The sequence below is a fragment of the Hyla sarda genome, unplaced genomic scaffold (assembly GCF_029499605.1).
Source record: "Hyla sarda isolate aHylSar1 unplaced genomic scaffold, aHylSar1.hap1 scaffold_753, whole genome shotgun sequence".
NCBI lineage: Eukaryota > Metazoa > Chordata > Amphibia > Anura > Hylidae > Hyla > Hyla sarda.
In genome coordinates, this window is record NW_026610777.1 from 1 (window position 1) to 101721 (window position 101721).

Here is a 101721-nt window from a genome sequence, read left to right on the forward strand (position 1 = left end):
TGATAGGACTGATATCTATTACTATATACAGTAGAGATATATCACTGATAGGACGGATATCCATTACTATATACAGTAGAGATATATCACTGATAGGACGGATATCTATTACTATATACAGTAGAGATATATCACTGATAGGACTGATGATATCTATTACTATATACAGTAGAGATATAACACTGATAGGACTGATATCTATTACTATATACAGTATAGATATATCACTGATAGGACTGATGATATCTATTACTATATACAGTAGAGATATATCACTGATAGGACTGATGATACCTATTACTATATACAGTAGAGATATATCACTGATAGGACTGATATCTATTACTATATACAGTAGAGATATATCACTGATAGGACTGATATCTATTACTATATACAGTAGAGATATATCACTGATAGGACTGATATCTATTACTATATACAGTAGAGATATATCACTGATAGGACTGATACCTATTACTATATACAGTAGAGATATATCACTGATAGGACTGATATCTATTACTATATACAGTAGAGATATATCACTGATAGGACTGATATCTATTACTATATACAGTAGAGATATATCACTGATAGGACTGATGATATCTATTACTATATACAGTAGAGATATATCACTGATAGGACTGATGATATCCTATTATTATATACATTAGTATAGTATATACACAGTAATCATACCCAGTAGAGAGGTATCACTGAGAGGATACAGAAGGAGAGGTATCCCTGTCGGAATGCTGATTCAACGTTATGGGGAATCTAGTGGGGGGGAAAAAACGTTCCCTAAATACCAAACAGCAAAGCATCGCATGAAGAACATGTATGGTGGCAAAACTGTCAGGTACCTGAAGCAGTGGAGCCTAATGACCTAGGACTTTCCCTGGGCCCTTCCTGCTGAGGGAACATTTGAAAGTTGGATATGGCATAAATTTATAGATAGGTTCACTGCCGAACTCCAAAAACAGGGATCATTGGGGGTTGCAGAATTTTGCTTAGACTGTCAACTGAATTGAGTCAGCAGGGTATCCAACAGGTCGTCAATGTGAAACAAAGACCCCATATTGGATGGTTGCAGAAGATAGAAATGTTTGGTTTTATAAGTGTCAGTAACATATATGTCTTTGTAGAGAAAGTGATGAGTGCACAGATATTGCATTGTGCCTAGGTTGTGCCCTATCTGCATTTCTACCTGTGTAGGGATGTACAGTAGAGGAGTGTAAACTGTGATGGTTTTGTTCCTTTTTTTTGTTAGTGAAGGTTCTTTATCTTTGGATTTGACTATGTAAGGAGCACATAGTGTGAATTTAGGCCTAGAATAATTTACATAGGAATAGGTCTTTCCATCAGTTTATAATCGGAAAGACAGGGGAGGAGCATTTCTTTGTGTTGGAGACAATTGATTTTACCTGTAAGAATTTCAATGCATTTATTTAACTATTCGTATTTCGCATTATCTTTCAGGAATCACAACGCATGTGGACATGGATAGTTCTAGCTGGTAATACAACACCGAACACCAACTATAGCCATAAGATTATACTGTTTTCAGATGATGTCCCTGTAAACGTTTTAAGAGCAGACATTTTAACAGAGATCCAGGCATCTCTGGTGACACCCCAACGGGTATTGTGGCGGCCGGTGCACTCATGGATGAGAGGATAGGTACCATTGTTGTCATACCGTGCATCCAGGAACCAGACAGCCTGATCCCACTGGAGATTATAGTGGAAGTAAACCTGTAGATGAGTATGACGTAGGTTTGCTTCCTGTGTCTCTGGTGATAATCGGGACAAAACCTGGTTCTACACTCACTTGGCTACCATAATATCCCCTTGGTGTAGTGTAAATGGATAGTATAAAGGTGCAGATAGACTGTTATATTAAAGGTGTAGATCAACCTAGGTCCAGTCCCTTTGCAACACATCCATTTTCCCAGAAGGTCATTGATAGGCTAGTACACCCCATTGGTCCCTAATCTGTACACATTGCAGCCTCTATACCACCTGATTCATCCTGTCTTTGTGTGACTGACCTCTCTAATGTATTTTTCTTTGTGTTACTGGACTCACAATGTCAATACTTTATTTTTGCTTTCTCATTACAGGGTCAGCAGTAAAGTAGGACACGTTTACCGCAGGGCTTGGTGACCGGCCCATCTGAGTTTAGTGACTGAAGCTGGTATTAGACCATTGGACGACTGACAATAGTGAAGACAACCCCGGAATGGACAATATGGGAGTGCAGGGGTATATGACAGGGGACATAGCTGGAGCGAGAGGGGTTAACTAGGGGTCCGTCAGAGGACAACAGGTTGGTCAAGGGGAGGAGTTTGGGGGGAGATGTTAAATAGGGGGTAAGGGGAGTTCAGTTACCACAGAGGGAGAAGACTTGATGCAGGATGTTCGTTGTTTGTTGCAGGATAGGGTGGCGGGTGGTGGGGGGGGGTCCCCTGCGGCGGTGTGGGGGTCAGGTCCTGTGCATGTAGTGCCACCGACTGGTGCGGGGATGGGAGGTGGTGCGACTGGCAGTGATGTAGTGATGTCAGCGGCGCTTGCAGGGGGGGGGAGGTGGGGTCGATGACTGTGGCGGCAGTGGGGTCCCTGTGGCTCCTGCTGCGGCGTCCAAATCGGGGGAAGAGGTGCGGTTGGCGGATTCGGCTCGGGGGGAGGTTTATGTGTGTTATGAGGGACCTTTAGGCGTGCATTTGAAGAGCGAGGTTAAGGAAAAAATCTGGAGGGACGAGTATGTTGAGATTTTCTCATTGTTGCCACTAGAGAAATTTAATTTAGACAGAGTAAAGCCTGATGAGTCTAAAAAAGAGGAGGAGGAGCGTTGGCGGTATAGGTTGATACCCCGCACATTCGCCAATTGGATGCAGGCCTTCGCCATATTGGCTAGTGTCATAGGTGAGAAGGCGCCAGACAATGGTTCGGCTCTCTTCTGCTATCTGGACTCGGTGGGGGAGGCCTACAGGGTTTATGGGGGTACCGCGTGGCTGCGGTATGACGAGCAATTTCAGCAAAGGAAGGCAGTCCGGCCTTCCTTACGCTGGGATCATAAAGACATTGGGCTCTGGAGAAGGCGGAGAAGGCGTTCGACAGAGTTCACTGGGGATACTTAGATGGAGTGTTGGAGAGTTTTGGTCTAGGGGGAAGTTTTAAAAAAAAGCTATTTTAGCATTATATAGTACCTCATCAATAAGAGTCTACACTTGTGGGGGTCTCTCAGAGAGAATTAGTGTTTTGAATGGTACTAGACAAGGTTGCCCTCTGTCCCTACATATTTTTGCCCTATGTATAGACGCATTAGCTGAACTAATATGTTCCTCAGGACGTGTATCGGGAGTAAAGATAGGCCACAGAGAGTACCGGATTGGATTATATGCGGACGATTTAGTCCTCACGTTAACCTCTCCGGTACAATCTTTGGAAGCGCTGGAGGATATCTTTGAAATCTTTAGCAAGATGAGCTATTATAAAGTGAATACCACTAAATCTATAATTATGCCGTACAATATCTCGGATGAAACATGAGGGTTACTTGAACAGAAATATTGTTATATGTGGGTAAAAGACCAAATCCGATATTTGGGTATTAAAGTGTCCTTTCCCATATCAAATCTAGTACCATGCAATATCTCCTCATTAACCAATACCTTGAAACAGGACATTCAGAGGATCTCTAAATTAAATACTTCTTGGACAGCCCGTATTGTATTAGCAAAAATGATATTACTGCCAAAAACTCTGTACCTTGTTGTAACTTACCAGTACAATTTAGTACTACTGATATTTGTCTATTACAAAACCTTTTGTTAAAATGTATTTGGGGCGGGAAGAAAGCAAGAGTTGCTAAGAAAGTATTATGCTCCCTAATTTACAATATTATTATTTAGCCTCTATTATAGAGCAGCTTCATTATTTATGGAGAGGGGACAGTTTAAAGCAGTGGGTGGAAATAGAGAGCACAGTCAATCCCGGATACACTATGAGGGACATTCTGTGGATGTCATGGTTGGCATGGAAGAATTTTTCTTTTTCGACCTCTCTCCCAACTGTAGAGGCTGCATTGAAGGTCTGGTTATCTACCGAGGTTGCTCGGATTATGTTTCCCTTACCCCTGGGGGGGGGGGGTTTATCGCTGAGGGTCGTGCAGTCTCAAATCAAAGACTCAAACTTTTCGATGTGGATAAAAGCAGGGATTAACACTTATTCAGACATTTTGGACTCTCGGGGATTGCTCCCCTTTGTGGATATAGCTAAAAAATGTAGTCTGCCTAACACCGAATTCTATAAATACTTGCAACTCAGACATTTTGTATCGTCTATTCCCCGCAGCTCTACTGATGGCTCCCCTCCACGTAGAATTTTTTTTCCAAATTACCCATGAAGAAGGGAGTAGCTAAAATTTATAGAACCCTAAACTCAGAACGGTCTGTTTTGATATCCCGCCATAGGTGGGAGCGGGAATTAGGAAAACACTTTACCAATGAGCAATGGGAAGATGTTTATATAAGCGTCTTGAAAGTATCCCACTGTAGTTCACACTTCGAGGTTCACCGGAAACTGTTGTACCGATGGTATCTTACCCCCTATAAGATGGCACATCAGTTTCCGGGTTACTCGAATTTGTGCTGGAGATGTGGAAAAGAAGTGGGAACCCTGCTCCACTTGTGGTGGGAATGTGAGTTAATTATCCCAATCTGGAAGGAGGTTAACAAGTTGCTCTCCCAGATTCTGGGTCACTCCCCACCATGGGGCCCTGAGACCGTGCTGCTGTTTTTGAAAATGGACAACCTCTCAATCTCAGATAGAGCTATTATGATTAATGTTTTTACAGTGGTTGATTTAAGCATTGCAACTAAATGGAAATCCCAGGAGACTCCGAAAATGTCTGATTTAATAAACACAGTTAGTTTGAATTGTACGTTGGAGCATTCTATAGCAACCACAACATTCTCATTACCAACCTTTACTTCTAACTGGGCTAAGTGGCTCAAATTTGAGCCTCTTAATCATTAATGTATCCGTAATACCCCTTATAGTAAACTTTAGGCTTTATTCCCTTAGTTTAGTTATGCATTAAATAATTAATAATACCACCAAAATATAGTGGGAATTCTCTTTTTTTTTTTTTTTCTCTCTCTTTTCTTTTTCCCTCTCTAAACATTCTTCTGTTTCTTTTTTCTTTTATGTCTTTCTTAATTTTTGTTTATCAATGCATGAATATGTACTGTTTGTCTAATACAATTTAAAAAAATAAAATAAATAAAGACATTAGGCTCTGGATGCGGTTGATGGCGGCGCCGAGGGGGAGTGGGCAGTCCTTTCGGGACGACGCCGGCCGGAGCGGGAAAGGGTTGCTGCTGGCAATTCAACGAGGGGCAATGCCGGTTCGGGGACGGGTGCCGTTTTAAGCACGAGTGCTCCGGGTGCGGTGGTGCCCACAGTTTGGTCCGGTGTTTTAAAATGGGCAAGGGCCATGGATCAGAGGTTGACCACAATGGGGGCAACACCAGTGAAAGTGGCAAGGATGGTACTGTTTTTAGACCGCTACCCAAATAGGCAGGTGGCGGCGCTGCTTCGGGAGGGTTTTGAGTTGGGTTTTAAGATCCCTTGTGCTAATGTGGGCCATGTGGATGAGGTGCACAATTTGGAGTCGGCATTGCGTCACCCGGAGGTCGTTCGGGAGAAGTTGCGCAAAGAGGTGGAATTGGGTAGGATGGCGGGCCCATTTGGGGTCCTTCCATTGCGGGACATAAGGCTGTCCCCTTTGGAGTTGGTGCCGAGGAAGGAGCCGAATACATTTCGGCTCATCCATCACCTCTCCCATCCAGCTGGGGGGTCGGTAAACGATGGGATTGACCCTGCTCTTTGCGCAGTGTCGTACACATCCTTCGATGCGGCTTTGGCATGGGTGCGACGTTATCGGCGGGGGGGCCCTGTTGGCCAAGACAGATATAGAGGCAGCTTTTCAGCTATTACTGGTGCACCAGGATAGTTTAGTTTTTTTGGGGTGTAGTTGGGAGAAGGCATATCTGTCAATCCGCCCTGCGGAGGTCGGACCGTTGCTGGTGCACAGGCAGGGGGAGTTTTTGTCTAAGTTTCAGTTTATCCGGGTTTTTATGATTGCTTTGGGGGTTTTGGGGAGGGCTCCTGGGGAGTTTAGTTCCCATTCCTTCAGGATTGGGGCAGCCACGGAGGCTGCCAGGTGGGTGTTGGCTCCTGAGGTGATTCGCCGCATAGGGCAATGGGAATCTGATAGTTTTAGACTTTATGTGCGTCCGCATTTGTTGTGAGGGTCGGGGGAGTAAGGGGTGGCCGAGGCTTTAACTGTGATTTTGGTTTTGTTTTGTTTTACAGGTGCGGCTCCGTGTCTCATATGGATCCTGGGACACTCCTATGTGAAAAGGGGTGCTGCGCGGGCCCTAGAGAGACTAAACGGGAGGCAGTTGGGATTCTCGCGGGAGGTTGCTCAGGTGTGGTGGTTGGGTAAAGGGGGGTTGTTGTGGGCGGGGGTGTTGCCTTTTCTGCATTTGTACATTGCCCTGGATCGGGCTCCAGATGTGTTGGTGTTACATGTTGGGCTCAATGATCTTGGGTGCTGGACTTGTAAAGCTGGACCTTCTCCGGATTTGGTCTTCTTTCCCTGGGATTTTGATAATTTGGTCCGACATGGTGGTCCGGCTCAAATGGCGGGATGCTAGGTCGGTGGCAGGTATCAACAGGGCTAGGGCAAAGGTGAATCGAGTGGTGGGTCGGTTTGTGGCCAGGAATGGAGGTTTAGTGGTTAGACATAGGGATTTTGAAGTGGCCTCATCTGAGTTTTTGGGGCCGGATGGTATTCACTTGAATCCGGTGGGCATGGATCTGTGGACATGGGAGATTAGGGAGGCAGTGGAGCAAGCGGTGCAGTTGTGGGTGGACGGACACTTGTAAGGGGGGTCACAAGAGGCCTTTTGTGGCAGGAGCTAGAGGGGGACTTGGAGACACTTGGAGAGAGTTGGCGATGAATGGGATGGTGAGGCTGGGGGCGGTACCCAGCCTCAAGTGGTGAACCCCTGCAGGAACGGCCCAAAGGGGGCGGGGGTCTCTAAAAGTGGTGCCCTGGGGTTAGGTGAAGGGACGACCCAGGGCAAAGTAGGAGACCCGAAGGATAAATTGGGATGCCTCCAAGTCCCCCTTCGGCTAAGTGGTAGAGTGGGACTAAAAGGTTCTTTGCACTATTTGTATTTGTTTTGTTATTTGTAAAGATGGGTCAGACAATGCTGTCTGATTATTTATAAAGTTGTTTTATAAAAGTTTATTTAATATATGGTTATTATGTTATTTAATAAAATTGGCCGTAGGCCTTTCTACCATAAAGTGGTGTCAGAGTGGTGTTACTTTAATGGGAATGGGGATCTGGGTCACAGTGCAGGTATATGATACCCTAGTCATGTCTTCCTCCCACAGTGTGTCAATAATCTGTTGATCTGTTTTCCAGACTGATCGACTTGTTATTGTCATACTGTGTCTCTGATAAATCTCCTAGCATCAACAGGAAATATGGCTAGCAAGGATAGATTACAGTTGTGTATGGATAAGGTTATCTTCCTGTGCACTGCATATCGCAGAACATTAAAAATTTCATGGCTCAGAGGGTACAAACTTTAAAAAGATTTTTCTAGACTGCAAAACTCCCATAAAGCTAGAGCTTTCTGAGGTAAATACATTTTAAGGCAAAACAAGATGCTTCGTATTATGCTTTTTAACTACTTTACTGAACCTCAGCAGCAAATAGGTATGGTAAGTATTAAGATATTTTTTTATTGATGAAAAGAGTATATAAACATATAAACTAGGGTGCAACCTAGTCTGCTGTCTATGTCAACAACCAATCAGGTAGCACAACAGGTGATATCAGCATTTGCCACATAGGTAAGTAACTTCCTTCTTTGCTGCTCAGCAGTCTGATGTTACGCCGAGCGCTCCGGGTCCCCGCTCCTCCCCGGAGCGCTCGCTACACTCTCCTCACTGCAGCGCTCCGGTCAGATCCACTGACCCGGGGCGCTGCGATACCGCCTCCAGCCGGGATGCGATTCGCGATGCGGGTAGCGCCCGCTCGCGATGCGCACCCCGGCTCCCGTACCTGACTCGCTCTCCGTCGGTCCTGTCCCGGCGCGCGCGGCCCCGCTCCCTAGGGCGCGCGCGCGCCGGGTCTTTGCGATTTAAAGGGCCACTGCGCCGATGATTGGCGCAGTGGTTCCAATTAGTGTGATCACCTGTGCACTTCCCTATATCACCTCACTTCCCCTGCACTTCCTTGCCGGATCTTGTTGCCATCGTGCCAGTGAAAGCGTTTCCTTGTGTGTTCCTAGCCTGTGTTCCAGACCTCCTGCCGTTGCCCCTGACTACGATCCTTGCTGCCTGCCCCGACCTTCTGCTACGTCCGACCTTGCTTCTGTCTACTCCCTTGTACCGCGCCTATCTTCAGCAGCCAGAGAGGTTGAGCCGTTGCTAGTGGATACGACCTGGTCACTACCGCCGCAGCAAGACCATCCCGCTTTGCGGCGGGCTCTGGTGAAAACCAGTAGTGACTTAGAACCGATCCACTAGCACGGTCCACGCCAATCCCTCTCTGGCACAGAGGATCCACTACCTGCCAGCCGGCATCGTGACAGTAGATCCGGCCATGGATCCCGCTGAAGTTCCTCTGCCAGTTGTCGCTGACCTCACCACGGTGGTCGCCCAGCAGTCACAACAGATAGCGCAACAAGGCCAACAGCTGTCTCAACTGACCGTTATGCTACAGCAGTTACTACCACAGCTTCAGCAATCATCTCCTCCGCCAGCTCCTGCACCTCCTCCGCAGCGAGTGGCCGCTTCTGGTCTACGACTATCCTTGCCGGATAAATTTGATGGGGACTCTAAGTTTTGCCGTGGCTTTCTTTCCCAATGTTCCCTGCACTTGGAGATGATGTCGGACCAGTTTCCCACTGAAAGGTCTAAGGTGGCTTTCGTAGTCAGCCTTCTGTCTGGAAAAGCCCTGTCTTGGGCCACACCGCTCTGGGACCGCAATGACCCCGTCACTGCCTCTGTACACTCCTTCTTCTCGGAAATTCGAAGTGTCTTTGAGGAACCTGCCCGAGCCTCTTCTGCTGAGACTGCCCTGTTGAACCTGGTCCAGGGTAATTCTTCCGTTGGCGAGTATGCCGTACAATTCCGTACTCTTGCTTCAGAATTATCCTGGAATAATGAGGCCCTCTGCGCGACCTTTAAAAAAGGCCTATCCAGCAACATTAAAGATGTTCTGGCCGCACGAGAAATCCCTGCTAATCTACATGAACTCATTCACCTAGCCACTCGCATTGACATGCGTTTTTCCGAAAGGCGTCAGGAGCTCCGCCAGGATATGGACTCTGTTCGCACGAGGCGTTTCTTCTCCCCGGCTCCTCTCTCCTCTGGTCCCCTGCAATCTGTTCCTGTGCCTCCCGCCGTGGAGGCTATGCAGGTCGACCGGTCTCGCCTGACACCTCAAGAGAGGACACGACGCCGCATGGAGAATCTCTGCCTGTACTGTGCTAGTACCGAACACTTCCTGAAGGATTGTCCTATCCGTCCTCCCCGCCTGGAAAGACGTACGCTGACTCCGCACAAAGGTGAGACAGTCCTTGATGTCTACTCTGCTTCTCCACGTCTTACTGTGCCTGTGCGGATATCTGCCTCTGCCTTCTCCTTCTCTACTATGGCCTTCTTGGACTCCGGATCTGCAGGAAATTTTATTTTGGCCTCTCTCGTCAACAGGTTCAACATCCCGGTGACCAGTCTCGCCAGACCCCTCTACATCAATTGTGTAAACAATGAAAGATTGGACTGTACCATACGTTTCCGCACGGAGCCCCTTCTAATGTGCATCGGATCTCATCACGAAAAGATTGAACTTTTGGTCCTCTCCAATTGCACTTCTGAAATTCTCCTTGGACTTCCCTGGCTTCAACTTCATTCCCCAACCCTGGATTGGTCCACTGGGGAGATCAAGAGTTGGGGGCCCTCTTGTTCCAAGGACTGCCTAAAACCGGTTCCCAGTAACCCTTGCCGTGACTCTGTGGTTCCTCCTGTAACCGGTCTCCCTAAGGCCTATATGGACTTTGCGGATGTTTTTTGCAAAAAACAAGCTGAGACTCTACCTCCTCACAGGCCTTATGATTGTCCTATCGACCTCCTCCCGGGCACTACTCCACCCCGGGGCAGAATTTATCCTCTGTCCGCCCCAGAGACTCTTGCCATGTCTGAATACGTCCAGGAAAATTTAAAAAAGGGCTTTATCCGTAAATCCTCCTCTCCTGCCGGAGCCGGATTTTTCTTTGTGTCCAAAAAAGATGGCTCTCTACGTCCTTGCATTGACTACCGCGGTCTTAATAAAATCACGGTTAAGAACCGCTACCCCCTACCCCTCATCTCTGAACTCTTTGATCGCCTCCAAGGTGCCCACATCTTTACCAAACTGGACTTAAGAGGTGCTTATAATCTCATCCGCATCAGAGAGGGGGATGAATGGAAAACGGCATTTAACACCAGAGATGGACACTTTGAGTATCTGGTCATGCCCTTTGGCCTGTGCAACGCCCCTGCCGTCTTCCAAGACTTTGTTAATGAAATTTTTCGTGATCTCTTATACTCCTGTGTTGTTGTATATCTGGACGATATCCTGATTTTTTCTGCCAATCTAGAAGAACACCGCCAGCATGTCCGTATGGTTCTTCAGAGACTTCGTGACAATCAACTCTATGCCAAAATAGAGAAATGTCTGTTTGAATGCCAATCTCTTCCTTTCCTAGGATACTTGGTCTCTGGCCAGGGACTACAAATGGATCCAGACAAACTCTCTGCCGTCTTAGATTGGCCACGCCCCTCCGGACTCCGTGCTATCCAACGTTTTTTGGGGTTCGCCAATTATTACAGGCAATTTATTCCACATTTTTCTACCGTTGTGGCTCCTATCGTGGCTTTAACCAAAAAAAATGCCGATCCCAAGTCTTGGCCTCCTCAAGCGGAAGACGCCTTTAAACGGCTCAAGTCTGCCTTTTCTTCGGCTCCCGTGCTCTCCAGGCCTGACCCATCTAAACCCTTCCTATTGGAGGTTGATGCCTCCTCAGTGGGAGCTGGAGCTGTCCTTCTACAAAAAAACTCTTCCGGGCATGCTGTTACTTGTGGTTTTTTTTCTAGGACCTTCTCTCCGGCGGAGAGGAACTACTCCATCGGGGATCGAGAGCTTCTAGCCATTAAATTAGCACTTGAGGAATGGAGGCATCTGCTGGAGGGATCAAGATTTCCAGTTATTATTTACACCGATCACAAGAACCTCTCCTACCTCCAGTCTGCCCAACGGCTGAATCCTCGCCAGGCCAGGTGGTCTCTGTTCTTTGCCCGATTTAATTTTGAAATTCACTTTCGGCCTGCCGATAAGAACATTAGGGCCGATGCTCTCTCTCGTTCCTCGGATGCCTCGGAAGTAGAGCTCTCTCCGCAACACATCATTCCTCCTGACTGCCTGATTTCCACTTCTCCAGCCTCCATCAGGCAAACTCCTCCAGGAAAGACCTTTGTTTCTCCACGCCAACGCCTTGGAATCCTCAAATGGGGTCACTCCTCCCATCTCGCAGGTCATGCGGGCATCAAGAAATCTGTGCAACTCATCTCTCGCTTCTATTGGTGGCCGACTCTAGAGACGGATGTTGTGGACTTTGTGCGAGCCTGCACTATCTGTGCCCGGGATAAGACTCCTCGCCAGAAGCCCGCTGGTTTTCTTCATCCTCTGCCTGTCCCCGAACAGCCTTGGTCTCTGATTGGTATGGATTTTATTACTGACTTACCCCCTTCCCGTGGCAACACTGTTATTTGGGTGGTCGTTGATCGATTCTCCAAAATGGCACATTTCATCCCTCTTCCTGGTCTTCCTTCAGCGCCTCAGTTGGCTAAACAATTTTTTGTACACATTTTTCGTCTTCACGGGTTGCCTACGCAGATCGTCTCGGATAGAGGCGTCCAATTCGTGTCTAAATTCTGGAGGGCTCTCTGTAAACAACTCAAGATTAAATTAAATTTTTCTTCTGCATATCATCCTCAATCCAATGGACAAGTAGAAAGAATTAACCAGGTCTTGGGTGATTATTTACGACATTTTGTTTCCTCCCGCCAGGATGACTGGGCAGATCTTCTACCATGGGTCGAATTCTCGTATAACTTCAGAGTCTCTGAATCTTCCTCCAAATCCCCATTTTTCGTGGTGTACGGCCGTCACCCTCTTCCCCCCCTCCCTACCCCCTTGCCCTCTGGTCTGCCCGCTGTGGATGAAATTTCTCGTGATCTTTCCATCATATGGAGAGAGACCCAAAATTCTCTCTTACAGGCTTCATCACGCATGAAGAGGTTCGCGGATAAGAAAAGAAGAGCTCCTCCCATTTTTTCCCCTGGAGACAAGGTATGGCTCTCCGCTAAATATGTCCGCTTCCGTGTCCCTAGCTACAAGTTGGGACCACGCTATCTTGGTCCTTTCAAAATTTTGTGCCAGATTAATCCTGTCTCTTACAAACTTCTTCTTCCTCCTTCTCTTCGTATTCCTAATGCCTTTCACGTTTCTCTTCTTAAACCACTTATCATCAACCGTTTCTCTCCCAAATCTGTTCCTCCCACTCCTGTTTCCGGCTCCTCGGACGTCTTCTCCGTCAAAGAGATTCTGGCATCCAAAAAGGTCAGAGGGAAAACCTTTTTTTTAGTGGATTGGGAGGGTTGTGGTCCAGAAGAGAGATCCTGGGAACCTGAGGACAATATCCTAGACAAAAGTCTGCTCCTCAGGTTCTCAGGCTCTAAGAAGAGGGGGAGACCCAAGGGGGGGGGTACTGTTACGCCGAGCGCTCCGGGTCCCCGCTCCTCCCCGGAGCGCTCGCTACACTCTCCTCACTGCAGCGCTCCGGTCAGATCCACTGACCCGGGGCGCTGCGATACCGCCTCCAGCCGGGATGCGATTCGCGATGCGGGTAGCGCCCGCTCGCGATGCGCACCCCGGCTCCCGTACCTGACTCGCTCTCCGTCGGTCCTGTCCCGGCGCGCGCGGCCCCGCTCCCTAGGGCGCGCGCGCGCCGGGTCTTTGCGATTTAAAGGGCCACTGCGCCGATGATTGGCGCAGTGGTTCCAATTAGTGTGATCACCTGTGCACTTCCCTATATCACCTCACTTCCCCTGCACTTCCTTGCCGGATCTTGTTGCCATCGTGCCAGTGAAAGCGTTTCCTTGTGTGTTCCTAGCCTGTGTTCCAGACCTCCTGCCGTTGCCCCTGACTACGATCCTTGCTGCCTGCCCCGACCTTCTGCTACGTCCGACCTTGCTTCTGTCTACTCCCTTGTACCGCGCCTATCTTCAGCAGCCAGAGAGGTTGAGCCGTTGCTAGTGGATACGACCTGGTCACTACCGCCGCAGCAAGACCATCCCGCTTTGCGGCGGGCTCTGGTGAAAACCAGTAGTGACTTAGAACCGATCCACTAGCACGGTCCACGCCAATCCCTCTCTGGCACAGAGGATCCACTACCTGCCAGCCGGCATCGTGACATCTGACAAGGATAAGTTATTTTTTTTCTCTCATGTTATCTTATTATATATAGTTTAGAAATGATATATTAAATTAATCTTTATTTTATTTCCCTTCATTATTTTATTATTTTCTTAACGTTCTATCCTTATATATATTTTAAGTTTTTTTTACGTATTTCATATACATATCTATATTTGCTTATTTCTTCCTATCTTATAATTTACCCTTTCATTGTTCATTTCCTCATCCTATTATACCCTTTTTTCTAGTTTTTTCAGTACATTTTCCTTATTCTAAATCCTTATATATTCCCCTTGTTGCTATTTATATATACGCCGTTTATCCGTTATTCGTTACCCTTTTTCAGCTTCAACCTCGTTATTCTCCGGTTCCCAACCTTTTTTCATTACCCCTTTATTCATAACCTTATTTACAATCTCATTTGCGCATCATCTTACCTGTTTTCACTGTGTCATCGGCGCCATTGTTTTGTCTCGAGCGCGCTCTTTCTCTCCCTGCTGTTTCTCCGCTCGAGAGCACGTCCGGGATCTCGCGATACTTGTTAACAGCGAGGTCCTCTCCTGTCAAATGTTTGCGGGCTCGGTTATTCTCCTCAGAGATTTCAGAGCCTGCGGACGCGTCAGTGAAAGATTACATCGTACCCAATCCCCATTAACTACTATATTATATCCTTTTTTGGTATATACAGCTGAAATCTCCTTTATTTGTATTCTACTGCCATCCTGTGGCCATCCTGATTTTATGTATTAAAAAATTTATTTATTTTACATACCTTCATATATCTTTATATTAATTTAATATTTGCTTAATATTTAATTCATAATTATTTCATTTATAATTCATATATTTACACAAAATATTATTAAATTAATGATTAAAATAATAATTTTTACCTCAGATATTTACAATACTTACAAATTCCTTTTATATTATCAATTTTTCTCCTTAATTAATTTCTCTACAGATTTATTCTTTTTTTTCTCTCCCCACATTTTTATTCTTTAATAAAATATGTCTGAGGAGAATAGATCAAATGTGACGCCAATTCTTCCCTTTCTACGGGAAGAAAAAGATCTATACTTATGAAAATAGATCCACAATTAACAAATTTAGCTACTGTTGAAACTCCTATCCCCACCAAAGAAATGCTCTTCGGTGAGGATTTCATTAGGGAGCTGAAAAAGTATGTAGGCCTTTTTTCATCCTTGAATAAGGCACAAGTGTCAATGAACAAGGTATTCTCACAGATAATTTTTGGGAAGGCCAGAAGAGGACGGAGCCGTTCTTCCGTCCGTTTCTCTCAAACCAGATATTATAGAGATTCCTTTCCCCAACCAGCCACACAATATGGAGGACCCTCCACTGTTCCCCCTCCTTTCTTCCCATACAGGGGATACTCTCGCTCCAGACCCCCAACAGGTAAGTCTACCTCTGTCTTCTTTCCAACACATCCCATTAGGGGAAAGACTCCTTCATTTTTCCCACAATTGGACTATGATTACATCAGACTCTTGGATACTAAACACTGTAAATGGTTACCAAATAGAGTTTGTCACCCAACCGATCCAATATTACCTACCTCATTCAATTCAATTTGCCCTCTCAGATGCAATTCTGATAGATCAGGAAGTCAAAGAACTTGCTTCCATACAGGCAATCATTCCTGTTCCCTACAAATCCCCAGGCTTTCTAAGGAATTTATTTCTCATCAAAAAGAAAGACAGAGGTCACAGACCCGTGATCAACTTAAAAATATTGAACAATCTTGTGAACTATCGCCACTTCAAAATGGAGGGCATACATCTTCTGAGAGATTTACTACTAAAACAAGATTGGTTAGTAAAAATAGACCCGAAAGACTCATATTTGAAAATACCAATCCATCCCTCTTCGCAACCTTTCCTTCAATTTCTTTGGAAAGACCAAAAATGGCAACTCACTTGCCTTTCTTTCGGTCTTTCATCAGCTCCTTGGTGTTTTACGAAACTACTTAAACCAGTAGTCGCTTCTCTCAGGAGTCGAGGGTTTCGCCTTATCATTTACCTCAACGATATCCTTCTCATGGCTCAATCAAAAGAGTTACTTTTGATTCACATGGATTAGACATTGTCCCTTTTGCAACATCTAGGATTCCTCATAAACATGAAGAAATCCATTCTAATTCCATCTCAAGAACTAGAATTCTTGGGCTTCATGATCAATACTCAATTAAACACTTTGAGTCTTCCCGGGAGAAGGTCGAAAACCATTCGGAAAGAAATTCATCAAGTTCTCCGCAAAGATCTAATATCTCTGAGGACTATAGCTCGAATTGTGGGTCTCCTTTCAGCCTCCATTCCAGCCATTTTTCCAGCTCCTCTTCATTACAGAGCTCTTCAACGCTTGAAGATTCAACACCTGAGAGAAGGTCTAGGGTATTCCAACGAAATTCCCCTTTCTTTGGAAGCCAAAGAAGAACTTCTTTGTTGGCTCACTCACATAGAATCTTGGAACGGGAAAGCGATCTTCAATCCGAACCCAGACATCATTATGGAATCGGATGCAAACCTTTCCAGATGGGGTGCTCGTTGCAGTCCCCTCTCCACAGGAGGGAAATGGTCCCCATCAGAATCTCTCATTCACATAAACTGTCTAGAACTACTTACAGGATTTTTTGCCTTAAAGAGTTTTGCAAAAATTCATTTGGAAGGTACGACTTCAAAAATTCTTGCAGATTTTGTCAAGGATTTTTGGCATTTTTGTCTGGACAGGAATATCATCCTGAAAGCGGAATACCTTCTGGGAATCTCCAATTCAGTGGCAGATTGGTATTCTTGATACCTAACAGATTCCAGCGATTGGAAACTTCATCATCAAACTTTTCAATCAATCAATTCTTTATGGGGCCCCCTACATTTAGATCTCTTCGCCTCCCATCTTAATACCCAACTACCTCTATTCTTCAGTTGGCGTCCAGATCCAGAAGCTCTAGGAGTAAATGCCTTCCTTCAATTTTGGCCTCAGAAGACTCTATACACCTTTCCTCCTTTCAATCTCATTCCTCGAGTCCTCTTTCAAACCTCGATTCAAAAATCCACACTGGTTCTCATCACCCCACTTTGGCCAACTCAACCTTGGTTCCCTCAAATTTTGCATCTCCTCATAGACTTCCCTCATCTCCTTCCTTCTTTTCAGAATCTCCTTCTGGATCCTCAAGGGAATTGCCATCCTCTATTTCTTTCCAACCAACTACCTCTGGTTGCCTGGTTAAGTTCAGGTCGTCAAGACCTGACCTCCAATTTTCAAAATCTACTCAAGACATCCTCTCAGATGCTTGGGCACCAGGTACCAAATCAGCTTACAGATCAGCCAGGTAGGAGAACAGAGAGTGGGTTGGGCACTGCCTATATTCCTATGTGGCCAGTGTTCATGGAAGTGAGTGACGGTATATGTACGGGGGTGCAGTGTGGAAATGGAGCGTTCATATGCAAATACATAGGAAGAAAAAAGACGCCAGTGCACTCACCCATTCAGATGGACTTCTATTTATTCAAGGTACATTCTTGTACAGCAAGACAGTCCCAAACATAACCCCCGTGTGTGGATGGTGCAGAGCAGGGTGTTCCGCAGGCAGGGACGTTCACCGGAGCACGACGGAGCCGTTTCACGCCAGTGGGCGTTTCTTCAGGCGCCCGGTGACCTTTTATCTCTTCTAGACCTCCTCCTATAGATTCCATTCCTATTGGTAAACATCCTTTAGTCTGTCAATTATTAAAAGGCATTCGCTTTCGTAGACCTCCTCTACCTAAATACACTCCTACTTTGAATGTGAATACTGTCTTGGATATGCTTTCTTCTTGGGAAGATAATGATTCATTACCACTAAAACTCCTTTCTTTCAAACATACCACCCTAATTTCTGTCAAACGAATTTCTGATGTTAAATCTCTTGACATTTCTCGCAGACAATACTCACCTGAAGGAGTTATATTCTCTATACATCGATGTATTAAAATAAATCTTCAATCCGTCTTTTACCCTTCCTTTCCTCATCACGAGAAACTCTGTGTTGTTCATTGTCTTCGCTCTTACGAATCTAAAACCGAATCTCTCAGATCTCCTTCCTCCTTTCAACTATTAATTTCATTCTATAAACCTCATGCACCCGTTTCTTCTCCCACTCTTGCCCGATGGGTTAAACAAACTATGCACTTAGCAGAAATTGATACTTCAAAATTTACAGCCCATTCTACTAGAAGTGCTGTCTCCACTAAACTTTTTCAAACTGGTGCTTCCCTCTCATTTACTAAAAGCTGCCAATTGGTCTTCTGATTCTACTTTTAAAACCTTTTATTTTACACCAGAATCTCATGTATCTATGTTATTATTATAATTATCTTTCATTCTTTCTAGAAACATAGAATGTGTCGGCAGATAAGAACCATTTGTCCCATCTAGTCTGCCCAATAATCTGAATACTATGATTAGTCCCGGGCCCTATCTTATATAAAGGATAGCCTTATACCTATCCCTATCTTATATGGAGGATAGCCTTATACCTATCTCTATCTTATATGAAGGATAGCCTTATACCTATCTCTATCTTATATGAAGGATAGCCTTATACCTATCTCTATCTTATATGAAGGATAGCCTTATACCTATCCCTATCTTATATGAAGGATAGCCTTATGCCTATCCCATGCATGTTTAAACTCCTTCACTGTATTTGCAGCGACCACTTCTGCAGGAAGGTTATTCCATGTATCCACTACTCTCTCACTAAAGTAATACTTCCTGATATTACTGCAGAAACCTTTGCCCCTCTAATTTATAACTCTGTCCTCTTGTGGTAGTTTTTCTTCTTTTAAATATGCTCTCCTCCTTTATCATGTTGATTCCCTTTATGTATTTAAAAGTCTCTATCATATCCCATCTGTCTCTTCTTTCTTCTATACATGTTAAAGTCCTTTAACCTTTCCTGGTAAGTTTTATCCTGCAATCCATGTACTAGTTTAGTATCTTCTTTGAACTCTCTCTAGAATATCTATATCCTTCTGGAGATATGGCCTCCAGTACTGCGCACAATACTCCAAGTGAGGTCTCACCAGTGTTCTGTACAGCGGCATGAGCACTTCTCTCTACTGCTTATACCTCTCCCTATACATCCAAGCATTCTGCTAGCGTTTCCTGCTGCTCTATTACATTGTCTTCCTACCTTTAAGTCTTCTGAAATAATTACTCCTAAATCCCTCTCCTCAGATACTGAGGTCAGGACTGTGTCAAATAATCTATATTCTGCCTGAGGGTTTTTATGCCCCAGGTGCATTATCTTGCACTTATCCACATTAAATTTCAGTTGCCAGAGTTCTGACCATTCTTCTAGTTTGCCTAAATCCTTTTCCATTTGGCGGATCCCTCCAGGAACATCAACCCTGTTACATATCTTTGTGTCATCAGCAAAAAGACATACCTTACCATTATCTTACCTTACCTTACCATTACCATCTGTAATATCGCCAATGAAGATATTAAACAATATTGGTCCCAGTACAGATCCCTGAGGTCCCCACTGGTGACAAGACCTTCTGTAATATCACTAATGAAGATATTACACAATATTGGTCCCAGTACAGATCCCTGAGGTCCCCACTGATGACAAGACCTTCTGTAATATCACTAATGAAGATATTAAACAATATTGGTCCATTACAGATCCCTGAGGTCCCCACTGATGACAAGACCTTCTGTAATATCACTAATGAAGATATTACACAATATTGGTCCCAGTACAGATCCCTGAGGTCCCCACTGGTGACAAGACCTTCTGTAATATCACTAATGAAGATATTACACAATATTGGTCCCAGTACAGATCCCTGAGGTCCCCACTGGTGACAAGACCTTCTGTAATATCACTAATGAAGATATTAAACAATATTGGTCCATTACAGATCCCTGAGGTCCCCACTGATGACACGACCTTGCTCTGAATATTCTCCATTGACTACAACCCTCTGTTTTCTGTTATTCAGCCACTGCATAATCCACTCAACAATATTGGAGTCCAAGCTCAATGATTGTAGTTTATTGATAAGTCTTCTATGTGGGACAGTGTCACAAGCCTTACTAAAATCTAGATATGCGATGTCTACTGCCCCTCCGCTATCTATTATTTTAGTCACCCAGTCAAAAAAAATCAATAAGATTTGTTTGACATGATCTCCCTGAAGTAAACACATGTTGTTTTTCATCTTGCAATCCATGGGATTTTAGATGTTCCCCAATCCTATCCTTTAGTAGGGTTTCCATTAATTTCCCCACTATTGATGTCAGACTTACTGGCCTATAGTCACCTGATTCCTCCCTACTATCTTTCTTGTGAATGGGCACGACATTTGCTAATTTCCAATCTTCCGGGACGGCTCCTGTTACCATTGATTGGTTAAATAAATCTGCTAACGGTTTTCCTTGCTCACCACTAAACTCTTTTAATAATTTTGGGTGTATCCCATCAGGCCCCTGTGATTTATTTGTCTTCACTTTAGAAAGCAAACGTAGAACCTCTCCCTCTGTAAAGACACATGCATCAAACGATTCCTTAGTTTTCCTCTCTAATGGAGGTCCTTTTCCTTCTTTTTCTTCTGTAAAAACTGAACAGAAGACATCATTAAGGCAGTCGGCTCGCCCCTTATTCTTTTCTACATACCTTCCTTCCTTTGTTTTTAATTTAGTTATTCCTTGTTTTGATTTCCTTTTTTCATTTATATATCTGAAGAATGTCTTATCCCCTTTTTTTACAGACTGAGCTAGTTTTTCTTCTGCCTGTGCTTTAGAAGTTCTTATAACTTGCTTGGCCTCTTTCTGCTTAGTCTTGTAGATTTCCCTATCTTCATTGCTCTGGGTTGTTTTATAAATACTGAATGCTAGTTTTTAGTTTTTTTATGATTTTGGCCACTTCTGAAGAGTACCACCGTGGTCTCTTCCTTTTCTGCTTTTACTGAGAAGTCTAGTGCAATTTTCTGTTGCCTTCAACAAAGCGTCTTTTAAGTAGTCCCATTTCTCCTGAACTCCATGTAATTTGTTCCAGTCTGATAGGGACTCATTTATGACTAATCTCATTTCTGAAAAGTCTCTTTTTCGAAAATCTAAACCTTTTGTTTTTGTGTGGTGTGACTCCTTCACTGTTCTTATATTAAACCACACTGATTGGTGATCACTAGATCACAAGCTTTCGCCAACAATAACATCATATACCAAATCCCCATTTGTGAATACCAAATCCAAAATGGCCTCCTTCCGCGTTGGCTCCTCAACCACTTGTTGTAGAGATAATCCCAGTAGGGAATTTAGAATATCTGGACTCCTGTACTCCTGGCAGAACTTGCTATTTTGGTTTTCCAGTTTATATCCAGTTTATATAACTATATTTCTAGTTATATTATTAAATGTATAATATATTTTATGCCTAGCTTTGAACTAGCATAATACGAAGCGTCTTGTTTTGCCTTAAAATTGAGAATTTTCCCATCCTTGGTGACGGAAAATGTAGATTTTAATAAAAACAAGAAGCGAGTATTATCCCTCCCAAAACCCATCCCTTTAATTATTTCTTCTATTTTCAGCTCAACAGTGACCAGCTCTTCTCCGACCTTCATACCAGTCCCTCTTCATTGAGACAATGTTTCTCTCTCCGATTCTACATTATCTTCAAGTTCTACTCTACATTTGACCCGGTTTATCCTATTCAACTGATATTACTTTGCAAAGAAGAAGGAAGTTACCTATGTGGCTTTTGCTGATATCAACTGTTGTGCTACCTGATTGGTTGTTGACATAGACAGCATACTAGGTTGCACTCTAGTTTATATGTTTATATACTCTTTTCATATATAAAAAATGTTTTAAAACTTACCATACCTATTTGCTGCTGAGGTTCAGTAAAGAAGTTAAAAAGCATAATACTCGCGTCTTGTTTTTAAATCTAAATTTTCTGTCACCAAGGATAGGAAAATTCTCAATTATTGTAGAGATCGGGTACCAAACATTGCCACAACCCTGGATCATCTTTATTAGAAAGCCTCCACAACACCTTTTACTTTGACAGATGAGGACTGGCTGACACTACAAACACTGGTTCCAGAACTCTCTCAAGCCCACGCCCTAGGCCTTCCCAACTACGAGCTGCCCTTATTCCTATTCTGCTACAAGAGCGAAGGACATGCCACAGGGGTCTTGACTCAACGCCATGGGGCTAGATACAGACCGATTATGTATCCTTCTAAGGCTCTGGACCCTGTAAACAGGGGATCCCCAGGATGTAACCATGCAACAGGCATCTGTCCACTTTTACTATGAAAGGTCATAGACACTGTTCACGCCCCACTCAGTACAAGAGATCTTGAACCATGTGAAAAACTAAACATCTTTCAGCAGCTTTAAACCTAGCATCTCTTCTTGCTTTTGAGGAGGAAGAAAAGGGGAGAAAAGATAAGATAGTGACATAAGACCTCAGGCGGATGATTGGCATGACTGTCTGCCAATAAATCTCGTAGAGGAAGCTTTCATCACTTCTTTGCTGACCAGGTTTTTGCAGAAGTGTGCACTGTATTTAACATTAACCGGCGTTTACACACACATCCTATACCTCCCCAAGAATAGCGGCAAGGTTGAAAAGTTAAATGGGACATTCAAAAAAAAAAAAATAGTTAAGATCATGGCAAACATGAGTCAGTTTTGGCCAGAATGTCTTCCAAATACTCTTAATCCAGTAAGAAATGCTCCTTAACCCCTTAACGACCATGGACATGTATACATGTCCAGCAGGATGAACGTTCCCGCACCAGGACATGTATACTCGTCCATGGCTCTCATGGGTGCTGCCCAGTGCACCCACGAGATCACGGCAGGGACTCGGCTGTAACACACAGCCAGGACCATTAAACTTCGGTCCCGGCAGTTTTACCCTTACAGCCGCGGTCGGAAGTGACCGCTGGCTGTAAGTGTTATGACAGAGGGAGCTCCTTCTGTCACCCCTGCAGCACCCCTCAGAGCGATCGCGGGTGCTGTGTGTAATCCCCGGCGGGCGGGGACCTGTCGCACTGCCGAGACCGAAGACAACTTCGGTCCCGGCAGTTTAACCCTTACAGTTAAACAGTTAAACAGTCGGAAGCGACCGCGAGCTGCAAGGAGTTTTGACAGAGGGAGGGGGCTCCCTCTATTTCTCTCCTGTAGCACCCCGCAATGATCGCGGGGTGCTGCTGCTTACCTGGGCAGCCGGGGGTCTTTACAAGACGCGAGTATTTATGCTTTTTAACCACTTTACTGAACCTCAGCAGCAAATAGGTATGGTAAGTATTAAGGCACGTCCTCATATGGTGCCTGCTAGTGTAAAACTAGCAGGCAGCATATATCTGCAATGCTTTGGAATACTAAGTATTCCAAAGCATAAAAAAAAAGTGAAAAAATAAATAAAATGAATAAAAGTGTATAAAAACAAGAAGTATAAAACAGTGTAACAAATAAATAAAAAAAAAGTGTGAAAAAAGTGTAAAAAGTGTAAAAAAATAAATAAAAACACATTTATTAAATAAATATAGTAGAAAATAAAAATGTATAATGTGTAGGATCACACGGCGCATATTACATGCTGCGGATGCCCGCCAACAGTCACAATAAGGAGCTCCCTGCTGCGGCTGGGTAGCTTTGTGTGTTCACTAATAGCGGCGGATTTCCCGCTGGCAGTCATGAGCGGACACACTGAGCTACCCAGCCACAGCAGGGATCTCGCCCTTGTGACTGCCGGGGGCATCCGCAGTGTGAAATATGCTGCGGATGCGCTCTATGTGACCATACACTGCGTCCCATTCATACTGCGTTTCCGCAGTGTTAGAGGTATCCGTCAGCATCATGTCAAAAAGAGTGATGCTGACGTATACTGTAGCAGCTCCAGTCATTTCTGACTGCTACCGTATACATTGGATCCCTTATCTGACATGACAACGGACACCGATACTGCAGAAACGCAGCATGAATGGGGACTATTCATATAATGATGCCCTGAAAGCCAAAGGGGGCTCCTCTCCTTTGGGGTCCTACTACGCGGCCAAGGAACCAAATATGGCCTAAGCGGGGGTGTTTCCATACACGGGCCGAGCAGCTCAATAAAATATATGGTGCATTTCTTGCAATATCAGAAGTGATGTACAAAAAATATGCCCCCCAAATGATGCATTTGTGAAAAAAAGGCAAATTTCGAATTTTTAACACTGACTTTGTAATAATTCCTGCCAAAAAACGATGGTGTTAAAATACTCACTGTACCCCCTAGAGAATACCTTGAGGGGTCTAGTTTTTAAAATGGGGTAATTTGGGGGGGGGGGGGGGTTCCTATGTTCTACTACCTTCAAATGTCTGCAAACCTTGCATAGCACACAAAAAAAGATGTACTTTTCAAATTTTCTAAATTTCAAGTTCAATTGTTCGGCTTCTAATGAATTTAAAATGTTAATTAAAAATGCTGTCAAAATAAAGTAGACATCTGAAAGTATAAGTTTCATAAACTATTTGATCAGTAAGTATAAATATATGCCACCTATTAGTGTTAAAATAGCAAAAAATCGTAATTTTTTTTTAAATTTCATGATTTTTTGCATTGTAAAAAAAAAACTACAAATGATATCGGCAACTTTTACTATGTACATGAAGGACGACAAAAAACAATGTCAGAATTATCGTGATTGGCAAAACGTTACCAGAGTTATTCTCTAATAAAGACAGACATCCCCGATATGAAAAAACAGGCCTGGTCTTTCAGGGGCGTACAGGTTTATTTGGGTTGGTCCTTAAGGGGTTAATGTCCCCACAGTTAATCCCTGTATAAAATGTTGTTTGTTTGTTAATAAGCATAAGATATAGTTACATAGTTCATAAGGTTGAAAATAAAGACCAGAGTCCATCAGGTTCAGCCTTTATCCCTATTGTTCCCCTACTGAGTTGATACAGAGGAAGGAATTTTTTTTTTTTTAAAGCTGATGCCAATTACTATATATATATATATATATATATATATATATATATATATATATATATATATAATCCTTCCTGATTCCAAATATAGTATCAGATTAAATCCCTGTGTCACGATGCCGGCTGGCAGGTAGTGGATCCTCTGTGCCAGAGAGGGATGGCGAGGACCGCGCTAGTGGACCGGTTCTAAGCCACTACAGGTTTTCACCAGAGCCCGCCGCAAAGCGGGATGGTCTTGCTGCGGCGGTAGTGACCAGGTCGTATCCACTAGCAACGGCTCACCTCTCTGACTGCTGAAGATAGGCGAGGTACAAGGGAGTAGGCAGAAGCAAAGTCGGACGTAGCAGAAGGTCGGGGGCAGGCGGCAAGGTTCGTAGTCAGGGGAGATAGCAGAAGTTCTGGTACACAGGCTTTTAAACACACAAAACGCTTTCACTAGGCACAAGGGCAACAAGATCCGGCAAGGAAGTGCAAGGGAGGAGACTAGATAAAGCCAGGGAACAGGTGGGAACCAATTAAGCTAATTGGGCCAGGCACCAATCATTGGTGCACTGGCCCTTTAAGTCTCAGGGAGCTGGCGCGCGCGCGCCCTAGAGAGCGGAGCCGCGCGCGCCAGCACATGACCGCAGGAGACGGGAACGGGTAAGTGACCTGGGATGCGATTCGCGAGCGGGCGCGTCCCGCTGTGCGAATCGCATCCCCAACGGCCATGGCAGAGCAGCGCTCCCGGTCAGCGGGACTGACCGGGAAGCTGCAGGGAGAAAGACGCCGTGAGCGCTCCGGGGAGGAGCGGGGACCCGGAGCGCTAGGCGTAACAGTACCCCCCCCCTTAGGTCTCCCCTTTTTTTTGTCCGGTGACTGCCTCCCCTGGGATGAGGACACCGGGAAGGAATGGATGGTTTCCTCAATGGCAGGCAGTACAGCAGGAGTAGGAATGGGGAGGGAGGGCAGAGGGCGAGACCTGGCACGGGGCAGTGTGACACCAGGACGAGGGCCATGAGGGGACACAGAGGTTTGCCTGATGGGTCTGGGAGGGGGGGAGAGGCATTTCCTGAGGCAGGCAGAGTCCTTAATGACCTTAGGGGGAGCGGATACAGGAGGAACCACAGGGTCACGGCAGGGATTACTGGGAACCGGTTGAAGGCAGTCCTTGGAACAAGAGGGACCCCAACTCTTGATCTCCCCAGTGGACCAATCCAGGGTTGGGGAATGGTGTTGAAGCCAGGGTAGTCCAAGGAGAATTTCGGAAGTGCAATTAGGAAGGACAAAAAATTTAATTTCCTCGTGATGAAGTCCGATGCACATTAGGAGGGGCTCCGTGCGGTAACGCACGGTGCAATCCAACCTGGCTCCGTTGACCGCGGAAATGTGGAGTGGCTTGACAAGACGGGTCACCGGAATGCGGAATTTATTCACTAAGGACTCCCGAATAAAATTCCCAGAAGCTCCAGAGTCCAGGCAGGCCACGGCTGAGAGGGGAGAGCTGGCTGAAGTAGAAATCCGAACAGGCACCGTGAGACGTGGAGAAGCCGACTTAGCATCAAGAGACGCCACACCCACGAGAGCTGAGTGCGAGCGTGCGTTTCCCAGGCGTGGAGGACGGATTGGGCAATCCACCAAAAAATGTTCAGTACTGGCACAGTACAGACAAAGATTCTCCTCCTTACGGCGATTCCTCTCTTCCAGGGTCAGGCGAGACCGATCCACTTGCATGGCCTCCTCGGCGGGAGGCCTAGGCGCAGATTGCAGTGGAGACTGTGGGAGAGGTGTCCAGAGATCTAAGTCTTTTTCCTGGCGGAGCTCTTGATGCCTCTCAGAAAAACGCATGTCAATGCGAGTGGCTAGATGAATGAGTTCATGCAGGCTAGCAGGAGTCTCTCGTGCGGCCAGAACATCTTTAATGTTGCTGGATAGGCCTTTTTTAAAGGTCGCGCAGAGAGCCTCATTATTCCAGGATAGTTCAGAAGCAAGAGTACGGAATTGTATGGCGTACTCGCCAACGGAGGAATTACCCTGGACCAGGTTCAGCAGGGCAGTCTCAGCAGAAGAGGCTCGGGCAGGTTCCTCAAAGACACTTCGAATTTCCGAGAAGAAGGAGTGTACAGAGGCAGTGACGGGGTCATTGCGGTCCCAGAGCGGTGTGGCCCATGACAGGGCTTTTCCAGACAGAAGGCTGACTACGAAAGCCACCTTAGACCTTTCAGTAGGAAACTGGTCCGACATCATCTCCAAGTGCAGAGAACATTGCGAAAGGAAGCCACGGCAAAACTTAGAGTCCCCATTAAATTTGTCCGGCAAAGACAGGCGGAGGCTAGGAGTGGCCACTCGCTGCGGAAGGGGTGCAGGAGCTGGCGGAGGAGATGGTTGTTGCTGCTGTAGCTGAGACTGAACTTGCTGTAGCTGTGACTGTTGCTGCTGTTGCTGTGACTGGAGCTGCTGTAGCATGGTGGTCAAGTACGACAGCTGGTGCTCTTGTCGGGCGACCAATGTAGGGAGGTCGGCGGCAGCTGGCAGAGGAACTTCAGCGGGATCCATGGCCGGATCTACTGTCACGATGCCGGCTGGCAGGTAGTGGATCCTCTGTGCCAGAGAGGGATGGCGAGGACCGCGCTAGTGGACCGGTTCTAAGCCACTACAGGTTTTCACCAGAGCCCGCCGCAAAGCGGGATGGTCTTGCTGCGGCGGTAGTGACCAGGTCGTATCCACTAGCAACGGCTCACCTCTCTGACTGCTGAAGATAGGCGAGGTACAAGGGAGTAGGCAGAAGCAAAGTCGGACGTAGCAGAAGGTCGGGGGCAGGCGGCAAGGTTCGTAGTCAGGGGAGATAGCAGAAGTTCTGGTCCACAGGCTTTTAAACACACAAAACGCTTTCACTAGGCACAAGGGCAACAAGATCCGGCAAGGAAGTGCAAGGGAGGAGACTAGATATAGCCAGGGAACAGGTGGGAACCAATTAAGCTAATTGGGCCAGGCACCAATCATTGGTGCACTGGCCCTTTAAGTCTCAGGGAGCTGGCGCGCGCGCGCCCTAGAGAGCGGAGCCGCGCGCGCCAGCACATGACCGCAGGAGACGGGAACGGGTAAGTGACCTGGGATGCGATTCGCGAGCGGGCGCGTCCCGCTGTGCGAATCGCATCCCCAACGGCCATGGCAGAGCAGCGCTCCCGGTCAGCGGGACTGACCGGGAAGCTGCAGGGAGAAAGACGCCGTGAGCGCTCCGGGGAGGAGCGGGGACCCGGAGCGCTAGGCGTAACACCCTGGATGAAAGTTCTGTTCCCATACATCTAGTATCCATAAAGTATATTATCTCCGGTAATGTATTCAGACCCCTCCTCCTTAACTCTATTATTGTGATCACATGATACTTCCTCTGGTAGAGTTCTATAGTCTCACTGCTCTTACAGTAAAGAAACCTGTCTGTGCTGGTGTAGAAATCTTCTTTCTTCTAAATGTAGAGAATGCCCCCTTGTTATAGATACAGTCCTGCATACAAATAGGTCATGAGGGAGATCTCTGTACTGTCCCCTAATATATTTATACATAGTTATTAAGTTGACCCTAAGACAGGACTGTACTGCTGACTGAGTATATACAGTCCCTACAACACAAGTTTCCCATGAAACACCATTATGTTCATGTATCTATCACTGACCTAGATTCAATAACTAGTTTACATTCCATCCAACCAGGTTATTGGGTGATTATAAAGTTCCAACAGAAAAGAATAGAAGCTACACTGGTCCTTTCCAAGTGCTGATACAACACCAACGTCTCTAAAGCTTCAGGACAAGGACACCTGGATCCACGCCGGCCAGTGCCAGAAGCTGCTGAAATACACGGAAAAATGAGTCTAAGTATCAGTGTGGGCCACTGTCTGGCCTTTTTACCCTAGGTTTGTGTATGAGTGGCCGTCCTAATCTGTTATTCAGAATACATGTGCAGTTGGCTAAAGCCGCCAATCATATCAACTGTTGGGTGGGCTCCATCCCGCCCCCATAGTCAGAGCACATTGGCCATGGCCGCCATCTATGCTGTATATAGTTTTGGGTTGTCCATGGGAAGTGGTGGGGATCTAACAATTGAACCCAACAGCACATTTCTGGATGACAGAATGGGAAGGGGGGTCTATATAACTTCAGCCATGACCATAACTCATGCATAACCCTCAGCAAGGGTTTTCCAGAAGTCTGGGTGATCCGCAGGTGTTTTTATTTCAGCTTTGGAGTCAATGACTAGGAAATCACAATGTGTAAGAATGGTGTTGTCAGCTTAGCAAAGCATTAGGTGACTTTGGAGATTGGAACTAGTGTTGAGCGGCATAGGCCATATTCGAATTCGCGAATATTCGTGAACATATGGACGAATATTCGTCCTATATTCGTGAATATTCGCGTTTTATTTTCGCATATGCAAATATTCGCGCGTGCGAAAAATTAGCATTTGCGGAAATTTGCATATACAAATATTCGCATATGTGAAAATTAGCATACACAAATATTCGCATATGCGGAAATTTGCACACCAGTCTCACACAGTAGTATTAGAGCCTTTTTTACACTATACAAGCTGGAAGCAGAGAGGGATGATCACTGTTATGTGTACTGTGAAAAAAAAATTTATAAAAAAAAAAATTAACGAATATTCGTAATTACGAATATATAGTGCTATATTCGCGAATATGCGATATTCACGAATAAAATTCGTATTGCGAATATTCGCGAGCAACACTAATTGGAACATTGGTGATTGGTTGAAGCGGGTTAAAGTATATATATATTTATACTATTCTTTTCTATCCTAATTTTATATGTACTGGCCGATGTTCCTGCGGCCTGATGGAGAGAATCGCCAGGACCAAGCAATGAACCACACCGTGAGATCAAGATCAGTCTACTATGAAGATCAAGCCATCGTATTGCAAGTTTGAAGCTGAAAGTTCCAAGCAGGAAGATAAACATCATTTTAATTTGGACTATTTTATTACATTTCTGGACTCCTTCTCGTTTCAATCTTTTTATTGAACATTTTTCAAACAGAACAGTTGGCAACTTTTCAAAAGAAGTCTCCAAGGAGACTCAGTACATAAACCAAAATCAACAGCTAAGCAAGTACACATACATCAACCAACAACAAACAAAAAAATTCCAGGCTAGCAGCCATTCCGATGTACAAATATATAGAATAGCAATAACCATCCCTGTGAAAATCTATAGTATGACCTTAAGAGTCAGCACATCTCCTATGAACTGTACTACATGGATTCGGTCCAGTATTTCCATATATTAGTAACCTTAGAGAGTGAAATGCCTTCCTGCATAGCAATTGTGCGTTCATATTTACAGGCAGTGTTTACCATGTTCATAATTTCTTCTACAGGTGGCGTCAGGTGCGATTTCCAGTGTCGCGTTATCACTAATTTTGAGATAATGAGTATTTTACATAGTAGTGGTCTGCATTCCGTTGGAAAATCGGAAACACCTACCAATAATAGAGCTAGTTTAGGTGTCAAGGTTGTTACCAATGGGCATAGGGTGCGAAGTAATTGTTCAACTTCTAGCCAGCAGGCCCTCAAAACTGGACAGAACCACAAAATGTGTGAAATTGTTCCCCTTTGGCTGCAATTCCTCCAACATCCAGGTGAGACAGTAGGATACATAGTATGCAACCGAGTGGGCGGATAATACCAGCAAAATCTAGTTTTAACAGCTGCCTCTACCTGCGTCACCGACCTTTGGGTGCTATGTGTCCACTTGGCTGCCTGCAACCATTCCTCGGGCATGATCACAGTTGCCAACTCTCTAGACCACCTTACGTATGGGTTTTTGTCATAAGGAAGGGGGTCCACATCTAACAGTTGATAAATAGGTTTCAGTCCCTTTTGATTCGTGTTAAAAAGTCTAAGCAGTTCCGCAGAAAAGTGCCACTCCCCAGAGTCCCTTGACTGCAAGAAGTGTCTGGTCTGCAGATATTTATGGAAATCAGATGATGATAGGGCAAATTTTGTGCTAAGCATGGAAAATGGCTGCAAACGTCTCCCATCGTAAAGTTGTGAAACTTTGAGAATTCCCCTCTCCTCCCATGTTTGAAGGGATAAGTTAGGAATACCCCTGGCCACTATTTCTATAGGTGAGTGTGTGGGGAAATGTGGTTGGTGGTTTACACTAGAAGAATGTGCCAGAGACCAACTGCTAAGGCCCGCCCTGGTGAGTGGTGATATCTCCGTGTCGGGGTCCAGGTGCCACATAGAGAGAAATAATATAGTCTGCGGTCGTGATACTCCACCCAGAGCACATTCCAGGTGAACCCATGGTTTGTCCAAGCTTTCCAACCAAAAGGCTTTTAATTGGGCTATCAACGTGGCATGGTAGTATCTGCTAAGGTCCGGGAAGTCTAATCCCCCTTTATCTTTCCCTCTCATCAGTAATGTAGAAGCCACTCTAGGTCTCTTTCTACCCCAGATCTATTTTAATAGTATTGACTGCACCTGTTTGAAGAAGGATCTCGGTACATTCATAGGGAGCATTCTATAAAGGTATAAGAGTTTCGGCAGTACTAACATTTTGAAGGCTGCGATCCTGCCAAGCCATGATACCTCGAAACGGCCCAACCTTTCCAAATGCTGCTGTAAATTGTGAGCAAAGGGAACATAGTTGTATTTGTATAGCAAGGAGTAAGAGCACGTCACTTTAATCCCCAAGTATGGGATGGTTTCTTTCTGCCAGTCCAATCTGTAAGTGGCAGACATATGTGAGTAACTCTGGAGGAACATGAATAGGGAGAACCTGAGATTTTTGTATGTTCAATTTGTAGTAAGATAATTTACCAAAGCCCTCTATGATATCGAGCACCCTCGGCAAGGAGCTCTCAGGGTTGGATAATGTAATTATTACATCGTCCGCATATAAAGATATGAGATGGGTGCGGTCTCCTACCGTTATAACTCCTACCTTCGGGTCTAACCGCAAGGCTTGCGCTAATGGCTCCATGCATAAAACAAAAATTAACGGGGAAAGGGGGCAGCCATGTCGAGTGCTATTAGATATATCAAACTCATCTGATAGGGCCCCATTGGTGAATACCATAGTGTTCGGCGCGGTGTAAAGGGCTTTGATCGCTGTCAGGATGTTCCCATGAATACCCACCCTGGCTAGTACCGAGAAGACGAACGCCCAGTTAATACGGTCGAACGCCTACTCGGCATCCAATGATAGAAACAAAGATGGAAGACCCCGTCGTTCAACTACATGTAACAGGTTTAAAACTCTCCTGGTATTGTCGAACGCTTGGCGTTGTTGGACAAAACCCACCTGATCAATGTTAACCTCTTAAGGACCCATGACGTATGCATACGTCATCACACCCTGGGTCTTAAGGACCCATGACGTATGCATACGTCATGTCTTTTCCTGGTCTCCGCCGCTCACCCGGCAGAGATCGGAAGCGGATCCCTGCTGAAATCCTTCAGCAGGGATCCAGGGCAAACGCCGAGGGGGGCCATGTAGGCCCCCCATGTCGGCGATCGCCGCATATCGCAAGGGAAATCGCCCTTGCGATCTGCGGCAATACTAGGCTGATCGGGTCTCTGGGACCCGACCGCCCGGTAATTTCGCATGATCCCGGTTGTCACAGCCAGCCAGGACCATGCTAAAGCATAGGAGCGAGGTGGCAAGCCTGCCACCTTCTCAGATCCCCTGCGATCTGTCGGTTAGTTAACCGACCAATCACGGGGGGGGGGCGGTTACTTCCTCCCATCCTGCCCGGCCCCTGGAAGTCCGGAGAGGACGGGAGGAAGACCGGAGGACGTGTCGGGGGACGGGGGAGTGCTGGGGACCGGCCCCGGTACTTACCTCGTCCCTGAAGACCCGGATCCAGACGATGAAGACGGCGGTGGCGGCGACAGGTGAGTAGATCTTCAGCCGCGGTCGGGCCCTTTACAGCAATGCACGTCGCCGTAAAGCGACATGCATTGCTGTATTGGGACCCTGTATACTACAACTCCCAGCATGCCCAGACAGCCCTTGGCATCTGGGCATGCTGGGAGTTGCAGTTTTGCAACATCTGGAGGTCCACAGTTTTGGGACCACTGTGCCCTTCCAGATGTTGCAAAACTACACATTCTCAGCATGCCCTTACTGTCCAGGCATGCTGGGAGTTGTAGTTCTGTAACATCTGACCCTTCAGATGTTGCAGAACTACAACTCCCAGCATGCCTGGACAGTTTTGGCATACTGGGAGTTGTAGTTTTGCAACATCTGGAAGGGCACAGATTGGGAACCACTGTATTAGTGGTCTGCAAACTGTAGTCCTCCAGATGTTGCAAACTACAACTCCAAGCATGCTGGGAGTTGTAGTTCGGCAACATCTGGCTCTAAAGATGTTGCCGAACTACTACTCCCAGCATGCCTGAGAATGTTTGGGAGTTGTGGTTGTGCAACAACAGGAGGCACACAGGTTGGGAAACATTGTCTGTTTCCTAACTCAGTGTTTCCCAACCCGTGTGCCTCCAGCTGTTGCAAAACTATAACTACCAGCATGCACTGATAGACTGTGCATGCTGGGAGTTGTAGTTTTGCAACAGCTGGAGGTCCCCCCCTTGTTAATGTACAGGGTACATTCACATGGGCAGGGGGCTTACAGTGAGTATCTGGCTGCAAGTTTGCGATGCAGCAAATTTTGCGCGGCAGCTCAAACTCGCAGCGGGAAAATCGCTGTAACCCCCCCTGCCCGTGTGACTGTACCCTAAAAACACTACACTACACTAACACAAAATAAAAAGTAAAAAACACTACATATACACATACCCCTACACAGCCCCCCCTCCCCTCCCCAATAAAAATGAAAAACGTCTGGTCTGGTACGCCACTGTTTTCAAAATGGAGCCTCCAGCTGTTGCAAAACAACTCCTCCCAGTATTGCCGGACAGCCGTTGACTGTCCAAGCATGCTGGGAGTTTTGCAACAGCTGGAGGCACTCTGTTTGGGAATCACTGGCGTAGAATACCCCTATGTCCACCCCTATGTAAATCCCTAATTCAGGCCTCAAATGCACATGGCGCTCTCACTTCGGAGCCCTGTCGTATTTCAAGGCAACAGTTTAGGACCACATATGGGGGGGGGGGGGGGGGGGCTTTTTCTCCTTTGACCCCTTATGAAAAGGTGAAGTTGGGGTCTACACCAGCATGTTAGTGTAAAAAAATAAATTTTTTACACTAACATGCTGGTGTTGCCCTATACTTTTCATTTTGGCAAGAGGTAAAAGGGAAAAAAGCCCCCCAAAATTTGTAATGTAATTTCTCACGACTACGGAGATAACCCATATGTGGGCGCAAAGTGCTCTGGGGGCGCACAACAAGGCTCAGAAGGGAGAGTGCGCCATGTACATTTGAGGTGATTTGCACAGGGGTGGCTGATTGTTACAGCGGTTTTGACAGACGCAAAAAAAAAAAAAAAAAACACATGTGACCCCATTTCGGAAACTACACCCCTCACTGAATGTAATGAGGGGTGCAGTGAGAATTTACACCCCACTGGTGTCTGACAGATCTTTGGAACAGTGGGCTGTGCAAATTAAAAATGTTGTACAGCCCACTGTTCCAAAGATCTGTCAGACACCAGTGGGGGGTAAATGCTCACTGTACCCCTTGTTACGTTCCTCAAGGGGTCTAGTTTCCAAAATGGTATGCCATGTGGGGGTTATTTTGCTGTTCTGGCACCATTGGGGCTTCCTAAATGCGACATGCCCCCCGAGCAAAATTTGCTCTCAAAAAGCCAAATATGACTCCTTCTCTTCTGAGCATTGTAGTTCGCCCGTAGTGCACTTCAGGTCAACTTATGGGGTACCTCCATACTCAGAAGAGATGGGGTTACAAATTTTGGGGGGTATTTTCTGCTATTAACCCTTGCAAAAATGTGAAATTTGGGGGGGAAACACACATTTTAGTGAAAATTTCTCTTTTTTTTTTTACGTATGCAAAAGTCGTGAAACCCCTGTGGGGTATTAAGGCTCACTTTATTCCTTGTTACGTTCCTCAAGGGGTCTAGTTTCCAAAATGGTATGGCATGTGGGTATTTTTTGCTGTCCTGGCACCATATGGGCTTCCTAAATGTGACATGCCCCCGAGCAAAATTTGCTCTCAAAAAGCCAAATATGACTCCTTCTCTTCTGAGCATTGTAGTTCGCCCATAGTGCACTTCAGGTCAACATATGGGGTACCTCCATACTCAGAAGAGATGGGGTTACAAATTTTGGAGGGTATTTTCTGCTATTAACCCTTGCAAAAATGTGAAATTTTGGGGGAAACACACATTTTATTGAAATTTTTTTTTAATTTTTTTACATATGCAAAAGTCGTGAAACACCTGTGGGGTATTAAGGCTCACTTTATTCCTTGTTACGTTCCTCAAGGGGTATAGTTTCCAAAATGGTTATGCCATGTGGGTTTTTCTTCCTGTTCTGGCACCATAGGGGCTTCCTAAATGCAACATGCCCCCCAAAAACCATTTCAGAAAAACATACGCTCCAAAATCCCCTTGTCGCTCCTTCACTTCTGAGCCCTCTACTGCGCCCGCCGAACACTTTACATAGACATATGAGGTATGTGCTTACTCGAGAGAAATTGGGCTACAAATATAAGTATACATTTTCTCCTTTTACCCCTTGTAAAAATTCAAAAATTGGGTCTACAAGAACATGCGAGTGTAAAAAATGAAGATTGTGAATTTTCTCCTTCACTTTGCTGCTATTCCTGTGAAACACCTAAAGGGTTAAAATGCTGACTGAATGTCATTTTGAATACTTTGGGGGGTGCAGTTTTTATAATGGGGTCATTTGTGGGGTATTTCTAAGATGAAGACCCTTCAAATCCACTTCAAACCTGAACTGGTCCCGTAAAAATTGTGATTTTGGAAATTTTGTGAAAAATTGGAAAATTGCTGCTGAACTTTGAAGCCCTCTGGTGTCTTCCAAAAGTAAAAACACATCAATTTTATGATGCAAATATAAAGTAGACATATTGTATATGTGAATAAAATAAAATAATATTTGGAATATACATTTTCATTACAAGCAGAGAGCTTCAAAGTTAGAAAAATGCTACATTTTCAAATTTTTCATCAAAATTTGGGCTTTTTCACCAAGAAATGATGCAAGTTACAAAAAAATGTTACCACTAAGTTAAAGTAGAATATGTCACGAAAAAACAATCTCGGAATCAGAATCATAACTAAAAGCATGCCAGAGTTATTAATGTTTAAAGTGACAGTAGTCAGATGTGCAAAAAATGGCCGGGTTATAAGGTGTAAAATGGCTGGGTCCTTAAGAGGTTAACCAACTGGGGTAAGATCTTGGCCAACCGAGCAGCTAGCAATTTGGCATAAATTTTGAGGTCAAAATTAAGTAGCAATATGGGCCTGAAGTTGCCAGGGACATCCATGGGCTCGCCCAGTTTGGGAAGAGTAATAATCAGGGCTGCTTGATTTTCTATGGGGAGATCTCCCTTTGTAAACTTGTCTGCTAAAAAACTATGTAGATGGGGCAAGAGGGTAGTCAAAAATCTCTTAAGTGAGCTAGTTGAGATTCAGTAGTACCAGGGAGAAGCAGAGTACGTAAAAAACCCTCAATGTCTCTTATGGTCGGTTGGTGTGTGTGTGAGTGGGTCTGAAGTTAGGTTATATAAGGATGCATAATAGCTCATGAAGCGGTTCGCTATCTCCTGCGGGTGATAAAGTTTAGAATCAGGGCTATCCCCTAAAAGATAGGGCATTCGGGCCTTGGTGTGTTTGGTTTTCAATCTAGCCGCTAGAAGTTTCCCTGATCTATTATCCAATGCGTAGTATTTTGACTTGGTCTTCACTGATGTCCTTGCAGAAGATGACAATAAAGCCTCCCTAATGTCGTTCCGGACCCTTAACAGGTCAGCAGCTAATTGTGGGGAGGGATTTGCGATATTACTCCTTTCCAACAAATGTTGTTTATGTAATAGGTCATTAAGGTGGGCAGTCTTTTTAAGTACATGGACCAACACGTATGAACGCTTTATGGGCGTTCCATATTGTTGTAGTGGCTACATCAGGTGTGACATTAAGCGAAAAATAAGAGGCCAGGTCTCTCTCCAGTTCCTCGCCATATTTAGGGTGATGCATGAGAAACGTGTTGCTTCTCCATATGTATGTCGGGGGGCAAGAATTGGTATCATGAAGTTCCAATAAAATTGGAGCATGATCTGACCATGTGAAATCCAAAATAGATGTAGATTTTAATTTATTCAAAAGATCTCTGCTGACAATAAAAAGGTCTATCCGGGAATATGTATTGTGCGTAGGAGAATAATAAGTAAAATCACGTTTGGAGGCGTGAGACTCACGCCATGCATCGTAAAATTCCTCCCTATGGAATGCTGCCAAGATAGACACTGGCTGATGTCTGCTAGTAGAGGAGGAGTCAAGCTGAGGGTCCAGGACCACATTGAAGTCCCCACACCACAGCAGGTGACCCTGTTTACATTTGTTAACCAATCTACACAACTTATTAAAAAATCTCAATTGTCCCTGATTAGGTGCATAAACTGACACTATAGTGTAAGTGATATTATTACAGGAACAAACCAATATAATAAATCTGCCAATCGTATCAGAGTGTACCGAAATGCATTTGAAAGCAACATCATTACTGACTGCTAATAATACACTCCTAGACTTGCTGGTGTGGTGTGAGTGGTAGACAACCTGGAAGGACGAACTTCGGATTCGAAATGCATCCTTCTGCAATAAATGCCTTTCCTGAGCGCATAAAATGTCACATTTTGCCTTTCTCGCCTCACCCCATAGAAATGCCCTTTTCTGAGGTGCATTCAACACATTACAATTAACAGATAAAACCTTTAAGCATATGAAAGAGTCCAGAATATGAGGAATGACGACTGTCTCTTAGCAGTATGGAGAAGACAGTTCTGTAGGATAGCCGTAGATATGACTCGTATCAGCCTCTGCACACCTGGAAAAGAGCACAGACAAACAAGACAGACATACAAAGAAAAACAAAAAAGAACCAAAGAATAGCTCCAACAGCAAGCGGGAGATAGGAGCACACGGAATGTGGACGTTGCTATGTTAACGTCCATATATGGGGGAAAGACAGTTCCTCAAAGGCCAACCAGAAGAAGGCACACACCGTGCGACAGTCACAGCAGACTGAACTCAATGAAGATTAGGGTGATATACGGCGCCCTCTGTTGGAGGATCCAACGGTCTGCCAAGCAGGTTGAACATGTCCGTGAGGCCCTTGAGAGCATTGTTGGGGGTCTGCAATATGTATATCCTACTTCAGAAGCAACTTCTTCCCCTCCTCAGGAGAACGAATAACATGTGTGGCCTCTTGATAGGAGATGATGAGACGTGTTGGGTATCCCCACTTTTAGGAAATCCCAGCATCCCTTAAAGCTTGAGTAACTGGGAGAAGACTTCGTCTGGTTTGCAAAGTAACAGCTGAGAGGTCAGCATAGATAGACACTCCATGAAACCAGGAGGGACTCTGTCTTCCTGGCACGGGTCAATAGCGCTTCCTTGACATGGTAAAAATGAAGGCGTGCCAGGACATCTCTTGGTACAGTGTCAGGGAGATAGGTCGGTTTGGGGACCCTATGTGCCCTATCAATCAGCAGGTCCCTAGTAGAGCATTCTGGAACCATAGATTTAATCAGGTCCTGTATATATGGGACTAGGTCCTGTGACTGAACCTCCTCCGGCACCCCCCTGTAACTTGAGGTTGTTCCTGTGGGAACGGTCCTCAATGTCCGCAACTTTCATCCGCAAGTTTTGCACCTCTTCTTCTAATTCATAGTGGACATCTATGAGGGAGTTGTGGGACCCTGTCAGCTCCGCCATTTTTGTTTCAGCGTGATCAATCCTTCCCTCTAATGCAGCTACAGAAGCCTGAAGGGGTCGCATAATGTGGAAAATGCTGCTATGAATAGATTTATTCAGCATCTGAAGCATTGTTTTTAAAGCAGTCTCCGTCACTGGAGCCTCTGATGTGGGTAGATCGGTAAAAGGGTCAGGAGGATCAGATAACCTTTCATGCAGGGCCGAGTTTGCCACTGATTGTGTGGAAGATGTCGGAGGAAGCCCCATCACAGCTGGGCTACCATGGGACGAGGAGGCCGGGGACGCCGGGGCAGAGGCAAGCACCTGAGAAGCTGGCGATAGGGCACCGGCTGTACCAGGGATGTGAGTGTTGGCATCCCCCTCTTCCCTTGCGTCCTGTGGGGAGAGATCTGCTCCGGACCCTGGGAGAATGGAGCTCCTTCTCTTGAGGTAGGCGCCCAGTATTGCCACACAGTGAGCTCTGCAGGGAGGAAGCTGCGCCATCTTTAGAAGCTCTGCTGCTCAGTGTATAATAGAAGTCCGTTAACTTCCTCGGTCTCCCCGTGACCCTCATCCTCCTCCTCGCTGCCGTCGGTACTCTGGGGGTACAGGTACTCTCCGTGAGTAAAAGCAGGCTGATATCTGGGTCTTAGTGTGCCGTATGTCGCTTAGAAAGGTCGCTGTGCTCAGGAGCTACTGCGCTATGCGTCCATCTCCGTCGGCAGCCAAGCCACGCCCCCCCATTTCTGGACTTCTTAGAGGGAATGGCCCTTGGGTTTGCCTTCATTGGGGGGGGGGGGGGCTGACTTGGCCTATTTAGTTCCTCTTCCCTCTAGGTAATATACCACTAGGAAGGAATGTGACAAAAAGGGGGGGGGGAACTGTCGTGGAAAATTTTTTCCCATTGCCTTCATATTGTGCGATATGGCGTAGAATTGTGTGTTGTCGACTGGTCGCCATAGCTACAGATGTGGTGATTTGTTGATGTGATTCTTCCTGAAGCTGGTGGGAGAAACTGCGTTGCAAGATCACTGACTGTGTTTTTCCAACTATTGCAAATTTGCTATCCAGGGCACCACTGAAGCAGAATCTTATTACAAGTCTGGTTTTCTACAACACTTCTCACCCCATCAACGCTATCCTCTCACCGCTATCCTCTCACCCCATCAACGCTATCCTCTCACCGCTATCCTCTCACCCCATCAACGCTATCCTCTCACCGCTATCCTCTCACCCCATCAACGCTATCCTCTCACTGCTATCCTCTCACCCCATCATCGCTATCCTCTCACCCCATCAATGCTATTCTCTCACCCCATCAACGCTATCCTCTCACCCCATCACAACCAGAGGAGCTCCGCACAGCTTTTCTCCCGCCCGCACTTCTACCATCTGCCCGCTACCTGTTGCAAGACTACAACTTCTACAGGATGCCCTTACAGTGAGGACAAGCTGGATGTTGTAGTCTTGGATGTGCAACATGGGCAGGTGGGGAAAAGGCTGGAAGATGTGCAGAGAAACTGTGTCTGCGAGTTCCCATGAGAGCAGAATAGAGAAAGTGAACTGTACTGCAGAAAACTGTCCCTGTGTGGACAGTGGAGGGTCACATTTTGCTACAGGGGATCAGTTTTCTTCATTACACCGGTCCCCATAGGTCTGCTGTAAGTCACCTTCTCCTTCATGCGGTATCTTCTCCGTGCTCCCAGCTGGTTTAAGGACCTTTCCCGCTAAGCCTGTAAGCTCCTAGACATGCAACCAGTTGCTTGTATATGAAGAACATAAAACAAACAACGAGGCTGAAGTTGTTGTTTTCTTATTCAGCAGCTTCTTATTCACTGAAGTTGGTTTCTTATTCGAGCATTGTCTCTGACTAATAGACCTTATCTCCTCTTATTTCTCTGCAGTAAACCTGTTTTTTATACATAAATGATGAATATTATTTGGAAACAATCTAATTAAAAAAAAAAAAAATCTAGATTGTTTGTATTTTTGCTGAATAAAATAAGTGGCCATTGGGCCACTGAATTAAGGGTGGAAATATAAAGAGTAAGGGCCCCTCCATAATACCCAAGTGTATACAACCTGGCTCAAACTGTGGATTGGCAAGAAAGCAGGTGCCAACCATATGCATTTTCTAAATTTTGAAAAAGTAACTGATGAATTTAAGGGGTAAAACAGCATTCAGAGGTCTCATTCCTGGCTACACAGGTGTCCTCTATGGCTTCAGTGTCTCATTCCTGGCTTCAGAGTGTGGTGTCCCGGTGCGGAACACACCTGTCTACTGGTGTCATGTGATTTATAATGTATTCTAATATGATTTTCCTTGTTTAATGCAATTTTAATTTCCTTTGTCATGTAAAGAGTTAACTGTGGCTGTGTAGGAGGACACATAGAGAATCACATGAGCACTTTGGCCAATCGGGGCCTCCTGCCCTGCTCTACTTGGGTATGTCTTAAGGGGGAGGAGCTAGCTAGTTAGTCAGTGTGAGTTCAGTCAGAGCAATGTGAAGCAGCTCAGTTTACCTGCCCCTTACCTCATACCTCTAATGGGGACAGGATTCATGTCTTTCTTCTAGTCTCTCTGTTCCAGGGTGACTGATTGCCCGCATACGGATTCCCGCCAACCAGTTCATCCTTCCGTCAAGTCTGTCCACTTCAAGTTCAGACAAGTCAAGTACCGAACGGATAATGAGAGTGAAAGCCTCAGGCAGCTCCAGTCCATATAGGTTAACCCAGGCGGGTATGGAACCCCGTGAAAGTCTAGGCCGGCGGCAGCCACCTCTCCTGTCTCTAAGTCTCTGTCTTTTCTTTTGTCTTCAATCAAATCTAAATCAGTCCAGTCTAGGTCTGTCAGTCAAGTCTAGTTGAGTCAAGTCTGTCCAAGCCAAGTTCAGACCAGTCAAGTCACAAGTTATTAAGAATGGACTACAAGCCTCAGAATGCCAAGAAGCTCTCTACTGCTTTCTTTAACTAAAATTGCACTTAAACTGAGCTGTACTCATTGTTACCTCTGTCTGCATTACAAGTGGTTTCCCTAACCTTGCATTGGAGGTATTTTTTACACTGCGATTAGCATCGGCAAACTCTTATCCTTGGTAGTGTGATGGTTAACACTCCTGGCTTCACAAACTCCAGTCATCAACACAACACCATAGTCTAGACAACACGCTACTCCTTAGTCACCACATGACGCCTCATTCCTGACTTCAGAGGTCTCATTTCTAGCTTCCGAGATCTCATCTCTGACTTCAGTGGTCTCATTCCTGATATTAGACGTCTCATTCTTGGCTTCAGGGGTCTCATTTCTGATATTAGATGTCTCATTCCTGGCTTCAGAGGTCTCATTTCTAGCTTCCGAGGTCTCATCTCTGACTTCAGTGGTCTCATTCCTGATATTAGACGTCTCATTCCTGACTTCAGAGGTCTCATTTCTAGCTTACGAGATCTCATCTCTGACTTCAGTGGTCTCATTCCTGATATTAGACGTCTCATTCTTGGCTTCAGGGGTCTCATTTCTGATATTAGATGTCTCATTCCTGACTTCAGAGGTCTCATTTCTAGCTTACGAGATCTCATCTCTGACTTCAGTGGTCTCATTCCTGATATTAGACGTCTCATTCTTGGCTTCAGGGGTCTCATTCCTGATATTAGACGTCTCATTCCTGACTTCAGAGGTCTCATTTCTAGCTTACGAGATCTCATCTCTGACTTCAGTGGTCTCATTCCTGATATTAGACGTCTCATTCTTGGCTTCAGGGGTCTCATTTCTGATATTAGATGTCTCATTCCTGACTTCAGAGGTCTCATTTCTAGCTTACGAGATCTCATCTCTGACTTCAGTGGTCTCATTCCTGATATTAGACGTCTCATTCTTGGCTTCAGGGGTCTCATTTCTGATATTAGATGTCTCATTCCTGGCTTCAGAGGTCTCATTTCTAGCTTCCAAGGTCTCATCTCTGACTTCAGTGGTCTCATTCCTGATATTAGACATCTCATTCCTGATATTAGATGTCTCATTCCTGGCTTCAGAGGTCTCATTTCTAGCTTCCGAGGTCTCATTTCTGACTTCAGTGGTCTCATTCCTGACATTAGACGTTTCATTCCTGATATTAGACGTCTCATTCCAGGCATCAGAGGTCTCATTTCTAGCTTCCGAGGTCTCATCTCTGACTTCAGTGGTCTCATTCCTGATATTAGACGTCTCATTCCTGGCTTTAAAGGTCTTATTCCTGGCTTCAGAGGTCTCATTCCTGGCTTCATCAGTCTCATTTCTGGCTTCATGTATCTTGTTCCTGGGCTTTTTTTGTGTGAACAGCTTTGCTTGAAAAAAGAGCATCGCTGGAATAACAGGGGGTCATGGAGCTAGCGCCAGTCAACAATGTGACACATTTATGTTCAGTGACATTTGGCTCCGTGCACACTCAGGAAATACATGTGGTGTCCCGGTACCGTATTGCATCCAGTACCTAGTGTAGAGGTCCCCAAAGTCAGAGTAACTACGTTCAGGTAGGGTTCCTCAGGTGGGACAGCCCCTAGTCGCCTCTCCTAAAGTCTATCTTTAATAATAATAAATGTATATATTTAATAATTATATATATTCTATAGTAATGTATAGTACATAACTTGTTCAGCGTCGCAGGACCTTAGGTCATGTGACCATGCTAGCAACCTCTATGGCATGTTGTAGGACCTTAGGAGGTCCTTGGGTCACGTGTTACCCACAAATCTCTGTAATGGTGATTGACATCAGTATGGACCAATTAGCGTTAGTCCAGTCCCTGCCCATATAAGGGAGCTGCGTCCAATTATCGCTCTCTTGGGTTGCTGCTCTCGTGGATGCCGGACTAACAGGACGGTGCTACGCAACTTTCAAAGACGCGCTTGACCTCAAAACCTGCAGGCCGCAGCGGAACCAAAACCATGAGTTCAAATCTAAATCCCTGCTAATGCTAGCGTGACTACTGGACCGCAACTAAACCCCTAAATCCAGTGGAACAATGCATACTACTAAAAGACTCTAAATGCTAAAGTCCCAACCTTTTGTCAATCTCCAAGGAAAGCCGTTGTTATGCTTAGAGACTGTTACCTTATTGAAGCTTGCAGAAAACATTCAGTAAAAGTTAATACTGTTTCAGAAACTCTCCGGTTGTGGAAATCCATTCTTCTTATCTACCTCCCTATTGCACTTGGGAAGGGTGGCGGTAGGAAAAGCATTATTGAGGAGCCCTCAACCTGGCATCACGATTAGCAAGGGTTAACAAGCACCCTTTAATTACTGCACAGCTACATCACTCATACCCTACACCCCCCAGACTATCACATACAATAGAAGGCGTAACTGTTTTTGCTCCATTATTATGTGTAGCAAGCGTTGGAGTATGTGCACATTTATGCGTGCCTGTTGTGATTCGCATGCGTTCAGTGACATTGAAGAAATACTTTGGTATCTGGATATGTGAATGTTTTCGCACATGAAGTTCTATATGAGGTTTCTCTTGGTCATATGCAATATTCTTGGATATATACCTGTTCTTTTAGTTGAAGTCTATTTTTAAATTGCATTTGATTCACAATTGGTTGCGCCTCCCTTGAAACTCTGTATAAAGGGGAGTAGGTGCGTACAGGTGCAGTGGTGATTAAGGGTGCGCATGCGCCCAAAACGCGTCCATGTTTGCAGTGTAACACTGGCTAGATGGGGAGTCGTGTGTGCTATGTTTTTTGCTACATTTTAACTTTGGATACAAATAAAGGCCTATGTTTTATGGAATTGCTGGATCAGAACTTCTTTCCATTATTCTACGTATCAAGCTGCGCCAAGCGGAAGATCCGTGCAAGACCAGTGGGGGGTGAGCTGAAAATGTCCTTTTGTGTTTCATTATCCATTGTGCGTGGCCTGTTTTCTTGTGCTCCCTCCCATGAAACACTTACTGGGCATTGAAGCAACAATAGCACTGCATCTCATCACGTCCACCACCAGTGACACCAGATATTCACACTGTTGAAATTCACCTGCTTGCTGTGGCTGCTTATAAAGGACTTTTTGCTCTGTATCTGCGCATCTGTTTAAAATGGCTACGGGACAACAAATTCCCAAATGCAACAGAAAGGAAAAAGCAGCAGAACTTTTCTCCTCATCAGCACAACAAGAGCAAACGCAAGTGAATTTCAACGTTTTATTGCATGACCTGGAGAAGCTACTCACACAGGAAACACGTTTATGGTGGGATCAGACAACATTATCAAGTCCGGAAATGATCCCAAGGGGACTTAGAATAAAAAAAAATTCCAACAACTGTCTATTGAGACGAAATGCTCACTGAATGGAATGAGGCACTGACTGTTTGTTCCAAAACCTAAATAAATGTCATTATCAAATATGAGTCCAAGAAATTGGATAAGACTAAGGAAGAGTTGGATAAGTATAAAGACTTACCAGACTATGATCAATTTTTGGAAAAAATCTATGAACGTGAGAAAACTACATTATGGAAACAAAGAAGGTAAAATACAAAAGAGATACCAAGGACTATACCTTAAACCAAGTTTTTGATTGGACGAAGTGGGACAAGAACATTCCTCATTCCATACTGAAAAAAAGGGGATACAAATGAAGAACACACAGAATACATAGAAGCGGAAACGGAGGAAGCCGAAAGCTCTTGTTCAGACAGCGCAACCTCCCAAGAAAGGAGTAATATATCCAACCCCCGTAAACAAAAAAACTGGAAAAGCCGGAGAGGAAGAAAACCCAGAGGGCAGGACGGAAACACAGAAAGTCCATCAAATACTAAATCTCATACGGATGAAAAAGTTCCTAATCAGTTCAGATCACTTACAATTTCTGATCAGCAGATCCTGGTGACATTGAAGGATTTAACATTTGAAAACCAACCACAAATCAAAAGTATAACAACAAATGAAAATGATGTAATCAAAAATCCTTATTTTTATTCATTACAGTCACACACAGAGGGTATGGATAGGTTTCACGAGGCTATTGAGCAGGAATTAACCAATCTTCATAGGAATTTGGTAAGTATTAAAAACAGTAACCTTACACCCATACAAAGTGCAGCACTCAAAGAGTTACAAAATGATAATTCCATCATCATCATTAGAATGTCCGATAAGGGAGGTGTGGTGACTGTAATGGATAAAAATGAATTGTTAAAAGATGACAATGTGTATCAGAAATTATGTTGTGATCCAACTCCATCGTTCACAAGAGAACTTGAAGTTCTCTTGGAAGAAGGAGTGGCTCTGAACATATTAAACAACAGGGAAAAGGAGTACCTATTGGATGATAATCCTATCATCCCAATCATGTACACATTACCTAAAACTCATAAAGGTCTTAATCCTCCCCCCATGCGCCCCATTGTCTCCAGCCGGGGATCCCTTCTGGAACGACTGTCCTTGTGGCTGGATCAAATGTTGCAGCCTCTAGTACAGAGAGTTCCAGGGTACTTACAGGACTCCAGAGATGTGCTTAGTGATCTTGGTTCTCTGACATGGCTCCCCGAATGGTGTTGGCTAACATGCGACGTTGTTTCGCTTTACACTTGCATTCCCTGGCCGGTGGCCATAGCAGATACACTGTGGACTTATGTGAATGCATCAAACACGTCACCTGCTTTCTCATGACATATAACTTTTTTTGTTTTGACAAGGAATTCTATATACAATGCAGTGGTGTTTCTATGGGGGTGAAACATGCCCCATCACTGGCAAATTTAACCATGTCTTATTAGGAGGAGCTGTATCTTTTTTCCACTAACAACATTTTTTTCTGAACATGTACAGTGGTATGGAAGATTCATAGATGATCTCCTTCATGTTTGGAGGGGTGATATGTCTTCCATGCCACTGTTCATAGAATATCTAAATGACAAAACCTTCAATCTCAAATTTACTTTCCACTCAGATCCGGTAATTTTTTGGATCTCACACTAACAGGAATTTCCAACATAACTATACAAACTGAACGCCTTTTGTGATTCGCGTGCGTTCAGTGACATTGAAGAAATACTTTGGTATCTGGATATGTGAATGTTTTCGCACATGAAGTTCTATATGAGGTTTCTCTTGGTCATATGCAATATTCTTGGATATATACCTGTTCTTTTAGTTGAAGTCTATTTTTAAATTGCATTTGATTCACAATTGGTTACGCCTCCCTCGAAACTCTGTATAAAGGGGAGTAGGTGCGTACAGGTGCAGTGGTGATTAAGGGTGCGCATGCGCCCGAAAAGCGTCCATGTTTGCAGTGTAACACTGGCTAGGTGGTGAGTTGTGTGTGCTATGTTTTTTGCTACATTTTAACTTTGGATTCAAATAAAGGCCTATGTTTTATGGAATTGCTGGATCAGAACTTCTTTCCATTATTCTATGTATCAAGCTGCGCCAAGCGGAAGATCCGTGCAAGACCAGTGGGGGGGTGAGCTGAAAATGTCCTTTTGTGTTTCATTATCCACTACTCTTTAGGAACTACTTCCCTCGTCTCAGCCCTCACTTGCGCCCTCGTGCTCCCCACATCACCTCCAGCTTATTATGCATGTGACTTGGTTACTTGTGATACCATTACAGAAAATGACAAGAGGAAACAATGAAGAATGTAGCAGCTGATTTATTCATACAAAAGCATTAACTAAAGTTCATCATGAAGTCATTGGCCCAGTTGTGACCGCTGTCCTGCTGGGGTGTTCCCCCTCATGCGGTTTTCTTTGACACATGTATGAAGTAACAGGGCTCATTCTGTTGGCCTGGGGTATAAGGCAAGAAGTCCCCATACACCATGTGCTCACAGCGACCTCCGAAGGCCTCATCTAGCAGAGTGGTGAAAGACTGCAGACGATGGGGGTAGTAGGACAGGCGGAACTTGCTGCAGAAAGAAAAAAAATGCCACTAAATCGGGAAGACATGCAGGTTGGGGATCTTGTTAACCCAACAGCTGACACTGTTACAGGCTATTGCCAGTCCCTAGTTATCAGTATCATGGGACTATAACTCCCATCATTTTACGGTGAAGGTGCAGGAGACTTGATGTGAGACTGGGATGATTGCATGAACTATTTAAGAAAGTCTGACCATAGGACTCCATTAGCCGATCAGGGGCCAGGAGAGTGTCTTTTTGGCCTCCATTTGGTCGCAATGTTAGAAATAGCACAATCGTCCTGTTCTCCTGTATATTAGCTTGTAACTGTCTCACATCTGATCTATCACTCTGAATCCATTGGTCATGCTTGCTCTGCTTTGATTTGGAGTAGGTGTTTCTTATAGGCCATTACAGTATGGTGTGGATTATATAGTATCTTCGGTGCAGATTATAGGGTATGCTCTGTGTATTTATGTCCGGTGTGGGAATAAATAAAGATGGATTAAAAACTAAAACTTGCTAATAATAACTACATATGCTATTATTTCTTCTACCCCCTAGAGGACTGACAATCTTTTAGTAATTACTTAATTTTAGTATATCCTTACATTGTGGGGATTTTGGGGTAGAGACCTTGTCAGTAAGTTCGGCTTAATTTCAGACCATAAACTGAGTGCGCTCCACAAAAATTGTTTCTTTGTTAATGGTAACATCCTTGGTGGTCTAGACAAGTGAGGGGGTTACTAGTAATATTATACATGGTCTAAGGTTGTGAAAAGGGTTCTCATATCATCCCTGTTGGTCAGTGAGAGGGTAACTGCTAATATTCCTGGTGGTCTAGGGCAGTGAAGGTAATAATGATAACACCCCTGGTGGTCTATGGCAATCAAGAGGTTAATAATATTGCTGGTGGTTTAGGGCAATGAATGGTTTAGTAATAAAATCCCTGGTGGTCTAGAGCAGTAGAAGGGTTAATAGTAATATCCCTGGTTGTCTACGGCAGTGAATGGGTTACTGGTAATATTCCTTGTGGCCTTAGACAGTGAATGGGTTACTGGTAATATTCCTTGTGGTGTAGGGCAGAGAGTGGGTTACATGTAACATCTATGGTTGTCTAAGGCAGTGAATGGGTTACTGGTAACATCCCTGGTGGTCTAAACTAGTCAATTGTGTTGGTAATATCCCTAGTGGTATAGGGCAGTGAAGGGGTTACTGGTAAAATCCCTGGTGGTCTGAGACAGTGAAGGGGTTAATGATAACATCTCTGGTGGTCTAGGCCAGGGAAGATGATAATAACAACATCCTTGATGGTCTAGGGCAATGAAGGGGTTATGGATAACATCCCTCAGGGTCTAAAGCAATCTGTTATTGGTAACATCTCTGGTGGATTAAGGCAGTTAAAGGGTTACAGGTAACATCCCCTGTGGTCTAGTGAACAGAAGGGGTTATTCATAACACCACTGGTGGTCTAGGGCAGTGAAGGGGTTAGTGTTACCATTTCTGGTGGTCTAGAAAAGGGAAGGGGTTACTGGTACCGTGTTTCTCCGAAAAAAAGACCGGGTCTTATATTAATTTTAGTCACCAAAAACACACTAGGGCTTATTTTCAGGGTAGGGCTTATTTATTTACGGTATGTACATTGAACAACATTTAAACAACATTTAATGGTATTTACTCCCCCCTTATCATCAGCATGTGATGGGCGCAGCTCTGAGCCCCAACGTTCCCCCCCCCCCCCCACCGGTTTATCAGCCCAGCGCTGCACCCCACATCGGGGGACTGATCGTACCCGCGAGCGCTGCTTTTCTCCCCCCCCCCCAGCCAAATTATTATCAGCCGCTGCGCTGTACTCTGTATTCCTGTGCCCGGGCTGCAAATATTAAAAAACAAACTTTAACTTACCTTCGTCCTCCGTTCCCGCGTTGCTAAGGAACCGGCCTCATGGTCCCTCCACTGTTCTTGCTGCGGTCCTGGGGATGGGAACGTCACAGAGCCTTCAGCCTATCACCGGCCGCAGCGATGTCCCGCCTCGGCCGATGATAGGCTGAGCCCACTGTCATGTAAGAAGACGGCCGACTCCTTACATGACAATGCCCTCAGCCTATCATCGGCCGAGGCGGAACATTGCTGCGGCCGGTGATAGGCTGAAGGCTCTGAGACGTCCCAACACCAGGAAGCAGCAAGAGCAATGGATAACAGTGAGGCCGGTTCCTTAGCAACGGGGGAATGGAGGACGAAGGTAAGTTAAAGGACAACTGCAGCGCAATATACACTTATCCCCTATCTACAAGATAGGGGATAAGTGTTTGATCGCGGGGGTCCGACCGCTGGGACCCCCACGATCTCCTGTACGGGGCCACGGCTGTGCCGTGGCTCTCCCGTGCAGGGGGCGTGCCTGCCGCAGCATGACGTTGCGGCCGGCACGCCTCTCTATGGGAGAACTGTATGGGGACGGGGAGTCACCGTCGACCTCTACGTTAGGAAGTTTTTTTTTTTAATACCGTATTTGCAGCCCGGCCATTGCCTAGGTCTTATTTTCGGGGTAGGGTTCATGGAAACACGGTAATATCCCTGATGCTCTAGGGTAGTGAATGAGTTACTGGTTATTTCCTTATTGGACTAGGGCAATGAAGGGGTTACTGGTACTTTTCCTGATGCTCTTGCAAAATTAATGGGTTACTGGCAATATTCTTGGTGGTCTATGGCAGTGAATGTGTTACTGGTTATATCCCTATCGGTCTAAAGCAGTGAAGAGGTTACTGAGAATACACTGGGTAAATGGCTTACTGGTAACATCCCTTGTGATCAAGGGCAGTGAATGGGTTCATGGAAACATTCCTGGTGGGCTAGAGCAGCGAGTGGGTTTATGGAAACATTCCTGGTGGGCTAGAGCAGTGAGTGGGTTATTGGTAACATCCCTGGTGATCTAGGGTAGTGAATGGGCTGCTGGTATAATCCATGGTGATCTAGGGTAGTGAATGGGCTGCTGGTATAATCCCTGGTGGACTAGGGTTGTGAGGGTAAGTAAAGAAAGGGAACAGATAAGATGCAGGTGTCCAGGGCTCTGTGCGATTGAGCGTTACGGTGGGAACACTATGTGGCAGCAGATGTTACCTCAGTTGGGGAGGGTTTATTCTATACCCTTCATTCTGGGAGAAGGTTTGGCTTGTACCTCAGTTCTGGTTGCGCCTCCCCAGATGCCGGCACTTGTACAGTGTAATCCAGGGTCACCATGTGAGGTTTATTGTTCACCCACAGCACAGAGGTGCTAATGTCCTGAGTCAGGTCACTCTGCGGAGATATATGGAGACATTAACATCTGCAGGTATCAGAGACGACTCTGCTCAGGATGGACTCACCTTGTAGTAAATGTTCTTGCCTTGAGGGGCGCAGCCAGTGTCCAGGATGTAGTCGTAGTTTCTATGGTCTATGATCAGGATTCCCCCTGGTCTGACCATCCCTGCAATATTCCGCAGAGCCAAGCGCTGGTCGCTCTGATCTCCTGAGGGGACAAAAACCGTGATCCTTATAACAATAGGATGTGTCACCACCATCGTCTCTATCATATAAAATAACATTATATAAATCCCGTAACTGGACACGTGGAGAAAAGTCTTGGACAAGCGGTGAGGGAATCTTACGAAGTTCATTTTGGTTCTGATTTTAAATGAATCCGCATACAGTTTTATGAAAAGTGCCCCAATTCACCAGGACAGTATCCAACTCCTTTCAGGCTCTTTAGTAAATGACAGGAACATGAATACGAAACCTGATGATACTTTACACACACGGAGACACTGGAAGAAGCAATATCTTCCTAACAAGCTGTCCCCAAATGATCCCATTTTTGGTCTCAGTTTTAGGCTTTGGTAGATGTACCTTGCTCAGCCATGAAAGGGTTCGCAGCAGGAGCATTGTAGTATGGAACATGGTGGACAATGCAGGAGATGTGGGGCTGTACAGTATGGACACAATGTTAAGTGCAAATAAATTGTAGCTAACACCATGGACTTCCACAGAGGAAGAGGGGGCGTTCTCCATACCTGAGGTGCACTGGTACAGCCGAGCGCCTGTTCTCTTGATCACAACCCCTTCATAAATATCCAATATTCTGCCCCAAAGCACGTAGCCCCTAGGAGATCCTGCTGGCACACTATATGTATATACTGGGAGAGTTTAGCTCAGTAGAGATGGGCAAATGGCATAAAACATTACTCAGAGACAGTGACACAGATCAAACACAGGACTTCTCCTGCTCTTTATCGTCCAAACTATACAGCTGTATTCACATTGGCACAAAAAGCCTGAAGCCTGTGCAGCCAATACAAGATGGAGTCTCCTGGAGAGAAGAGGTGGGCCAAGATACTGCTAATCTCAGGCATACCTTCTACATATATCAAGTCATTATCGCTGTCTGCATCAAAGTAATTCCTGAACCCTGTTCCAGTCCCGCTGTGAAGATACAATTTCAGCTCTATGAGGGATTTCTTTAAGTAACGATACAGTTAAACAAGCCAATGGCCTTGCTGAATTTTACTGTATCTCTTATTACCCGCCAGTCACATGAAGGAAAGAGAAATGATTATTGTGTGATCCACCAATACAACTGGATTAGGTATAAGACTCTGAGCTCGAGGTTTCCGTAATTTTATTATGACTGTAAAGTTACAATTATATTTTTTTTTGTTCATCCTTTGTTGGTTGTTCTCTCTGTGATACCCTCAGGCTCTCCCATATGCAGTCTCTATGATATTGCAGGAATAGCCAGACTACCACTTTAAAGTATGTTTTCCACTTAAAGTTCATAGTACTCAATGGAAGTCTCTGAACAACTTAGATTTAGATTATTTGAATTCAGATATTTGGTTAACTCTGAAATCCCTCTGCTGTCCCATCTAATATGAATTGAAGGTTAATCCTGGTAGAAAAAACAAACCCTATATAAGTAGCAGGTAGCTACACCTGGGCCCTTCCATTTTCTAGCAGTCTCCCAGTCTGACTGGGAGCACATGGTAAGTGTGCTGTTACACCTTGTTCACACTGGTGGGGTGCTGTGCAGCGTCCGTTGCTGCCGCAGCGCCGTGTCTGCGGGGGAGGGGGGGTGCGGCCCGGAGACTGGTTTGGGTGGCACTGGGGCCGCTCTGCCAGTGGGTCGTTCCCCCTATGGGCACTGGTGTCGTGGCGGTGGTGGGCGCCGCCCAGTGCTACACCATTTTATGCTAGGGACGTTAGGTGTTACGCCGAGCGCTCCGGGTCCCCGCTCACAGCGTTCTCTCATTCGCAGCGCCCCGGACAGACCTGCCGACCGGGTGAGCTGCGATAATGTTCCCAGCCGGGATGCGATTCGCGATGCGGGACGCGCCCGCTCGCGATGCGCATCCCGACTCACTTACCAGACCCGTTCCCAGTCTGTGCTGTCCCGGCGCGCGCGGCCCCGCTCCTTAGGGCGCGCGCGCGCCGGGTCTTCGCGATTTAAAGGGCCGGTGCGCCACTGATTGGTGCATGAGGTTTTAATCAGTACCTTCACCTGTGCACTTCCCTACTTATACCTCACTTCCCCTGCACTCCCTCGCCGGATCTTGTTGCCATTGTGCCAGTGAAAGCGTTTCCTTGTGTGTTCCTAGCCTGTGTTCCAGACCTCCTGCCGTTGCCCCTGACTACGATCCTTGCTGCCTGCCCTGACCTTCTGCTACGTCCGACCTTGCTCTTGTCTACTCCCTTGTACCGCACTTATCTCAGCAGTCAGAGAGGTTGAGCAGTTGCCGGTGGATACGACCTGGTTGCTACCGCCGCTGCAAGACCATCCCGCTTTGTGGCGGGCTCTGGTGAATACCAGTAGCAACTTAGAACCGGTCCACGCCAATCCCTCTCTGGCACAGAGGATCCACCTCCAGCCAGCCGAATCATGACAGTAGATCCGGCCATGGATCCCGCTGAGGTTCCGCTGCCAGTTGTCGCTGACCTCACCATGGTGGTTGCCCAGCAGTCGCAACAGATAGCGCAACAAGGCCACCAGCTGTCTCAACTGACCGTGATGCTACAGCAGCTACTACCACAGCTTCAACAATCATCTCCTCCGCCAGCTCCTGCACCTCCTCCGCAGCGAGTGGCCGCATCCAGCCTCCGATTATCTTTGCCGGACAAATTTGATGGGGACTCTAAATTTTGCCATGGTTTTCTTTCACAATGTTCCCTGCATTTGGAGATGATGTCGGACCAGTTTCCAACTAAAAGGTCAAAGGTGGCTTTCATAGTCAGCCTTCTGTCTGGGAAAGCCCTGTCATGGGCCACACCGCTCTAGGACCGCAATGATCCTGTCACTGCCTCTGTACACTCTTTCTTCACGGAGATCCGAAGTGTCTTTGAGGAACCTGCCCGAGCCTCTTCTGCTGAGACTGCCCTGCTGAACCTGGTCCAGGGTAATTCTTCTGTTGGCGAGTACGCCATCCAATTCCGTACTCTCGCCTCCGAATTGTCCTGGAATAACGAGGCCCTCTGCGCGACCTTTAAAAAAGGCCTATCCAGTAACATCAAAGATGTGCTGGCCGCACAAGAAATCCCTGCTAACCTGCATGAACTTATTCATCTTGCCACCCGCATTGACATGCGTTTTTCTGAAAGGCGTCAGGAGCTCCGCCAGGATATGGACTTTGTTCGCACGAGGCGGTTTCTCTCCCCGGCTCCTCTCTCCTCTGGTCCACTGCAATCCGTTCCTGTGCCTTCCGCCGTGGAGGCTATGCAAGTTGACCGGTCTCGCTTGACATCTCAAGAGAGGACACGACGCCGCATGGAGAACCTTTGCCTGTACTGTGCCAGTACCGAACATTTCTTGAAGGATTGTCCTATCCGACCTCCACGCCAGGAAAGACGCACGCTGACTCCGCACAAAGGTAAGACAGCTCTCGATGTGAACTCTGCTTCTCCATGTCTTACTGTGCCTGTGCGGATTTCTTCTTCTACCTTCTCCTTCTCTGCTATGGCCTTCTTGGATTCCGGATCTGCAGGAAATTTCATTTTGGCCTCTTTCATCAACTCCTGATGGACATATGTCTTTTTTCGACCGTACTAACTATGTAACTATGTAGGTTCAACATCCCGGTGACCAGTCTCGCCAGACCCCTCTACATCGCCTCTGTTAATAATGAAAGATTGGACTGTACTGTGCGTTACCGCACGGAACTCCTCTTAATGTGCATCGGACCCCATCACGAAAAAATTGAATTTCTGGTCCTCTCTAACTGCACTTCGGAAATTCTTCTTGGATTACCGTGGCTTCAACGCCATTCCCCAACCCTCGATTGGACCACCGGGGAAATCAAGAACTGGGGTACTTCTTGCCACAAGGACTGTCTTAAGCCTGCTCCCAGTACTGTCAGTCAAGACCCTGTGGTTCCTCCGTTATCTGGTCTCCCCAAGGCCTATCTGGATTATGCTGATGTTTTTTGCAAAAAACAAGCAGAGACTTTGCCTCCTCACAGGCCTTATGACTGTCCTATTGACCTCCTCCCTGGTACTACTCCCCGGGGCAGAATCTATCCTCTGTCTGCTCCGGAAACTCAAGCCATGTCGGAGTACATCCAAGAGAATTTAAAAAAGGGGTTTATCCGCAAGTCTTCCTCCCCTGCCGGAGCTGGATTTTTTTTCGTTTCCAAAAAAGACGGCTCCCTACGTCCTTGCATTGATTACCGCGGACTTAATAAAATCACTGTAAAAAAAACGCTATCCCCTACCTCTTATCTCGGAACTCTTTGACCGCCTACGAGGCGCCCACATCTTTACCAAGCTGGACTTAAGAGGTGCATATTATCTCATCCGCATCAGGGAGGTGGACGAGTGGAAAACCACATTTAACACCAGAGATGGACACTTTAAATATCTGGTTATGCCCTTTGGGCTTTGCAACGCCCCTGCCGTCTTCCAAGACTTTGTAAATTAAATTTTTCGTGATCTTCTATATACCTGTGTTGTGGTTTACCTAGACGATATTCTGATTTTTTCTGCTAACCTAGACGAACACCGCCAGCATGTCCGCATGGTTCTTCAGAGACTTCGGGACAATCAATTATATGCCAAAATGGAAAAATGTCTCTTTGAATGTCAATCTCTTCCCTTCCTAGGATACTTAGTCTCTGGCCAGGGACTTCAAATGGACCCAGATAAACTATCAGCCGTATTGGATTGGCCACGCCCTTCCGGACTCAGTGCTATCCAAAGTTTTTTGGGGTTTGCCAATTATTACAGACAATTTATTCCGCACTTTTCCACTATTGTGGCTCCTATCGTGGCCCTAACCAAGAAAAACGCCAACCCTAAGTCCTGGCCTCCTCAAGCGGAAGACGCATTCAATCATCTCAAGACTGCCTTTTCTTCTGCTCCCGTGCTCTCCAGACCTGATCCATCTAAACCCTTCTCATTGGAGGTAGACGCCTCCTCGGTGGGAGCTGGAGCAGTACTCCTACAAAAAAATTCTTCCGGGCATGCTGTTACTTGTGGTTTCTTTTCTAGGACCTTCTCTCCGGCGTAGAAAAACTGCTCCATTGGTGATCGAGAACTACTGGCCATAAAATTGTCGCTTGAGGAATGGAGGCACCTGCTGGAGGGATCCAAATATCCAGTTATTATATACACTGATCACAAGAATCTCTCTTATCTTCAGTCTGCCCAACGGCTGAACCCTCGCCAGGCTAGGTGGTCGTTGTTCTTGGCCCGTTTTAACTTTCAAATTCATTTTCGCCCTGCTGACAAGAACATTAGGGCTGATGCCCTCTCTCGTTCATCGGATGCCTCTGAAGTGGAAGCTTCCCCGCAACACATTATTCCTCCGGACTGTCTGATCTCCACTTCTCCAGCTTCCATCAGACAAACTCCTCCAGGGAAGACCTTCGTCTCTCCACGCCAGCGCCTCAGGATTCTCAAGTGGGGACACTCCTCACACCTCGCAGGCCATGCTGGCATCAAAAAATCCATCCAGCTCATCTCTCGATTTTATTGGTGGCCTACCCTGGAAGCTGATGTTGTTGATTTCGTGCGGGCTTGTACAGTCTGTGCCCGGGACAAGACCCCTCGCCAGAAGCCTGCTGGTCTCCTCCATCCTCTGCCTGTTCCTGAAAGACCATGGTCTCAGATTGGTATGGACTTTATTACTGACTTACCTTTATCCCATGGCAACACAGTTATTTGGGTGGTCGTTGATCGATTCTCCAAGATGGCGCATTTTATCCCTCTTCCAGGTCTTCCTTCTGCGCCTCAGTTGGCGAAAAAAAATTTATACACATTTTTCGCCTTCACGGGCTGCCCACGCATATCGTCTCGGATAGAGGCGTTCAATTTGTGTCTAAATTCTGGAGGGCCCTCTGTAATCAGCTCAAAATCAAATTAAACTTCTCATATTCTTATCATCCCCAATCCAATGGGCAAGTAGAAAGAATTAATCAGGTTCTGGGTGACTATTTGCGACATTTTGTTTCCTCCCGCCAGGATGACTGGGCAGATCTTCTACCATGGGCCGAATTCTCGTACAATTTCAGAGTCTCCGTATCTTCCGCTAAATCCCCATTCTTCGTGGTGTACGGACGTCACCCTCTTCCCCCCCCTTCCCACTCCCATGCCCTCTGGTTTGCCCGCTGTTGATGAGGTGACTCGGGACCTCTCCACTATATGGAAAGAGACTCAAAATTCTCTCTTACAGGCTTCATCCCGGATGAAAAAACATGCTGATAGGAAAAGAAGAATTCCCCCCATTTTTTCTCCCGGAGACAAAGTATGGCTCTCCGCCAAGTATGTCCGCTTTCGTGTCCCCAGTTATAAACTGGGACCACGTTATCTTGGTCCTTTCAAAATCAAGTGCCAGATCAACCCTGTCTCTTACAAACTCCTTCTTCCTCCTTCTCTCCGTATTCCCAATGCTTTCCATGTCTCTCTCCTTAAACCACTCATCCTTAACCGCTTCTCTCCCAAAGCTGTTTCTCCCACTCCAGTTTCCGGGTCCTCTGACGTTTTTTCAGTGAAAGAAATTCTGGCATCCAAGACGGTCAGAGGTAAAAAATTATTTTTGGTTGATTGGGAGAATTGCGGCCCAGAGGAGAGATCATGGGAACCTGAGGACAACATCCTGGACAAGAATCTTATCCTCCCCGGAGCGCTCACAGCGTTCTCTTATTTGCAGCGCCCCGGTCAGACCTGCCAACCGGGTGCGCTGCGATAATGTTCCCAGCCGGGATGCGATTTGCGATGCGGGACACGCCCGCTCGCGATGCGCATCACGACTCACTTACCAGACCCGTTCCCTGTCTGTGCTGTCCCGGCGAGCGCGGCCCCGCTCCTTAGGGCACGCGCGCGCCGGGTCTTTGCGATCCTTGCTGCCTGCCCTGACCTTCTGCTATGTCCGACCTTGCTCTTGTCTACTCCCTTGTACCGCGCTTATCTCAGCAGTCAGAGAGGTTGAGCCGTTTCCGGTGGATACGACCTGGTTGCTACCGCCGCTGCAAGACCATCCCGCTCTGCGGCGGGCTCTGGTGAATACCAGTAGCAACTTAGAACCGGTCCACCGACACGGTCCACGCCAATCCCTCTCTGGCACAGAGGATCCACCTCCAGCCAGCCGAATCGTGACATTAGGGACCCACTCTCAATAGGTGGCCTTGACGTGGCGAGTGGACTTTGTACCTTTTGATCAAAACGTATATACTAACAACCTGTTAGTTTTTGAAATTATGCTGAGAAGCAATTAGATCATAATACAAAATTGTGGTTGTGCGACCATGTCTGTTTTTTCTACCAGGATTCACATGAATAGAAGGTTGTCTATATACCTATCTTTCCATGGGTGGTCATCGTGGATTAATTCCAGTTCACAGGCTAGCAAAGTCTGGGGTGAATCCCCATTGGCCTTCCCCTTAGTCTGCAAGTACATCTGGGAGTCAAACATGAAGTAATTATGTTAATATTTTCATTATAAATTCTTCTAGCACTTCGGCCATAGATGTCTCAGATTCCAAGGTAGATGTTATTACCTTTGTCTTGAAGTCATGGGGTATATTGAGTGTCAGTAAGACACTGGCCAACATTTATCATCGTCTTTAGACTTTTTTTGTGTCTACAAAAAGTCCAAAAAAGGCGAAAACAGTGTTTATTTGCGCCTTTTTTGCCCCTTTTGGTTTACACATTTCTGCTGATTTTGAGTTGCAGTCCACTGGTTTTGGCAATACACATGATATGGAAGGCTTTTATAAACTGCGCCTTTTTATGAAACGGCACCAAAAAGACGCAAAACCACTGAAAAGTCTCTAAAACTACACCAGCCCAGACTTAGCTTAGCTTTTTGGTGTATGTGAAGAGATCAATTTCAGAAAATGTGACCTGCACAAAATGTATCAAATGCTCTGTGACCATTTAATACATTTGGCGCTCCTACACATCATCACCAGCACACAAAAGAAGGTATAGAAAAATGCTTCACTTAGTGCTGGCTCCTATACTTAAAGGGGAACTCCGGTGGAAACAAGTGGAAAACAAATGTTTTCAAATCAACTGGTGCTATAAAGTTAAACAGATTTGTAAATTACTTCTATTTTAAAATCTGAAGCCTTCCAGTACTTATCAGCTGCTGTATACTACAGAGAAAATTGTGAAGTTCTTTCCAGTCTGACCACAGTGCTCTCTGCTGACACTCTTTTTTTATTATAAAAGTACAAAACTTATACAAAAACACAAAACAAGCTTAACCAGCTATAACATAAATAAGAAATACACTGGTACCAAAGAACAAAAACAAAACCCTGCCTAACCGGCCAGCCCAGCTTTACAAAAACCTAAAATATGCCAACCCACCTAACCGAACCACACTCACACACATAACAAAAATGAACAAAAAAAAAAATAAATAAAAAAAAAAAAATAGCGCTTGGCTTATCAAAATATGAAAATAAAATTTAGCACTACCTGGCTACAACTCAAAATCATCCATATTCGGGAAACACAAAAAAAAAAAAAAAAAAAAAAAAATTATAAATTAAAATTAAAATACAAAAGCACAACTTGGCTTAGCAAAATATAAACATAAACATAAAATTTAGCACTACCTGGCTACAAAAAAAAAAAAAAAAAAAATATTAATAAAATAAACAACGTAACAACATGAGAAAATCAAGTAAACCACGTAACATAATAACTGGTCCGACTGCCATGACTACTGTAATGCTGTAATATAGAAACAAAATGAAAACAATATATAAACAATATACATACAAAATCACATGAACATAATAATATAGTATTTAACTAAAAATAAATATATATACACTAAAGAAAACCTACAAAAACAATAGAAAACCCTACCAAAATCCCTACACTAAAACTGTACCCTCTCCCACACCACCCCTCCTGCACATGGGTCAGAGTCCATACCGTTCGTACACAAAGTCCTGTCCCTAACTGACCCATGTCAGGTCCCCAAAAGAAAAGCAAACACCACCACCCACAAATACACCCTCCCCACCTAGCACTCCTCCCAACCAACTTACACACAGACTTATACATACTAACATATACACACTAAACCAAAGCTACCTTTGGCCCAAGTTTGGTCGCCTGTAAGCCCTTCATACCATATCAGCTTAAAACAAAACAAAAAGCTAGCGTGTGCATGCATTAGCCCACCACCAGGAAGAAGGATGGCAGACTTGATACATCAAAATAATTTTAAACTCTTTCCCTAACTCCCCCCTACAATTTTCCCTAATTCTATCCCTCCATTAAAACTGACCCTGCTCTCACCCTATCACTATCCCTATAACACTGCCCCTAACCAAAATAAAGGTACTCTACCTAAAAAGGTCTAGCACCTAGGGCACATCAAAAGAAAAACCTCTCCACAGGAGAGAAGCCCTACTGGTACCAAGACTGCCATACTCCAAAGACCTGATCTTCCCGAGGTCACCGGTGATGTTCCTACAGACCTCCACCTCGGAGAGGATTTTCTGTTGGGTCGACACTAAACACCGTGCGTTCCACGTGTAGTACCTAACCACTAAACTAACTAAGAATAAAGTGCCCCGATCTCGGCCACCCAGGTTCCTGAATGCCCCATAAGCCCACTCCGGATAGGTTAGGCCGGCAAGTTGACTCCAGCCGATGGAAGCGCCCACCCTGTTGTAAACCCCTATATTAAAGGGACAATGAAGCAGGAAGTGGTCCATGCTTTCCAGCGTGTCCCCGCACTCTTCTCGGGGACATCCCCGGTCATCAGAGTTCCTGCACTTCAGGTTGTCCCTTACATATAGCTTCCCCTGAAAGCAGCGCCAGGCCAAGTCCCAAAACTTCTGGGGGATCCTTTTCATGTTTAAAAGGTACAACCCCACCCTCAGATCCCGACCTGGGCAGTCCCTGAGCGCCAGAGGCTTCTGGAAATGGGTCAACAGAACCCGTTTGTCAAGGAACTGCCTTGACTGGGTCCTGATCTCCCACACTCCCAGACCCCACCGACGTATCGCCTTCAGAGTCGGGGTAGCATAAGCCGGAAGATATCCATGGGGCGTGCGGAGGTCCTTCACTCGCCCTCCTCTCTCCCATTCCTGGAAGAAAGGCCGAAACCATTCCCTGCAGGAGAGTACCCACGGAGGAGCCCTCTCTTTCCAGAGGTTTGCGATGTTAGCTTTCAAGAAGGTGTTCATAAAGAACACCACAGGGTTTACCATAGATAAACCCCCTAGTCTCCTCGTGTGGTACGTAACCTCCCTCCTGACTAGGTTCATCCTGTTCCCCCATAACAGTTGGAAAAACAGGCTGTAGATCCTAGTGTAGTAAGCCTCTGGCAAGATACATACGCTGCCCAGATAGATAAACAAGGGGAGCAGGTACGATTTGATCAGGTGTACCCTTTCCCTGAGGGTCATAGACCAACCCTTCCATTGGTCCACCTTCTGAGCGGCATCCTGGAGCTTACCATCCCAGTTTTTGGTGGGATAATCATCCTGGCCGAATGTGATGCCTAAGACTTTTGCTGATTCTTGGGGCCCTGGAAGGGTGTCCGGGAGATCAAACGTGGGATCCCCCCCTCCCAGCCAGAGACTCTCACACTTATCCCGGTTGATCTTAGACCCGGATGCCTCCGAGTAGCGGTCCACCTCCGACATCACCACATCGACCTCCTCCTGTGAGGAGACGAAAATAGTGACATCGTCAGCGTACGCCACCACTCTCTGGGTGACATCCAGCTCCGCCAGACTCATCCCGACTCCCGCCAACGGCCCACAATCTACCCTCCGGACGAAGGGATCGATTGCAAACACGTATAAAAGCGGGCTCAAAGGACAACCCTGACGGACTCCGGACCCCACCTCAAAAGAGCGGCCAGACCAACCGTTCACCAGCGGGAAACTCTCTGCCCCTGCATACAAGATCTTAAGCCAATTAACAAAAGTACTCGGTAAGCCATATCTCAGGAGGACGGACCAGAGGTACTCGTGGTTCACCCGATCAAACGCCTTGGCCTGATCCAGGGACAGCAAGTACCCCTTCCAGAAACCCGCACTACTCCGCTCCACTGCCTCCCTGACACCAAGGACAGCACTTAAGGTGCTTCGGCCTGGAACAGAGCAGTGCTGAGTCCCCGAAAGGAGCCGGGGTGCAAACTTCACCAGCCGATTAAACAGTATCTTGGCCAGAAGCTTCCTGTCCGTATTGAGAAGAGCTATGGGCCTCCAATTCTCAATTCGGCTGGGATCTTTACCCTTTGAGAGAAGAATCAGGGCTGACCTCCTCATTGACTTCGGCAGAGTGCCCGAGGAGAGACACTCATTGAATACCTCAGTCAAGAGGGGAGCTAAAGACTCCTTAAAGGTCCTGTACCACTCGGATGTTAAGCCATCCGGACCTGGCGACTTCTTAGGGGCAAGCCCCTCGATCGCCAGTCTCACTTCCTCTTCCCTGATTTCTTCTGCCAAAACAACAAGAGAGGGGTCTACCCCTGGCTCAGGAATGGTTTCAGCCAGGAAAGCCGACATCCTGTCTCGATCTAGATCCTTCCTTCCCAAGAGGTGCGAGTAGAAGGATCTGACGACCTCCAAGATCCCTGATCTGGACCGATTCAGAGATCCCGTACTATCAATCAGTCCTGAAATGACTTTACTACTCACTGACATCTTACAGTTTCTGTAAGGGTCGGGCGAGCGGTACTTCCCGAAATCCCTCTCAAAAACCAAAGATGCGTGCCTATCGTACTGACACCTCATCAGCAAGGACTTCACTCTGGAGATATCCTCTCGGCTACCTCCAGTCGAGACGAGAAGCTCGAGTTTCCTCCTCAGACCCTGATACAAGCGATACCTGTTCAGGGACCTGAGGCTCGAGAGCTGGCGGAAGAACCCCGCAACCCGCTTCTTGAATATCTCCCACCACTCTGACTTACTACTACAAAGGTCCAGTAAAGGTACCTGACTCTGAAGAAAATCCTCAAAGGACTGTCTTACCTCCGCTTCCTCCAGGAGGGACGAATTCAGCTTCCAATAACCTTTTCCCATCCGGGGGGTCTCTGAAACATTCAGGGAAAACAAAATCATACAGTGATCGGAGAACTCCACCTCAACCACGGACACTGCGGAAGAGACGGCTTCCTCCTTCAAATAAAACCTATCTATTCTAGACCTGCGACTACCTTGATGATAGGTGAAACCCGCGTGGCCCGAGGGGCTCCGGATGTGGGCATCCTCTAGGCGAGCTTCTCTAGTTATGCTAATCAGTGCCACACTATCGCAAGTCAGCGGACCATTGGAGCCTCTCCTATCTTGGGACCTCGTGACATTATTGAAGTCCCCTCCAAAGATCACCTGCCGACTCGTAAAAAGAAAGGGCTTAATCCTCATAAAGAGATCTTTACGGCCCCGCTTAGTTTGCGGGGCGTAGATGTTAATGAGTCGGAGCTCTTGTCCCTTCATGAAGACATCTAAGATCAGGCACCTCCCCATTTCTAATTCAATAACCCGTCGGCATTCAACAGGAGCGGTAAAAAGGACCGCCACCCCACTATACGACTCAGCCGCAAGAGACCAGTGGGAGGGGCCGCGCCTCCACTCTCTCCTGGCTTTTACCAGGGAGGCTAGATCTGACAACCTGGTCTCCTGCAGATACAAAATGTCGGCTTCAACACGGCCGAGAAAATCAAAGGCTGCAAATCTAGCCGTATCCGACTTTATGCTGGCACAATTAATAGATGCCAGCGTCAATGGGGTGAGTGCCGCCATACAGGGTGATTGAATTAGATGGCCTCACCATTTATTTCTTTTTCCCCTTCTTTTTAGCCCCCTCATCCCCCGAAGACGACGAAAGGGCAGGACCACTCTTACATCTTTTTTTAGACTCCGATTGGTCCATAAGGTCCCCGTGTCCGTCCGGCCCCGGTCTAGCCCTGCCCTCTGAGGAAGGTGCCTCGACAGGACAGGGCCCAGTTCCCCCCAGAGGCTCTTTCTCCCGAGGCACCCCGCCCTCACCTTCCCCCTCCAAGGAGGGGGAGGAGATGGTATCGAGGACGAGGTACCGGTTTGACAGGTCAATCAGAGGGGGGGCAGCCAGGCTTCCGCTTTGGACCTGGCCCGTAGTACCAGGAGCTTCAGAGGGCTCTGACCTCTTCTTTCTCCCTTTCCTTTTGCCCTTTTCTTTCTTTTTGGGCCTCACCCCACTTTCCTCATCCACACTTTCATAGTGGGAGGAATCGGAAGGGTCGGCCATATTGCTTTCCTCTCTGTAAAGTCTCCTGATCTCCTCATCCAGCACATTCTCCACCAGGGCTTCAGCAGTTACAGGGCCAGCTTCAGGAGCAGGGACTGAAGCTACCCCCGCCACCTGGGCACTCTCCAGCTCCCTACTCCTTCTACGATTTTCCTCCCGCCTTAGTTTGGCAGGGCCCTTTTTCCTCCTCACTAGCCCTGTTGCGCCCCCATCCCTGCCCGTACCCTCCCCAGCCGAGGCAACGTCACAGCTCTCCTCAGCTGGAGCGGCCGCCGCATGGGCGAAGGCGCTAGGACAACGGCTGAAAGGGTGTCCGAGGACACCACACAGGTGGCACCGGATCTGCCGACAGGATGCGGCCAGATGACCCACCCCACCACACAAAGCGCAGACCTGCACAGTACAGGCTGCGCTAAAGTGGGTGGGGCTGCCACACCTGTGACAGACCTTAGGCTGCCCCTGGTAGAAGACCTGGATCCTATCACGTCCAAGGAAGGCGGCTGACGGAATGTGGGCAACCGTACTCCCTGAACGCTTGAGTTTGACGGAAAACGTCCAGGCCCCGGACCAGATCCCGTGCTCATCCAAGTTTTTCTTGGGCATGTCCGTCACATCCCCATACCGTCCGAGCCAGGTCATGATATCATAACAAGAAAGTGACTCGTTACGGGTCAAAACGGTCACCTTCTTGACAGCATTCTGACGGGAAATCGCCTTTACGGCGAACTCCCGCCAGCCGGGCTCGTTTTTTGCCACTTCGTAGTTCGACCAGAAGAGTTCAAGACCCTCCGGCCGAACGAAACTGACATCAAACTCAGACGAACCATAGGGGTGAATCAGAGCAAAGATGTCATTCGCCCTGAATTCCATCTGGAGGAGGAGCTCAACCACTTTAGCGCGAGGCGGGCACACATCCTTGCCCCTCCAAATCAGACGGACCACGTTCCTACGGTTATTGTCCTGCCCGGGTGTCGGGAGGGACCAGACCACCTCCCCATTCTGCTCTCGGAATGCCCCCAAACCGTGCCTCTCTATCCAGAAAGACAGGTCGACCTCACCCCTTCCCTCTACCTCGATTGACCTGTCACCCCTACGTAGAGCCTCCAGGAGGCGCTGCTGCAAGTGACCCCCGGGGCCGGATGGAGAGGGGGACCCCCCGGCAGCGACATGAGCATAGCTCCTAGGAGCAGTCACTACCGGGGGGGCAGCCGAACCAGACCCAGACTCAGACCCAGGACCACCATTCACACCACTACACCCACCAACATTCACACCACAATTCTCATCATCCATACCAGACTTTGTATTCATACCACCACTACTCCCACCATTATTCACTCCACTAACACTCCCACATGCACTCTTCTCATTCACAACACTACCACACCCATCATCCTCACCCCCTACACTCGCGTTGTGCCTAACATATCCTGGGCTGGCTGGGACTTGTAGTACTGCCGGTTTTAACAGAGTCTTTTTCGCTGGCTTTGCTGTTGCTGGGGTCGACTCTGATGGCTCCTCCTCCATGGGCGATGTTACTGCCTGAGCCTGGGGCTGCCCCTCCGAGCGCACCCCAGCTCCTCCCACAACGCCATCACCATGTCTTCCCGACTGCACGGGCTCTGAGGCTGGCACTGGCACTCGGACACTCCCCCCCCTCACAGGAGAGTGCCCCGCAGCACCCACAGAACACACAGACCGACCGTTTTCCACTCCCGATGCCCGGACACTCCCCCCCCTCACAGAGGAGTGCCCTGCAGCGCCGGTAATGTCCACGGCACTCGGGGGACCGCCCCCCAAGCACACAGACATATCACTTATCTGGACACTCCCCCCCCTCACAGGGAAGTGCCCCTCAGTGCCAGCAACACCTGGGGAACCGCTCCCCAAGCAAACAGTAGCATAGCTTGCCCCTGGTGCCTGGACACGCCCCCCGCCACCCTGGGGCGCTCCCGCAGCACCAGGGCTGCTCACCTTAAGCCCAATAGGACTTGCTGGCTCTATAGCGTCCTCTGCCGTCTTGGACGCCATGCTGTACCCCCCTTTCTGGCCCCGCTTTACCACAGAAACGGGGACTGGCAGTTTGGGGGGCCCAGCAGTCTGAACCAACTTTACAGCTGGCCCAGACTGCTGGAAAGGACGAAACACATAAGTCACAGTCTCCTGAACCTTCTGCCTTTTCTTCCTTTTCTTTACTAGATCATCTTTACCGAGATCCTCACCAAAGGTAAAATCCTCCATACGGGTAGGGGACTCCTGCTGTATAATGGCTTGCAGCAAACCCCCACTGGCCAGCTCCTCCTCACCGCTCTCCTCTGTCTCCCCATCACTGGAGGGTAGCGCCACCTGGGCTGGCTCAGGGTAGCTATCTTGGGGGGGCTGGGGCTCACACACACTAGGGGTGGCATCCATTTCACTTCCCACAGCCGACTCTCCGCCATCTTCCTCCCCTCCTTCCTCCTCACTGCTCTCCTGAGGGCAGCATGCACCATACTTCCTTTCCTTGAATCTCTCCTCATTAACCAGTTTTTCTTTTAGGAATCCTGCCCCCTCAGAGATTTTTCTTTTGGCCTCCTCCACCTCCGCCACCTCTATCTTCAGAGCCCGCACCTGGGCAGTGAACTTCTGCCTCTTACCTGTAGGGCCCTGGTCAGCCTGGTAGCGGGCAAATCTCAGGTCCTCTCTCAGACTCCTCAGCTTCCTGCCCAGCTCTTCGTACTCCGCAATCTTTGCTTGTATCCTTGAGCCATATGTCGCCAATGACTCCCTTGGTCCCCGTGCCCCCCATTGCTGGGGTTCCGGGGTAACAGAAGGACCGCTGGTCTTTGCTGATGCCTTATGTCCCTCTGATCCGGTCAGGGGAGTGGGCTCCACATTTCTGCGGGCCCTGCTGGAACGTCTCACCCCGACCTTGAATCCGGCTGTAGACACTTTCTTCCCCCCTCTCGCCAGCCGGGAATGAGAGGTAGAAGCCCGAGGCTCCATGCAGGAAAGCCCTCCCAAGGAGCCTGCCACGCTCCTGGGAAAGCCCGATGTAAAAACCTGCTTCTCTGCCTGGAAGTCTGGAGAGCAAATGGAGCCACACCCGACAGCTGCACACACTGAAACCACAGGATGTGCTCTCTGCTGACACTTCTGTCCATGTCAGGAACTGTTCAAATTAGAAGCAAATCCCCATAGAAATCCTCTCCTGCTCAGGACAGTTCCTGACACGGACAGAGGTGTCAGCAGAGAGCACTGTGGTCAGACTGGTAAGAATTTCACAAATTTCTCTGAAGTCTATCTGTAGCATACAGCAGCTGATAAGTACTAGAAGGGTTAAGAATTTTTGATAGAAATAATTTACGAATCTGTTTAACATTATGGCACCAGTTGATTTGAAAACTTTTTTTTCCCCATCGGAGTTCTCCTTTAAAGAGTTACCTGTCATCAAACCATATTTTCTAAACTAACTCAGATTATAGTCCCTAACTGCCCTTAAATTTTTTTCCAAGCGTTAAAAAGCTCTGTATCATACCTTTCACCCTTCTTACACTGTGTAAGCTCCCGGCAGGAGAAAGTGGGCATTCCCCAGCAGACGCAATGTCACTGAAGCCTATGAGAGCTGTGCCTCGCCATGCCCCGCGCGCACTTCCTGAGTTTGGTCTCCTGCCAGGCCCGGAGGAGACCAAACTAACTGTGTGACTTGCGGCAGGGAACAGAACAGAGCCACCTAGTGGCCATTTTTTCAATCACATTAAAAACATTTAAAGGTTGAGAATTTTAACATCAAATAAATAGCAAAGTGTCTTATAATTACATAAAGAACAATATTTTTAAAGTTTAGTTTGGTGACAGGTACTCTTTAAGTTTGACAAGGTGAGAGCATTCGGCCTTCAACAAGATATTTTCACCAGAGAGGAAATGCGGGTTAATAGGTGAGTAGTTAAAAAGGACTATCATCCAACCAAGTGCCCAATCTTCAACTAGGAGATTGTCGAGTATACCCTTGTGCTGGATGAAACGAGGCGATGGGCTACAGCTGTGAAAAGACCCTAAAGTCCTAAACAATGGCCATATAAACTAAGTCTACTAACTGGGAAGAGGACAGGTAAGATATGCAACCCTATAGGGGCTCAGAAGGCTGCTCTGATGTCTCTTCCACTTTCCCTTCAACATTTACATCTCATCTGGCTAACAAGACACCTCCGTACCAGCAACTACATCCAACATCAGACTTCAGGCCCCAGATGATCGAAAACTTCAGTCCCAAAAACCAGGAAGGTGTTACCATCCTCGTCCCTCTGGGCTTGGAGTGTTACATGCGGCCCCATAATTGAGCCAAGTAGTACCCTTTTCTATTTATATATTGCCAAAAAATTCTGCAGCACTTTACAATTCTGAGGGTACAAATAGAGACAATTATAAGACGTTACAATATTGCACACTAATTATTCAAGAGGAGTGAGGTCCCTGGTCACAAGAGCTTACAGTCTATAATGGTTATTTGTTTACAGTTACCATGTTGGTATTGCGTTTTCCATGTTTTGTTTTAGCAACTAAGTTTAAGATATGTGTCTGGGATCACCATGAACTCTTGCATTCAGCCCCTACTTCTGTGTGGCAAAGACCAGTACCCAATATAAGTTTTGGCACTTGTGAATCTATTGTGTCTAATGTTTGAGAGCACATACCCTACAGGGTTAACCTTGCCATATATTCACTTATTTGCTGATAAAAATGCACCAACTGTTCCCTTTCAGTAGGTGTGCATATTTTTGATAAAGTATTAGACAAAAGTCTATAAAGTATCTCTTATGAAGAAACATACATTATTTGACCCTTTCCCACAGCGCATTCTGCGCCTTAAAGGGGTACTCATGGTAACTTAAATTTATCTTCTATACACAGGATGAGAAATAAGTGTCTGATCACAGGGGTCTGACCGCTATCACCCCCAGTGATCTCCAGAATAGTGATTGGCTGAGTGGTCATCACTCCCGCATGTCCCTGAGGGTGGGGGCTGCTCTGCTCTGATGACAGGTGAGTAGCAGGGCCCCATTCTGGAGATCGTAGGGGCTCTGCCCCTCCCCCCCCCCTGTGATCTATGGAATGAGGCTTGGCTACACTTACCCCCTATCCTGTTGTTGTATTCCAGTGTTTTGGCTTGTCCTGCACTTTACAACATCAAGGGCCACCAATCACTATCAGACGGATACTCTACCACAATGTGCTCCAGGGTTACTGTCACTCTTTACTGTGCAGCCCCCTCATCACTGGTGGTGATCCATGGGAACTTGTGAAACCCTTAAGCCTGAGGCACCACAAGGCCCAGCCATATGACAAGTCTCATGCTCAGCTTTTACGGTAGCTTAGGCCTTACCGGGGTCCTGTCACTGTATTATAGCATTTAATGGCTACTATAGAACTACTGGCAGGAAGCCCCCTGACATTATAGGAACCAGGTCTCCACACCCTAAACTATTCTTACCTTTAAAATCTGGTAGATGTGCAAATGAATTCCCCAGGCAAATGACAGCATCAAATCCATTTCCAGGGCGAGAGATTTCCTGATCCAGAGAGAGCCAGTTACCTTCCTCAATGACTGCAAGAGACAGAGGATTATCAGAGGAGACAGACCCCTCCCCACATAAGATCCATCACTCATCCCATCAGTATGACCCCTCCCCACATAAGATCCATCACTCATCATTCCATCAGTATGACCCCTCCCCACATAAGATACATCACTCATTATTTCATCAGTATGACCCCTCCCCATAACTTATAAGATCCATCACTTACCATCCCATCAGTATGGCCCCTCCCCACATCTCTTATAAGATCCATCACTTACCATCCCATCAGTATGACCCCTCCCCACATCTCTTATAAGATCCATCCCTCATCCCATCGTATGACCCCTCCCCACATAAGATCCATCACTCATCATCCCATCAGTATGACCACTCCCCACATCTCTTATAAGATCCATCACTCATCATCCCATCAGTATGACCCCTCCCCACATCTCTTATAAGATCCATCACTCATCATCCCATCAGTATGACCCCTCCCCATAACTAATAAGATCCCTCACTTACCATCCCATCAGTATGGCCCCTCCCCACATCTCTTATAAGATCCATCACTCATCATCCCATCAGTATGACCACTCCGCACATCTCTTATAAGATCCATCACTCATCATCCGATCGGTATGACCCCTCCCCTCATCATTCTGAACCCAATACTCCATAATGGCAAAGTGATAATAGAATGTTACAGATCTTTACTAATTTATTGAAAAGGAAAAACTATAATCTTGCAGTGACATAACTCATCATACCCTTTGCTATGAAATGTGACATAAATATTCATACCCTTTACTATAAAATGCTACATACGTATTCATACCCTTTACTATTAAATGTGACATACGTATTCATACCCTTTACTCAGGATTACATATAGCCCCTTTGGCAGTGATTCCAGTCATCTTGGGGATGAGGCCACAAGGTTTACACACCTGGATTTGGGGATTTTCTACCATTCTTTTCTGCAGATCCCCACAAGCTCTCAGGTTGCATGGAGACCATTGGTGAAAGCCATTTCAAGTGTCTCCAAAGATGTCCTTTTGGGTTCGGGCTCTGGCTCGGCCATTCACAAAGTTGTCCCTAAGCTGCTTATGTGTCTTGACCCCTTACCACATCTCTTATAAGATCAATCACTCATCCTTCCATCTGTAGGGATGGTATTGGGCAGGTGATGGGCATTACCTGGTTTCCCCCAGACATGATGCTGCCCCCACCATAATCACTGTAGGAATGGTATTGGGCAGGTGATGGGCAGTACCTGGTTTCCCCCAGAAATGATGCTGCCCCCACCATAATCACTTTAGGGATGGTATTGGGCAGGTGATGGGCAGTGCCTGGTTTTCTCCAGACATGATGCTGCCCCCACCATGATCATTGTAGGGATGGTATTGGGCAGGTGATGGGCAGTGCCTGGTTGCCTCTAGACAGGATGCTGCCCCACCATGATCACTGTAGGGATGGTATTGGGCAGGTGATGGGCAGTGCCTGGTTGCCTCTAGACAGGATGCTGCCCCACCATGATCACTGTAGGGATGGTATTGGGCAGGTGATGGGCAGTGCCTGGTTGCCTCTAGACAGGATGCTGCCCCACCATACTTCGCTGTGGGGATGGTATTAGGCAGGTGATGGGCAGTGCCTGGCTTGCTCCAGACATGATGCTGCACACACCATGATCACTGTAGGGATGGATTTGGGCAGGTGATGGGCAGTACCTGGTTTCCCCCAGACATCATGCTGCCCCCACCATGATCACTGTAGGGATGGTATTGGGCAGTGCCTGGTTTCCCCCAGACATGATGCTGCCTCCACCATGATCACTGTAGGGATGGTATTGGGCAGGTGATGGGCAGTACCTGGTTTCCCTCAGACATGATGCTGCACCCACCATGATCACTGTAGGGATGGATTTGGGCAGGTGATGGGCAGTACCTGGTTTCCCCCAGACATCATGCTGCCCCCACCATGATCACTGTAGGGATGGTATTGGGCAGTGCCTGGTTTCCCCCAGACATGATGCTGCCCCCACCATGATCACTGTAGGGATGGTATTGGGCAGGTGATGGGCAGTACCTGGTTTCCCCCAGACATGATGCTGTCCCCACCATGATTAGAGATGAGCGAATCGAAGCTGACGAACCCGAATTTGTTATGAATTTCATGAAATATTCGATTTGCAACGAATGCGAATATTGCCGCGATTCTGTTGCGCAAATCGCTTCATTAAACTCATTTTACAGCGTTACAGGCTCCACCTAAGTACACCTAAAATGGCACATCCACATGTCATTACATGGGGCAGGGGATGCTGGGAAGGCGGAAAGGCAAGGCGGAAAGTGAGGTAGGTGGGATGACCCTGAATCACATGCGGGTTGCAGTCTATCAGCATTCATTGACCCCTATGTCACAGCCCTACATAATCGGCAGCCATCTAGTGGCTGCTCATTTCATGCCATAAACACTGCAGAGAGAGGACGGACTGCGTGTCTGTGTGTTACACAGACACGCTGAATTGATCATACCGCAGCGTTCCACTGCCAACTATTTACATCAGCGTTGTGGACAGAGAGCAGTTCAGTACTTTGCTTGTTCTCACTGAGAAGGATTTTTACGCCATAAATGTCACGATGCCGGCTGGCAGGTAGTGGACCCTCTGTGCCAGAGAGGGATTGGCGTGGACCGTGCTAGTGGACCGGTTCTAAGCCACTACTGGTTTTCACCAGAGCCCGCCGCAAAGCGGGATGGTCTTGCTGCGGCGGTAGTGACCAGGTCGTATCCACTAGCAACGGCTCACCTCTCTGGCTGCTGAAGATAGGCGCGGTACAAGGGAGTAGGCAGAAGCAAGGTCGGACGTAGCAGAAGGTCGGGGCAGGCAGCAAGGATCGTAGTCAGGGGCAACGGCAGAAGGTCTGGAAACACAGGCAAGGAACACACAAGGAACGCTTTCACTGGCACTAAGGCAACAAGATCCGGCAAGGGAGTGCAAGGGAAGTGAGGTAATATAGGGAAGTGCACAGGTGAAAACCCTAATTGGAACCACTGCGCCAATCAGCGGCGCAGTGGCCCTTTAAATCGCAGAGACCCGGCGCGCGCGCGCCCTAGGGAGCGGGGCCGCGCGCGCCGGGACAGAACAGACGGGGAGCGAGTCAGGTAGGGGAGCCGGGGTGCGCATCGCGAGCGGGCGCTACCCGCATCGCGAATCGCATCCCGGCTGGCAGCAGGATCGCAGCGCCCCGGGTCAGAGGACGTGACCGGAGCGCTGCAGCGGAGGGAGTGAAGCGAGCGCTCCGGGGAGGAGCGGGGACCCGGAGCGCTCGGCGTAACAATAAACCTCCTAGTCACTTCATTCATCATTTTATCAGAGGGGCAGATCGCTTTTCGTTGCCTCATACATATCAACAAGCGGCCTGAACTTCATGAACCGTATCACAGGAGGCAGGAAAGATTTTTCAGCGCAATTCTGTGTATTTTTTCCACAAGAAATCATCTGCTGCTTATAATAGTCTGTAGACGGTATAAAACCCAGTTCACACCATTCTTAACACTCTGTGACAGAGTGCCATTTAGGGTTTAATCCCTGTATTATTTTTATTGTGGTTGTCACGATTCGGCTGGCTGGAGGTGGATCCTCTGTGCCAGAGAGGGATTGGCGTGGACCGTGTTGGTGGACCGGTTCCAAGTTGCTACTGGTATTCACCAGAGCCCGCCGCAAAGCGGGATGGTCTTGCAGCGGCAGTAGCAACCAGGTCGTATCCACCAGCAACGGCTCAACCTCTCTGACTGCTGAAGATAGGCGCGGTACAAGGGAGTAGACAAGAGCAAGGTCGGACGTAGCAGAAGGTCAGGGCAGGCAGCAAGGATCGTAGTCAGGGGCAACGGCAGGAGGTCTGGAACACAGGCTAGGAACACACAAGGGAACGCTTTCACTGGCACAATTGCAACAAGATCTGGCAAGGGAGTGCAGGGGAAGTGATGTATAAATAGGGAGTGCACAGGTGAGAATACTGATTAGGCCTGCTGCGCCAATCAGTGGCGCAGCGGCCCTTTAAATGGCAGAGACCCGGCGCGCGCGCGCCCTAAGGAGCGGGGCCGCGCGCGCCGGGACAACACAGACGGGGAACGGGTCAGGTACGGGAGCCGAGATGCGCATCGCGAGTGGGCGCGTCCCGCATCGCGAATCGCATCCCGGCTGGGAGTAATATCGCAGCGCACCCGGTCAGCAGGTCTGACCGGGGCGCTGCGAATGAGAGAACGCTGCGAGCGCTCCGGGGAGGAGCGGGGACCCGGATCGCTCGGCGTAACAGTGGTGCTGCACTGTTGTGTCCTGCTGCTGCACAAAAATATGTTTTTTCAGCGGACTGTATTGCATTTGTCTGCCCTCATACGTGCATACCACATGCCTACATCAAAGCAGTCTACTGTAACACGTCTAGATACAGGGAAAGTCCTGGCAAAAGTAATCACCTGCTGGTGTTTTACAAAAATACAGAGTTTTTTTCGTGTATTGTAGTGCATTTTTCTGTCCTCATCAGTGCATACCGCATACGTACATCTAATTAGTGTACCATTTTGTACCTGTTAATCTGTGAAAGTCCAAGCAACAGTACTCACCAGCTGGTGTTTAACAAAAATACTGAGTTTTTTTGCGTATTGTAGAGCATTTTTTTGTAGTCAATCGTGCATACTGCATACCTACATCTAAGTAGTGGACTATTTTTTACCTTTTAATCTGTCAAGGGCCTACATATTGTGAAAGTCCAAGCAACAGTACTCACCGGCTGGTGTTTTACAAAAATACAGAATTTTTTGGCGTATTGTAGCACATTTTTCTGCCCTCCTAAGTGCATAACAGATATGTACATCTAAGTAGTGTACCATTTTGTACCTGTTAAGCTGTCAAGGGCCTACAAGCTGTGAAAGGACAGCCAAAAGTGTTTTACAAAACTTACAGAGTTTTTAGGCTCATTGTAGCGCATTTTTCTGCCCTCATAAGTGCATGCCGCATACCTACATCAAAGCAGTCTACTATTTTATATCTGTAACAAGTCTAGATACTGGGAAAGTCCAGGCAAAAGTAATCACCGGTTGGTGTTTTACGAAAATACGTTTTCCAAGTGTACTATAGAGCCTTTTTTTCTGTTATATGTGCATACCACATAGCTACATCTAAGTAGTGTACTTTTTTGAACCTGTTAATCTGCAACAAACCCACATACAGTGAAAGGCGTGTAGTGAAGCGTATTTTACTCCCCTTGTATACGCCCTAAGTATGCCAGGCAAAGAAGTGCCAGGACGTGCTCAGAGTAGTGGCAGAAGCCTAAATTTATCAGGCAGAGGTCGCAGCAGACTATAGGCGAGTGGCAGCAGGAGTCCCAGAGAGAGGCCTGAGCTCCCGGTATCAGCTACCGGTCATGTCTCTGCCGACAACCCATCTGTCGTCGTCGATTGGTTGACGCGGTCATCCCCTTCATCACAAGTAACATCTGATACCCCCAGTCAACAGTCGGTGGGTTCCTCAGACACAACCCTCAGTTGGCATGGCCCGGGAGCAGTCCCTGTCCTTCCATAGCCTCTGTCCTATGCTGTTCCCACCCCTAAGGAATTATCTTACGCAGATGACAGTCAGCAGCTACTGCCCAGTCAAGAAGTGGAGGAGACATCTGCCGCTTCCTAGGCTAGGCGGGCAATTATTGATGAGGAGGGTGACGTGGGAGGTGGCGTTTCCAGCATTCTGGGTCCTGAATCATACACTGTTTAGGAACCTGAGGAGGATATCAATGACGTGCAGACAGAACTCGATGATGATGAAGCCGATCACACTTGGGAGCCGGGTGCAGAGGGGGCTTCATCAGCAGCAGCAGAAGAGAGTTGCAGGTTGCCCATGATGCAGCAGATGCATGGTAGCATGGTTGGTAGTCAGCATAGTGGCAGAAGTGGAATTTCAGGAGCCAAACGTGCCCGGGGTAGGCCACCTGCTTCGCGGCAGCCTACCTTCCTGGGAGGTAGTGGAACAGGGGTTCCTGGAGACGGTGGCAGTAGCAGGCAATTATTGTGCACTGTTGGTGGTACAAACAGATACTCAGCGGTCTGGCAGTTTTTCATCAAGCATCTGGAGGAAGTTAACACAGCCACATGCAAGATATGTCGGCAGAAGGTGAAGCGTGGACAGGGTAGCAAAGTTGGCACCACAGCCCTGCGTCAACATATGATGCGCCACCATAAAGCGGCCTGGGACAACCGTCGCTCAGATGTGGTGGTCCAGCCTGCGGCATCACCCAGTGACACGCCACTCCCTCCTTCAGCCAGGCAAGGGTCCACCACCTCAGGTGAAGGGAGCTGTGTGTCATACCCTCCTTCTGTCTCTACAAATGCTTCTGCTCCTCCTACTTGTAGTCAGCCATTCCGCCAACAATCCATAGGCGAAGCCATGTCCAAGAGACAACAGTATGCGCCCACTCATCCAATGGAGCAGAAGCTGAATGTCCTTCTTTCCAAGTTGCTGGTGCTGCAGTCCCTCCCATTTCAAGTGGTGGACTCTGCACCTTTCAGAGAATTGATGGCTTGTGCCGAGCCGAGGTGGAGAGTCCCAAGCAGTCATTTCTTTGCGAAGAAGGCAGTACCAGCCCTTCATATGCCAGTCCATGAGCCTGTCGGTGTGTTCAAAACTGCACGGCAGCGCCGAAGTGTGGAGCTGTAACTACGGGCAGGGACAATACATGTCTTTTACAGCCCTCTGGATAAATGTGGTTCCTGCACAGCCACAACAGCAACTTGGACAGGTCACACCATTTTCTCCTCCATGCTCTCGCTCTCAGGCAGTTGGTCCTGTTACAGTGTGCGACGCCGCCTCCTCATCCTCCACCGTGTCCTTGGCCTCCACTGCACGTACAAATCTCAGTGGCCCTTCATCGTACCATGTGTGTAGGGCACAGCGGTGTCACACTGTTCTTCACATGGTTTGCCTTGGCGAACGGAGTGACACAGGGGAGGAACTGCTAAAATTCATTTGTCAAGAAATCGGAGTATGGCTTACTCCACAAAAACTGGAAATGGGAACCATGGTGACCGACAACGGGAACAACATTGTGTCCGCGCTTCAACAAGGAAGTGTGAAACATGTGCCCTGCATGGCACACGTGTTGAATCTGGTTGTCAAGCACTTCCTGAAGTCTTCACCCCATTTGCAAGACATCCTGACAATGGCAAGGAAACTGTGCATGCATTTCAGCCACTCGTACACAGCAAAGCACACCCTCCTTGAGCTGCAGCGTCAGAAAGATATCCCACAACATAGTCTTATTTGTGACGTTGCCACATGTTGGAATTCCACCCTCCATATGTTGGACAGACTATACGAACAAAGAAAAGCCATCACTGATTTCTTGATGATCCAAGCAGATAGGAGTACTCCCCTGTGTAACTTCAATGTGAACCAGTGGCAGCTCATACGTGACACCTGCCGTTTGCTGAGGCCCTTTGAGGAAGCCACATTATTTGTAAGTCGTCTGGATTACGGGATGAACAACGTAATTCCACTCCTACATTTCCTACAACAAATGATTGAAACAATGGCTGGTCATGGCAATGGAAACGCTGCGCCTACATCTCACGGCTACATCAGCCCTGTGAGGGCTGAACTGGAGGAGGAGGATGAGGGGCAGAGTGGAGCACAGTTTAGGTTTGATAAGATGGCCGGTGTTTCTAGTCATCGGACAGGAGAGGAGGAGCATGATCAGCTAGAGGAGCTAGAGGGTTATGAGGAAGGCGAGACAGAGGACCCAGACACACCGTGGCAGTATGCAGTGGAGATGGAAGCAGGGAGTCCCTCCGAGTCACTGGTGCAAATGGCACAATGCATGCTCAGTTGCTTGCGTAGTGACCCCCGAATTGTCATAATTAGTCAGCGGGAAGACTTCTGGCTCTCCACCTTGTTGGACCCTCGCTACCGTCACAGAATGGGGGCCTTTTTTACTCCCACTGAGAGGGATGTCAAACTGACTTACTACAGAGAGATCCTATGTAGTCAGTTGGCTAATGCCTATCTGCGACATGGTCCATCCACTCGCAGGTCTGACTCGGGGGGCCCTCTGTGCTCACCTTCCACTGTCATAGCTGCTGGGGAGGGGTGGCAGGAGCAGTACCAGCTCCAATACCAACAGCCTAAGTCATACTTGATTTATGGCCGCAACTAGCAGAGTTTGCCCTGAAAGAGCTGTCCTGCCAGGCCAGTAGTGTGCCATCAGAGCGGGTGTTTGGTGCGGTTAGGGCCATAGTCACCCCAAGGCTGACTGACCTTTGTAAAGATGAATCAGGGATGAATCAGCCAGGATTTCCAGCCACCAATGCCAGATGCCTCGGAGTAGATTGACCTTGCTGCTACACCAACACTTCACAATTATGGTTATGAAACCTTCTTGGGTTATCAATTAGGGTTATGAAACACTCTTGGGTACTGCGAATGCCTGCTCCTGACTGATCCTGTGTCTTACAGGAACTACTTGCCTCACTGATGCTTTTGGGCTTGGGCCTTAAATTTTTGGATGTTTAGCACGAGCTAAATACATGCTTAATTGAAATTTTAAAATTGATTGTGCAATGTAAGGGGTTATGAAACTGGTACTTCTGATGCCTACTGCTGACTGCTCCTGTGTCTTTCAGGAACTACTTGGCTTACTGATGCTTCAGGGCTTGGGTTACATTTTTGGATGTTTTGCACTAGCTTACATACATGCTTATGTCTGGGTCCGGACTGGTATACAGAGAGGACACTGGAGGTGGATCCTCTGTGTCAGTGAGGTGATGGCGTGGGCCGTACCAGGGGAATGGAATCTAAGGGGTTACTGGTTTTCACCAGAGCCCGCCGCAAAGCGGGATGGACTTGCAGCGGCAGGTAACCCCCAGGTCTTTCCACCCGATAGCGACTCAACCTCACTCACAGCTGAGTCAGGCGCGGTACACAAGGACAAGGCAAGAGCAAGGTCGGACGTAGCAGAAGGTCTGGGCAGGCAGCAATGGTTCGTAGTCAGGGGCAACAGCAAGGGTCTGGATACACAGGCTTGGGATACACAGGCTTGGGATACACAAAACGCTTTCTCAGGGAATTAGGGCAACAAGATCCGGCAAGGACAGGAAGGGGAAGTGGGTTTTTATATGTATTGAACTGATTGGGCCAGGCACCAATTAGTGGTGCACTGGCCCTTTAAATTTCATAGAGCCGGCGCGCACCGGAAAGGTAGTGAAGGAGGACGTGGTGGGTGAGAGACACGGGGCGCGATCTGAGAGTGGGCACGTCCCGCACCTCGGATCGCGTCCCCTCCGGGAACATGGAAGCAGCGCTCGCGGTCAGCGGTGCCGACCGGAGCGCTGCATCCAGAAGCACGCCGCGAGCGCTCCGGGGAAGCAGCGGGAACCGGAGCGCTCGGCGTGACAGTACCCCCCCCTTGGGTCTCCCCCCTCTTTTTGGAGCCCAGGAACCTATGGATGAGTTCTTTGTCAAGGCTATTGTCCTCGGGCTCCCAAGACCTCTCTTCAGGGCTACAATTCTCCCAGTCAACAAGAAATTTTTTTTTTTACCTCTCACGACTTTGGAGGCGAGGATTTCTTTTACCGAGAAGACGTCAGAGGACCCAGTGACAGGTTTGAGAAGGGATACATGAAAGGAGTTAGGAATACGAAGAGAAGGAGGAAGATGGAGCTTGTAGGAGACAGGGTTAATTTGACTTTTGACTCTGAATGGCCCGAGGTAACGAGGACCCAGCTTGTAGCTAGGGACACGAAACCGAATATATTTGGCAGAGAGCCACACTTTGTCACCAGGGGCAAAGACAGGAGGAGTTCTTCTCTTCTTATCTGCATGTTTCTTCATGCGAGAAGAGGCCAGTGAGAGCGACTTTTTAGTCTCCTTCCAGATAGAGGAGAAGTCCCGGGTCAATTCGTCTATGGCAGGAACTCCAGAAGAAGTGGGGATGGGGAGGGGGGGGAAGTGGGTGACGGCCGTACACCACAAAGAAAGGAGACTTGGCGGATGACTCAGAGTTTTTGAAATTGTACGAGAATTCAGCCCAGGGTAACAGGTCGACCCAATCATCTTGGCGGGAGGAGACAAAATGTCGCAGATAGTCACCAAGGATCTGGTTCACTCTCTCCACTTGTCCATTGGACTGTGGGTGGTAGGAGGACGAGAAATTTAATTTGATCTTTAATTGATTACAGAGAGCTCTCCAAAATTTAGACACAAATTGAACGCCTCTATCCGAGACGATATGCGTGGGAAGACCATGAAGGCGAAAAATCTGCAGAAAAAATTGCTTCGCCAACTGTGGCGCAGAAGGAAGGCCTGGAAGTGGAATAAAGTGAGCCATTTTGGAAAAACGATCAACGACCACCCAGATGACAGTTTTGCCATGGGATACAGGAAGATCAGTGATGAAGTCCATGGCTATGTGGGACCAAGGCTGTTCAGGCACCGGCAGCGGATGGAGAAGACCTGAAGGTTTCTGACAAGGGATCTTGTCACGTGCACATATTGTACAGGCTCATACGAAATCGGTCACATCCTTTTCCAAGGAGGACCACCAATAGTGTCTGGCAATCAACTGTAAAGTCTTTTTTTTTTTTTAACACTTTATTGTGATAGTAAAATTTCCAAAACTACAGTATACAATTCAGATATACATAGCAGCACCAGTCAATTCATTATTATCACCCCCCCCCCCCCCCCCCACTCCCACCTTCAGGCCCAGAGGGAAGGAGAGAAAGAAAAAAATTCTTTTTTATTAAAATAAGAATAAGTTTAAGTCTACCATGCATTCCAAATCTTTCTACATTCTCTTCAACCCTTCTTGCTCCTCATCCACCTAAACTCCTTATCTTTCATGGTTTTTAACCCTTCCTTCCATTCCTCTACCTGCAGTTCTTTCGGGGATATCCAATTCCTCAGTATGTCAATCTAGCAAAAAACGGAATTCGATGTAACAGACACTCATATTTCCCCATATTACCAATAGCTCCTAGCAGTATAAACTCTATCGTACGAAGTATCTTCACGGGGATTTTAGTTTCTACTTCTTTTATTATAGATTCCCAGAAGACAGATATCTTCTCGCACGACCAAAAACTATGTAGATAATCCGCTTCTTCCAAACCACATTTGACACACTGTGACGTAGTTTTCACCCCTATCCTATATAAATGAAGCGCGGAATAGTGGGTCATGTGTAATATCTTAAATTGTGTAATCTTATGTTCCATGTTGCGAGAAACCTTGCTTGTATTTTGGGCCATAATATCCCAATCATCCTCTGACACCGTACCCACTATCCGAGACCATTTTTCCTTAATTCTATCAGTCCCCCTTATTCCAATAACATTATTTAGTTTCTTATACAAAATTGATATTCCTTTTTTTTAAAGTGCTCTATTTGAATTAGTGCTTCTATCAAATTGTGTTTCTGTGTTACATACACCTCCTTATCTATCGTGTTATGGACTGCATGGCTAACCTGCCAATAATGCAGCCAATCACTGTCATTAATATTATACACCCTTTTTATGTGACTAAAAGAAAAAAGTTGTCCTTTATCAAATATTTGATCCAATCGTTTTATACCCTTACTATACCAAAAACTTGACTCACAATCCACAAGTTCTTTAAGTTTATTTTTACCCCACAAAGGTGTAAACCCAAAACTATTTTCTATATGTAATTCTTCCTTTAATTTTTCCCATACTCTTCTAAATTTGTGCAATAACAACGTGCTATTTGGACCATTCTCATCGTAATCATCTAATTCCAACACCTCATATATGTTATCTTTCTTCTTATCCACTACAATATTTTCCAAATATCTAGAATCCCTCCAATTCACGACTCGTGCTAACTGCGCACCCAAAAAATAAACAAAAAAATTGGGCATCCCCAGCCCCCCCCCCCCCCCCCCTCTTTCCAGGGGCCATAAAATAGCTGTACTTCAAACAAACCCTTTTCCTTCCCCATAGAAGTCTACCCAGTATCACTTCAATCCTCCGGAACCACCCCTTACCGATCCACATTGGCGAGGCACTAAGAAAGAACAGGATCTGTGGGAGGACCACCATTTTTACTATCGCCATCCTTTCTGACATCGAGAAGGGCATTTTAATCCATGCTTCTACTCTCTTCTCTAAACTATTTAATAGAGGGCGTATATTATTAATCACAAACTTATCATTTGCGGCTGCTATTTTTACTCCCAAATAAGGAAAACATTGAGTTTTCTTCAGCACGGATAATCTTCCTACCATCTCCCCCATATCTTCATCCAGGGGGAGCATAGTAGATTTGCTCCAATTTATCTCCAACCCCGATAAAGGGGCAAATACATCAAACAGTTTCATGATCTGGTGTATTTTTTCTTGTGGGTTAGTTACAAAAAGGAGAATATCATCTGCAAATAGTAACTTTAAAGTCTTTTTAATTCCAGCGTGACCAGCCAGAAGGGAGGAATGGCCCCATTTGAGGATCCGGAGGCGAAGACGGGGAGGAACATAAGTCTTTCCTGGAGGGACAGGTACCAGAGAAGCAGGAGCAGAAGAGATCAGGCACTCAGGGGGAATGATGTGCTGAGGAAGGGTCTCGGCTTCAGAGGCATTGGTAGTATGAGATAGAGCATCAGCTCTGACATTCTTGTCAGCGGGACAAAAATGGATCTGAAAGTTGAAACGGCAAAAAAACAACGACCACCTAGCCTGGCGAGGATTTAGCCGCTGGGCAGATTGGAGATAAGACAAATTTTTGTGATCTGTAAAAATGGTGATGGGGTGAAGGGATCCTTCCAAAAGATGTCTCCATTCCTCAAGGGCCAACTTAATCGCCAACAGTTCACGGTCTGCGATGGAATCATTTTTTTCTGGAGGTGAAAAGGTTTTGGAGAAAAATCCGCAAGTGACATTTTTTCCTTTAGCGGATTTTTGTAGGAGAACAGCTCCGGCTCCAACAGAGGAGGCGTCAACCTCGAGGAAGAAGGGCTTCGGAGGATCTGGTCTGGACAAGACTGGAGCAGAGGAGAAGACAGCTTTGAGGTGGTTAAAGGCTTCCTCCGCCTGTGGCGGCCAGGATTTCGGATTAGCATTTTTCTTTGTATGTGCTACAATAGAAGCAACGATGGTGGAGAAGTGGGGAATGAATTGGCGGTAGTAATTTGCAAATCCGAGAAATCTTTGGATTGCACGCAGGCCAGTGGGACGAGGCCAATCCATTACCGCAGAAAGTTTAACAGGGTCCTTTTGAAGACCTTGTCCGGACACAATGTAACCCAAGAAGGGAAGACTGCTGCGTTCGAAAAGACACTTCTCGATTTTGGCGTAAATTTGATTTTGGCGTAGTCGCTGGAGCACTTGTCGAACATGAAGGCGATGTTCCTCTAAGTTGGAGGAAAAAATGAGGACGTCGTCAAGATAGACTACCACACAAGAGTACAGCATATCCCGAAAAATTTCATTAACAAAGTCCTGAAAGACTGCTGAGGCGTTGCATAGACCAAATGGCATAACAAGGTATTCAAAGTGACCATCTCTGGTATTGAAGGCGATCTTCCATTCATCACCTGCTCGAATACGGATGAGGTTATATGCACCCCTTAGATCTAGTTTGGTGAAAATCTTAGCACCTCGCAGTCGGTCGAAGAGTTCGGAGATAAGAGGCAGAGGATAGCGATTTTTTACGGTAATTTTATTGAGACCGCGGTAATCAATACAAGGGCGGAGAGATCCATCTTTTTTAGCGACAAAGAAAAATCCAGCTCCAGCCGGGGAAGAATATTTCCGGATAAAACCTCTTTTGAGGTTTTCTTGTATGTACTAAGACATAGCTAGAGTTTCCGGGGCAGAAAGTGGGTAAATCCTACCACGGGGCGGTGTGGTACCAGGGAGCAGGTCGATAGGACAGTCATAGGGTCTATGTGGTGGCAAGACCTCTGCCTGCTTTTTACAAAAGACGTCTGAAAAGTCCTGATAGGCCTTAAGAAGACCTGGCAAAGGAGTAGCCACAGAGACTTGGCAGGAAGAAACTGGGTGAAGACATTGCTTGTGGCAAGAAGATCCCCAGCTCTTAATGTCCCCGGTGACCCAGTCGAGGCTAGGCGAATGACGTTGGAGCCAGGGCAAGCCCAGATGAATTTCAGAAGTGCAGTTGGGTAGCACAAAAAATTCAATATGTTCATGATGGTGAACTCCTAGTCATGAGTAGCGGTTGAGTGCGGTAACGCACGGTACAGAACAGTCTCTCTCCATTGACTGATGAAATGAAGAGAGGCTTGACGAGACGGGTAACTGGAATGTTGAATCTGTTTACTAGGGAGGCTTCAATGAAACCTCCTGCTGAACCCGAGTCCAAGAAGGCCACAGCAGAGAAGGAAATAGTATTAGCGGGTATAGCAATCCGCACAGGCTAAGTCAATCGTGGAGAGGTAGAATTCACTCCTAGCAACGACTCTCCTACGTTGACTAGGTGAGTGGGTGCATTTCTCAGATGCAGAGGACGAATAGGACAGTCTTTTAGGAAATGTTCGGTGCTTGCACAGTATAGGCACAGGTTTTCATCCCTACGGCGAGTCCTCTCTTGTTGGGTCAGGCGAGACCGATCCACTTGCATAGCCTCCTCGGCAGGAGGAACAGGAACGGATTGCAAAGGACGTTGGAAGAGAGGAACCTGGGAGGGAAACGGCCTGGTGCGAACAAGATCCTTTTCCTGACGAAGCTCCTGGCGTCTTTCCGAGAAACGCATGTCGATGCGGGAGGACAAATGGATGAGTTCAGAAAGATTAGCAGGAATTTCTCATGCGGCCAGGAAATCTTTGATGTGACTGGATAAGCCTTTCTTGAAGGTCGCGCAAAGGGACTCATTATTCCAGGATAGTTCAGAAGCGAGGGTGCAGAACTGGATAGCGTATTCGCCAACAGAAGAACTCCCTTGGACAAGATTCAGCAAAGCAGTCTCGGCTGAGGAAGCCCGGGCTGGCTCCTCAAATACACTACGTACTTCAGAGAAGAAGGACTGGATTGTAGCAGTGGCAGGATCGTTGCGCTCCCAAGGCCTTTCCAGACAGCAGGCTAACCACGAACGCCACCTTAGACCGTTCTGTAGGGAATTGGTCTGACACCATCTCCAGGTGCAGGGAACACTGGGACAGGAATCCACGGCACTGTTTAGAGTCCCTATTAAACTTGTCTGGTAGAGACAGGCGGAAGCTGGGAGGCGCCACTCGCTGCGGAGGAGATGCAGGAGCTGGCGGAGGAGATGGTTGCTGTTGTTGCGGCAGAAGCTGTTGCAGCATAGTGGTCAACTGAGTCCACTGCTGTCCCTGTAGCGCGATCTGCTGTGATTGCTGGGCGACCACGGAGGTAAGGTCAGCGACACTGGGCAGCGGGACCTCAGCGGGATACATGGCCGGATCTACTGTCAGGATCCGGACTGGTATGCAGAGAGGACACTGGAGGTGGATCCTCTGTGTCAGTGAGGTGATGGCGTGGGCCGTACCAGGGGAACAGAATCTAAAGGGTTACTGGTTTTCACCAGAGCCCGCCGCAAAGCGGGATGGACTTGCAGCGGCAGGTAACCCCCAGGTCCACCCAATAGTGACTCAACCTCACTGACAGCTGAGTCAGAAGGGGTACACAAGGACAAGGCAAGAGCAAGGTCAGACATAGCAGAAGGTCTGGGCAGGCAGCAATGGTCCGTAGTCAGCGGCAATGGCAAGGGTCTGGATACACAGGCTTGGGATACACAAAACGCTTTTTCAGGGCACTAAGGCAACAAGATCCGGCAAGGACAGGAAGGGGAAGTGGGTTTTTATATGTATTGAACTGATTGGGCCAGGCACCAATTAGTGGTGAATTGGCCCTTTAAATTTCATAGAGCCGGCGCGCGCGTGCCCTAGAAGGCGGGGCCGCGCGCGCCGTGAGAGCAGTGAAGGAGGACGTGGTGGGTGAGAGACACGGGGCGCGATCCGAGAGCGGGTATGTCCTGCACCTCGCATCGCATAATGGAAGCAGCGCCCGCGGTCAGCGGTGCGGGCCGGAGCGCTGCATCCAGAAGCACGCCGCAAGCGCTCCGGGTCCCGCTGCTTCCCTGAAGAGCTTGCGGCGTGCTTCTGGATGCAGTGCTCTGGATGCAGTGCTGACCGCGAGCGCTGCTTCCATGACGCGATGCGAGGTGCGGGTCTTATCCGCTCTCGGATCGCGCCCCGTGTCTCTCACCCACCACGTCCTCCTTCACTGCTCTCCCGGCGCGCGCGGCCCCGCTTTCATACTGCTGTAGAGTCCCCTGTACTATAAGATCATCATTCTGCTGTAGAGCCCCCTGTACTATATGACCATCATACTGCTGTAGAGCCCCCTGTACTATAAGATCATCATACAGCTGTAGAGTCCCCTGTACTATAAGATCATCATACAGCTGTAGTGTCCCCTGTACTATAAGATCATCATACAGCTGTAGAGTCCCCTGTACTATAAGACCATCATACTGCTGTAGAGCCCCCTGTACTATAAGACCATCATACAGCTGTAGAGCCCCCTGTACTATAAGACCATCATACAGCTGTAGAGCCCCCTGTACTATAAGACCATCATACAGCTGTAGAGCCCCCTGTACTATAAGACCATCATACAGCTGTAGAGCCCCCTGTACTATAAGACCATCATACAGCTGTAGAGCCCCCTGTACTATAAGATCATCATACAGCTGTAGAGCCCCCCGTACTATAAGATCATCATACAGCTGTAGAGTCCCCTGTACTATAAGATCATCATACAGCTGTAGAGCCCCCCTGTACTATAAGATCATCATACAGCTGTAGAGTCCCCTGTACTATAAGATCATCATACAGCTGTAGAGTCCCCTGTACTATAAGATCATCATACAGCTGTAGAGCCTCCTGTACTATAAGATCATCATACAGCTGTAGTGCCCCCCTGTACTATAAGATCATCATACAGCTGTGGAGTCCCCTGTACTATATGACCATCATACAGCTGTAGAGCCCCCTGTACTATAAGACCATCATACAGCTGTAGAGTCCCCTGTACTATAAGACCATCATACAGCTGTAGAGTCCCCTATACTATAAGATCATCATACAGCTGTAGAGTCCCCTGTACTATAAGATCATCATACAGCTGTAGAGTCCCCTGTACTATAAGATCATCATACAGCTGTAGAGTCCCCTGTACTATAAGATCATCATACAGCTGTAGAGTCCCCTGTACTATAAGATCATCATACAGCTGTAGAGCCCCCTGTTCTATAAGATCATCATACTGCTGTAGAGCCCCCTGTACTATAAGATCATCATACAGCTGTAGGGCCCCGTGTACTATATGACCATCATACAGCTGTAGGGCCCCCTGTACTATAAGATCATCATACAGCTGTAGTGTCCCCTTGTACTATAAGATCATCATACTGCTGTAGAGCCCCCTGTACTATATGACCATCATACAGCTGTAGAGTCCCCTGTACTATAAGATCATTATACAGCTGTAGGGTCCCCTGTACTATAAGATCATCATACAGCTGTAGGGTCCCCTGTACTATAAGATCATCATACAGCTGTAGGGTCCCCTGTACTATAAGATCATCATACAGCTGTAGAGCCCCCTGTACTATAAGATCATCATACAGCTGTAGAGTCCCCTGTACTATAAGATCATCATACAGCTGTAGGGTCCCCTGTACTATAAGATCATCATACAGCTGTAGAGTCCCCTGTACTATAAGATCATCATACAGCTGTAGAGTCCCCTGTACTATAAGACCATCATACTGCTGTAGTGTCCCCTGTACTATAAGATCATCATACAGCTGTAGTGTCCCCTGTACTATAAGATCATCATACAGCTGTAGTGTCCCCCTGTACTATAAGATCATCATACAGCTGTAGGGTCCCCTGTACTATAAGATCATCATACAGCTGTAGAGCCCCCTGTACTATAAGATCATCATACAGCTGTAGAGTCCCCTGTACTATAAGATCATCATACAGCTGTAGAGTCCCCTGTACTATAAGATCATCATACAGCTGTAGTGTCCCCCTGTACTATAAGATCATCATACAGCTGTAGAGTCCCCTGTACTATAAGATCATCATACAGCTGTAGTGTCCCCCTGTACTATAAGATCATCATACAGCTGTAGAGTCCCCTGTACTATAAGATCATCATACAGCTGTAGGGCCCCCTGTACTATAAGATCATCATACAGCTGTAGAGTCCCCTGTACTATAAGATCATTATACAGCTGTAGAGTCCCCTGTACTATAAGATCATCATACAGCTGTAGGGCCCCCTGTACTATAAGACCATCATACAGCTGTAGAGCCCCCTGTACTATAAGATCATCATACAGCTGTAGGGCCCCCTGTACTATAAGATCATCATACAGCTGTAGAGCCCCCTGTACTATAAGATCATCATACAGCTGTAGAGCCCCCTGTACTATAAGATCATCATACTGCTGTAGAGTCCCCTGTACTATAAGATCATCATACAGCTGTAGAGCCCCCCTGTACTATAAGATCATCATACAGCTGTAGAGCCCCCTGTACTATAAGATCATCATACAGCTGTAGAGCCCCCTGTACTATAAGATCATCATACAGCTGTAGAGTCCCCTGTACTATAAGATCATCATACAGCTGTAGGGCCCCCTGTACTATAAGATCATCATACAGCTGTAGAGTCCCCTGTACTATAAGATCATCATACAGCTGTAGTGTCCCCTGTACTATAAGACCATCATACAGCTGTAGAGCCCCCTGTACTATAAGATCATCATACAGCTGTAGAGCCCCCTGTACTATAAGATCATCATACAGCTGTAGAGTCCCCTGTACTATAAGATCATCATACAGCTGTAGGGTCCCCTGTACTATAAGATCATCATACAGCTGTGGAGCCCCCTGTACTATAAGATCATCATACAGCTGTGTCCCCTGTACTATAAGACCATCATACAGCTGTAGAGCCCATCATACATCTGGGGACAATCACCGGCCATATGTTATATATTTACATGATTTCTGCCTATTTTGACCATATTCTTTCCTACCATCTGGCATTAAAACAATTCCTTCAGGTCCAATTCTCCTTGAATTCTAACCGTACTATATCCGATCATCTCCCCCCTCCGTGACTGAGGACATCCCACTCTTCACCCACTCACATGCAGTAACCCTCACCCCACTTGTCAAATGCGGGTTCTTTCCTTCTGTTCCAGCGAGTCTTTAGGGCGTATTTCAACATTTTATCACTGGCATCAACGCTGACTACAGAGAATCCTTCCTCCACCAACATCTCCGAGTCCACCCTGAAGAAAAAGATAGATTAAGGGTTAATGGGTCCTGCCATACTAACCATACCGGGGGAACCATAACAGTGATGGTAACAACTAGATTGGACAAAAGGAGGAACCACACGGGACGCTGCTGTGTTCCGTCATCTTATGTAGGTTCTACAGGGATTTTTGGGGTGGTCTCTAAATATTTATTTCAGGTCTCCAAGTAATAGTGACCACAGTCTGCACTGCTCTCTATGAGATCCAGGAAAGTAATATTGACTACAGGATGATAGAGCAGTGTATTACTGATAGTACAGGATGATAGAGCAGTGTATTACTGATAGTACAGGATGATAGAGCAGTGTATTACTGATAGTACAGGATGATAGAGCAATGTATTACTGATAGTACAGGATGATAGAGCAATGTATTACTGATAGTACAGGATGATAGAGCAGTGTAATACTGATAGTACAGGATGATAGAGCAGTGTAATACTCATAGTACAGGATGATAGAGCAGTGCAATACTGATAGTACAGGATGATAGAGCAATGTAATACTTATAGTACAGGATGATAGAGCAGTGTAATACTGATAGTACAGGATGATAGAGCAGTGTAATACTGATAGTACAGGATGATAGAGCAGTGTAATACTGATAGTACAGGATGATAGAGCAGTGTATTACTGATAGTACAGGATGATAGAGCAATGTATTACTGATAGTACAGGATGATAGAGCAGTGTAATACTGATAGTACAGGATGATAGAGCAATGTATTACTCATAGTATAGGATGATAGAGCAGTGCAATACTGATAGTACAGGATGATAGAGCAATGTAATACTTATAGTACAGGATGATAGAGCAGTGTATTACTGATAGTACAGGATGATAGAGCAGTGTCATACTGATAGTACAGGATGATAGAGCAGTGTCATACTGATAGTACAGGATGATAGAGCAGTGTAATACTGATAGTACAGGATGATAGAGCAGTGTAATACTGATAGTACAGGATGATAGAGCAGTGTAATACTGATAGTATAGGATGATAGAGCAGTGTAATACTGATAGTACAGGATGATAGAGCAGTGTATCACTGATAGTACAAGATGATAGAGCAGTGTAATACTGATAGTACAGGATGATAGAGCAGTGTAATACTGATAGTACAGGAAGACAGAACAATGTAATAATGATAGTACAGGATGATAGAGCAGTGTATTACTGATAGTGCAGGATGATAGAGCAGTGTATTACTGATAGTACAGGATGATAGAGCAGTGTATTACTGATAGTACAGGATTATAGAGCAGTGTATTAGTGATAGTACAGGATGATAGAGAAGTGTATCACTGATAGTACAGGATGATAGAGAAGTGTATCACTGATAGTACAGGATTATAGAGCAGTGTATTACTGATAGTACAGGATTATAAAGCAGTGTATTACTGATAGTACAGAATGATAGAGAAGTGTAATAATAATAGTACAGGATTATAGAGCAATGTAATACTGATAGTACATGATCATACAGCAGTGTATTACTGATAGTACAGGATGATAGAGCAATGTAATACTGATAGTACAGGATGATAGAGCAGTGTAATAATAATAGTACAGGATTATAGAGCAGTGTATTTCTGATAGTACATGATTATAGAGCAGTGTATTACTGATAGTACAGGATGATAGGGCAGTGTATTACTGATAGTACAGGATGATAGAGCAGTGTAATAATAATAGTACAGGATTATAGAGCAGTGTATTTCTGATAGTACATGATTATAGAGCAGTGTATTACTGATAGTACAGGATGATAGAGCAGTGTATTACTGATAGTACAGGATGATAGAGCAGTGTATTACTGATAGTACAAGATGATAGAGCAGTGTATTACTGATAGTACAGGATGATAGAGAAGTGTATTACTGATAGTACAGGATGATAGAGCAGTGTATTACTGATAGTGCAGGATGATAGAGCAGTGTATTACTGATAGTGCAGGATGATAGAGCAGTGTATTACTGATAGTACATGATGATAGAGCAGTGTAATACTGATAGTACTGGATGATAGAGCAGTGTAATACTGATAGTACAGGATGATAGAGCAGAGTATATCTCATAGTACAGGATGATAGAGCAGAGTATATCTGATAGTACAGGATGATAGAGCAGAGTATATCTGATAGTACAGGATGATAGAGCAGAGTATATATGATAGTACAGGATGATAGAGCAGAGTATATCTGATAGTACAGGATGATAGAGCAGAGTATACATGATAGTACAGGATGATAGAGCAGAGTATACATGATAGTACAGGATGATAGAGCAGAGTATATCTGATAGTACAGGATGATAGAGCAGAGTATATCTGATAGTACAGGATGTTAGAGCAGAGTATATCTGATAGTACAGGATGATAGAGCAGAGTATATCTGATAGTACAGGATGATAGAGCAGAGTATATCTGATAGTACAGGATGATAGAGCAGAGTATATCTGATAGTACAGGATGATAGAGCAGAGTATATATGATAGTACAGGATGATAGAGCAGAGTATATATGATAGTACAGGATGATAGAGCAGAGTATATATGATAGTACAGGATGATAGAGCAGAGTATATATGATAGTACAGGATGATAGAGCAGAGTATATATGATAGTACAGGATGATAGAGCAGAGTATATATGATAGTACAGGATGATAGAGCAGAGTATATATGATAGAGCAGAGTATATATGATAGTACAGGATGATAGAGCAGAGTATATATGATAGTACAGGATGATAGAGCAGAGTATATATGATAGTACAGGATGATAGAGCAGAGTATATATGATAGTACAGGATGATAGAGCAGAGTATATATGATAGTACAGGATGATAGAGCAGAGTATATATGATAGTACAGGATGATAGAGCAGAGTATATATGATAGTACAGGATGATAGAGCAGAGTATATATGGTAGTACAGGATGATAGAGCAGAGTATATATGATAGTACAGGATGATAGAGCAGAGTATATATGATAGTACAGGATGATAGAGCAGAGTATATATGATAGTACAGGATGATAGAGCAGAGTATATATGATAGTACAGGATGATAGAGCAGAGTATATATGATAGTACAGGATGATAGAGCAGAGTATATATGATAGTACAGGATGATAGAGCAGAGTATATATGATAGAGCAGAGTATATATGATAGTACAGGATGATAGAGCAGAGTATATATGGTAGTACAGGATGATAGAGCAGAGTATATATGGTAGTACAGGATGATAGAGCAGAGTATATATGATAGTACAGGATGATAGAGCAGAGTATATATGATAGTACAGGATGATAGAGCAGAGTATATATGATAGTACAGGATGATAGAGCAGAGTATATATGATAGTACAGGATGATAGAGCAGAGTATATATGATAGTACAGGATGATAGAGCAGAGTATATCTGATAGTACAGGATGATAGAGCAGAGTATATCTGATAGTACAGGATGATAGAGCAGAGTATATCTGATAGTACAGGATGATAGAGCAGAGTATATATGATAGTACAGGATGATAGAGCAGAGTATATATGATAGTACAGGATGATAGAGCAGAGTATATATGATAGAGCAGAGTATATATGATAGTACAGGATGATAGAGCAGAGTATATATGATAGTACAGGATGATAGAGCAGAGTATATATGATAGTACAGGATGATAGAGCAGAGTATATATGATAGTACAGGATGATAGAGCAGAGTATATATGATAGTACAGGATGATAGAGCAGAGTATATATGATAGTACAGGATGATAGAGCAGAGTATATATGATAGTACAGGATGATAGAGCAGAGTATATATGATAGAGCAGAGTATATATGATAGTACAGGATGATAGAGCAGAGTATATATGATAGTACAGGATGATAGAGCAGAGTATATATGATAGTACAGGATGATAGAGCAGAGTATATATGATAGTACAGGATGATAGAGCAGAGTATATATGATAGTACAGGATGATAGAGCAGAGTATATATGATAGAGCAGAGTATATATGATAGTACAGGATGATAGAGCAGAGTATATATGATAGTACAGGATGATAGAGCAGAGTATATATGATAGAGCAGAGTATATATGATAGAGCAGAGTATATATGATAGAGCAGAGTATATATGATAGTACAGGATGATAGAGCAGAGTATATATGATAGTACAGGATGATAGAGCAGAGTATATATGATAGAGCAGAGTATATATGATAGAGCAGAGTATATATGATAGTACAGGATGATAGAGCAGAGTATATATGATAGTACAGGATGATAGAGCAGAGTATACATGATAGTACAGGATGATAGAGCAGAGTATATATGATAGAGCAGAGTATATATGATAGTACAGGATGATAGAGCAGAGTATATATGATAGTACAGGATGATAGAGCAGAGTATATATGATAGTACAGGATGATAGAGCAGAGTATATATGATAGAGCAGAGTATATCTGATAGTACAGGATGATAGAGCAGAGTATATATGATAGAGCAGAGTATATCTGATAGTACAGGATGATAGAGCAGAGTATATATGATAATACAGGATGATAGAGCAGAGTATATATGATAGAGCAGAGTATATATGATAGTCCAGACGTCCTGTGTGCTCACCCTGTGCCGCAGGCGACATCCAGCACCATCCGGCAGCCATGTTTATGTAACAGGGACAGGATCCAGGTACGATATTCATCTGTGCGGCTCCTCTTGTCTCCAATGTAGTAATGCCAGACCCGGGCCGCTCGCCCATCAGCATACTGATCCGGGAGACCCTCCGCCGCCACTCCTAGTGACCGTGTCCGGAACACGCTGTCCACCATGGTAATCCCGTCCGCAGCGCGTTATTCCTGAGGGACGATAGAGTCAGAGCTGTCACTGTTACACAGCAGGTGCCTGGATGTCTCTGTCCTGTATCTGCAATGTATATACACTCGCTGCCAGAGCCAATCCCTGCACAGACATGTCCGACACCCTCATTCATATCAAACACACAGCTGAACAACTTCCCAGAATGTACAGTGTCACGCCTTCCCCACAGCCAATCACAAGTGTCAGTCACAGGGGCAGACACAGGGAACCCCCCCGACCTGTCACCTCCCGCCCTCACAAGCTTCTGTTTGCTTTAGGCATGAGGAAATGTTTGTGGTCCTGCCAGCGATTTCTTCATTGGAGAAAAGAGAAGTTTGTCTGCCCACAGGGGGCGCTCTGATAACCGGTCTGCCTGCTCTGGAAATCGCAATCCCTGTACAATGTTGCACCATCCACAGTGACCTTCTCCCAGAAGGAAGAGCGCTGCTCTCTAGTGCCACCTATTGGCTGCAGCTGTTCCTGCAAGGTGGGATGACCAGCCAAGCCAGAATCTGCTCCATATACACCGGTGATACTCACAAAATTTCAATATCGTGTAAAAGTTCATTTCTTTCAGTAATGCTACTTAAAAGGTGAAACTAATACATGAGACTCATTACATGCAAAGCGAGAGAGTTCAAGCTGTGATTTGTGATAATTGTGAGGATTATGGTTTACAGCTCATGAAAACTCCAAATCCACAATCTCAGAAAATTCAAATATTACATGCAATCCAGAAAACAAGGATTGGACATAGAACAATATGGGATATCTGAAAAGTATAAGCATGCATATGTACTCCGCACTTGGTTAGGGCCCCATTTGCAGCAATTACTACCTGACTGCGGCACTGCTGAGGTGTGATGGGAGACCAGGATGCTTTAATAGCGGCCTTCAGCTCTTCTGCATTGTTCGGTCTCATGTCTCATATTCCTCTTGGCAGTGCCCTATAAATTCTCTATGGGGTTCAAGTCAGGCCAGTTTGCCAACCAATTAAGCACAATGAGGGGCATTTACTAATCTTTTACTATGTCGTCTGGTTTTTACCCTGTTTTTTTCTACTTCATTTTTGACTATGTGCGACAAATTTACTAAATTGTTGCACGGTGTTAATGAATTTGGCACAAATAGGCAAAAGTGGGAAATTTACTTCATGTAGTAGAAAGAATAGTCTGTTCCTTTTTCCTGCTGTCTGAATAGGTTTGGCTGCTGGTTTCCTTCTGGATCTTTTGTTTTTGTTTTGTTTTTTTAGCTTTTTCGCCACATCTAAATAATTCAATAACTAAATTGTAGTCATGGCTCAGAATAGTGGTAAACGGCGTTTAGTGTGTGTGTGTGTATTACATAGTTACATAGTTACATAGTTAGTACGGTCGAAAAAAGACATATGTCCATCAAGTTCAACCAGGGAATTAAGGGGTAGGGGTGTGGCGCGATATTGGGGAAGGGATGAGATTTTACATTTCTTCATAAGCATTAATGTTATTTTGTTCCAGGAATGTATCTAATCCTGTTTTAAAGCTGTTAATTGTTCCTGCTGTGACCAGTTCCTGAGGTAGACTGTTCCATAAATTCACAGTCCTCATGGTAAAGAAGGCGTGTCGCCCCTTGAGACTAAACCTTTTCTTCTCCAGACGGAGGGAGTGCCCCCTCGTCCTTTGGGGGGGTTTAACCTGGAACAGTTTTTCTCCATATTTTTTGTATGGGCCATTTATATACTTATATACGTTTATCATATCCCCCCTTATACGTCTCTTCTCAAGACTAAACAATTGTAACTCCTTTAATCGCTCCTCATAGCTAAGATGTTCCATGCCCCATATTAGAATCAAAAGCGAATGACCAGGGAGTCAGGAGTTTGTTTGGCGCAGAGAGGAACTGTCACGATTCGGCTGGCAGGAGGTGGATCCTCTGTGCCAGAGAGGGATTGGCGTGGACCGTGCTAGTGGATCGGTTCTAAGTTACTACTGGTATTCACCAGAGCCCTCCGCAAAGCGGGATGGTCTTGCTGCGGCGGTAGTGACCAGGTCGTATCCACTAGCAACGGCTCAACCTCTCTGACTGCTGAAGACAGGCGCGGTACAAGGGAGTAGACAAGAGCAAGGTCGGACGTAGCAGAAGGTCGGGGCAGGCAGCAAGGATCGTAGTCAGGGGCAACGGCAAGAGGTCTGGAACACAGGCTAGGAACACACAAGGAAACGCTTTCACTGGCACAATGGCAACAAGATCCGGCGAGGGAGTGCAGGGGAAGTGAGGTATACATAGGGAGTGCACAGGTGAAGACACTAATTAGACCAACTGCGCCAATCAGTGGCGCAGTGGCCCTATAAATCGCAGAGACCCGGCGCGTGCGCGCCCTAGGGAGCTGGGCCGCGCGCGCCGGGACAGGACCGACGGAGAGCGAGTCAGGTACGGGAGCCGGGGTGCGCATCGCGAGTGGGCGCCACCCGCATCGCGAATCGCATCCCGGCTGGGAGCGGTATCGCAGCGCACCCGGTCAGTAGATCTGACCGGGGCGCTGCAGTAGCGAGGGTGTTGCGAGCGCTCCGGGGAGGAGCGGGGACCCGGAGCGCTCGGCGTAACAGGAACCATCAGACAGCCAAGTAAAATCAATGGATTTATTAGATGCAACGCGTTTCGCTGCGCATGCGCAGCTTCATCAGGCATGACAAGGGAAGGCTGGTAACAGATATATATACCTCCAGGAATTAACCATTAGAGTGCTTTTTGAAAGAGTTGTTACATAGAATTACATATCCATATGACAATGTATGAAAAAAATATATAGATAGATATAAATAAATATAAATAGATAAACAGAAATCACAAAAATAGTAATAAAACAGCAATATGAAAGCACAATGCAATCCTGTAAACATATATATATAGATATATATATATAATATAATATAATTATCGCATGTGGTGTGAATATAACACCACAAGCGACTCAAGAAGTCACACCGCTTAGTCACCGGTGCGGCATTCAACAACACAAGTTGGATATTATTTCAAAAAATGTATATGATATAAAGAGTTATGTATATTAATTCAAGGGATAGAAAAATTATTTAATTGTATATCGCTGCCTTATTAAAATAAAATAAAGAATAAATAGATGACAGTGCGGTAAACCAAATCGCAACTGACCAGAAGGAAATGTATGAACACTACTTAGAAAATAAGATGAACTCGAATAACTAGTGCGGTATTGAATACAGCAACCGGCGAAAACGCAGGGTGTGAATATTCGTACAAAAATCCAAATTAACAAACAATAGATAAATAAAAAATACAAAAGTATTTATATGTAGAAAAGAAAGGAAAATAAACAGAACTTAGATAATAAAACATAAGAAATAATAAATACACCGTGGGGCGCTCCAGGGTGAACAGCACAGAAGGAACGAAAAGAAATCAAGGTATAATATTTTCGAAATTAATCCATTTTTTTTCATACATTGTCATATGGATATGTAATTCTATGTAACAACTCTTTCAAAAAGCACTCTAATGGTTAATTCCTGGAGGTATATATATCTGTTACCAGCCTTCCCTTGTCATGCCTGATGAAGCTGCGCATGCGCAGCGAAACGCGTTGCATCTAATAAATCCATTGATTTTACTTGGCTGCCTGATGGTTCCTCTCTGCGCCAGACAAACTCCTGACTCCCTGGTCATTCGCTTTTGATTCTACTCTTACCCAGGAGGGCTGCAGTGGACCTTCTTCCATATCTCTTCTGCTCTTAACCTTGTTGTGTGTGGGCGCACAACCAACTTCGGTAAGCGGCTTGGGAATCACCGTCCCCTACCCCCACCTGCAAGATCTACTGATCCCGCACATGAGGCGCCTTCCTTTCTTTCTCTAGATGCCCCATATTAGTTTAGTCGCGCGTCTCTGCACCCTTTCCAGCTCCGCAGTGTCCCTTTTATGGACAGGTGCCCAAAACTGAACAGCATATTCCAGGTGAGGCCGTACCAATGCTTTATAAAGGGGGAGTATTATACACTATAGACTGTACCAATGCTTTATAAAGGGGGAGTATTATACACTATAGACTGTACCAATGCTTTATAAAGGGGGAGTATTATGTCCCTGTCCCTGGAGTCCAGGCCTCTTTTGATACATGACAATATCCTGCCGGCCTTGGAAGCAGCAGCCTGACATTGTGCTATTCTGTAGTCTGTGATCTACAAGTCCCCCAGATCCTTCTCTACCAGTGACTCTGTCAGTTTAATCCCCCCTAAGACATACGACGCTGCAGGTTATTAGTATACACAGCCCCCCTCTATATACACAGCCCCCCTCTATATACACAGCCCCCCTAAGACATACGATGCTGCAGGTTATTAGTGTCCAGATGCAGAACTTTACATTTATCCACATTGAACCTCATTTGCCAAGTGGAGGCCCAGACACTTAGTCTATCCAAGTCATCTTGTAACCTATACACATCCTCTATATATACACAGCCCCCCCTCTATATACACAGCCCCCCCTCTATATACACAGCCCCCCCTCTATATACACAGCCCCCCTCTATATACACAGACCTCCTCTATATACACAGCCCCCCCTCTATATACACAGCCCTTCCTCTATATACACAGCCCCCCTCTATATACACAGCCCCCCTCTATATATACACAGCCCCCCTCTATATACACAGCCCCCCTCTATATACACAGCCCCCCTCTATATACACAGCCCCCCCTCTATATACACAGCCCCCCCTCTATATACACAGCCCCCCCTCTATATACACAGCCCCCCTCTATATACACAGCCCCCCTCTATATACACAGCCCCCCTCTATATACACAGCCCCCCCTCTATATACACAGCCCTTCCTCTATATACACAGCCCCCCTCTATATACACAGCCCCCCTCTATATATACACAGCCCCCCTCTATATACACAGCCCCCCTCTATATACACAGCCCCCCTCTATATACACAGCCCCCCCTCTATATACACAGCCCCCCCTCTATATACACAGCCCCCCCTCTATATACACAGCCCCCCTCTATATACACAGCCCCCCTCTATATACAGAGCTGTTATTACCATCCTCTATATCATTGATAAATAAATTAAACAGCAGCGGGCCCAGTACAGAACCTTGGGGTCACCACTAATAACCGGGGACCAATCAGAGTACGAATCATTGACCCCCACTCTCTGGGTACGATCCATGATCAGTGTTCAATCCAGTTACAACTAAAGATTCCAAACCCAAAGACCTTAACTTACCTGTCAGACGTCTATGAGGGACAGTATCAAATGCTTTAGGGAAATCCAGAAACACTATATCCACAGCCATTCCTCTGTATACAGAGCCCCCCTCTATATACACAGCCCCCCTCTATATACACAGCCCCCTCTATATACACAGCCCCCCTCTATATACACAGACCCCCTCTATATATACAGCCCCCCTCTATATACACAGCTGCTGCGGGGATCCGATCATTCATGACGCTGCACGGAGGTCCCCTCTCCTTCCTCCGTGCGGCTCCCGGCGTCTCCTGCTCTGGTCTGTGATCGAGCAGACCAGAGCAGGAGATGACCGATAACACTGATCTGTTCTATGTCCTATACATAGAACAGATCAGTATTAGCAATCATGGTATTGCTATGAATAGTCCCCTATGGGGACTATTCAAGTGTAAAAAAAAATGTAAAAGTAAAAGTAAAAAAAAAGTGAAAAATCCCCTCCCCCAATAAAAAAGTAAAACGTCAGTTTTTTCCTATTTTACCCCCAAAAAGCGTAAAATACATTTTTTGCAGACATATTTGGTATCGCCAAAAATAAAATGTTAATGATCCGTACGTTGAACGGCGTGAACGAAAAAAAAAAAAAAAGTCCAAAATTCCTACTTTTTTAATACATTTTATTTAAAAAAAAATTATAAAAAATGTATTAAAAGTTTTTTATATGCAAATGTGGTATCAAAAAAAATTACAGATCATGGCGCAAAAAATGAGCCCCCATACCGCCGCTTATACGGAAAAATAAAAAAGTTAGAGGTCATCAAAATAAAGGGATTATAAACGTACTAATTTGGTTAAAAAGTTTGTGATTTTTTTTAAGCGCAACAATAATATAAAAGTATGTAATAATGGGTATTATTTTAATCGTATTGACCCTCAGAATAAATAACACACGTCAATTTTACCATAAATTGTACGGCGTGAAAACGAAACCTTCCAAAATTAGCAAAATTGCGTTTTTCGTTTTAATTTCCCCACAAAAATAGTGTTTTTTGGTTGCGCCATACATTTTACGATATAATGAGTGATGTCATTACAAAGGACAACTGGTTGCGCAAAAAACAAGCCCTCATACTAGTCTGTGGATGAAAATATAAAAGAGTTATGATTTTTAGAAGGTGAGGAGGAAAAAATGAAAACGTAAAAATTAAATTGTCTGAGTCCTTAAGGCCAAAATGGGAGTCCTTAAGGGGTTAAAAAAAATTTATTACGAAAAACACTCCCCCACAAGCCCTCGTTAACTATTTTATTAAAATCAAACAAAGAAAAATGCTGGTCATCGAAGTAGTCCACCGAATCCGAAGGAGTCCACAGGATACACGGATCTGAAATGAGAAGGAAAAAAAAATGGGTTAGTACATTTATTATCACCTGCTCACGCCCCACACGACTACAACTGCCAGCATGCCCTTACAGTAAGGGCATGCTGGGAGTTGTAGTTGTGTGGTGCAGGAGATGTGTGGGCAAGTGACAAGCTTGTCCCCTGCCCCCAGCTGCAGGACTACAACTCCCAGCATGCCCTTACAGTAAGGTGGGGTGGAGGCCGGGCACAGTGTTTCCCAACCTGGGAGTTGTAGTTTTGCAACATCTGGAGGCACCCTGGTTGGGAAACACTGTTTTAGGCCAGTGTTCCCCAACCAGGGTGCCTCCAGATGTTGCAAAATTACAACTCCCAGCATGCCTGGACAGCCAAAGGCTGTCCAGGCATGCTGGGAGTTGTAGTCTTGCAACATCTGGAGGCACCCTGGTTGGGAAACAGTTTTAGGGCTTGGGCAACTTACCGGCTTCCGTAGGATCCAGCGCTGCACGACACTGCCGCGCGACAGTGCCGCCCGACGATCTCCGTCACCGATCGTCGCTGGAGCCTCGGAAGGGTAAGTGAACGTCTTCGCCGGTCCCCTTCAGCTGTTTAGTTTTGCAACAGATGGAGGACTACAGTTTACAGACCACAAACCAGTGGTCTGCAAACGGTGGCCCTCCAGCTGTTGCAAAACTACTACACCCAGCATGCCCTGACAGCCAAAGCTTTTGGCTCTCAGGGCAGGAGCCCGGGCTGACATTACAGTGCAGCCGCCCGGGCTCCTCATACTGCCTCCCCGCTACCCTCACTTGTGGGGACACTGATATACATCCCCCCCTTGTCTCCGCCCGCGCCGCTCAGCTCCCACTGCTACAAGACTACAACTCCCAGCGTGTCCTCACTGTAAGGGCATGCTGGGACTTGTAGTCTTGCAACAGCAGACAGATGGGAGTTGTGTGGCACTGGCAGGTGAGAGGGGGGGGGGGATGTAAATCACTGCAGTGTCCCGGTAGCGCAGTGAGGGTAGCGGGGACAAAGTATGTCAGAGCCCGGGCGGCAGCAGCTTTTCCTGCTCCATGTTGAAGATGGAGTAATTTAGTAAATTTTTACGGCCGTTGCAACTGCGACTGTCTCAGTTAATAAATTCCTGACCACTGCAAGTCAAAAATGAAAACTTGTGTAAATCAAGCAGGAACATTTTTTTTTACTTTCTAGCTCTTGCTAGATAAAATCGCACGAAAAATAGGGTAGG

The 101721-nt window shown here is 46.3% G+C and overlaps 3 protein-coding genes across 4 annotated transcripts; 1 reads left to right on the forward strand and 2 right to left on the reverse strand.

Moving 5' to 3' along the window:
• Positions 1–47090: 47090 nt before the first annotated feature.
• Positions 47091–99164, reverse strand: GNMT (glycine N-methyltransferase). Of its 2 annotated transcripts, none has more exons than XM_056554498.1 (7): positions 99149–99164; positions 93659–93891; positions 88865–88992; positions 69548–69661; positions 50715–50857; positions 50528–50646; positions 47091–47361 (listed from the first exon to the last, which is right to left on the reverse strand). In XM_056554498.1, exons 2-7 carry the CDS (start codon positions 93862–93864, stop codon positions 47190–47192), a joined length of 882 nt encoding a protein of 293 aa, XP_056410473.1. In that variant the 5' UTR covers positions 93865–93891; positions 99149–99164; the 3' UTR covers positions 47091–47189. The 2 variants fall into 2 exon arrangements, with proteins under 2 accessions (XP_056410473.1, XP_056410472.1); XM_056554497.1 differs by lacking the exon at positions 99149–99164 and adding an exon at positions 94152–94292.
• Positions 64153–66114, reverse strand: LOC130345550 (collagen alpha-1(I) chain-like). Its single transcript, XM_056554496.1, has 2 exons — positions 65205–66114; positions 64153–65158 (listed from the first exon to the last, which is right to left on the reverse strand). Exons 1-2 carry the CDS (start codon positions 66106–66108, stop codon positions 65145–65147), a joined length of 918 nt encoding a protein of 305 aa, XP_056410471.1. The 5' UTR covers positions 66109–66114; the 3' UTR covers positions 64153–65144.
• Positions 73947–79037, forward strand: LOC130345549 (uncharacterized). The gene is made up of 2 exons (XM_056554495.1): positions 73947–77933; positions 77978–79037. The coding sequence occupies exon 1, from the start codon at positions 76292–76294 to the stop codon at positions 77840–77842; it is 1551 nt and encodes a 516-aa protein (XP_056410470.1). The 5' UTR covers positions 73947–76291; the 3' UTR covers positions 77843–77933; positions 77978–79037.
• Positions 99165–101721: the final 2557 nt, after the last annotated feature.

Coding starts and splice junctions, on each gene's coding strand:
- LOC130345550 (XM_056554496.1), bottom strand. CDS start 66,108: ATGGCGTCCAAGACGGCAGAGGACGCTATAGAGCCAGCAAGTCCTATT.
- LOC130345549 (XM_056554495.1), top strand. CDS start 76,292: ATGAGCCTGTCGGTGTGTTCAAAACTGCACGGCAGCGCCGAAGTGTGG.
- GNMT (XM_056554498.1), bottom strand. CDS start 93,864: ATGGTGGACAGCGTGTTCCGGACACGGTCACTAGGAGTGGCGGCGGAG. Junction 69,662..88,864: donor ACCCGCATTTGACAAGTGGG/GTGAGGGTTACT, acceptor TGTCTCTTGCAG/TCATTGAGGAAGGTAACTGG. Junction 50,647..50,714: donor GCAAGAACATTTACTACAAG/GTGAGTCCATCC, acceptor ATATCTCCGCAG/AGTGACCTGACTCAGGACAT.